This window comes from Vipera ursinii (assembly GCF_947247035.1).
Source record: "Vipera ursinii genome assembly, chromosome: 2".
Lineage (NCBI taxonomy): Eukaryota > Metazoa > Chordata > Lepidosauria > Squamata > Viperidae > Vipera > Vipera ursinii.
In genome coordinates, this window is record NC_139513.1 from 157,371,469 (window position 1) to 157,515,647 (window position 144,179).

The following is a 144,179-nucleotide window of genomic DNA, read 5'->3' on the forward strand; positions in this document are numbered from 1 at the left end:
GGAGGTTTTTAAGAAGAGATTGAATAACCATTTGTCTGACATGGTATAGGGCAGGGGTGTCAAACTCAATTTCATTGAGGGCCGCATCAGCATTGCGGTTGCCCTCAGGGGGATGGATGGGTGTGGCCTGTATGGGCGTGGCCAACTGGGTGGGCGTGGCTAGAGTGCGTATGGCCTACTGGGTGGGCATGGCCAGCTCTACATCGTTCGCCTCAAGGGTGCCTATGGGGGCCTGGGCAGGAGTGGGACAGATCTGAGGGACTCTGGCAGAAGGAGGGTCTCTGGGGCAGGGCCAATGCAGTGGGGGCCATTCCCTCACTGTTTCCAGGATGGCTTCACGGGCCGCATGAAACCACTTCGCGGGCCGGATCCGGCCCCCGGGCCTTGTGTTTGACATGTCTGGTATAGGGTTTTCCTGCCTGAGCAGGGGGTTGAACTAGAAGTTCCTTCCAACTCTGTTATTTTGTTATTATCCCCCTGAAAATGGCTGCTTTTAAAGTCAATAAAAATTAAATTTCACAATGAGCCAGTATCACCATCCCACCAACTCTATTTTCTGTTTACTGTTTAAAGTAAATTCCAAATAAATAAGCTTTTTCAAATTTCCCAAGGAGTTTTTTTTAATGTTAATATATATTCAGATATGTTGCAGTATTGGTATTGTTCCCACTCAGAGGAGATCAGTTTTAACTGGATAAAAAGTGCATTTACTCTGTAACTGGGGTCATAGCTAAACAAATTAGATCTATTCACTGTACAGTCCATGCAGTGGGTTTCCTGCGTGAACAAGACTAGAAGATCGCCAAGGTCCCTTCCAACTCTTGTTATTCTGGTATGATCCTTCGGCAAGCCTAAGTCTTGAATTTTGTGCCATTGATCTTAAAAGTATGTGAATTTGGTTTTAGTTGGGACAATGCATACAAAATCCAAAAAGGCGCAATTTTAAAATGCTGTGTCTTTAGCTAGCATCTTTGGAAATGAATCCAAGTTTTTTTACTTTGATTAAAATTAGGAAGAGCTACCAGGGGCGGGATAATGTTGCTTTTTCTGGGCTGGCTCTAATCTGCAGCCAGCCAGTTTGCCATCCCCATGCTAGGGAAAGCATCTAAGCATGCATAGTAAACAGCTACTATAACATCAGTTGGGGGAACAATTACTTTTGGCAGCTGTTATCTTTCTATACTTTATGAGGAAGTAATGATACCCTGTTGGTAGATAAGATAGTCAAGTACTGTTGAACTATAAACCAGAGGCAGCTGCCTCTATTCTCTCAGGGTGGATAGATTAGAAACAATCGTTTAGGATTTGTTCTCCATGATTTTCTCCTATAATCATCTTTTTTCTTGCTCCATTGTCAGGTGGATAATGGTAGTGCCAAAAGGAAAATTCAGATACTGGAAATCTTTCAAATTTTTCATATTTGAATGGTTTGAACAACTATTTAAAGTTTCCATATGATTCTCAAGAAATACTCCTTTTATTTCCTTGTATTTGTTGGGATAAAGAATGCATACTGTTCAATAATCTTTCATTGCTTTAAGCCTTTCGTATTAACCCACTCACTGTAATAACCAACTCTGAAAAACACTAATGTTATATGTCTTACTATAATATAGTACAGGTAGTCTCGATTTACAACGATTCGTTTAGTGACTGTTTGAAGTTACAACAGCATGGAAAAAGTGACTTATGACCATTTTTCACACTTGTAACTATTGCAGCATCCCTATGGTCATATGATCAAAATTTGGGCCCTCGGCAACTGGCATGTATTTAGAACAGTTGAACTGTCCTGTGATCACCATTTGTAACCTTACCAGCCAGCTTCTGACAAGCAAAGTCAGTGGGGGAAGCCAGGATGCTTAACCGCATGATTCATTTTACAACTGCAGCCATTTGCTTAACAGCTATGGCAAAAAGTCATACAGTGAGATACAACTCACTTCGCAATTGCCTCACTTAACAACAGACATTTTGGGCTCAATTGTGGTTGCAAGTAGAGGACCATCTGTAATTATAAGTACAAATTTCTCTATCATGGATTTGGGGATAATCTGCTTCAACAGAACCATGCTATAAAAACCATGCTGTGGGAGCAAAGCGATGGCAAAGAACATTGTGAAGAAAGCAAGGATACTATATGAGAAATGACTTTGATATACAGTGACTAATGATGACAAGCAGATGAGAAAGTGGGTAATGCGGCCGCGAGAGTTGTCTTGGGAGTTTCCGGGTACTCCCATGTTACACCTTTGCTCCGCGAGCTACATTGGTTACCAGTTGTCTTCCGGGTGAGATTCAAGGTTTTGGTTATGATCTTCAAGTCCTTACATGGCATGGGTCCGGGGTACCTCGAGGACCACCTGCTGCCGGCGTCAACTCCCCTCCGCCCTGTGCGTTCCCACAGAGAGGGCCTCCTCAGGGTGCCTCCGGTCAGGGAATATCGACTGGTGGCCCCCAGGGGGAGGGCCTTCTCTGTGGGCGCTCCGGCACTATGGAACCAACTGCCGGTTGAGCTCCAGATGGCATCGGGCCTTCGCTCCTTCCGGCGCGGTCAGAAGACCCACTTATTTGAACTAGCTGGTCTGGCCTGATGGGGAACGTTAGGGTTTTTAATGGGTCTTTTATTGTTATTGTAATTTTTAATTGGGCACTTGTTTAATTCCTTTTTAATTTTTGTATTGTTATTTATATATGCCCTGTTAACCGCCCTGAGTCCTTCGGGAGAAGGGCGGTATACAAATTTAATAAAAGTAAAGTAAAGTAAAAAGTAATGCTTGGAAGGGACCATGGTATCCTGTGCTGTCCTGTTCTGTGTTATTATTTGTCTAAGGTTGTTTTTATCAGCTATTTGGAAGCTCTAAAATCCAAGCTATAAACCTGAGGTCAAAGAGGCCATCTAAAGAAGACGGAGTCAGGCTATTCTCCAAAGCACCTGAAGGCAGGACAAGAAGCAAAGGATGGAAATTAATCAAAGAGAGAAGCAACCTAGAACTAAAGAGAAATTTCTTGACAGTTATAATCAGGGCTTTTTTTCCCCATAGAATGTTCAGAACGGCATTCTGGCACCTTTTTTTGCACACACACACACACACACACACACACACACACACACAAAGCTGAAGGAAACTGTTCCAGAGAGCCAAATTCTCCTCAGGCAGCCAGGTTGCAGAGCAGCAGAATGCATCACAGTGACAGGCCTTCAGATGGCTCAAATCGAAGGAAATGCGATCCGTACAGGCTAATTTAACAGTGGGAGGGTAAGAAGGGCCGAGTGTGAACAGGTTGCTTAGCAACCTTCTTAAACAGTCTCTGTAACTTTCAGCTCCCAGTGCCTTGCCTTTTTTAAGCTGGGAAGTTGAAAAAGAGGCTAAAAAGAAGGCAATAGAGTACTATCAAGGAAAATATATAGATATAGCCAGCAGACGTTTAGGGAACCTTTATTTTTCATACACTGTTCAAATTTTGTTTTAATGCCATGGTGATACACAATCAAATGTAGTCAGTCTTTTTTTTTAATCCCAAAGCATCTGTTCATTAAATACAGTATAACAAAGTTTTGGATGATGGAATTATTTTTTATCTAAGGATAACTAATGATAACAGCTCTTAAATCTGTTATTTTGTTTTATTTTTGCACAACAAAATTGTATAATTTGCATTTGCATTCATTTACAAATAGAATATGTTGTTAAAATGTATTGGTGTTGAAATAATTAGTGCACACATATACCTAAAACCAGTTTATTGTATTTGGCAATTGTACTAAAAAAATATCTCATTGTCAACCAATCTAATTCATTTAATTTGAAATCAAGTGAAAAATTGCTTTAAATTATTTTATTAAAACAAATTAATGGCAATTCTTTTATAAGAAGTTGCCTCAAACAAAATGAGTTTGACATGCCTGCTCTAGATAGTTGAATGCTCCAAAATAAATTCTAGACCAGGCCTGTACATGCAGCCTACCAAGCACCCTTGGACAGAGCACAGACTTTTTTTAAACAAAAAAGTAATAAAATCACCACCACTGCCCTGAAAGCCATGTTGCTTAGTGCCTCCATGGCTTACCATGACCACGAACTCCAACACTGTAGATGCTCCTCTAGTCACCAAATCATTGATTAGCCCACCAGCATTCCTTTGCAGACCACAAAGATTTTTAATTTATCAGTGTGGGCCTTTCCCTTCTACAAGTTGCACAGACCTCTTCTAGATTTTCCTCTTGCCTTTCCGAGTTAACTCCTTGGTCTGTCATTGAGCAAGAATTGGCTTTGTAGGGAAGCATATTATCATTTGATGTATATTTAACATATGTTCTACCTTTATTTACCGATTATATAATATTTGTATGCAATCCACATGGCGAGGTTTGGGGCAACTTACAATAGGAAAAAATATATTTTTAAAATCATAAGATTAAAACATAAAAGCAGGGCTTTTTGTCTCATAGAACGCTCAGAATGACGTTCCGGCACCTTTTTTTTGCACACACACACAAAAAAAAGCTTTTACACAAGCTATGCTACTCCCTCTATTGGCTTTCGAAAGCCAATAGGAATTACTGCTGAGCGTGCCAAAAGACCTGGCTGGCAAACGTTGCACCGGCAAGTTGTCTGCAGCAAAGGTGAGTTGGCAGGAACTTTGCATCCCTCCCTGCTGCCCAACTACACCGGTCAAGGATTGCAGTTGCAAAACATTAAACATAAAATACCGTATGTGGAAAAAAAGTGGGAAGGGGGATGTAAAAACCTGTAGAAAACAGAAAGCCTTCGGTGGAAAAGAGTATCTCTTATTTCAGCAGAAAGTTTGGAAGGAGTCCTTAGAATGCCGACTGGCGGCCCCCAGGGGGAGAGCCTTCTCTGTGGGTGCCTCGGCTTTGTGGAACCAACTGCCGGTGGAGCTCCGGACGGCATCGGACCTCCGAACTTTCCGTCGTGGTCTGAAGACCCATTTGTTTGAATTGGCCGGTCTGGCCTGATGGGGGAGCTGGGTTTTAAATTGTTATTTTAGATTGCATTATTGTTTTTTAATTGGGCACTGATTTAATCTTTGTTTTAACTTTTGTATAGTATGGTATTTTTATTTATATGCCCTGTGAACCGCCCTGAGTCCCCAGGGAGAAGGGCGGTATATAAATTAAATAAAACATAAACATAAACAAAACAAACTTGCAAAATAGTTTGGGGAATGCTGTATGCTATCTGAAAGCCAGCAGTTCCACATCCTTATACTTGAACATTCATGATAAGGTAAGGGCTCACTCTTTCATGAACATCCTTCTTGGCTACTCTCCCTCTTCTGACAGAGTTCCTATCCTCACACAAAAGCAAGGGAAATGGTTTCAGAGGTTGCTGTTGAGGCGGCAAGGAGCAAGGAACAGGAAGCTTAGATGTGAATCCCTTGTCACCACTTCTCCCTGTGATGACCTTTACCATTATGGTGGTGATTACTGGTAGGGATACCAACCTGGTGGAATATTCCACTGGACCCAAAATAAGAAGGCTTTGGCTGCTGGTCATGGTTCTGTTCTCTCTGGCAGAGAAAGCAGAAATGACAATGAAGTCACAGGACCCTGTCTCTTTTGTCTCTGCCTCAACAAGATTCAAACTAGGTGAGAACAAGGCCCCTATGGTCCTGCCATGGACAAATGGAGCTCCCCAACTCACCAAACTTCCTCACTCTCTTCCTTCATGTCACGTGGTGTATTTATATAGAGGAGGGCTTGCTCTGTTTTAAACTGGAAATTATTATGTTCCTGCTGGATTCTTTGATGTAGCCTCAGCCTGTCTCAGTGGCTGGCTGTCCTCAAGATGGAGGCTCTGATGTGAGGACAGAATTAGGGCAAGAGAGCTGTAGGGATAACTCTGACCATGTCTAATTCAGTTCAACTTGTCTTTTGTTTTATGCAGATGTGGCCTTGAATGAGGAATTAAAAACTCACATCAAATTTTAATTTCACATTCGTTTAATTAAAGTTATATACCTCGCATGTCTGCATTAGAAGTTTCTGAGTCTTTTTCTAGGGCAGGAAAAAAATAATAATCCAAACACATTCCCAAACTGTACAAGCATGGAGTAAGATGTGTTTGTTGAAATAGTGTATCGCAGCATTTCTCATGATAGCAGTAATTATCCATAATGGAAATTCTAACAAATTGCATGGGTCAAATGCATCCAAATAATATACAATCATTTTGATGTCAGTGTCAAAGCCCCTAATCCTGTTATTCCAAAACTTATTCAAATGATAGAGACTCATTAGACTCAGATAAGACCATAAGGAAAATATTGAATCTACAAGATAAAAATAGGGGTGTTTGTCCTTTGGTCAGTTGCAGGCTTCCAGCTTCCACCTGAAAATAAAATACCTCCCTTTATGCTGACCTGCAAGAATTCTCTTGTTAATTATGCCCTTGTCCATTTGCTATGAGCGCTGGTAATTTATCACAAGCTAGAAGATGATTCCCCTCTGCTCTCTCAGCACTATCAGTGTGAACTATTGCCCTACAAATTTAACTCTTCTTCATTTCATTATCCAGCTAATACATGCTTATCTATTAGGAAGGAAAAAGATGGTTTACGTATAGCCATTTCAATCCACCCTGTGGAAAGGGAATATAGTGTTCTAAAACACCTAGAGAATTACCTGAAAGGGGGAAAGTATATGAAAGCTATTATTTAATAGCTTTCTGAAGACCTGAAGACCCATTTATTCGAACAAGCTGGCCTGGCCTGATGGGGGATGTTAGGGTTTTTAATGGGTTTTTATATTGTTATTGTTTTATCTGGGCGATTATTTAATTCTTTTTTAATTTTTGTATTTTCTATTTATATGTGCCCTGTTCACCGCCCTGAGTCCCTCGGGAGAAGGGTGGTATACAAATTTAATTAATAATAATAATAATAATAATAATAATAATAATAATAATAATAATAATAATAATAATAATAATAATTAAAAATCAGATTAGGTTTGGCAGCTATAATAGATGATAGATACTATGTCCCTTTGAAGACTGTTTTTTTTTTGCCTACTTCTGGGTTCCACTGCACTTATTTCTTGGTTCTGTTCAAACTTGTCTTACTGTAGCCTCCAAAGGGAGTGTGTGTGTGTGGGGGGGGGGGAATAGAAAAAACCTTCAAGTGCAGAAAGCCAGGGTTATGATTTCTAATAAAGAGCAATGACTAAATATCTTATTTCTAGTCTCATAAAGAAGTGAGAATTGCTACTTTAAAATAAACTTGTGAGGCAGCAATAAAAAAGATGGACAAATGCTTTTTTTGCAGTTTTTGTTCATGTTTATTTTAAGCCCAGCAGTTTGGTCAGTAATCTTTAATATACATCCCATGTTTTTAGTCCCTCTGATCTCTAATTTATAGATGGGAAATTTAATGAAATATACCATAAGTATAGATTGCAGTCCCACAACATGTGTGGTATTCTGGCTTCTATTTCACAGCTGGAATGAAAAAGATTTATTTTATTTTATTTTATTTTAATTCCATTTATATCCCGCCCTTCTCCGAAAAAGATGCTCTGAATTCAGCACAGACTTTGTATTTCAGTTCAGTTTATAAATCCTGTTTCTAACCCAACATCAGTTGCCTCATAATATTTAAAAACAGCAATAATCCAGCCAAGATTAATAGACAAAAACTCTCATTTTGGGAGAGGCAGTTGGTTGAGTAAAACCCATATGGGCTCCGACTACATCATTTCTATCAGTTAAAAAAATATGAATAGATAGAAACCAACTTTTAACAGCATTTATCAATAGATTTTTTTGCTTTTAAAAAGGAAATAATTGTGCTAAGCAGAAGAAACTGGCAAATTATCTAAAACTGCAATACTTTCATATTATAAATAATCAAAAGGGGGAAAATAATTTAAAACATCTCTTGTTTATACTACAAGAATAATATTGACAAAATGTCTGTGAAAAATAAATGGAAAAGTCAGTTATCAAAGAATTTAATGATCAACATGTCAATGCTGCAAACATTGACATGTTTTTGCACTGACAAAATAAGAGGCAGCCTTTTGCTTTAACTGTTTGGCTTTGAATCACTAAAGTGCGGGAGGAATTAAACCTGGATGTTTTGAGAAGATAAGGGATAGCTGCTTCAGAAGGGAAGTGAAACTTCGTGTGTTAAACTAATTGGTGAATGTGATTCATGATGTGTAATTAAGCGAGGGAATTTCTGTATGATGTGTCAAGGGGAGGAGAATTCAGATTCTGGTATCCATCCATGAGTGCCGATGCTTCGTTCTCATTATTATAGACTTTTTTTAGAATAAACAATCATGCAGTGTTCTTTGATCTGTCTCATTAATCGGAACCATCCTTCCGAGGTAGGTAAAATGAGGACCCAGATTGTTGGGGGCAATTAAGCTGACTTTGTAATAATGCCGCTTGGGGGGTGTATGAAAGCCCTAATAAGCAGGCATATACATAGAATGAAGGCTACTGCTAAGCTTGTAAGCCGCCCTGAGTCTTCGGAGAAGGGCGGGATATAAATGGGATTAAAATAAATAAATAAATAAAAATAAAAATAATGTAAGTATTCTTACTCCCTTTGAATGCCAGATCAGCAAACATGACTGCAAGATTTAATTATTTAGGAGAGAGATGGTTCAACACATATTATCAAAACACACATGAACATGATTATTTTTTCCCTGCACTATTAACTAGAATTCTCTCCAAATGCATGAATAAAGATAAGGAAGGATGATGGAACACTGAAATAGAGTTGCTAATGTGTATTGTACTTCTATCATCCTATTAAGAAATTCTGATTAGCAATCTGCTAGTTTGGGGTGCGAGTAGCTAGCTGGGACAGAATGGGGTTTCTATTGTATAGTATCCATGCTGTTGGCTAAGTGTGGGCTAAGGAAGTAAAAAAAATGGGTTCCATGTTTTAAAAAATATTAATTCTCACTATTACTTGGAAATAACTTTATCCTTTTAATCTATAAAGGTAGTCCTCAATTGAGCCCAGAATTTATGTTGCTAAGTGAGAAATTGTTAAGTGAATTTTGTCCCATCTTACGACTTTTCTGGCCACATTTCGTAAGTGAATCACTGCAGCTGTTATATTAGTAACACGGTTGCTAAGTGAATCTGATCTTCCCACTGATTTTGCTTGTCAGAATGTCACAAAAGATGGTCACGATCATGGGGCACTGCAACCATTCGTAAATATGAACCGGTTGTCAAGCATCCAAATGTAAATCACGTGACCATGGGGATACTGCAATGGTCAAAAGAGTGAAAAATGATCATAAGTTAATTTTTTCAGTGCTGTTGTAACGGTCACTAAACGAACTGTTGTAAGTCGAGGACTACCTTATTTAATTTTTATGGAAACTGCTTTGCTAGGTTTGCTAAAGATTTCTAGATCACTTTTCTTTTTACAAAATGTGACTGTCCTTTGTATATTAGATGGTACCTGGCTCAATAGTACGGTAATAACTGCGAGAGGGAGTCCTAGTGGACAATCACTTCAGGGGTGTCAAACTCAATTTCATTGAGGGCCGCATCAGCATTGCGGTTGCCCTCAGGGGGCTGGGTGGGTGTGGCCAGGGTGGGTGTGGCCTACTGGGTGGGCGTGGCTAAAGTGCGTGTGGCCTACTGGGTGGGCATGGCCAGTTCTACATCGTTCGCATCAAGGGTGCCTATGGGGGCCTGGGCAGGAGTGGGACAGATCTGAGGGTCTCTGGCAGGAGGAGGGTCTCTGGGCCAGGGCCAAGGCAATGGGGGCCGTTCCCTCACTGTTTCCAGGATGGCTTCGCGGGCCACATGAAACCACTTCGCGGGCCAAATCCGGCCCCCGGGCCTTGTGTTTGACATGTCTGACTTAAATAATATGACCCGGTAATGTGCAGCAGCAGCCAAAAAAGCCAATGCAGTCCTAGCTTACATTAACGAGGGGTAGAATCAAGATCATGTGTAGCATTAATACTTTATAATGCCTTAGTAAGACCACACTTGGAATACTGCATCCAGTTTTGGTCACCACAATATAAAAAAGATGTTGAGACCCTAGAAAGAGTACAGAGGAGAGCAACAAAGACGATTAGGGGGACTGGAGGCTAAAACATACGAAGAACAGTTGCAGGAATTGGTATGTCTAGTTTAATGAAAAGAAGGATTAGGAGTGACATGATAGCAGTGTTTCAATATCTCAGGGGCTGCTGCAAAAAAGAGGGAGTCAACCTATTCTCCAAAGCACCTGAAGACTGGACAAGAAGCAATGGATGGAAACTAAACAAGGGAATAAGCAACCTAGAACTAAGGAGAAAGTTTCTGACAAAACAATAAATCAGTGGAACAATTTGCCTGCAGCTCCACACTGGAGGTTTTTAAGAAGACATTGGACAACTGTTTGTCTGAAATGGTGTAGGGTTTCTTCCCTGAGCAGGGGGTTGAACTAGAAGACCTCCAAAGTCCCTTCCAACTCTGTTATGTTGTTATTATCCCCCTGCAAATGGCTGCTTTTAAAGAGTCAATAAAAATAAAATAAGACCTTCACAATGAGCCAGTATCACCCTCCCACCAAGTCTATTTTCTATTTATTATTTAAAGTAAATTCCATACAAATAATAAACTTTTTCAAATTTCCCTGTGAGTTTTTTAAAATGATAATATATATTCAGAGATGTTGCAGTATTGTTATTGTTCCCACGGAGAGGAGATTAGATTTAACTAGATAAAAAGTGTGTTTACTTTGTAATTGGGGTCATATCTAAACATATTAGATCTATTCACTGTACAGTATGTGCAAAGTAAAGTACAGTAAAGTAGATATAATTCCTTCACTCTGCAAAATGAATGATATCATTTACAAAAAATACATGCAATTCCATGGAACATAAACCAATGTTATTAGTTGCTGCTTAAAAATGCTATTAGCTGCTGGAGAGCAGCCCATATTGCCCTATTTTGATCCTTGTGCAGAACACAGTGAGGCCATAGGGCTTTGGCAGTGCTCCCAAATTGCTACCAAGTCCCTATGAGCTCATATCATCATTAAACTGGTTAGCTCAGTTGCTTTACTTGTAGCTCAATTATGTCTCAACACAACTTGATATTGCATCCCTGTGAATTTTCTCCACTGGTAGGAACTCCTGTCGATCTTGGCTTCTCAGCATTTTGCCTTTCTTATTAATTTAATTTAATTTAATTTAATTTAATTTAATTTAATTTAATTTAATTTAATTTAATTTAATTTAATTTAATTTAATTTAATTTAATTTAATTTAATTTTTTCTATAGCAATAGTAATAGCACTTATATACCGCTTCACTCACTTTACAGCAGGCATGTCAAACTGCCGGCCCGTGGGCCAGATGTGTCACGACAAAACTGCACCCACCCCATTGCTGGCAATTGGGAAAACGTTGTGATACATTGTGCGATGTCATGTGATGTTGCGAGTTTGATATGCCTGCTTTACAGCCCTTTCTAAGCGATTTACAGAGTCAGCATAGTGTCCCCAACAATCTGGGTCCTCATTTTACCGACCTTGGAAAGATGGATCGAACTCCTGGCAGTCGACAGAGTTAGCCTGTAATACTACATTCTAACTACTGCACCTCCATAGCTCTTATAGCTGCCTATCTTAGCCAAGTGACTTTTGATGGTGAAATATTCTAAAACAATTAAAAACAGTACAAAATAAATATATACACAAGTTGGGAAATTTATCTTAATAATCGTGCTTAAGAAATTTGAGATCCTAGAACCAGGCACATAGAAAACTTTTTAAAGTCTCCTGAAAGACCAACAAATTCTGATACAAATACAGAACTGATATTCCTTAAATGGGTGTATAACCAAATTTTCCCCTATAGGCATCAATTCTGATTTGGACCAGTTAATAAGAGTATGGCTCAGTGGGTTAGGACGCTGAGCTTGTCGATCAGAAGGTCGGCAGTTTGGCGGGTCGAATCCCGAGTGACGCGTAGCAGAGTGAGCGCCTGTTACTCGTCCCAGCTTCTGCCAACCTAGCAGTTCGAAAGCACATAAAAATGCAAGTAGAAAAATAGGGACCACTGCGGTGGGAAGGTAGCAGCGTTCTGTGTGCCTTTGGCGTCTAGTCATGCCGGCCACATGACCACGGAGACGTCCTCGGACAAGCACTGGCTCTTTGGCTTTGAAACGGAGATGAGCACCGGCCCCTAGAGTCGGAAACGACTAGCATGCATGTGCGGGGGAACCTTTACCTTTTACTTACTATTTTACTAAAGGCACCTGTCTTTTGCATCAACACTGGAGTAGTAGTATGAAGTTTAAACATAAACAAATAATGTCATTTGAAATAAATTTGTGTTCAACTGTACTACTGTAGATCTCCCTATATTGTATAATAACAGAAGCTAAGGATTCTACATAAATTAAAAAGCAACGGTGAAAATGGACATCCTTGTCTAGTTCCTCTAAATGGTGGAAAAGTAGGACAGGATATGCCATTAACTTTTACTTTAAATGTAAGGAACACATATAATACCTTAATCAATGTATGAATTCCAAAGGAAATTCAAATCTATTAAGTACAGCAAACATGTATTGTTTCTGTATTTTATCAAAGACATTTCCAGCATTAAATGATAAAATTACAAACTGATCTATGAGTTCTACAACTAACTTAATCTGCCGTTTGCCTAATTTGTATAAACCCTGCTTGATCATTCTTAATAATAAATGATATCACTTGCTGTACAGGTAGTCCTTGAATTACAATAGTTCATTTAGTGGATATTCAAAGTTAGAATGGCACTGAAAAAAGTGACTTTTGACTGTTTTTCACCACAAACCTTTCCAGCAGCCCCATGATCACGTGTTCAAAATCAGATGCTTGGCAACTGGTTCATATTTATGACCTTTGCTGTGTATCCAAAGGTCAAGCAAAGTCAGTAGGGAAGCCAGATTAATTAACAATCAGGTTACTAACTTAAGAACTGCAGTGATTCACTTAACAACTGAGGAAAGAAAGGTCGCAAAATGGGCCAAAACGCATTTAACAAATATCTCACTTAACAACAGAAATGTTGAGCTCAATTGTGGTTGTAAGTTGAGGACTATATTACTTCTAACACCACTTTCTTGAGCACAGGTTCTCCTCAGGGCTGCATCCTAAGTCCGCTGCTGTTCACCCTGTTGACCCATGACTTGTGCTAGGTTTGGCACCAACTATATTGTGAAGTTTGCAGAAGATACAACAGTAGTGGGCCTTCTTCATTATGACGATCAGGGTGCTTACCGCAAGGAGGTTGAAGGGTTGGTGAACTGGTGTAAATACCAGAAAAACCAAAGAGACCATTGTCGATTTCAAAAAAGGCAGGTACAGCCACACTTCTCTGTGCATCAATGATTCACCTGTGGAAATGGTTACCAGCATCAAATTGCTGTTAACAAGTAGCTAGCTTGGTCGCTCAACAGCAAGACACTGGTGAAGCGGGCACAGCAGTGCATGCATTTTCTGTGTCACATGAGAAAAGCACATCTTCCTTCCCTTATTCTTACCACTTTATACAGGAGGACGATCGAGAGCATCCTGTCATACAGCATCACAGTCTGGTTTGGAAGCATCACTGCTTCAGACAGGAAAGCAATGCAAAGAGTGGTAAGGATGGCTGAAAAGATAATTGGCAGTTCCCTCCCTCCCATCCAGGACATAGCACAGAAGCGTTGCTTGAGCAGAGTCCGTAAATTTGTCTGGGACACTACACATCCTCTTCACAACCTGTTTTCCTTGTTACCTTCTGGGAGGAGACGCCATGGTATCCAAAGCAGAACATCCAGATTCAGCCATAAACCAGTTCACCAACTCTCAAGCTTCCTCCTTCTGTTATATATTCAAGATGGACAGTGTTTAATATTCATAGGTTATGTATATGTAGGGGTGTAGGTCTATACATATGTAGTATATAGTATGTATATATTGTATATAGTATGATTAGGTGTGTGTCATGTATGTGTCCACTTTGAGAGCAGGCAACTAAATTTCATTTTTGATGTGTGTCGTTGTGCCCACAGTAAAAAATGTCAATAAAGGTTATCTTATCTTATCTTGTCTTGCCCTGCCTTATCTTATCTTATTTCCTAAAACTGCTATTGAAATCTTTGTCTCGCCATTAATCAATGAAATAGGATAATAATTAGTACACTGAGTATGATCTTTATTTGTTTTTGGTATAACTATAAGCCTAATTAAATGCAGGTGATAACATCCATTTAAAGACTAGGCATGTGCATATAAGAAAGAACTCAGTTAGTAGCATGTTATAAAATATAGGGAAGTTTTGTCAGATATCGAATGATGGAGATCATCAAACAGCCTTTGAGGAAAAATGAACACTCTAAAAATGAATATTATTACCAGATTAATTTATAAATCCAGTTTATATTTCTGGAAAATATTTTCAAAATATCAACAATTGGTGTTAATTTTCCAATTTGGGAATTTTTGAACAAACATATATAGCACCTTTGATTGGATGGACACTATTAGGATCCAAACATATAGTACTAAAACTCTAATATCTCTGGAAATAGTTATGAGTTAGAAAATTATGGAATTTAGTATCTAATAAAACACTTATTAAGTGAATTACTGCAGTTGTCAAGTTAGCAACACGGTTGTTAAGCAAATCTTGCTTCTCCATTGACTTTGTTTGTTCAAAGGACACAAAAGGTCATCACATGATGCAGGGATACTGCAACCATCATAAATATGAGTCAGTTGCCAAGTGTCTGAATTTTAATCACATGACCCTGGGGATGCTGCAATGGTGGTAAATGTAAAAAATGGTCATAAGCAGTACTTTTTTTGTAAAAGAAAAAGGTGCCGGAACTCACACATGTCATACAACCCGCCTTGCCCTACCCTACAAGGTTCCATCCAAAAAAAGGTGCCAGAACTCCGTTCTGAGAGTTTTATGAGAAAAAAAGCCCTGGTCATAAGTCACATTATTCAGTGCTGTTGCAACTTTGAATGGTCACTAAACAAACTATTGCAAATGGAGGTCTACTTGTATAAAAAATCATGGGGAAAAAGTGATCTTCATCTGCTGTAAAATTAATTGTAACCATTCTACCTTTTAAGAAACATAACAGCTTGGGATAAAAAAGGACACAATACATAATCCTAGTCTAATGAAACACCATTGCATACACCCAAAAACAGCTTCTACCCACTTCTTGGCAACAAACTTGGCAGTTTAAAACATGCACATATGCTGGGAAGACAGAGTTTACATTCTGGCATGTCGTCTATATTCCTGATTTTAAGATAGAAATCGGTGACTACTGCAGATGAACTGTTCTGAGTGTTAAGAAGCCCTCAATATTACAAAATGAAATAAAAGGAGTGATAAAATTATTTTACATAAATAATGTATTCCACCTACCCAAAACTCTGGAAACAAAGTCCTATTTCTGTTGCACCATAAAGGAATGCTTTAATGGTAACTTCCTGACAGTGAGGACAATTAACTAATGGAACAGCTTGCCTCCAGAAATTGTGGGCGCTCCATCACTGGAGTTTTTAAAGAGGCTAGACAGTCACTTGTCTGAGATGGTATTCAGGGGTGTCAAACTCACAATGTCACGTGACATGTTGTGACATATCGTGACTTTTTTCCATTGCCTGCAATGGGGTGGGTGCAGTTTTGCCATGACCCTGGTATAGGTCCTCTTGCTTGAACAGGGTGCTGGACTAGAAGACCTCCAAGGTCTATTCTATTATTCTATTCTATTCTATTCTATTCTATTCTATTCTATTCTATTCTATTCTATTCTATTCTATTCCTCTACTCTACGTCTATTCTATTCTATTCTATTATTCTATTCTATTCTATTCTATTCTATTCTATTCTATTCTATTCTATTCTATTCTATTCTCTATGCTACTCTACTCTACTCTTATTCTATTCTATTCTATTCTATTCTATTCTATTCTATTCTATTCTATTCTATTCTATTCTATTCTATTCTATTCCTCTACTCTACTCTACTCTAATTCTATTCTATTCTATTCTATTCTATTCTATTCTATTCTATTCTATTCTATTCTATTCTATTCTATTCTATTCTATTCTATTCCTCTATGCTACTCTACTCTACTTCTATTCTATTCTATTCTATTCTATTCTATTCTATTCTATTCTATTCTATTCTATTCTATTCTATTTCTCTACACTACTCTACTCTACTCTTCTATTCTATTCTATTCTATTCTATTCTATTCTATTCTATTCTATTCTATTCCTCTATGCTACTCTACTCCTATTCTATTCTATTCTATTCTATTCTATTCTATTCTATTCTATTTCTCTACACTAGTCTACTATTCTATTCTATTCTATTCTATTCTATTCTATTCTATTCTATTCTATTCTATTCTATTCTATTCTATTCCTCTATGCTACTCTACTCTAATTCTATTCTATTCTATTCTATTCTATTCTATTCTATTCTATTCTATTCTATTCTATTCTATTCTATTTCTCTACTCTACTCTACTCTACTCTACTCTACTCTACTCTTCTATTCTATTCTATTCTATTCTATTCTATTCTTTTCTATTCTATTCTATTCTATTCTATTCTATTCTATTCTATTCTATTCTATTCTATTCTATTCTATTCTATTCTATTCTATTATTCTATTCTATTCTACAGTCCCTGACTCATGATCAGATCTGCCTGTGCTGTAGAGCACTTTGGGCAATGATTGCTCTCCAACCATTTTGATCACCTGTACCAGTTTCCATATCTTCCCAGACAATTCTTGTGTTTTGCATTCTATAGTATTTTTTGCTGCTTTTTGGAAGGCCTGCCTCTCTTTCTTTTCCCTCTAGGTGTTACCCAGTACATAGGTGTCTTGGGACAGTAATTTGCCTGGCTAGTGCAGAATGTGGCCATTAAAGTATATCCTGCTGCCTATTAAAATATCCTGTAGCATGATTGTTTTTTTTTGCACAATCTCATTATTAAATTAAAGTAGCCCCAAGGACCTTTCATAAGCAGGGACAGAGGAAAACATTGAATTTTTTTTTGTGCTCTCCATGTTATTAGCTTCCAAATTTCACTGGGGTATATTGGTGTTGTTAGAACAATAGCACTGTAGTTTGATTTTTATTGCCGTCTCAATGAAATTGATGAATTTGGCACATTTATTGGGATTTCTTATTAATAACATATTTTATTAATATTTTTGGATGCTTTTTCAATCCTATAGTTAGGAACTGCTGCATCTCCATCATTAGAAATTATAGGTAGGTTAACTGACAACCATCAATACATTTCCCTGAGCATTTTCAACTTGAATGGTTCAATTTTTCTGGCTACCAGTTTTGGATTAGCAGTCATGTTTTGTAGCTTGCCATAGTAGTTTGTCCACTGCACCCATCAATCACTCAGGTAGATGCAAAACACCTTATTAGGGACAGCTTCAACCAGTGCTATTGCTCTTCTTTGGTAATTGACAATCATTCCTTTTCTCCACTCACTTGAGGTGTGTTGTACTCACCATCATTCATCCATCAGTCGTGTTAGTTATTCCCCTCTTTATTATACTTTGTTGTTTAGCCCTGTTCTTGCACTACACTGTTCTCATCTACCTTTAACAGTTCAACTGAACTCTACTAATATAACTTTATTCCATCAGAATTCTTTTGACAGCCTTATACTCACTTGTTTTTCAGCATGTTATCAAGCTAACTAAATGACTTTAACCAAATGATTGAAAAGGTTTTGTAACCTTAGATTTCACAGAAAATCCACTCCACCTACTTTCATCCCAGTTAATCATTCTCATTCCTAAACCATGTGCCAAAGTCTAATCTAATTCACAGCTGCTTCATAAATATTATTGCTGTTGCTACTACCGTTGATTTAATATAAAGTGATGTACATGCAGAGAGTTGACAGTTCTGTTTAAAAGTGAATTCAACAACTGAACCTGTTTTAAGCCTGAAAGTATAGTTGCTGTTCTCTCCTACCTTCATTTAAATGGTAACAATTCAAAGGCTTTGTTTTTTAAAGATACCCATACATTTTCCATATCTACATCTGGACTTGACAGACCTTGCAGCATATATTTTCCAATGTAATCTGCACCTACTTTAATTAATAATTGATGTTTTAATTTTAATTTATTTTAACAGAACTTTGGTAGCCTATGTGGAAAATTGCAGTTCCTGTTACCTTTTTGAGCTAAAGGTCTGTTAATATTCATTTGTAGAAAATTTCATGGAATCAGCAGAAGTAGTTGCTGAGTGAGTTCCCAGCACACTCCAGGCTTCCCTGCAGAGGATAATGTTTGGTTTCCAGGCAGAGTGCTGTACCTTCCTATTAATATTGGTGCATTTATTGATTGAACTGACTCAAGCTTCAAATCTATAGGGAAAACAATAACCACGAGTAATGTTCTCAATCAATCAAGCCTTCATGTTTATAGCAGTTAGCTTTCTCTGTTCTCACTGTAATAACTGGACCTGAGCTAATGTGAATGAATAGAACTGTGTTTCCTTATAATTCAGAAATATTGTTTATGTTAAAAATATGAATTTAGTGAACCTATGAGAAATATGCAACATTTAATTCTTATATATCTGTGCCAAGCAAATGGAAGTAATAGGTAAAATTTGAGACATAAGAAAAATGTGGATTAAATGAGAGATCTCCTAAATTTGGGGGGAATGTGGAAATGTAAGAAGCATGAGTTCTACCCTGAAATGGCCATTATGAGATTATGATCTGTTATAACATATGTACTGAATATACTGTAAGTGACAAAGGAGCAACGAAAGAGACTAAGCAAGAAAATACATTTTAATGGACTCAGTAAGTACTGGCACTTTCCTGTTAAAGAATGGAGAACACGAAGAAATCATCTTTAACAATGTAATGGTTGTATTTGATAATCTTTGTGAATATCTTACTGCAGATTATTTGAGGATATGGTTTCTACCTTTTTTCTCCAAATATTTTATTGCATGTATATTATAATAGTATATGATAAGGAAATAAAGTAATAAAGCATAATATTAAAATATTAGCATGCTCAAAGCATTATAGTACAAGCAATAAGATTTGTCCTCTATAATGGAATTATACTTTAATGTCATCCTCTTCAATTTTTTATGCTTATTATATGTTGGTAAAATTATGTTTTTATTCTATTTGTAAGACAAACATATTTTCCAGTTTTATCTGAAACTTGCTATCCATTAATGGAAATAAAAGTAGACTGCAAAATATTTTTATCAAGTACCTTAAATTCTACCTCAACATAAAAACATCAGCAGTTTGAAATTTTATTAATGTATGTAACAAATTTCACATTTTCCCAACAGTTTTTTCTGTTGGATTGGATTAATGTTTTCAGTTTTGTCTTGAAATATTACTAAAAATTAAATTATTTTTCTTTTTTGCATTGTAAAGTTTTTAAAAGTCTGGTTGCAATGAGAACCAAGAGAACTTGGAAAGTCACAATTAACATTGTATTTTCACCCTGGGTTTGAGTAGATTTGGACAAATGAACCTGTAGAAGCATTTAGAAAATGTGACATATAATTCAAAAAACAAAATAGGCCAGAAATACATTGTATTTTGTAAAAATAAAGTTTAAAGTAAACAAATTATAATGGGAAAAAGTGAATATTGTACAGAACAGGCAAAATCAGGAAACTTCAGTGAGTCTTTAAAAAGTTTCATTTCTTTATGAATACATATTTATATTTTCATATGTCACATCTGGAAACAGTTGCTACTAGAATGGAACAGAACAGAATAGAATCTGGAAGGGACTTTAGAGGTCTTCTAGTCCAGCCCCCCGCTCAAGCAGGACAACCATACCATTTGAGACAAATGACTGTCTAGCCTCTTCTTAGAAACTTCCCATGATGGAGCGCCCATGTGAGACTGCATAAAACTGTAGAATGGAAGGCTGCCCTTCAGCGGCCCAAACTCATGTCATTTTCTAAAATAACTATTCAATTACCATATTAGGTCTCTTCTTTTAAATTTGTAATCCCTGGGATTACTTCAAGTATGCTGATATCTCTTTCTTGGTCCCCAGGGGCCCTGTATGGTTTACATAGATTTCTTAATACTTTATGAAGTAGTTTATAAAGAAACTGTGTATGCTTTTATTGTCTTCCTTCCAAACTGTTCTGTCGAGCCAGGACATATATTTAGTCTAATAAAATGATATCTTAACAAAGTACAAAGGAAAGTAGAGCAATTCCATGACTTTGCTGAAATATCAGCTATCTTTTACCATCTCTCAACTACTGGCAATAATTCCATTAGATTCTTTGAACTGTTTCTCTCATCTGAATGAGCTATTTGTTAGCAATTTTTGTCTATGTTCATAAGCACATAATAGATTCTTGGTGCTAACCTCATGAGCCATAACAATATCACAATTAACATTAACATAAATCTAATATTAATCTAACAAACTACAATTAAAAGGCATCCACTCCATCATTGTCAAAAAGTTCTAACGAAACACTTTAATCTTAAGACAACTGTTAGTTTACCATCAGAATGTGCCAGCCTGGCTTTGGGACAAGCCTGTTCTATAGGACAGAGGCAATCACTTCACTGGATCAATAGCTTCTCCAATAAAAAACATATCAGGCAGATCAGGTTCACTTGACTTTATAACAGATTAAAACAAGATTTTAACTGCATCCAGAAATTAATTGTGAGTCAGTATAAAGTGCATAGAACAGGTGCTATGTGCTTGTGATAACTTTAATCTGCTACATTTCATACCATCTGAAGTTTCATATGATTTTCAAAGATGACTCACTTACTTGTGATTAATTTATGTAATTTTTTAACATTCTCATACCACACAGAACCATAAACTAGTCACATGGGGTGGATTCATACAATCTGCTAAATATGGTTGACTACGGGTAGTCCTCAACTTACGACTACGAGTCCAAAATTTCAGTTAAGCAAGACAGTTGTTGAATTTTGCCCCATTTTACAACCTGTCTTGCAGCAGTTGTTAAGTGAGTCACTACAGTTTAGTAACACTTTTAAGTGAATCTGGCTTCCCCATTGACTTTGCTTGTCAGAAGATCGCAAAAAGTGATCATATGATCCCATGACACTGCAAGCATCATAAATACATGCCAGTTGCCAAGCATCCAAATTTTGATCACATGACCATGGGGATGCTGCAATGGTTATAAGTGTGAAAAACAGTCATAAGTCACTTTTTTAAATGCTGTTGTAACTTTGACCGGTCACTAAAACAAATGATTGTAAGTTGAAGACTACTTGTAGTATGTAATCTAGTTTGTCATCTGTCTGTAATCTAAAATGGAGTGTCTTGGAATTTTCTCCCCCTCCTGGATCCTTCCTTGTGTGTTATGTGTTTTTTTGTTTGTTAGCCTGACAGTATGCTCATAATGATAATACTATGGTATATAAGTAATTTTGGCAATCTTTTTTACTGAAAAGCTAGGTAAAAGTGCTTTAAGAAAACAACTATGGAACTTAGTATATAATGTATTAATACTCACTATATTAATGGTTTTAAAAGAGGATTTTAGAAATTAAATGAATATCAAAATTAAGTACATAGTTTGATTATTCATGATTTATTGAATAAAACATTTTCCTGGATTTACAGTTTTCCAAGCTATGGACCAGATTTAAGAACTAATAATAGCTGGATAACACACTGAAAAAGAATTGCATAATGATTGCTAACATGAACTCACCCAGCATTTGCTTGATCCGGTGGTTGTTTATTACTTCTAGAACTACAGATGAAAAATTTGAACACTAGTTATTGGTGATAATAATAGTAGTAGTAACCAGCTCTCGCCTTCTTACTTTGCTTGGAGGCTTTAGAAACAAAATGCCTTTTGTTCAGAGTGCAGGACCCTTACCATTTTTTATGTATTCTGAGGCTCAGGCATAAATGCTAGTATGACTAGACAACAATGTAGAAGACGTATTAGCAAGCTGGTCTTAATTCAGTACAAAAAAAGAGGGAAGGATCCCAAAGTGGAATGTTGATTGTTGCAAGAAAAATCTAAAGTTAAATGAAGGAGGATATAATATTTTGACTGGATCACTAAGAAGATATCACATTTTATTTTACTAGTTCCACTTTGTAGGTAAACTATAAAAGAAGTCAAATATTCAAATAAAACAAGAAATATAAACCTGGTAGTTAAAATGAGTACATTGAGTGGTCTTTTCATGCATCAGTTATGAAAAGATCAAGACGCTAAGGGTCATCCATTCCTGTTTGTTTTCTGTATCTAATAAATAACTATTGGAAACCTGGAGATCTTAGCTATAATTGTTAGATTTAGATCATTTTATTTTCAGGAGTTTACTGACATGTATAAGAATTTTTTCCTATGATAAAATAATAATAATAAAAATCTTGTGATATCCTCCAAGTACCCTGTAAGTACACCTATGGCCCCTACTCTCTCCAATTTTCTTGTTCCTTTAAATGTGGTGCTGTCCAGAAGGATTCCTTTTCTTTAGTATGTCCTTCCTATTGTATTGACTACTATACCACATTAATAACTGTTATTAAAGGTAAAGGTAAAGGTTCCCCCGCACATGCGTGCTAAGCCGAAGAGCCAGCGCTTGTCCGAGGATATCTCCGTGGTCATGTGGCTGGCATGACTAGACACCAAAGGCGCACGGAACGCTGTTACCTTCCCACCGTAGTGGTCCCTATTTTTCTACTTGCATTTTTACGTGCTTTCGAACTGCTAGGTTGGCAGAAGCTGGGACGAGTAACAGGCGCTCACTCTGTTACACGGCACTCGGGATTCGACCCGCCAAACTGCCGACCTTCTGATCGACAAGCTCAGCGTCCTAACCCACTGAGCCACCGCGTCCCTTATCTGTCATTAGCGGTAGTATAATATATAATAGTAGTACAATTAGAGAAGGAAGCAGCACAAGGCTGGCCTTAGCTAATCTTGAAAAAGCTAAGCAAAAGTTAGTACTTTGATGAAAGACCAGCAGGAAACCCAAGGATTTGGGCTATACTGAGAAGCTGAACTTCATTCAACTTTAAATAAAAAAGCTAATTAATTTTCTTACAATTTTAATGCTTGAAATATTGATATCCTAAATTGGAAATACTTTTGATAGAAATTTATTTATTTTTTTCTTTTAACAAAAAAAAATCATATTAAAAGAATTTTAAAAATCCTGAAAGAAAATGACAACTCAATTGCATATAGATGTCAAGGAAAAAAACACTACATAGGCTCAAATGAATCTTTTCCACTAGAAACTTAAGATATTACTATATATGCAAATAGCTACTATGGTGATGTGCCAGGTTTATTTTCTTTCTGTACATATGGTTTTTTTTTCTAATATTTGTTTAGGTGTGTAGGATGATAATAGTTAGGAAAGTGATGTCTATAAAAATGTATCTAGTAACAGATTTTTCATGGACACATGGTTATGAACTGGCTAGTAGTACAGTGTATCATTTACATACTGTACTCATAAAAGGTCTGTATTCATAATTACAAGAACATTTAGTTCGAAGCTTAAGCACATTGTTTAGCTTAATTGGCACCATTTATTAACTTGTTCAATGCACCAAAACCTATTTTAGGGTAAAGCTGCTAGTTGGTTATGAACAATAACTCCATATTAAACTTTTAGAAACATTGCTTTCCCTGATGCCACTGTTTTTCAAGCTCGATCTTAATGGTAGCGTAGATTTATATGTTTAAAATACGTCGTTTGGGTGTTTATTTATTTATTTATTTATTTATTTATTTATTGTTTATTTGTTATATTAGCAAAACGCATGATGTCTGGTTTTGGAGTTCGTTCAGTTCTTTTTTGTCCCCCCTTTTTTTTTTTTGCCCTTCACCTCTCTCTCCAGATTTTAGTTACGTTAAGTTCATCCGTCGTTATGAACTGCCCGGGAAAAGCCTCCTTGTTTTCCGATGAAATCGGGTTGGAGGGAAAAGTCGAGTCGGCGGCTTGAGTGGAGTGTTATTAGGAGCAAGCTCCTTCCATTTGCCAAGCCGGAAAGCGACTCTTTCCTTGAGGCTTGAAGCCGTGTAAGTGAAGGGTCATCAGCCCTTGGGGTGTGCGTGTGTGTGTGTGTTTGTGTAACAATGGTGCTGACGCGAGAAACAACGGTTTGAAAAACCGCTTCATTCTCTCATAGGTGCTGAGGCACCAGGCTTTTTTGGTGTCCGGTGAAAGTCGTTAGGCTGGCCCTGGCAGAAGAAACTCTTTTAAGCCAGACGTTGATTTTGAACGCGCTGGGGTGGACGCGCTCAACTTTGGATCCCGGAGGGGGGGGGGGAAGGATTGTGACGGTTGAGGCCGAGAGCGCGACACAACGGCGACTGCTCCCCCCACTTCTCGCTTTCAAAGCGGGACGCAAGCCTAGGAAAGCAGGCAGGCGGGACGGCGGGTGGGCACCCGCGCTGAGGAAAAGGAGGAGGAGGGGGCGGCGGTGGGGGAGGCCGAACTCGGCTCGAGCAGGGAGTTAACCGCTCTTAAGCCCCGCCCCCTCCCCCCCCGGAGGCGGCAATTGTGTCGAAGCCGCCGAGAGACTGGCTTTGTCCCGGAAGGGGGCGGGCAGCTCCAGGAGCTGGGCCGCTGCGCCAGGCGACAGTTGAGAAGGCGGAGCCCCGTCGCGCGGCGGGGGCCGGGGGCGGAGCGGGCGCGAGTGAGGAGCCGTGGGGCCTGTTGTGTGTCAGTCGTGTGCGTTTGTGTGTGTGTGTGTGTATACGTTGAGGGGGCAAAAAAAAAAAAAAGAGAGACGGAGGGGCTCGAGCGGCTCCCGGAATCCCCCTCCCGCCGCGCCCGAGGCGGCTCCCTCCCTTTACTGCCCTTTCCCCCCCCCCGCCCCCGCCGTCGCCGCCGCCGCCTCTGACATGGAAGAGGCATCCCGGCTGCTGGCGGGTCTCCCTCCTCCTCCTCCTCCTCCTCCTCCTCCTGGGGCCGCCGGAGATCCCTCGCCCCACCGACTTCAAGCGCCTCCAGGCCCACCCCAGCCCCAGGCAGCCCCCGGACTTCAGGACACGGGGGACATCTTGCAGCAGATCATGGCCATCACCGATCAGAGCTTGGATGAAGCGCAGGCCAGGTGAGAAATACCTGGAGACGTTCTGGCCGTGGGCGGGGTAGGGCGGGGGAAGAGAGAGATCCTGAAACGAGATTGCCTACGTGTGGGCGAGCGTGTTTTTTCCCCCCGTGCCTTTTAGTTAGTTTGAAGTAACACGCTTTTGGCCTGTTCTCAAAAGCAGGGAATGTTGGATCTTGGAAGATCACGGTTGCTGTGATATTATATATATATATATATATATATATATATATATATATATATATATATATATATATATATATATATATATATATATATATATATATATATATATATATGTATATGTATATATGTATATATGTATATATGTATATATATGTATGTATGTATGTATGTATGTATGTATGTATGTATGTATGTATTAGAATATAGAGATTCGAGGCAGGAGGTTTATTTAGTAGGCCAGGGTGGGAGCAAATAGGAACTGGGCACATCTGAAACTTTAGGTTGGGTGAAAGGTACGGGGGATGTAAAGCAAAGACAAAAGGCTTGAGAAGCATTGGAAATTTTAAACCAAAAGTACCTGGCTCTGAATATAGTCTTCTTCTTGGGATGACACTGGCTAGGTTTTGAGTCCTCACCGAGTCGGTTTTAGGCATCTTTGGACAAGTGGATGGTGTGCAGCAGTTAAAATTGTGTAATGTAAAAAAAGAGGCTCAGAGGGATTCAGTCCTGAGTCTTGGCATATTGCTTAGTCTGATTTGGTGACAGTCTTGATTTGGTGACTTCCTTGGTAAAAAAAGGCTCCTGTAATCTTTAATGGACTTCCATAACGTGAGACTCTTGTTTGTGAAATAAGTCTGCTAAAATCAAACTGCGTTGTGGCTTATTGTGAGAACTCTTTATTACAGTTTTGAACAGGATTTATGGCTTAGCGTCAGAAACCAATCAACTTCAGCCAACTCTGGTCATGCAAATTGTGAATTAGTATGGAGTTTGATCTCCGAACTCAAGAGAAAAAATAATCAGGGATGTATACTCTTTATTTAGAAAGGAATTATGACCAAAATGAAAAGAGTATTTGTCTAATGTGCTTTTATGCAGAAACAATGTTAGGATAATGTGACCTTTGATGGTGAGAGAAAAAACTGAGGGGGGGGGATAACTTTGCTTTCTTGGCAGTATGTGGTCAATAGTGTCGAGGCAGTCACAATTATGCACTAAAACTGCAGTATAATGCATGAAATTCACAGAAACATATAAAATTTGTATCAAAATATGCAACACCAGAGCACTATGCCGCATTTTGCTACACCATATGAAATAATAAGAACTACTAATAAATTAATGTAATAACCAAGAATAGATCTGCAAGAACTAGAGTACTAATGGAAATGCAAGTTAATCTGAAGACTGAGTTGAACATTTGGAGTACAAAAAATAAACAGCTTCTTATAAGATCACTTCTTATAAGGATAGTAAAGATTATTATTACACCTGTTTGCAGATTTGCCTCATTACTTTCTGCTATAGGACACAGCTTGAAGGGGAAATTCAGATTGGTTTTTGATGCCTTCAGGGAAATTGTGAGAGTAGGATGGCTCCACAATTACATATACTGTGACCAAACTGAAGACATGAGGAACATTGGTCAACTTGTTGAATGGTCATTTCTTGAAGAGACTGATTTTTTAGTTAGTGCTATGCATCATTAACAGTACAAAACAATTAAAATAGATTGTTATCTTTTTTATTTAAATATATTTAACTTGGTTTGACCTTAGAAGAATTTACTCCAAATATTATTAGCTGCATCTACTTACTTTGGTAGAATTTATTTCCATGTATAGTGAGTTTAAATTAAATATATGATTTTATTCTTCAGTTAAGGTTACAAACATTTTCAGAGGTGAAAGGAAAGAATGAGCATCTAAGGCTTTTGCTTTGTTTTTTTAAAAATTTAAGTAACTGGCATTCTGCCTGAACTGGCTTGACTGACCCAGAAAAGAGTGGCAGTGTGTTGTGATTAAAAAGCTATGTCATATATCCAAATGGATTCACTAATATTTTGTGGAAGTAAATAGATTATAAAATTACTATCCCCAAATATTTTAATTATCTACATGTGCTAATTTTGGGGTTAAAAGCAAGATATTCTCTATCTGGTTGCTTGGCATTATTCTTAATTGTTATGTATGCAGAATTTCTTTAGTTCACCCTCTAACATCTCCAAACACCTACATAGAATACCCTTGTGCAAATATTGCCTGTGACTATCAATAGTTTTAGGCTAGATAGATTAATGAACTGCTCTGTATTTCAGTGACTGGTAAAGTGGTTGTTTAGGACAGTTAGAAACTCAGCTACAGAGTTGCCTAAAGCACTTTGAATGATAGGATTGTAAATATGAGTTGTTTCAAGATGAGGGAACCATGTAATAAATGATTTAACGTGTGCAGACTTTGGCAGTTTCCTTTAGCTGTGAAAATGGCTCACAGTTACTCAGGCCATCCTGTCATCTGGATTACTGCAATATGTTCTCCATGGGGCTGCCATTGAAAAACATTTGGAAGCTTCAACTGATGCAAAATGCAGCTGCACAGGTAGTACAATAAATGATTTCAGATATTCAACACATGTAACACCATTGCTGCAGGAGCTGCACTGGTTGCCAGTGTGTTTCTGGGTGCAATTCAAGATGCTGGTTGTCACCTTTAAAGCCCTTTATAGCTTGGAGCTGAGGGCACATTATCTACCAGTTGTTTCTATCCACTCAAATTTGTTTGGCAGGTTGAACATGTTATGGGTCTGGTCAGCCAAGGAATATCAGCTGGCAGAGACCAGAAAACATGCATCTTCTGTGGTAGCCTTTGCTGTCTGCAAAATTCTCTCTTCAGAGATTAGGATAACCCTGATCCTATTGGTCTTTCCTAAGCCCTTGAGACCTGGTTATGTGCACCGGCCTGGTGTCTTGAGTATTTGAAGTATTTCGTTTCCTAGCTATGTTGGCATCTAGGATGATAATTTTTCTTGATTGCTATATATATTTATTTTTGTACTATACTATGATTGTTTTTATAATTGTTTATCGCCCACAGTCATTTGTCTGAGATGGACAGCCATACAAATTGAATGAATAAATGAATGAATGAATGAATAAATAAATAAATCATATTGGTGGTTTTTTCCTTCTCCCAAAAAAAACAAGTCAAGAGTCAAGTAATTCTTTTTGCTACATCATATGTCTACTTGCAGTTTGACAGAAGTATCAAGCTCATGCTTATTTCCCACAATAAATGGTGTTACTTGTTGAAAGCTAAAATGAGCATATTGTTAAACCATAGCAATGTTTTTTTATCTTGTAATGGCTCCTTTTAGTGGAATGTTTTCAGTGGACAGTTTTACCTTTTACAGTCCACTGTATAACTGTCTATATCTTGAATCCATCTTGCTGGCTGAGGATTTAATATATATAGTATAGAATGCAGGATCTACTCTGTTTTTGCCACTAAATTTCTGACTGTTGTAGAGTGAAACAATTTAGATTGGATCAGATGTGTGAAATGCTTGCCTAGTAGCTTGCAGTAAACAATATTAATTTTTTAAGATAACTAGGCAGGAGAATTTTTTATAGATAGGAAGAGAGGTGATTATTATTTCTTTGAAACTGTGCACTGCAGTTGACAAATGGCACTTTGAAATCTTAAAGATAGACTAAAGAAGAAAATAGGCTAATGCCAGTCGATGTTTCTTAGGTTTCTATAGAGTCTGCGATTTTTTCTTCTTCGTTGTATCTGCTTCTCCTTAGGGATGGGGGAGTGGTAAATACATAGAGGGTGGATATACAAAGAAAAGTAAAAGACTTGCTTCTCTATCATTCTTGCAGAATTACTTACATTTGTATGTTAAATTGGGAGATCTTTTTTTTAAAAAAAATAATTGGCTACAAATTACCTGTAAATCTGGATCAAATTAGTTAAATTCAGTCCTGCTGAAACCCTCTTTGGAAGCCTGTTCCATGGACCACAGTGGGATATTCTTTTGACTAAAACTACACAAGATAGAGCTTTATGAATGCTTACATTTGCATTAGGTTGAGATGTAAGTAGCACATTGGTTCTAGTATTATGCTAGGGTAATATTACTCTGTTTTCAGTGTGATATATTCTTAGTTCTAGTAAAAAACTGTATACTTCACCCTAAATTAATCAAAATATTGAAAATATTAATAGGGAATGGTAAAAATTGCAGGAATGATCTATGTCAAATCTCTCTAGACATTAGTTTTATCTATGCCTCTCCCTCCCTCTGATATTTGTGGAGATGGATAATAAAAAAGCATGAACTAAATAGAATCTGGTTCTCAATTAAACTATTGTTGAAAACTCTAGGAAGAGTAAGGTGCTTTTTTAAAATTCCAGTTTGAGAAATACATTCTCTTTTAAGGGGACATGGTTATCTGTTTTGTATTTTTCATTTGATTGAAATTATGGGATGTAACTTGCATGATGTGGAAACACCACAGCAATGTGAATTAGCACTCTTTTCTGTTATTTGCCAGTGGTGAAGGATGTGATTTCATTTTTAATAAAGAGTAATATTTTATGAATATTAAACATTTTATTATTTTGTAGAATGGTTGACAATATTCTGAGATTAATGTTCTGAATTGTAGCTTTGATACGGGCGTTATATCGGTACACAGATTGAAAGAATACTCCTGAAGTGTATACTACTAGCCTGTAATGATTATTTTGATAACAAAATTATTTAAAAAAAGGTTTCCATACTATTTCAGTGACTGAATTATCTTAAATTAGGTTTAGATTAAGCAAGGGAACACTAAGTAGATCCAGGTTTAGTTATGATTCTTGGGAATATATATTTCTTATATCAATTTCCAGCTCAAAGGTTTGCTATTTTTGCTGGGGGGAAAAAGCCCTACTAAACTCAGCACAGTGATCTGATAGTATCTATTAGTTGGATGGGATTTTTTCCAGCATTCATATATTTAAAGTCTGTAGAAAGTTCAGGTAACATGGAGTTTGCAGCCCTTTCTACTTGCACAAATTGCTTCTGCTAAAAGGAACTTTTACTTTTTTGCAAGTAATTAAAGATTACTGCTTTTATATAGATGCTTGCAAAAATACTGTTTTTTTTAAAAAAAAATCTGCTTTCCAACTCTGACACATATTCAAGGTAGCTGTTGAAACATCACTGTAGAAGCAAATAACTGACTTGGGTATATATAGTGTGAAACGTGTTATGTGTGAATTCATATAGAAACTAATACTTCTATGGTACATTAAATTATAATATATTTGGTATTAAAATGTGACTGTGGCACCAAAAAGTAAAATAATACTCTGTCCTTTGCTCCACTGCAAATGTGCAAATTACACTTTTAGTATACCTCCAGAAAGCTACCTTTCTTGTTCCTGAATTTAGTGCTTTCCCTTCTTTTCCTCTCTGTTCATTCATATGTCAGTTCCCACATTCCTGTGGTTTGCTGTGTGTGACATAATGCTGAAAGAATTGGCTGAAGGTGCAGCGTGAGTCAGGGTGGTATTTGTGCAGCAGAATATCAAGACATATTCCTTGAGTCCTGGAACTTGAGCTGTTACTTCACTTAGGAGAGAAGGCTCTTGTCCCCAAGAAAATCATCATGGGAATGTCATGAAATCTATTCTTAGTCACGTTAATATTTTCATTTGATTTGTCCAAACATGCTCCTATTCGCCTTGAAATCCGCAGTACTGTATATAACTATATGAAACATCATACACACAATGTATGCAATATGGTCTGGCAACTTGCTACAACTCTCAATATTCTACTTTAGAATCTAGAGCAGTGTAGAATGATTCCGTATTATAATATTTCACAATATCTGTTGCTAATTTCTGAGGACTATTTAGTCCTAAAACCAGAAATCTGCTTGTTACTCTCCTCAATCAGAAATTTGATTTTTAACGCTATCCTGTAATACACACTTGCACAAGGTAGTTGGCAGCCCTGTTCTTCCGTTAATATGGCTGTTTTTGTCTGCTGACAATATGAGCCTTGGTGGATGTGTTGTTTAGCAGCTGCTGTTGTGCAAACTTATTATATTCCTTGTGGAAGTGATTCCATTTTGAAATTGCACTTGGTTGGAATTAAACTTCTGTAGTCATGCCAAAGTTTTGCATCTGACTTTCTTTGAAATTAAGCAGTCACAAACTGCTATCTTCCATATGCATTAGGATGCTATTCTGACGAAGTGGGGCATTAATGTGAGCAGAGGTTTGCACATATTTTGTTGGTTTATTAAATATTTGAATCTAATGTTTTCTTAAAATGTTTCTGGTTAATCTTAAAAAGATAAGCAGCATCAGGCTGGATTAATACTTGAATAGGAGGAGATCATTAGGAAATCTCAGAACTGTAGGCTAGACTGCTGTAATTGAAAAAATATCCTAGAAGGTATGGACAAAACCACTTCTATTTTGTTTCCAAAAACCTTAATGATTGTGTCCATGTACTCCATAGGAAGTGAGCTTGCCTTGAAAAAAAAGCTTAATAAATACATATTTAAAAGCAGCATGTGGGAATGAAATATTACAGACCTGTGTAACCCTTTGGGTGGTTTTCATAAAAATACTGTGTAGAGTCAAGCTATGGTATAATTCCCTTTAAATAGCGAAGGCAAAGAATTTCAGTGAACATTGATTCTGGAAATGGAAGGATTTTGAATATGAAATTTTGTAATAGAGTCAATTGTATATAATGACATGACTCTGTATTTTTGATTATGAGTGTTCTGTCCAGTGAGGTGAGCTATTGAAACAATTAAGAAAAGGGAAAACTTGCAGGCTATGAAAAATCCAAATCTGGGAATGCTTTAATGGTTTATTTTTATCATTGTGAACCAATACTGTACATGTGAAAAATGCACAGATCTTTCTAAAAATTAAACTTCATATTGTATATTTTTGAAAACTTAACTAGTAAGGCTGTGAAGCAGTGTGGATTTAAAGGCAAAAGGGTTCTTCAGAATAACAACCTCATAGATCTTTTGTCAGGATCATTCTGCAGCTCTAAAGGAAGGTCATGTGAACTTAGAAAAAAAAAGAAATGCTTTAAGGCTGTGGTGGCGAACCTATGGCACGCGTGCCACAGGTGGCACGCAGAGCCCTCTCTGTGGGCACACGAGCCATTGTCCCAGTCCTAGCCCTTCAGCTGGGTTTTATAAAACCTTTTTGCTTTAGGCCTCTGCTGCTGTGTGGGGAAAAAAAGGTTAATCAATCAGTCAATTTCAACTTCTCGCTGGGAAAAAAAATCGCGCAAAGTTGGAATTCATTGATTGAACATTTTAGTCCCACTCAGTCTGCCATTACCACCGCAGTCACGCCCACCCAATGGGCCACACCCACCCAATGGGCCACGCCCATCCGGCACCCGACGATACATAAGTGGGTTTTGAGTTGGTCTCTAAAAGGTTCGCCATCACTGCTTTAAGGAATTGCTGCAAACAGGTATTATATGAAAGCTTCTGTGCGCACCAGGACACCTTTTTCCTTTCAGATTCTAAGTATGATTTCCCTTAGCATTCAAGAACAATGGCTTTCTGTTGGACTTTCAGAAAAGAGTTAAAGATGGCTCAATTGAAAGCAGAGGACCAGAATGAAGATCTAACATAGGCATTGGCTTTTGGGGATTCTTCCCTGGATAAGGAGTGGATTTGGACTCACCCACATGTGCTCCAGACAGTTGCTTCTCATGAGACTGCCAGACAGCAGTTTCCAGTGGGTTTAGACCTCAGGGAGACAAGAGATCATCACCATCTTTGCCCAAACAGTGGTCTCTGCCTTTTCAAGTGACTTTGGGTTTGCATATTTCCTTTCTTAATCACTTTTGGAAATTGCTTGTTATCTGTTAACCAGAAGTGCAACTTTTACTAAGGTTTAATCGCAAATTAAGACTGAGTTTCCTTCAATCCGTAGAGAAAATAGGTTTTAAATACAAGCATAAGAAATTAAAATATTTTTTTTTGAATAAACAGCAAAAAGAACATTGATTTTAGGAAGTTACAAGTGGACTAATGGCCCAGATGGGTTAGAAATAAGATTTTGAAACTAATTATAAGAATCCTTCCCATGGGAAAAAATGCTGCTGTTTTGAATACTTGAATATACAATAAAATTGGGGTTTTGAAGATTAGACACTTAAAAGAACCAAAGGAACTAAATGTTATAGTTAAAGGAGAAGAATGCTTAAATTTGTCCTATTAATGTAGAAGAATATTTGATTTGAAAGTGGATTTAAAAATGCTGGGCTATGGGGATGATGTAGAAGGAGATATACAAACGAAACTGTGAATGTCTTAAAAAACCAAAAGAGTTACCTGGATAACTTTCTTATATTGGATTTACAAATGAGATTTATTAAATTGTTGAAGAATTTTGTGAAAAGGGACATAGATAACATGAGAAGAAATCAAATAATCCAGGAGATTATTTGAGGGAATTAAGGATCAAGATTGTTAAAAGTAAAGGGAAGAAATGTAAAAAAGATCAAGATTGTTAAAAGTAAGAGGAAGGAATATAACCTTGGTTTATTTGATAAAGGTTAAAATAAATATGTTGTTAACTCTGGCAATTCTTAATGGACTTTTGCTGACCAGGATTGAATTATGTGGCTTTAAAAATTTGTACAGCTTTAAAAGCTGCAAAGATCAGAGACGAAATATGAGAAGAAGAGATCATTTGTTGTATTTTAAGAGAAGATGATAACTTATTAGCAACAGCACTTAGATTTATATACCGCTTCTCAGTGCTTTACAACCCTCTCTAAGTGGTTTACAGACTATATTGCCCCCAACAATTGGGTCCTCTTTTTACTGACCTCGGAAAGATGGAAGGCAAACTGCTGGAAGTCGGGAGCCAGCATAATTAGCCTGCAGTACTGCATTCTAACCATTATGCCACCACCAATTAAAATTGTTTCTACAGGTTGTTCTTGAAGCACAACCTTTTGTTTAATGCAGGGATGTCAAACTCAGTGTCATTGAGGGCCACATTAGCATTGTGGTGCCCTCACGGGGGCCAGGTGGGTGTGGCCCACTCGTTGGGCATGGTTGCAGTGGTCACAGCTGACTGGGCAGGCGTGGCCAGGGTGGGCATGGCCACACCTCACTGTTGCCCGATCGGGGGATGCGTGTGGGGGCCGGGCAGGGTTGGAGGAGATCCAGGAGGTCTCGGGTGGGGGGGTGGGCAGGAGGCTCGTCCTGCGGGGTGAGGCGAGGCAGGGGGCAGGTGAGGGTACCATTGCCGTGGGGTAAGGCAAGGTGAGGCAGGGGCCGGGGCGGCTGCTGCCTGCCACCATCAGCCCCTGCACAAAGGGGCCAGTGAGTGCATGGGGGCCGATGGTGTCTATCAGCAGCCACAGTCTGCTGGCTCATCGACCAGCACACTGCAAATACTGGGCCAGTCCTCCAGCAGCAGGCGGAATAGGGGAGGTGGGAGGCATGTGATGCAGACCGGCTGTCATGCCTCCATCTGAGCCTGAATCTGAGGAAGAAATGGAGCCGGAACAGGACCCTATTGAGGCCCAGGGAGAGGTGTCTGTGGCTTCAGAGGACGTGGGGAAGAGCAGACTGAGACAGGCCAGGGCCCTTCAGGTCTGGAACAGGGGAGACAGAGTTCAGGTGATGAGCAAGGCCCACCCCCACCTGATCCTAGAGCATGGAGAGTGGAGAGTAGGAGGGAACAACGCAGGCAGGCTCACTTACTCGGGAGGAGAGCGTCCCACTGCACTCCACAAGGCACACCTGGGGATTGAGATTTAAGGAGATGCTGTGGGGTGGGGACTTTGTCGGGAACAAACGTGGAATCTTGGGACAGTTGTGTATTGTTGCTCTTGTCTTTTGTTGGAAAACCTGGACACCTTGATTACCGGACCGACTGACCACGTGGATTTCCTGATTTATGATCTCAGACTGCATTTCAGAGTGTCTCCTTGCAGACTGCTCAGGCAAGCTGAGATTCAAATGGACTCATTAAGTTTTTGTTTTGTTTTGTTTGTTGTATGTCTGGCCTTGAGGACATTCGTATATTTCTCCAGCTGTATTGAAACTGCCTTCAGCCAGATGCAGCTGAAAGGAATGTATATGTGCTTTGGTTGAAGGCTTGCCAGCAAACGTGGGAGCTTTTGGGGGGGAATTTGCAGCTATTAAAGGACTGTTTACATTGCCAGCTGACTGCATTGCCTCTGTGTGGGGCCCTGGGTCATCACACTGCCGGATGCGCCTACTCTGTCCCATATATTTTTGCTTGCGGTTGGAGGGCAGGTCGCTGCTGGTCATCTCGCCCCCCTTGCAGATCTTGCAATTGGCCAGTGCATGTAGCCTGTTCCCCTCACACACCCGATACACCTTGGGCCGGCGCCACCAGTAGCTTGCGCAGGTCCATTAGGCCACCACTGCCTGGAGTGGCAGGCCTGCCCAGCACAAAGGAGGCGAAGCAGCCAGCTAGGAAGCTCAAGTAGAGGTGGTACAGCACACCCACACCCAGCAAGCAAAAGGCCATGCCGAGCAGGGAAAGCCAGATCCCCATCGGTACCATGGCCACCCAGTCCCAGGCAGGATTGTATGCCTCCCCCCACCTGTGCTGGGCGGCCATGGCACAGTGGGGATCCGGCTTTCCCTGCTAGGGGTGGCCTTTTGCCCGCTAGTCCTGGGCGTGTTCTACCACCTCCACTCGGGGCTTCCTAGTCGACCGCTTCTCCTCCTTTGTGCTGGGCGGGCCTGCAGCTCTGGGCAGTGGCCTAATGGACCTGCGCCAGTGGCTGGCAGCTGTGTCTGCGGTGGGTACCAAGATGCTTGAGGGGAGTGCGCTCCACCTGCGGGCCAAGGGCAAGACTCACGAAGGGGCTGAGGAGATGACCAGTGATGACCTGCTCTCCAACCAAAAAGAGATGGGACACAGTAGGTATGCTTGGTCCGCATCAGATGCCCTGACTCCACATGCTGCCAGTGCCACTGCAGCGCTGCTGCTGGAGGGCTGGCCCAGTATTCACAGTGGGCTACACATAGCCTGCTGTCAGACAACGTTGACCCCTTGCGCCCACCGCCTCCTGTGTGCTTGCCTTGGGGGCCGCTGGCCTGGGCGATGCCGGAGCCAGAGCGGCGGAGGGTAGTCCCTCACCGTCTCCGGGACATCTCCAGGGATCAAATATTGGCCAATCACGGGCCGGATGTGGCCCGCGGCCTTGTGTTTGACATGTCTGGTTTAATGATTGTTTAGTTACAATGACAAGAAGTAACTTACAACTGGACCATTGCAGCATATCCACAATCTTCTAATCAAAATTTGGGTACTTGGCAACTGGTATGTATTTATGAGAGTTGCCGCATCCCAGGGTGATGTGATCCTAATTTGTGACCACCTCAGCATCAATGGGGAGAGCAGGATTTGCTTAACAATCACATGATTCACATAAAAACTGCAGTGATTTGCTTAACTATGGCAAAAAAGGTCATAAAATTGGGCACAACTCACTTAACAACTGTCTTGCTTAGGAATGGAAATTCTGGTCCCAATTGTGGTCATAAGTTGAGGACTACCGATCATTATATAAAGTTACTGTATATATTTCTTTTCTTAAAAGTATATTCTTATTTTTTTTCCTTTTTCTATTTTTCTTTAAGCTTTTTCTCTTTTCTGCACTTTCTTTTTTTTATTTTTTAGTTAGTACCGTATATACTTGAGTATAAGCCGACTCGATTATAAGCCGAGACCCCTAATTTTACCCCCAAAAATTGGAAAAAGTTGGTGACTCGAGTATAAGCCGAGGCTGGGAAATGCAGCAGCTCACGGTAAATTTCAAAAATAAAAATACAGGTAGATAACAATAAAATTGCTTTAATTGAGGCATGTGGAAAAGAGGGTCAACAAAAACAATATATTATCAGTATATTCAACAAAAACAATATATTATCAGTATATTCAACAAAAACAATATATTATCAGTATATTCAACAAAAACAATATATAATATTAAAGTATTAACAATAACTTTAAATGTACAAAAACCTTAACTCAATAAGCAACCAAGCTAAAACACAAGCATCAAAATCCTTCAAAACTGGATTCCTCCTCCTCATCTGTATCTGCAAACAGAGCTGCAGCTGTAGCTGGTGTGAGGTTATCATCATATACATTGTCACAGAGTTCGCTGTCATCACTATCACAGTTGTCCTCCTCATGCAAAGCAGTGTCTTCACTGCCATCCATAGCATTACTTATGCCACATTTCCTGAAGGCGTGCTTCACCATGTCCTCTGGAATCTCTTCCCATGCATCACGAACCCACTTTGCTATCAGTTCTATGTCAGGCTTCATCATATTTCCACCTTTTGTTAGTCGGGCTTGACCAGATGACATCCATTCACACCACATCTTTCGCACACGGTCTTTGAAAGGTTTATTTAAACACACATCTAAGGGCTGTAATACAGATGTAAGCCCACCTGGAATAACGGCTAAAGTAACTTGAGAAGACTTTGCCAATGTTTTTATGTCATCAGATGTGTGGGCTCTGAACATATCCCAAACTAGCAATGATGGTTTTTTCTTTAAGGCTGCTCCTGGTCGTCCATTCCAAACTTCTTCCAGCCACTTTTTTGTTCCATCTTCATCCATCCAGCCTTTAACATGTGGGCGCACTGTAATTCGTGGTGGGAATTTGACCTTTTTAGGCAAGGTCTTTCTTTTAAAAATAATGACAGGCCGCAGCTTAGTTCCATTAGCCAAACATGACAGAACAACTGTAAAATGGTTTTTCTCATTACCTGTGGTTCTGAGTAAAACAGTTTTGTCTCCCAAACTTGCCACGGTTCTGTTGCTTGGAAGATCAAAGGTCATAGGTGTTTCATCCATATTCCCAATATCTCCCAGGTCATAGTTATGGATCTTTCTTTGTTTTATGATGAATGAATGGAATGACATCACTTTTTCATCAAGGTCTTTTGGCAACTTCTGTGAAATCTTTGTTCTTTGCCGCAAACATAGGCCATACCTATTCATGAAGCCAGTACACCATCCTGCTGACGCAACAAAATTTTCAATGCCTGGTACTTTTAATTTGTCATCTTTAGCCATTTGAAGGGCACGTAAGCGAATTCCCATGCGTGTTACGCAGTAACCATTTTGACGACACTCCATAACCCATTCATGCAATTCAGTCTCTAGAGCCACATATGGAGTTGTTAAACCACGTCGAGCTTTTTTTGCCTTTGGAATCTTTTCCAACTCAGCTTTCATTTTCCGCCACTCCCTCACTTGTTTTTCATCAACACCAAATTCCCTACTTGCAATACTGTTATTGCTTTTTTCTGCTCTTGACACAACCTTTAGTTTGAAAGCAGCTTCGTATGACCTGCGTCTTTGTTTTGGTGCAGGAGTACTAGAAGTACTGGGCTCCATTGGTGCAGGAGTACTAGAAGTACTGGGTTCCATTTCTAACAGGAATGGGGAGGTCTGCTAGGAAGGTGGCAGTCAAGCGTTGTTTCCCTCCTCGTGGGTGTGTGTGTGTGTGGGGGTGGCAGTCAAGCGTTGTTTCCCTCCTCAGTCAAGCTTGTTTCCCTCCTCGTGCGTGTGTGTATGTGGGGGGAGGGGCTTGTTTCCCTCCTCAGTCAAGCTTGTTTCCCTCCTCCTGCGTGTGTGTGTGGGGGGGGGAGGGGCTTGTTTCCCTCCTCAGTCAAGCTTGTTTCCCTCCTCGTGCGTGTGTGTGTGTAGGGGGGGAGGGGCTTGTTTCCCTCCTCAGTCAAGCTTGTTTCCCTCCATCTCTCTCTGTGTGTGTGTGTGTGTGTGTGTGTGTGTGTGTGTGTGTGGCAGTAAAGCCTTGTTTCCACGTGGGCCCCGGCGACTCCGCTCCCTCCCCTCCCCTCCGGGCCGGGCTTCTCTCCGCCCGTCCGCCCGCTGGCTGGCTGGGCTGCTGCGCCACCGCTGGTCCCGGGCGAGGCAGCGGGCAAGCGAGAGATGGGGGGAGAAGCGCCGGCGGGTGAGTTGGGGGCGGAACGGGCGAGGCAGCGGGCAAGCGAGAGATGGGGGAGAAGCGCCGGCGGGTGAGTTGGGGGCGGAACGGGCGAGGCAGCGGGCAAGCGAGAGATGGGGGGAGAAGCGCCGGCCGGTGAGTTGGGGGCGGAACGGGCGAGGCAGCGGGCAAGCGAGAGATGGGGGGAGAAGCGCCGGCCGGTGAGTTGGGGCGGAACGGGCGAGGCAGCGGGCAAGCGAGAGATGGGGGAGAAGCGCCGGCGGGTGAGTTGGGGGCGGAACGGGCGAGGCAGCGGGCAAGCGAGAGATGGGGGGAGAAGCGCCGGCCGGTGAGTTGGGGGCGGAACGGGCGAGGCAGTGGGCAAGCGAGAGATGGGGGGAGAAGCGCCGGCCGGTGAGTTGGGGGCGGAACGGGCGAGGCAGCGGGCAAGCGAGAGATGGGGGGAGAAGCGCCGGCGGGTGAGTTGGGGGCGGAACGGGCGAGGCAGCGGGCAAGCGAGAGATGGGGGGAGAAGCGCCGGCGGGTGAGTTGGGGGCGGAACGGGCGAGGCAGCGGGCAAGCAAGAGATGGGGGGGGAAGCGCCGGCCGGTGAGTTGGGGGCGGAACGGGCGAGGCAGCGGGCAAGCGAGAGATGGGGGGAGAAGCGCCGGCGGGTGAGTTGGGGGCGGAACGGGCGAGGCAGCGGGCAAGCGAGAGATGGGGGGGAAGCGCCGGCCGGTGAGTTGGGGGCGGAACGGGCGAGGCAGCGGGCAAGCGAGAGATGGGGGGGAAGCGCCGGCGGCGGTGAGTTCGCGCCCTCCCGCCCTGCCTGCCCCCTGGCCGGTGCCTTCGCCCCGCAAGCCCCCCCGACTTGCCCGGAGGAAGCGGCGGCGGCGCGGCGCTGCGGGCCAGGAGGGGGGCGCGGCGGGGGCTGCCCCTCCTGCCGAGGAGCCGAGCCCGGCGGCGTGTGTGTGTGTGTGTGTGAGACCCGCAGGAATGGCTAGTTGCGTTTCTCTGTGTGTCAAGCCCCGTGGGCTCGACACACAGGAAGGGGGGGAATGTCGGAATGCCGCTTCCCTACCAGCCATTCCCGTGGGTCTGACACACACACGCACGCACGAGGGGGAGAAACAACGCTGGACTGCCGCCAGCTCTGCAAGGCTCTGCCGCTCCCTTCTCTCAGCAGCCTGTTCCGAACGAAGGGACAGTTCTTTTTTTTTGTTGACTGGAGTATAAGCCGAAGTGGAGTTTTTCAGCCCAAAAAGTGGGCTGAAAAATTCGGCTTATACTCAAGTATATACGGTATTCTTATCTTGCTAACTATAATGTTCAATAAATTACCATAAAAAAGTTCCAAAGTAGCACAGCCTAAAATATCTGTAGTAAGATTACATCAAACACCATTAATTTAACTCTACTATAAAATGGCAAAAGAAAAGTCTGCACCATAAAACATTACAAAAACCTAAAACATTTGCATGTACACATACAAAACATTTGCATGTATACGTACAAAACCAGTATAAATTGACACTTGAGTTAAAGCTGTTTTAAAAGCATTTGTAATTGTGATCTCATGGTTAAGAAACTCTGTTTATTTTCATATCCCACTGTTCAAATAAGCTTATAGACTAAAAAAAACCCCACACTGTTAGAACTAGCAGGAAGAACTATTCATACCAGAAGCACTTAGGGAAAATGAAAAAGTTCTTTGGCCCATGCTAAATAAAATCAAGGCAGATACAATGCCAATCTCCCTGAAAACCTCTTAAGACTGAGCAGCATTACCAAGGCCGGAAACAAAATCTTGCTATAATGCTGAGGAACTACAGGTAACCCTCGACTTATGAACACAATTGAGCCCAAAATTTCTGCTGCTAAGTGAGATGTTTGTTACCTGTGTTTTGCCGCATTTTCAATCTTTTTTGCTATGGTTGTTAAGTGAATCCCTGCAATTGATCGATTAGTAACTCGGGTTATTAAGTGAGTCTGGCTTCTCCATTGGCTTTGCTGTCTCCAGGACACTGCAACCATCATAAATATGAGTCAGTTGCCAAGCATCTAAATTTTGATCACATGACCGTGGGAACGCCGCAAATGTAAAAAATGTTCATAAGTCACTTTTTTCAGTCACTTCGAATAAAAGTTTGTAAATCGAGGATTATCAGTTTAGGAACTGAAACAATGAGCACTAACGATGGAGAAGAGTGCCACTAACCAATCACAGATGTGTGTCTATTTTGGGGGAGTATAATATAATAAGATATCTTTGGACTCAGGTACAATGGTGGTCTTCAAGGTTACGCATTATATTTTAGGAAAAAATAGACGAGGGTTTATTTATTTATTTATTTATTAATTCGGTTTATATACCGCCCTACTCCCAAAGGACTCAGGGTGGTTTACTAGGCAAAATTTAAAAACAATACAATATAAAATTAAAATTAAAATTAAATTAAGTCTAGCCGCAAAAATTAAAATCACAATTTAAAAACATTAAACCCCTCAGTCCAGACCAGATAGATCAAAGAGCCAGGTTTTTAGGTCCCGGCGAAATGAACGAAGGTCGGAGGCAGTCCGGAGTTCCGTTGGCAATTGATTCCATAGGGCAGGCACGCCCACAGAGAACGCCCTCTCCCTGGGGATCGCTCGTCAGCAATCCTTGACCGGTGGTACCCTGAGGAGGCCCTCCCTGTGGGAGCGCACAGGACGATGGGAAATTGACGCTGGCAGCAGGTGTTCCCTTAGATAACCCGGACCCATGCCATTTAGGGCTTTATAGGTCATCACCAGCACCTTGAATCTCACCCGGAGGGCAACTGGAAGCCAATGCAGTTCGCGGAGAAGAGGTGTTACATGGGAGTATCAGGAGACTCCCATCACAACTCGCGCGGCTGCATTCTGCACCAGCTGAAGTCTCTGAGTGGTTCTCAGGGGCAGCCCCATGTAGAGAGCATTGCAGTAGTCTACCCGGGAGGTCACGAGCACATGGGTGACTGTGCGTAGGGCATCTCGGTCCAGATAGGGTTGCTGTCATATGTTTGCAAGAAAAACAGTCACATTCACATGAAGCTTGACTCCCTGTAGAAAAGGTCTAGTGAGAGGTTGAGCCCAATAGAGGAACATTCTCAGATTCTTTTGAGTTTGTGAATACCTAGAACAGTGGTGGCAAACCTTTTAGAGACCGAGTGCCCAAACTGCAACCCAAAACCCACTTATTTATCGCTGGGTGCCAGGTGGGCATGGCCCACTGGGTGGGTGTGGCTGTGGTGGGTGTGGTCACATCAATGTTGCTCGTGGGGAGGGACACCTGTGGGGGGTGGGCAGGGTTGGGGGTGCTCCAGGAGGTCTCTGGCAGGTGGGGCGGTAGGCAGGAGACTCATCCTGTGGGGTGAGGCGAGGCGAGGCAAGGTGGGGGTGCTATTGCCATGGGGCAAGGCAAGGGCTGGGGCAGCTGCTGCCTGACACCATCGGCCCCCGCACACAGAGGCCAGCGAGCGCATGGGGGCCGACGGTGTCCGTCAGTAGCCCCAGCCTGCCGGCCCCTCGACAGGCGCACTCTGGGGCTCCTCAGCCCATCGCCAGCAGTTGAAAGAAGCAGCCTCCAAGATGGATGGTTGGCCAACAGCTGAGGAGGTGATGCAGTGGGTCGTGCCTGGGAAAAGGAGAGCATGCGAGGCCAGGAGGGACAGGATGGGGGGGGAGGGAAACCAGCCGTGCCAGGATGCATTCAGCCACGTGGGACCTCGGCAAATTAGCAGGCGGCTGGTTGAAGAGGGACAGTTGCCATTTCCGGGGCGTAGTGCGTATGCCCACAGAGAGGGCTCTGAGTGCCGCCTCTGGCACCCGTGCCATAGGTTCGCCACCACTGACCAAGAATTTGAACAAGGGTCTCGTGTTATCTATAAACTTGATCCATGCTAAATGAAGCTTGTTTGTGCAGCTAGGAAAGTTGAACTGTATGTTGCTAGAACTGGGAGTGATTAATGCATCATTGAAAAAGGGAGTAGTACCCAAAAAGTGTAGTATTTGAAGATCCCATCTCAATCCAGCTACTCCAGACATACGATGATCAAATAGTTGTTAGGGAATGTATTGGAGAAAGTAGTGGGGATTCAGCTACAGCAGAGGTGTCAAACTCAATTTCATTGAGGGACGCATCAGCATTGTGGTGTCCTCGGGGGGATGTGGGGGCATGGCCCACTGGGTGGGCATGGCTGTGGTGGTCATGGCTCACTGGGTGGGGGTGGCTGGGGGCATGGCCACCTCGACGTTGCTTGTGGGGGGAATGCCTGTGAGAGCTGGGCATGGTTGGGGGAAATCCAGGGGGTCTCTGGTGGGTGGGGTGGTGGGCAGGAGGCTCATGCTGTGGGGTGAGGCGAGGTGAGGCAGGGAGCAGGGTAGGGGTGCCATTGCCTCAGGACAAGGCAAGGTGAGGCAGGGGCCAGGGCGGCTACTGCCTGACACCATCAGCCCCTGCACACAGAGGCCAGCGAGCGCATGGGGCCCGACGGTGTCCGTCAGCAGCCCCAGCCTACCGGTCCCTCGACTAGCACGTTCTGGGGCTCCACAGTCTGCTGCAAATACCGGGCCAGCCCTTCAACAGCAGGCAGAGTAGGGTAGGGAAGGGGGAGGCATGTGATGCAGACCGCCGGACATGCCTATTCCATCCCATCTGTTTTTGCTTGCAGTTGGAGAGCCGCAGCTGGTCATCTCGGTCCCCTCGCAGATCTTGCCCTTGGTCCGCATGTGAAGCCTGTTCCTTTCATGCACCCGATGCACCTTGGCCTGCCTTGGAGTAATGCTGCCAGCAGCTTGCGCAGGTCCATTAGGCTCCCACCACCACCTGGAGTGGCAGCCCCGCCCAGCACAAAGGAGGCAAAGTGACCAGTTAGGAAGCTCCAGAAGATATGGTAGAGCACGTCCATGCCCAGCAAGCAAAAGGCCACCCCAAGCGGGGAAAGCCAGATCCCCATCTCTCTTGATTTTTTAATGCCACTGAATATTCCTCTGGATTGTCTGCAGGAATTGGGATAGACTCCCTGTTACTCAGAGGTTCTTCTTCTTCCTAAGTGGGTGATTTGAGTTGATGTGTCGGGTGGAAAAGTAGTCAAACCTGTGAATGCTTCACTTGGAATAGTGCCTGTTTTTCATAGTTATATAGCTGCCTATTTCACAATAAAGTGACTCTTGGTGGCTTACAATAAAAACAATCATAAAATCCAAATGCAGTTAACTGCAATTAAAAATATCACCTATAATAATATTATTGATAATGGAGAGAATTGATGTTAAACAATGCGCCATTGCCTTGAGGTCTCCAGGTCTGCTGACACAGCTGTTTTTTAAGGGACCTCTGGCAGGATGTCAAGGAGGGTCAGTCTCATTTTGGAAGTGTGTGTGTGTGGGGTGGATGTTCCACTACAGATGCCATAGCAGAAAAAGCTTAGCTCCCAGTTACCTGCAGGACTATCTATCCCAGGGCTTTTCAACCTTTTCACCCATTGTACCACTTTTAGGATATGGCAACATCCGAGTACCACCAGTCGCCTAGCAAGGTGTCAAAAACTTGGATGACCTCCCCCCAAAAGGAAAAAAGTGATGAAGTACAGGTAGTCCTCGACTTACAACAGTTCACTTAGTGACTGTTCAGAGTTACAATGGCACTGAAAAAAGTTCCCCCCAAGCCACAGCCGAGCAAGACACCTGCCTGCTTGCTTGGTGGCCCTCTTCCTCTTGTCCGAGGTTTTCATTGTGGTGAGCATTTATGTTGAGGATTGGCAGCGGGGGTGGGGTGGGGGGGTGTTTGGTTTTTATTCCCCCCGTCTGCTGGGTGGTTGCAGCAGGTTTTGGTCATTTCACATGACCCTGGGACACTGTGACCATCATAAATATGAATCAGTTGCCAAGCATCTGAATGTAAATCACAAGACCCTGGGGATGCTGCAACATTCCAGCTGATCGGCGCTTCTGGGCTCAGCAGAAGCACCGGGATCAGCGCCGAGCTCCAGCTGGAGCCTGGCGCTGATCCTGGCGCTTCCTCTGAGCCCTGACAGCCCTGCAGCTCCAGCCATCTCTCATTCAGGCTTGTGCGGTGCTGCCACCGGTTCAGCTCGTTCCCCTCCCCCGCTACCACTTTTCTAGGATGGTCGCGTACCACCTGCCAGGTGCCAATGTACCACAGGTGGTACCCGTACCACTGGTTGAAAAGCCCTGATCTATCCTACTCAACTAGGTCTGCTATATGGAATTTTTAAGGAGAACAACGCTCAAGATACTAAACTGCCCTAGCGAATTCGTCTGTCAGTGGTTATAATTCCTGCATTTTTATTGCATGGTACTGTAAACTACATTGAACCCTTTGGGAAATTGTGGGTCATAAATCATTGTTTAAATAAATGAACAAAAACCTTTATAAGTGTTCAGGTGCCCGTGTGTCCATCTCACTGAATAACTGCAATCTCAGCTACCCCGTTGCGGTTGTGCCTTGGGGTGAGGAAGGCCCTGGGAGGCTCTGTGCCTACTGGCATGCAGAAAACTGCCATGGGCCAGGAACCCCACTGGTGCATAGGTCTTCCCCCTGCCCTATCACTTTCCTGGAAGACTTGAGCCTTCTCCTTGCCCCACCACTTTTCCAGAAGGTTTAGGTCTTCCTCCCTCCATATCACCCCCAGAATGCTTTGCCCTTCTCTCCACCCCCTCACTCTTGAAGCTCTGGGAGGCTGCAGAGTACAGGAGGGGAAAAGGCCATAGACTGGGGAGAGACGAGGAGGTGGGAGTAAGTGAAGCGCCACTGTGGTCGTAAATGCAAGCGGGCTGCCAAGAACCTGAATTTTGATGTGACTTCAGGAGCCCTGCAGTGGCTATAACTTCAAAAATTGGTCATAGGTTCCTGTGTTCAGCACCTCCGTGACCTTCATAGTCACTCAACGAATGATTTTTAAGTCGAGGACTTCCTGCAATCTGTTTGATTATGTGTAAGTAGAGTCTCAGTTCACGTGGGAGGTTGCTGTTCTGGGAAGATGCCCCTTCATACAAAGCTGAGAATTCTACCCTGGAGATAGAAATTTATAAAACCAGAAGCCTAGCTGCAGTTATGACAAAAAGCTTTGACTTCTTTGTTTAGGAAAGATTAAAAAAATGTAAACAAACTGGTTACTTTAGAACAGGGGTCTTCAAACTTGGCCCTTTTATGACTTGTGGACTTCAACTCCCAGAATTCCTCAGCCAGCGTATGCTGGCTGAGGAATTCTGGGAGTTGAAGTCCACAAGTCATAAAAGGGCCAAGTTTGAAGACCCCTGCTTTAGAACAAAACCTCCTTGATTCGGCCAGAAATGTGTAAGAGAAAAATTGTCTGTTGTACAAGTGATTTATCAATTCTGATTTGGAGTCTGTCCGTGTAATTATATAAGTTTTAACTTTTTGTGGTGTTTAGTTAATATATATATTACGGGCCTTGAATGAACTAGTAGTGAATATGGTTTTGAATGAAATGCATTGCCTCTTCTTTGTTTTCATTTTTTATTCTTTTTGTCATTCATTCTGTTTTTCCTTTCTCTCTTTCTTTAGGAAACATGCCTTGAATTGCCACCGAATGAAACCTGCTCTTTTCAGTGTGCTATGTGATATTAAAGAAAAAACAGGTTTGTTGGCATTTCCATTTTTTTTATCTGAAAACTAACAGTACCAGCTAATAAAATGGATGTACAACAATATCCTAGTTCTTAAACTGACTGCTGATATTTGAACCAATAATTAATTAGAAATTATTTAGGACTTTGGCGACCTAAAACTTTTAATAGGACTCTGTTCCTAAATTATTTGTAAACTGATTATTTTCAGGTTACAAAGTATTTTGTTCTGAACAAAATACTAACAGTTCAGAAGAGGTTTTTTGTTTCTCTTGCCTTTTTAAATAAAACAGGTACCAAGTATATTTTCATCATTCAAGAAATCAAACTGATATCAACCTGCATTTACTGGCCCTCTCTCCATACTTATTGTGTTAATGACATTTATTTAATATCACCCACTGCTATCAGCTGTGCATTGACAAGTGATGTTCAATCACTTTTCTCAATGTTTTATTCTGCTATGTTAAATGTTTTGTGTTTTTTCTTTTGATTGAATTTGAATTCAGTATGATGATTATCATCTGTAAAATTAACCTTTTTACAGACAAACTTAATTTTATGGCGTAAACAACTTGTTGAACACCAAAGGCCACAATGGAAATGTCTTGCTCTAGAGAGCTGTATAACTAATTTGTATAATTTAATTTCTGTATAATGAATATAATTTGCATATCATTCATATTAACACAGTCACCATGATAATAGCAGGTGATGCCTTTTATGCTGTGTCTGGCATAAAATCATTTAGCAGTCTCAGGTGACACGACATAAAGATCTGCAAATAGCAGATAATGTTGGCTGTCATTTGGACTGAAGGGCTTCTAAAATTCGTATGAATGGCATATCTCACATGCTGCTTTTTCCCTTTTTAGTGAATAATTCATGTGCGCTTGCAAGTTACGTGAAGGGGTTTAGCCTGTCCTTCATACCAGAGAATGTTTTAAGTAAGGAAGAGCTGCTTACCTGGAATGAATGCTTAGTTCACTGGAAGTTATTGCGGGTGGTTGGATTGTCTTCTGGCCATTTGAGATTAACATATGAATTTCTGATATTTGTGGACCAAATGTACAAGAGAACAGAGCTCCTCTATGTCTAATAATTACTCCGAAGAAGGAAAATTATCATGCAGAAATGAAAAAAAGTTGTCTGTTCTTCAGGCCCCTTCTGAACAGTTGCTCATATAAATCTTCTCTTCCTTTGTTTATTCTAGAATTAGCACTTGGGCATCTCTGCCATTTCTGAATCAATCCCATACCTTTATGATCTCACTGTCTCACTTTGACATCCGAACGAATTTATTTCTGGCTAAGTGGTAGTTCCACAGGAAACTATAGTTAAATCCAAATTTCCAATAGATGTTCAAGATCTCATTGGAACTTGAAAGTAGGCCATTCTCCCATGAGTTGAAACGCTTGCCTAATTCTGTTTTCTGGATTTTGCTCCTTTCTCACAGAAATTAAGTTGCAGTAATTAGGAAGTTGTAGTGCCTTGTTTTGTAGGTCCCACTCCCAGTTTTGAATACAGATGTTTTGAATGTTAAACTGAAAACACCAGAAATAGAGTGAGGGCTTTGATTAAATGCCTTTTGTTTCCACCTGTTAATGGATGGAATTATTGGAAGGGCATTGATTGCTTTATGTACCATTCTCTGTTTCAGAATTACCACAGTTAATTTAAACCATTTCTAAGGGTTTGGTGAGCAAAAATAGTGTGAGGAGGATATTACTGTTAACAATAGATGAGCAAGAGTATTATTCCCTTTTCAGTAGAATTTGCACAGAACATTTTTTTGTGATGGATTGTAACTTTTACACCACATTCATTTATCTCTCTAATGGTACTGCTCAGAATAAGTGGTCTGTAATTAATTGCCTTTTTGTCTTACATCCATAAACATTTCTTTTCATTATATTATTCTAAGCATCTTCTTAAAATGTCTTCTGTTACATTCCACATAAAATGCATATGACCTTTAATTATTCAAGGTGATACGGAAATTGCAGTAATCCTAATACTGAGTGTGTAAAATAATTACTGTTATATAAACTCTTGCCTGATAGCTGAGATAAGATTTTACATCAGTCTTCTTCTTCTTCTTCTTCTTCTTCTTCTTCTTCTTCTTCTTCTTCTTCTTCTTCTTCTTCTTCTTCTTCTTCTTCTTCTTCTTCTTCTGTTTTATTGGTTTTTATAAGGGTGGGAAGGAAAAAGGGGGTGGGGTGGGGATTGGGGTTAGAATACAGGGAAGGTTGGGATAGGGATTGGGGTTTCCCCCCGATAACATTCAATATTTGACAAACAGCATATTGTCTGGGTACATATATATAAATGAGAATATTAGATGCTTGATAACAATAATAAATATAGTAAATTATAATAAAAATATTAAGTTTTCAATCCATAATATTTTTCTTACTAAAATACATTCAAAAATACATATCACCTTCCTTTCTCTCTAATTCAGTTATCTAGTCATTGATAAAATTTAGTCCAAGTTCTATAGCAAACTGAATCCTCTTTCTCATTAATCTCTAGAGTTAATCTATCCATTTCTGCACAATCTATTATTTTCTTTATTAATACTTATTCAGTTGGTAAATTTTCATTTTTTCAGTATTGGGCATAGATAATTCTCGCTGCTGTTAATACATGTAACTTATTCTTCTAAAGGAGAGAGAAAAGAACCAGGAACTGAGGGGTGATACAACAGTGTCTTTCTTTTGTGAGATAAATTTACTAGTCGTCTTTCAATCTGCTATTTCCTTTTTCAGATATTTAAAAAAAGATTTGCAAAACTTGGTAAACCAGAGATTGCCAGATTATCCTGCTGGACCATGTGCAACGCTATCAAAACTTGCTCTGGGTTTTGCTCCTTATTTAGTCTGGGCTAAATTGCAATAGGCAGTTGTAGTGTTATTCATATAAAGAGAATTACACAAATTGTTATATCTTTGTAGGGAGTTCATATATTTTAAAGTTTCAGAACCCTGTTATTTTACCACTAAAATAAAGAAGAAACAAGAAATGGAGGAATGCATAATGAAAAATAGCATGCCTCTTCCATTCTCTTCCATTTTGTCAATATTTATATCTAGTCTTAGATTTGTCATTTTAAATTTGTCTATTCATTCAGATCAGGTACATTTTTACTGATTTCCCGAGACCAGAGTTCATGTAAGATGTTAGTTGCCAAATTTCAAAGAATTTGCAAATTCTAATTTTGTGATAATATATTTTATAAATTATATATAATAATATATATTATGCATTATTATGTATACGTATCACTATTATGCATTGATATGTAGTACAGGCAGGTAGCTTTGCTTTTTCCAGATAACTTAGGTGAATACTAAGATGGGCCAGTGAAAGACAATTTTCTTGGTGGCATTTCCCTTCTGAAATGTCATGTGTTCCTTAGAAGAAAAGAGTCAGCATTGGCTATATTGATTTTCCTGAGTCTTTTTTAGACCATAGAAACACTGAACAAAAAGGAACCAGCATGTTGGTATTAAATGAGAACTTTACCAATAGCTTTCTTATAAAAGCAATTGCCTTTTATGGCAGGATAGCTCTGCAAAATTAGATATGTACATGTTTAAATTTCTCTCTTTTTCCACAGCTGAAAAGGCACCGATTTAAAACTTCTACTTTAACGAAATCTGTTTCCTGCTAGAACTTAAACTCTCCGGTTGGGCAATTTGTATTTTTTTAAAACCCTCAAGTTGCAATTCATTTTAATGTGAGCATATTTGGACTAAAGGATTGCAGCCCCATAGTTACAGAGGATTTGTTTAGGTCTCATAGGTTTTTGAATGTCTGATGGCCTGTCTGTTCCTTATTTAAATTATGGAGAGCAGATGTTATGGCTTTGAGCAAACAAAGGCCTGATCATACTGTAGTAATAGGGCTGATGCTCAGTTTTAACTATTTAGGTGCCCATGCTTGCTTTTAACTCGGAATCAATGTTAAGTATGTGGCTTTTTGTTTGTGTTCTTTTTGTCTTTCCCTTTGCTATCTCCTAGCTTCTGCATTCTTACCATTGACATGGTAAGAACAAAACAATGTGGTGGTTCTGTCAGAAAATACATTCTGTTATTTCTATTTATATATTCTGATTGTTTCTTTGCGTTTTGGCTTTGATGTTTAAATGTGTGAATTAATACAAGGTTGTTATATTAATTTTAATAATACATGTCCCTATTGTATTTTGGGGTGGGATGTCATCAGAATGCACTGTTCCCTGATTATCCGAGTCTACAGTATTCTCTATTTTCTTTCTTTAGTGAAGAAATAAAGCAAGTGAAATGTGTTAAAACAATTGCAGAAGGTTTTGCTAAGAAAAAAAAAGCTACTTCTTTGGCCTAGATATGTCTATGAAGCAATTCCATGTGGACTGCTGTAACCATATCACAGTTTCAGCAAGCATGGTAAAATGTTGTGGCTATGTTTATTTTAAGAAGAATAGAAAAGTAAGAAAGAATTAATTTACATTTTAATGCTTGAGTAAGCTGCCTGAGGGTAAGAGAAAATAACTATTCAACAAAATATAATTTTTGGCTGCAACATGTCTAAAAAACAGAATCTCTGGAAATACAGATGTTATTTCTTTCTTTTTAATAAGCACTAATATAAATTAATACAGTATACGTGCTAGAGGAAGGGGTTCGAAATAAGGTAGTCTAGTGTGGAATTATCCTCCCTTTTAGCTAGATTTTCAGATTTTGGCCAGGTAAATACAGTATTGAAATCTTATCTGATCCAACTGTAGGTACAACTAATAGTTTAGATTTTGTCAGAATTATCTGGGTCTGAAGTAATTTTAGCTATCTTTAATAAAGTTGGATGAAGAAAATTACTTGAAATTAAAAATCTTATTTCATTATTTGTTGAAACGGGATATAAAGAATTTTTTAAAATAAAATGATCCTTGACAGAAATCAGGGCACAGCAATAGAAGCATCTTTACCAGTACCATTGAAAGGTGTGAATAGTTATAGGAATATGATAAAAAGAGTATATGTTAAAATCGTTTTGGGATCTCTTCACAGTTGTCTCTTCACAGTTGTCACCATAATACATTAATTTAGAGTTGCTTATGGCCAATTAAATTATCTATTTTAATCACATAAAGAGATGCTGTGTTTTGGGGTGAGCTAGACATCTTTGAAGGAGTAGAGATTGCATTGTGGTGAGATCAGTTACTGCAGGGGTGTCAAACTGCCGGCCTGTGGGCCGGACGCATCACGACAAAACCGTGCCCACCCCATTGCCGGCAATGGGGAAAAAGCTCCGATATGTTGCGGGTTGTCGCGAGTTTGACACCCCTGAGTTACTGGATGGGGTTTTTCTGGCCAGCCAACTCTCTCCAGATAAAGGGAACATCCTGAGATTGCCCATGTGCACTCTGGACAGCTAAAATTGCAGGAACTGGTCCTTATTTCGTTATCATAATTTCAGTTTGCTTACTTGCTTTTCATCTGTTAAGAATCTTGCAATCCACAAGTCTTACAACACACCAGGTGAGTTTGTTTTAATCCTTAGCAAAATAATTTTTAAAGATTTGTTTTAAGGACAGCCCCCCCCCTTTTAATAAATAGCAAAAAGATGATTAGAATGTTGATTTTCAAAGTTATGAGTGGAATAAAGGTCTAGATAGATTTGACATAAAAATTTAAAATTAATCTTGGGAGTCCTTCGGTGGAAGAATGCTATTGTTTTGAATTCCTAAGATGGAAATTCGATCACTAAATCCTAGAAGAAATCAGAGAGGACGTTTTCTTTTTTGTAGTTTATTTATTTGCATAATTGTAATTTTAATAAAAATTATAAAAGGATGCTTTGGACAGCATTAATGGAAGGTGGATACTGAATCCTTCCCTTTATTTTACCATCTGTAAGTTTATTGTTCCAACCACTTTGGGTCTTATTCAAGTAGTGAATAATTAAGAAAAGTGACTAGAATAATAGGCTTGGGGATAATGAACTGATGGAAACTAGAAAGGCTCTTTGCTTTTTACCAGGCTTCAGTTTACTGTCAAAAGAAGATGAACTGTGTTTTATAATTTGCAGGTAAATAGGATAGAAATATGAAAATATTTATCTGTCACCTTTATCTCAGCATTTATCCCATTTATTGTTGTAACCTGTTCACTAGACTTGAGGAAAACTGCTTGATATGTATGAACTGAACCAATGGTAGTTTTGGTAATAAAACTCTTCCCCACGTTTTGTGATTGCCATTTAGATGCCTTTGTTTTCAATAGTTGGGGAAAAAAGCCCAGTTATAAAAGTCAAAGATGTAACTGTTTATATTCAATTGGATGCTAAAATTATCTTCCATCTTTATGAATGTATACCCCATTCATTTTGATAGTGGTAATACCATCTTAGGTATTAGGCTGATAGAATTTTGTCAAGAGAATACGATGGTCATAGCAAACACTCTTTTCCAACAACCCAAGAGACGGCTCTACACATGGACATCACCAGACGGTCAACACAGAAATCAGATTGACTATATGCTCTGCAGCCAAAGATGGAGAAGCTCTATACAGTCAGTAAAAACAAGACCAGGAGCTGACTGTGGCTCAGACCATGAGCTTCTCATTGCAATGTTTAGGCTTAAACTGAAGAAAGTAGGGAAAAGCACTAGGCCACTCAGGTATGAATTAAATCATATCCCTGTTGAATATACAGTAGAGGTGACAAATAGATTTAAGGAATTAGATCTGATAGACAGAGTGCCTGAAGAACTATGGACAGAGGTTTGCAACATTGTACAAGAGGTAGCAACCAAAACCATCCCAAAGAAAAAGAAATGCAAGAAAGCAAAATGGCTGTCTGAGGAAGTTTTGCAAATAGCTGAGGAAAGGAGGGAAGCGAAAGGCAAGGGAGAAAAAGAAAGATACGGCCAATTGAATGCAGAATTCCAGAGAATAGCTAGAAGAGATAAGAATGCCTTCTTAAATGAACAGTGCAAAGAAATAGAAGAAAACAATAGAATTGGGAGGACCAGAGATCTTTTCAAGAAAATTGGAGAGATGAAGGGAACGTTTCATGCAAAAATGGGCATGATAAAGGATCAAAATGGCAGGGACCTAACAGAGGCTGAAGAGATTAAGAAGAGGTGGTAAAATTACACAGAAGAACTGTACAAGAATGAGCTTAACGTCCCTGATAACCACGATGAGGTGGTCACTGACCTCGAGCCAGTCATCTTAGAATGTGAAATGAAGTGGGCATTAGAAAAGCTGAGCAACAACAAAGCTAGTGGAGGTGACAGTATTCCAGCTGAGCTATTCAAAATCTTAAAAGACGATGTAGTAAAAGTGCTACACTCAATTTGCCAGCAAATTTGGAAACCTCAACAGTGGCCACAGGATTGGAAAAGATCAGTTTACATTCCAATTCCAAAGAAAGGCAATGCCAAAGAATGTTCAAACTATTGCACCATTGCACTCATTTCACATGCTAGAGGAGATCAACCCTGACTGCTCTTTAGAAGGCCAGATCCTGAAGCTAAAACTCAAATACTTTGGCCACCTCCAATGATAAGGAAGGACTCACTGGAGAAGAGCCTAATGCCGGGAAAGATTGAGGGCAATAGAAGAAAGGGACGACAAAGAATGAGGTGGCTGGATGGAGTCACTGAAGCAGTAGGCGTGAGCTTAAATGGACTCCAGAAGATGGTAGAGGACAGGAAGGCCTGGAGGAACATTGTCCATGGGGTCGCGATGGGTCAGACACGACTTCGCAGCTAACAACAACAACAACAACAACACCATCTTAACATTAAATATGTAATGTATCTTGATCTTGTGTGCATTCACTCAGAAAGAAACAATTTTGCATCTCTTATTTTAACCTTTGAAACACAAATTAGAAATATTTATAAAATAAATAGGCTCCACTGAATCTTAAAGTGACATCCTCCAAAGTAAGAGTAACGTAAGACTTCATATTAGCTGTATGAAATTAGAACGTTCAGTGTTTTAGAAGGCAGCCCATTTTAACTGCAACTAAATATAATAATAATAATAATAATAATAATAATAATAATAATAATAATAATAATAATAATAATAATAATAATAATAATAATAATTTGGAAGGGACTTTGGACGTCATCTAGTACAACCCCCTGCTTGGGCAGGAAAACCCTATATCATTTCAAACATGGTTGTCCAATCTCTTCCAGTGTTGGAGCATTCACAGCTTCTGGGGGCAGGTTGTTCCACTGGTTAATTTTTCTAACTGTCAGGAAGTTTCTCCTTAGTTCTAGGTTGCTTCTCTCCTTGATTAGTTTTCATCCGTTGCTTCTTTTGTCCTGCCTTCGGGCGCTTTGGAGAATAGTTTGACTCCCTCTTCTTTGTGGCAACCCCTGAGATATTGGAACACTGCTATCATGTCACCCCTAGTCCTTCTCTTTATTAAACTAGATATATCCAATTCCAGCAACCGTTCCTTACATGTTTTAGCCTCCAGTCCCCTAATCATCTTTCTTGCTCTTCTCTGTACTCTTTTTGAACTGAGCAAGGACAACATGCTCAGTGGCTAAGTCAGGTCATTCTACACAAGGATTTATAGTATGGGTCATCCAGCCATTGTTTGTGCCAAAATAAGGAGTAATGCAGATTATTTGAACAACGGCTGATAATGATATGAAGATGCTGTACTTGAGGTTCACATGTTTATAGAATGTACAAGTTGCTGAAATCTAAAACTTTACGTGTATAGTAATAGCTGAGACATTACATTAATGGGAGACTCCAATCCACACCTCTCTTGCTGTTCACAGAAGAGAAGGTGCTGGAGAGATTCTTCCTTCTTCCTTTTCATGGAAATACAGCTGAGGGTAGATAATAACAGTGAAGGCTCTTGGGGGAAGGGTTAAGATGAGAGGATCTTCAAGGCACCAAGTGGAAAGTTCTCCATTTCTTATACCTCTTCTTCTACACTAAGATTTATAAAACATATTTTAGGCAGGTTTTGTAGTATGATAATTCTTTATATACCCCTCAAACCTAAGCTAAAACCTTACCAATTCTTTGAATGACGTGTCCTTCATAGAACTTTATAATTTACCAGTACTTGGTTGAAGTGCAAACTACTACAGTATATCAGTTTTATTGGCATGAACATCCTGTATTTGCTGCTCGCATATTTCAGTTAATATATTTTTTTCTCTCTGTGAACAAAAAATGTTCTGTCATAAGCCAGGAATATGAGCCCTGCTGCTTTTATTGCCGTATGGAAGAGAAAAATCTGGATTGGAAAATGAGCCTCAACAAATTGCATATCATTCTTGTTTTGGCACCAGTGCTCTCATACAGTTCATTACAGCACTGCAGCATGTTAATTAATGATATGTAAATATATTGCAATGATTGCATTTGCATATTGATTGAGGTCTCAGTACCTTAGGTTGTGATGTGTTTTAATTAAGAGCTAATTAGAAATGATGGGAATTTCACTTGGCTCAGCCTAATTATTTTCCATTTTAATGAATATGTAGAGAGTGTTATGATTAGGAATCAGAACAATCCATGGCATATTAGTATATACGACTGCACAGGTTCTTAGGGTTTTATGGTGTTCACAATCGTCCATTAAAAACATCCATAAAAATTAAGGCTGCCAACCAATGGAAAGATTTCTTGAACTATTACTAATTTAATGGATTAATTAGATGATTGGGATAAATATTAAAGTAATTGGTTCAAGTAATATTTTGAGGTTATTTAATGAAGATAGCCGTTTCTCTCCACTAATTAACAGAGACAAATCTACTCTTTTGTTTGGAAAAAATATTATCTAGTTCACTTACTAACTTGAGTTAACATGCAATAAAAAACCCACATTGTTGGCTGTAATGAACAATTTAATTTAATGCTTTAGGCCTTAATAAAAATAATTCATGAATTAGATGCTGTGGCTTTTTTTTTAAAGGCTGACTAGAAGTTTGATGATCTGAATAGTCATAGGAACCCAAGTACAGATTCTCTCAATGCTCTGTCTGATATAAGTGATGGTGTTGCAATGATGAATATAGCAGAAAACTCCAGTGGTGTTGCTATACTGGTAAGAGTATTTAGAACAGAACAGAACAGAACAGAACAGAACAGAATAGATGGAAGGGACCTTGGAGGTCTTCTAGTCCAGGGCTTTTAAACCTTTTCACCCATTGTACCACTTTTAGGATATGGCAACATCTGAGCACCACCAGCTGAATAGCAAGGTGTCAAAAACTTGATGACAAAAAAGAGGGAAAAGTACAGGTAGTCCTCGACTTACAACAGTTCGCTTAGTGACTATTCAAAGTTACCATGGCACTGAAAAAAGTGCTCCCCAAGCCACAGCCGAGCAAGACACCTGCCTGCCTGCCCGGCGGCGCTCTTCTTCCTGTCCGAGGTTTTCATTGTTGTGAGCATTTCTGTTGAGGATTGGAAGCGAGGGTGGGGTGGGTGTTTGGTTTTTATTTCCCCCGTCTGCTGGGTGGTTGCAGCAGGTTTTGATCACTTCACATGACCCTGGGACACTGTGACCGTCATAAATATGAATCAGTTGCCAAGCATCTGAATGTAAATCACAAGACCCTGGAAATGCTGCAACATTCCAGCTGATCGGCACTTCTTCTGGGCTCAGCCTGGTGCTGATCCTGGTGCTTCCTCTGAGCCCTGACAGCCCCAAAGAAGCGCTGATCCTGGCGCTTCCACTGATCCTGGCAGCCCTGCAGCTCCATCCATCTCTCGCTCAGGCTTGTGCGGTGCTGCCACCGGTTCAGCTCATTCCCCTCCCCCGTTACCACTTTTCCAGGATGGTCGTGTACCACCTGCCAGGTGCCAATGTACCACAGGTGGTACCCGTACCACTGGTTGAAAAGCCCTGTTCTAGTCCAACCCACTGCTTAGGCAGGAAACCCTATACCATTTCAGACAAATGATTGTCCAATCTCTTCTTAAAATTTATGTATTGGAGCATTTAAAGCTTCTGGAGGCAAGTTGTTCCACTGATTAATTGTTCTAACTGTCAAGAAATTTCTTCTTAGTTTATTGGAAACAGTATCTTTAGCCTGGAAGTGCTTCTTCCAAACATGTAATTGGATTCTTTCTTTTAATATTAAATTTGTAAACCTGAAAAAGGGCCAGATTATGTTTAATAAATTCACCAAAGAAATGGTTTTTTTAATATCTGGAGAAAAAGTAGCCATAGTAGACCACCACATATACCTTGGCCAACGGATCTCAATGGAAGGTGATAAAAAAAATTGAACAGCGTGTTATATGTGATTGGCAGGCATTCGGCAAGCTAAGCATAATTTTCAAGAACAACCTCCCTTTGTGCCTGAAGAGAAAAGATTTTGATCAGTGTGTGTGCTAACTGCTCTAACATATTCTGGTGAAACTTGGACACTAACCTCACAATGGATACAAAGAGCCACGGAAAGAAACATGCTCGGCATTACAAGACAAGATAGAAAGACTTGCACATGGATTAGAAAAGAAAAGTATATCACCAAGAGAGTAAAAGAATCAAAATGGAAACGGGCTGGTCACCTAGCAAGAAGAACTGATGGCAGATGGACCAAGGCATCATAGAATGGATCCCACTTGATAAAAAGCATCCACAAGAGACCTAAAACAAGATGGATCGACAACATCAGCAAGTATTGCGGGCCCAATTGGCAAAAGAAAACTCAGGACCATATTGGTTGGAAACGTGCAGAAGAGGCATTCATCCTGCAGTGGATAGACAATGGCTAAAACGATGGTGAATATTAATTTGGTACTTTCAAGTCGCTTTTGACTCTTAGCAAATGGCTGTATAGATCCCTGAATTTTTTGGAAGTGATTTGCCATTCCCTCCTTCTTTGGGGGACGAGGGAGTGACTGACCCAAAGCCATCCAAGTAGGTGTGAGAAAAGCATGCTTTTATACTATTAGTGCTGCTATGTATGTTCCATGTTCAGAGCTATCATTGACCAGTCTATTGGTCTTCAGCTACCCCATTTCTGAATCTCAGTTGGATATTGTCATTGCACAGCTGTTTCTATTTCTTGAACCCAGTTGGCTGGGAAAGAATAAACAGGAGGTTGAGAGCCTGATCAGTCTTGCTAGCCTACTTTATAATCCACATGCTAATCGGTTATGGAAAGTCTGCACTTTGCTTGCTTTTGCAAAGTCATTAATATCATACAGATCCAACAGGCTTATGGCATGGATGATGGACCTGAATTGCTTTTGTACTGTGTATATGTTCTATGTGGTTTTTTTTTCTTTCTTTGTAAAATGTTTTGAGCTGCTTAAAGTAGGGTGGTATTGAAATGTCTGTATAAACAAATTATGCTTGTTCAATTGGTGTTTTTTGAGCGTGGTTTTCTTCTTGCAGATGTTTGATTCCAGGTTAAGTAACATCCATCAATGCTCAACTTTACGTGCCATTTTGAACTTCTTTGAAAATAATAGATAAGCAATACTTGCAATGGATATCCATTTGAACAATGACAGATGGGTATTTCTAAGTTTATATTGCAAGGGGAAGAAACCAAGAATTAGATATAAACTTTTGCAAGATGCTAAGGAAAGAGGAGGTTTGGATTTACCAGATTTAAAATTGTATTTCGATGCTTGCTGTTTGGTCTAGCTCAGGGGTCGGCAACGTTAAACATTCAAAGAGCCACTTGGACCCGTTCCCCAGAAGAAAAAAAACACTGGGAGCCGCAAAACTCGCACATGAGGCAGGGAGCTTGATTGAAGAGTTTAATTAAAAAGAAATAGAGGTTGCTGTGCATGAGTTCTCTCTCTCTCCCTCTCTCTCCCTCCCTCCCTCCGATCTTCTGTTCACCTGGCAAACTGTCTTCATGCTGTTCTCGGACAAGCTGACGCATTCTTTTTAGGCTGGCTCTCCTGCCCTTGAGAGCTGCTGCTTTCTGCTGCTTCCTGTGGAGACGCAGCAAAGGCAGGAGCCCTGCCCAATAAGCTTGTCAGCTTCTCTCTTTTTTACACACACACACACACACAGAGAGAGAGAGAGAGAGAGAGAGAGAGAGAGGTGTGTGCAAGTGCCTTTCTCTGTCTCTGCAAATGGCGGAGGATGGGAGCCGCAGAAGACTGAAAGAGCCGCATGCGGCTCCAGAGCCATGGTTTGCCGACCCGTGGTCTAGCTAAAAGAGTGGATGAAGCTCCAAAATAAGAGGCTATTTGATTTAGAGGGTCATCATGAATTAAGATTTGGTTAATTATAGTATGACAAGGTCAAAGTAAATGATGACTTTAATAACTATTTTGTTAGAATTGTCATCCTAAGAGTTTGGAATAAATATAAAGATGCCTCTCTGGGTGTTGCCCCAGGAAGCTTGGTGGTGAAGCCAGACTGGTGGACCTATGGTCAAATAATATCTTAATTTTGGTGATCCTATCCTTAAGTCTAAGGAGGAGTTAGAATCAGAAGGATGTGTCTGCCATTGGCTTACATATTTACAATTGAAAGAAAGATTTAAATCACACAAAAAGAGTTATGGATTTGATTTTGTGAAAAATGAATTGGAAATCCTACTGTGGTAATATTGAACATATTATTAAGGTCTACAAATTGTTATCGAATTTCAGTTTGGAAAATGAATATGTAAAGCACTGCATGATTAAGTGGGCAAGGAACTTTGCATATAATATAATGCTTGGAACAGTGAGAATATGTAGACAAAAGGTTTAAAATTTATACTAAATTGTAATTTAAAAGAAAACTTCTACAAGACGATGTATCATTGGTATTTAACATCAGAGAAGTTGTCAAGAATGTATAAAATATTTCAAAAAAATGTTTGAAATGCAAAGAAATGTAAAGAAGGGACCTTTTTCACTTACGGTGGACATGTGATAAAGCAAAGATATATTAGAATAGGATTCACATCCTAATACAGAAGATTCTCAGAGTGAACATAACTTCTTTTGGGTTTAATGGAAAAAACGTGGGGGAAAAATTTGAAACTTTGATGCCATATATTTTGACAACAGCAAGTCTTTATGCACAAAAATGGAAGGACACTGATTCCCACAGTCGATGAATGGCTGTAGAAGTTGATGGAATTAACAGAGATGGTTAAATTGACTGTTTAATTAAAGAAAAACAAAACAAAATTACTTTTGTTTCTACTTGGAAAATGCTTTTGCACTTTGTGTTTGAGATACAAAAAAATGAAACTGATTTTGGGTTTTACTGATTAGATAGATTTGTTGTTATAGAAACAGTTTATACTATTATGTAAAAGTAAAAATCTGAGGTATAATGTTAATTCTACTGCACCAAAGGGAGTTGGAAGTCAAGAACTTTTCTTTCTTTCTCCCCCTTTTCCTACACTTTCCCCTTTCCTTTTCCCTCCCCTATCTTTACTATTATTTTCTTTTGCATTTTGTTTTTATATTATAAATTAAGAAAATTGATATGAAAGAGAGATTTAGGAAAAAAATGGTTTGCCAAGCCCATTTATTTAGGTGTTTTTGCTTTTTTGGTACTATTTGTATTACATAAATAATTCGTTTTGGATATCATACCTATAAAAAAATTCAGGTACCCAGTATATAGTTGGCAACAGAATACAGTATTAACTTTCACAGGAGTTAGTTTTCTGTTGACCCAACAGCTGGAAGTATCTAGATAGTCTTGGCTAATCATCTATTCTGTTCCATTCCGTTCCATTCCAATTCTAATTCTAATCCATTCCATTGCATTCTATTCTTTTCTCTTCTGGGCCTTTCCAGGTTCTATTCCATTCCAATATTCTGTTCAATTTCAATATTCTATTTTTATCCGTTTCCCATTCCATTCCATTCCATTCCATTCCATTCCAATATTCTATTCCTATTCTTATTCTGTTCTATTCTATTCCATTCCATTCCAATCATACATTCAAAACTTCCATTCCATTCCTATTCTACTTGCATCCTATTTCTCTTCTGTTCTGTTGCGTTCCATTCAATTTCATTCCATTTCATTCCTTCTGTCCCGTCCTGTCTCACCCACTCCACCCAACTCCACTCCAATGTTCCAGTCCAGTCCAATATTCAATACCATTCCAATATTCTATTTTTATCCTTTTCACATTTGATTCTGTTCCCTTCCATGCTATTCCAATATTCTATTCCATTCCAATATTCTATTCTTATCATATTCCCATTCTATTCTATTCTATTCCATTCCATTTCACTACACTATACTCTATTCCATTCCAGTGTTCTATTCCATTCCAGTGTTCTATTCTTATATTCCCATTCTATTCCATTCCATTTCACTACACTACACTCTATTCCCTTCCAGTGTTCTATTCCATTCCAATATTCTATTCCTATTCTTATTCTATTCTATTCCATTCCATTCTATTCATACATTTGAATCTTCCATTCCATTCCAATAATCTATTTGTATCCTATTTCTCTTCTGTTGTGTTCCATTCAATTTGATTCCATTCCTTCTGTCCTGTCCAATCCCACCCACCCCACTCCACTCCAGTGTTCCATTCCAATGTTCCATTCCAATATTCTATACCATTCCAATATTCTATTCTTATCCTTTTCCCATTATCCTTATCCTATTCCATTTCATTCCATTATGCCATTTTGATCCGTTCCAATATTCTATTCTTATTCTATTCACGTTCCATTCCATTCCATTCCAATCCAATCCAATATAATATTCTACTCCTATTCTTATTCTATTCCATTTCTATTCCATTCCATTCCAATATTCTATTCTTATCATATAAACTATCCCATTCCAATCTGATCCATTCCATTCCAATCCAATCCGATATTCTACTATTCTTATTCCATTCCATTCCAATATTCCATTCTATTATTCCATTCCATTCCAATATTCCATCCCAGTCCAAAATATTCTATTCCAGTATTCTATTCTGTTTCATTCCATTTCGTTCCATTCCATTTTTCTGTCCCACCCCACTCTGCTCCACTACAGTACAGTCCAGTGTTTCATTCCAATGTTCCATTCCAATATCTGTTCTATTCCATTCCATTCCTTTCCTTTCCAGTATTTTATTCTTATATTAAAGTTCAATTCCATTCCAATCTGATCCATTCCAATCCAATCTTCTACTCCTATTCTTATTCCATTCTTTTCCTTTCTATTCCATTCCATATTCCATTCCATTCCAGTTTTCTATTCTTATTCTATTCCTTTCCTTTCCATTCCATTACAATTCCTTTCCAATATTGCATTCCATTCCAATATTCTACTCCTTTTCTATTTCTGTTTCTACTCTACTCCACTCCTTTCCATCCCAATATTCTGTTCCATTCCATTCCATTCCATTCCATTCCATTCCATTCCATTCCATTCCATTCCATTCCATTCTATTCTATTCTATTCTATTCTATTCTATTCTATTCTATTCTATTCTATTCTATTCTATTCTATTCTATTCTATTCTATTCTATTCTATTCTATTCTATTCTATTCCATTCCATTCCATTCCATCCCATCCCATCCCATCCCATCCCATCCCATCCCATTATTCTATTCCATTCCAATGCATTCCATCCCCTTAGATTCTGTTCCATTCTATCCCATCCCAGTATTCTATTCTGTTCCACTCAGTTCCGTTCCATTCCATTCCATTATTACATTCCATTCCACTTGGTCCCGTTCCCTTCCATCCCATCCCAATATTCTATTTATTCCAATGCATTCCATTTCATTCTATTCCATTCCATTCCACTCCGTTCCATTCTATTCCATTCCAATATTCCATTCCATTCCATTCCAGTATTCCATTCCTATTCTTATTCTATTCCTTTCCATTCCATTACAATATTCCATTCCAATATTGCATTCCATTCCAATATTCTATTCTATTTCTATTTTACTCTACTCTACTCCACTCCATATTCTATTCCATTTTGTTCCATTCTGTTCCATCCCCAATATTCTATTCCATTCCATTCCAATGCATTTCATTTCATTTGACTCCATTCCATTCCATTCCAATATCCCATCTCAATATTCCATTCCATTCCATTCCAATATTCCATTCCATTATTCCAGTCCATTCCAATATTCTATTCTTTTCTATTCTATTCAATTCCGTTCCATTGTGTTCCATTCCAAATTCTATTCTTATCCTGTTTTACTTCTGTTCTGTTGTGTTCCATTCCATTCCCTTCCATTCCTTCTGTCCCACCCCACTCCAGTGTTCCATTCCAATGTTCTGTTCTGTTCCAGTCCAGTCCATTATTCCAGTCCATTATTCCAGTCCATTCCACTATTCTGTTCTATTCTATTCTATTCTATTCTATTCTATTCTATTCTATTCTATTCTATTCTATTCTATTCTATTCTATTCTATTCTATTCTATTCTATTCTATTCTATTCTATTCTATTCTGTTCTATTCTGTTCTATTCTGTTCTCTATTCTATTAATTCACTCCAATATTTCATCCCATCCCACTGGGTTCCATTCCCTTCCATCCCATCCCAATATTCTATCTAGTGCGATGCATTCCATTTTCATTCTATTCCATTCCGTTCCATTCCATTCCAATATTCCATTCCATTCCATTCGGTTCTGTTCGCTTCATCCCATACCAATATTCCATTCCATTCCATTCCTTTTGACTCAGTTTTGTTCCATTCCATCCCATACCAATATTCTATTCCATTCCAATGCATTTCATTTTTTTCCATTCCAATATTCCATCCCAATGTTCTATTCCACTCCAATGCATTCCATTCCATTCCATTCCATTATTCCAGTCCATTACAATATTGTATTCTTTTCTGTTCAATTCCATTCCAAATTCTATTCTTATCCTGTTTTCCTTCTGTTCTGTTGTGTTCCATTCCCTTCACTTCCCTTCCATTTCTTCTGTCCCACCCCACTCCAGTGTTCCATTCCAGTGTTCTGTTCCATAGTCTAGTCTAGTCCAGTCCAGTCCGGTCCAGTCCATTATTTCAGTCCATTCCAATATTCTATTCTATTCTGTTCTGTTCTGTTCCATTCCGTTCTATTATTCTATTCCACTCCATTCTATTATTCCACTCCGTTCCGTTCCCTTCCATTCCATCATATCCCAATATTTTATTCCATTCCAATGTATTCCATTCCATTCAATTTCTTTCCATTCCATTCCAGTATTCCATTCCATTCCATTATTCTCTTCTCTTCCATTCCATTCCATTGTGTACCATTCCAAATTCTATTCTTATCCTGTTTTCCTTCTGTTCTGTTCCATTCCCTTCCATTCCTTCTGTCCCACCCACTCCAGTGTTCCATTCCAGTGTTCTGTTCTGTTCTGTTCCAGTCCATTCCATTATTCCAGTCCATTCCAATATTCTATTCTGTTCTGTTCCATTCCATTCTATTCCATAGTGTTCCATTTCAAATTCTATTCTTATCCTGTTTCCCTTGTTCTGTTGTGTTCCATTCCCTTCCCTTCCATTCCTTCTGTCTCACCCACTCCAGTCCACTCCAGTGTTCCATCGCAATGTTCCATTCCAATATCTATTCCATTCTATTCCATCCCATCCCATCATTCTATTCCATTCCATTCCATTTCATTCTATTCTATTCCGTTCCGTTCCATCCCGTCCCATTCCAATATTCTTATCCTATTCACATTCCATTCCATTCCATTATTTTATCTATTCTATTTTATCTAGTCTATTCCATTACAATATTCCATTCCAAGAATGCATTCCAATATTCTATTCCTATTCTTCCATTCCATTCCATTAATCCATTTGAAATTGCCATTCCAAATTCTATTCTTATCCTGCTTCTCTTGTTATTTTCTGTTCTGTTCCGTTCAATTCCATTCCATTGTAATATTCAGTTCCATTCCAGTATTCTATTCTTATTCTTTTCCCATTCTATTCCATTCAATTTTCTATTCTTGTCCTATTCCCATTCCATTTCATTCTAATATTCTATTCTATTCTATTCTATTCTATTCTATTCTATTCTATTCTATTCTATTCTATTCTATTCTATTCTATTCTATTCTATTCTATTCTATTCTATTCTATTCTATTCTATTCTATTCTATTCTATTCTATTCTTAATTTCCATTCCATTCCAATATTCTCCTCTCCTCTCCAATCTTCTATTCTTATCCCATCCTCATCCCCATCCCCATCCCCATCTTCTCTTCTCTTCTCTTCTCTTCTCTTCTCTTCTCTTCTCTTCTCTTCTCTTCTCTTCTCTTCTCTTCCCCTCCCCTCCCCTCCCCTCCCCTCCCCTCCCCTCTACTAGATTTGTTTTTTGCTAGATATGTTTGTAATGTATATCGCTGCATGAAAAATGGTATGACTTTAAAATACTCTGAAGAGGTTTTTGGTTATTATATGTAATTTTTCCAAGATGGCATTTACTGTAATTTTTCTAATGCTACTTTGTAGCTTCAACTTTTCATTTGGTTCTAAATTCTAGTTATGTATGCAACAAAATTAAAATTTCAATCTTTGGTCTTCTCTTCATGTGCTATGCGTCTGCCTCTGAAATCATGTTTTCTAATTTCTATGGAAAGAGAAAATGACGGAAATAATGCATGATTAATTAATTGTCTGCTCCTTATTTATATTTATCCAGTGTTAAGTATACGTGGTATTCAGGAAGAAGATCCCCCTGATGCTCAGCTAATGAGACTAGATAACATGTTGCTGGCTGAGGGTGTCTCCGGGCCTGAGAAGCGGGGAAGAGGAGGACCAGCGGCAATAGCAGCAACATCAGGTGGCTGTCCAAATGACAATAGCATTGAACACTCTGACTACAGGGCCAAGCTGTCACAGATCCGACAGATATACCACTCTGAGCTAGAGAAATATGAACAGGTGATCTTTCTGCATGGAAGAGTTATCCTCTCTGTTTTATCCTCTCAGTCTAAAACAATTAATTGCTTTTCCTTTGTGATCACAGATCAGGGAGTATTCAGTTTTATGAAAATTATAATAACCCAACTATTGTGTGAAATAAACATAAGTTGTATAATTTAGGATTGTCTTTTTTTTAAAAAAAAAAAATCCAAGACAGTGACCTTTGTTGCTTCTCAGTTACATTAAATGCACCTGCATCGATAGTTTTATGACTTTTTCGCTTCAGAAGTGCTCCAGTTTACCAGATTTTGCATGAATAGTAGCTTTTCTTATCCAGGAGCTCTGTGTTTCATAGGGAGATTTTATTTAAGTTGACTGTTAATATTTTCCCTTTCATTATATTGTACTACTACTACTATCACTACTGTTATACAGGCATTGTTTCATTACCATATATAGTATCTTGTTATAAATAAAAAAATATAGAAGTAAATATGTTTGACAACTTGAAAGTGGTGGGATATATGTGTGTTATTAAAAAAAAGTAATCCTAGGCAATTTTTTTTAGTGAGACCTGTCTAATACACTCTGCAGCATATTATACAGTAATTATTAAAGTATCAAACTCAAAATCATAATATCAAATCCATGTTTACTGTTGAATCTTTAGTCTAGTTTTAAAAATTCTGGTTTAAATGGTACAGGTAGTCCTCTACTTACAACCCTTCTTTTAGTGGCCCTTTGAAGTTAAAATGGCTCTGAAAAAAAGTGACATAACCAGTTTCCACATTTATGACGTTGCACCATCCCGATGGTCACGTGATCAAAATTTGGACACTTGGCAACTGGCATGCATTTATGACAGTTACACTCTCAGATCGTGCGATCACCGTTTGCAACTTTCCCACCCAGCTCCCAACATCCAAAGTCAGTGGGGGAAGTGATACTCGCTTAACAACTGTGACAAAAAAAGGTTGTAAAATGGGCAAAACTCACTGAACAACTGTCTTGCTTAGCAACAGAAATTTGGGGATCAATTGTGGTCAGTGACAGAGGACTACCTATAGTCATGCAGTCAGATCTGACTCAAGGGACCTTTTGCTTCAGTTAAATGTGCTTATTTTATACTTGTTTTCAGGCCTGCAGTGAGTTCACCACTCATGTTATGAACCTCCTTCGGGAACAGAGTAGAACAAGGCCAATCTCGCCCAAAGAAATAGAGCGTATGGTGAATATAATTCATGGAAAATTCAGCACCATACAGATGCAGCTGAAACAAAGTACGTGCGAGGCAGTGATGATTTTGCGTTCAAGATTTCTTGATGCAAGGTAATACATGATCAAGATTATTTCCTGTGCCCAAGATACTGATAATATAAAACATTATAAGTGTTTTTACAGTAGGCACATAAGGTGAGTTAACACCAGGCCATATTGGTAATACAGAAAATAAACTATGTTCCTAATCATTGTTTAAGCTTATTTATGCTCTAAATTTCAGGTTCAACAGTAATGATACTCAAAGCTTGGAGGTGTGTGCAATTAACAGATTTCATGATTAAGCATACTGGTGAATACCTGAGATTATATGAACATGGGCAGTTGAATTATATTTGCCATGTTTGCACATAGCATTGAGTTAGAACAATGCTGTCAACTTTGAACTTTTCATAGTTTTCATAAGGTTTTTGAGAATCCTTTTTATCAGTTGCTACCAGTTGCTAATTACATGAGCACATTTATTTATTTATTTATTTAATTAATTAATTAATTTTAATTCCATTTATATCCCGCCCTTCTCCGAAGACTCAGGGCGGCTTACAAGCTTAGCAGTAGCCTTCATTCAACAACAACAACAACAATAATAATAGTGTTGGAAGGGACCTTGAAGGTCTTCTAGTCCAACCCCCTGCTCAGGCAGGAAACCATATACCATTTCAGACAAATGGTTGTCCAGTCTCTTCTTAAAAGCTTCCAATGTTGGAGCATTCACAAGTTCTGGAGGCAGGTTGTTCCACTGGTTAATTGTTCTAACTGTCAGGAAGTTTCTCCTTAGTTCTAGGTTGCTTCTTTCCTTGACTAGTTCCATCCGTTGCTTCTTGTCCTGCCTTCAGGTGTTTTGGAGAATAGCTTGATTCCCTCTTCATTGTGGCAACGCCTGAGATATTGGAACACTGCTATCATGTCACCCCTTGTCCTTCTCTTCATTAAACTAGACAAACCCAATTCCAGCAATCGTTCTTTATGTTTTAGCTTCCAGTCCCCTAACCATCTTTGTTGCTCTTCTCTGTACTCTTTCTAGAGTCTCAACATCTTTTTTACATCATGGTGATCAAAACTGGATGCAGTTTCCAACTGTGGACTTACCAAGGCGTTATAAAGTGGTATTGACATTTCACGTGATTTTGAATCTATCCTTGGTTAATGCAGCCCAGCACTGTGTTGGCTTTTTTGGCAGCTGCAGCACACTGCTGGCTCATATTTAAATGATTGTCCACTGGGACTCTGATACCACCTATATTGTACCTGTGCATTTGATTTTTCTTGCTTAAATGTAGAACCTTACTTTTTTCACCATTGAATTTCATTTTGTTAGATAGTGTCCATTGTTCAAGTCTGTCAAGATCCTTCGGTATCTTAAACCTATCTTCTGGATGTTGGCTATTCCTGCCAGCTTGGTGTTGTCTGCAAATTTAATGAGTTCCCCATCTATCTCCTCATCCAAATCATTGACAAAGATATTGAAGAGCACTGGGCCCAGAACTGAGCCCCTGGGGCACTCCACTACACACTTCCCTCCATGTAGATGCGGTTCCATTGAGGACCACACGCTGAGTATGGCCGGTCAGCCAGCTACAAATCCATCTGGTGGTGATGCTGTCTAACCCACATTCTTCTATCTTATGCCTTACTAAGGTCCAAGTAAATTATATCCACAGCATTCTTCTGGTGCACTAATTTTGTCACCTGGTCAAAGAATGCAAAAATGCAAATGGTGTGATCTGTTTTTGACAAACCCATGTTGGCTTTTGGTACTGACTTTGTATGCCTCTAGGTGTTCATTGATTCGTTGCTTGATTATCTTTTCCAGAATCTTCTCAGGTATTGAGGTCAGGCTGATAGGTCTGTAGTTTCCTGGATCCATTGTTTTTCCTTTTTTAAAGAAGTTTCCCTAGTACTTCAGGATAGTTCAGTGGTTCTGAGATCACATCTGCCAGTTCTTTCAGAACCTTGGGATGTAATCCATCTGGTCCTGTTGATTTGAACTTGTCTAGGGTGGACAGGTGCTCACCAGTTTCTAATCTGTTTTTTATGGTACTATTTTGATAGGTTAGAGTCAGACTGTTTTTTCCCTTTGTGTAAAGACGGATGCAAAAAACAAGTTAAATAGTTCTGCTTTCTCCCTGTTGCTTGTCACCTTCTTGCCACTTTCTTCCACTAATGGACCAGTCATTTCCTTGACTTTTTTCTTGTTTTTTACATGTTGAAAGAAGCTTTTTTGTTGTTATTTTTTACTTTCGTTGCAAGCCTTAGTTCATTTTGAGCCTTTGCTTTCCTTATTTCATCTTTGCAGGCTCGGGCTATTTGCTCATATTCTGCCTTAGTTATGTGCCCCTCTTTCCATTTTTTTATACTTAAACTTTTTGTCTTTCAATTGATCAGAGAGTTCTTTATGCAACAATATTGCATGATCACTCCCCCCACAAGGTTCCTGTAGCTTCAACACTTTCTATCATTTCAACTCTGGTAGTGAGAATTAAGTCCAATATGGCTGATCTCCTAGTTCCCTTCTCTACTTTTTGGGAGACAAAGTTGTCTGCTAGGTTTGTCAGGAGTCTGATCTTCCACTTGGTGCAGAGTTTGTCTCCCAGTTGATGTCAGGATAATTAAAGGTAAAGGTAAAGGTTCCCCCGCACAATGTGTGCTAGTCGTTTCTGACTCTAGGGGCCGGTGCTCATCTCTTGTTTCAAAGCTGAAGAGCCAGGGCTTGTCCGAGGACGTCTCCGTGGTCATGTGGCTGGCATGACTAGACGCCAAAGGCGCACGGAACGCTGTTACCTTCCCACCGTAGTGGTCCCTATTTTTTTACTTGCATTTTTACATGCTTTCAAACTGCTAGGTTGGCAGAAGCTGGGACGAGTAACAGGCACTTAACTCTGTTACGCAGCACTCGGGATTCGACCCGCCAAACTTGCCGACCTTCTGACCGACAAGCTCAGCGTCCTAACCCACTGAGCCACCACGTCCCTTAATTAAAGTCCCCCATTACTATTGTGATGTGCTTCCTACATACCTTAGTTAACTAGCAAAAAGTTCATCTATATCATCTGTTTGCTTGGGTTGCTTATAGTATACACCTATGGCAATGTCATTTTCCCCCTTTTATATTGACCCAAATGCATTCAAGACAGTTTTCATCATTGTTGTGCTCTATTTCTGTAGAGATGTAGTTATTTCTTACCTAGAGAGCAACTCTACCTCCTCTGTTATTTGCTCTGTTTCTTTTAAATAATTTAAATTCCTCTAGCTGTGTGTTCCATTTGTGGGTTTCATCTCACCAGGCAGGCAACAATATCACATCTGCCCTCATTTACCTGAATTTCTAATTCACCCTATTTATTGCTCATACTCTTTGTGTTGGTGTATAGACATTTGAGTCCTTTATGACCGGCCCTGTGTTTACTTTGTACATAACCCATCTTATAATCAACTATGGGCATCTCCCAGGCAAGTTAACTAAATTTAACAAAGGTAAAATAACATAAAAATCTTAAAAGATAACTGTAAACACATTAAAAACAACAAAAACCTAGTGCTAATCATATAGTCTCTTGTTCCAGGGCTTGGTCGAAAAGGCAGGTCTTCAAAGTTTTATGGAAGGTTAGAAGGGTGAAAGCTGCTGAACCTCAGGGGTAGAGTGTTCCGTATAGCAGAGGTATGCTTCTTAGCTCCCATCAGATGGCAGTATTTAGGATCAAGGAGCGTGCACACCCTATCTGACCTGGTATGATGGGAAGATGCCCTTAGGACACGGCAGTCCCACATGTAACCTGGCCCCGTGCCATATAGGGCTTTGAAGGTGATGACTAGCACCTTGAATTGCACATGGAAAGGTACTGGACACCTTTCACATGTTCCACATTGCATATGCAATGCCTCATGCAACAGAGGCATTATATATGCAAACTTAGGGGCATCCATTACCATGTGTGCTGCTGCATTCTGGACCAGTTGGAAGTTCCAGGTGATTGTTAGTGTAGAATGTATTGCAATAATCCAAATGGGAGATGATCAAGGTATGGATGAGCCCTCTTGGTCCAGGAAAAGGTGCAATAGGCGAATCTGTGCAAAGCCTCCCCCCCCCAAAAGCCATGGCTGCAACTTGCTGCCAATTTGTTCTTTAGGATCCTGTTAAGGGTAGAACAGAGTTATGATGGATGGGATGGGAACTAAAGATATGAAACTCATGAACACTAGGTAGTCTGTGTGGCAGTTGTGGTATGAATCTTATTAATGTTTTTAATCTTGAATTATATATCTTAAAATTTGGAGAATTCTTAGGATTTAGTGATACTGTGTTTATACTCATAGATCATTTTGGGAGTACTGTTTAATGTGTGTATAATAGTAATTTTGACTGTACTTTTACTTTCAGCTTTTAATTATAGCATGCTCCTTTTTTATATTTCTATTCAGCTAAAGCCATGAAAGTTATATTGCTTATATTTTTGCATTTATATTTTAATTTTTGCTATAGTATAAATGATATTTTGGAAAGCTTAAGCAAGAGCAGTTACCCCGTGGTTTGATCAGGATGCTCAAGTTTTTCATAATTCTCCTATAATCTTGACTGACATTTCCTCCAGCTCTTGGGATAGCTTATATTTTATTTTAATTATAAGCCTCCTATCCTTCCACAAGAGCTTAAAGATCCGGCTGTGCCGAGTGTTTTCGGCTCCAAATGAGGGAGTTCCATGCTGGAGATGGCTGCTGGATTGACGGCAGATTCCATCTCCCACCCCCCACCTCCCATTCTCTGCTCTCTACTTGTTCATCTTTCTTTTTTTGGTAATCATATAGTTGTATTTCTTGTATTATTTTTCATTGTTTATTTTATTTCTCTCTTCTGTTCACACTCTTTTCACTTCTTCCTTTTTATCATTGTAAGCTGTGTAGAGTAGCCCATGGCAAGTTAACTAAATTTAACAAACAAATAAATAAATATTTAGCTTAACAACCATTAATAGGCTGACAGTAGCCCACTAGGCTTTATGAATAATTCCAATGTATTCTCAGGCGAAAGCGACGTAACTTCAGCAAGCAGGCAACAGAAGTATTGAATGAATATTTTTATTCTCATCTGAGTAATCCTTACCCCAGTGAAGAAGCCAAAGAAGAACTAGCAAAGAAAGGAGGCATTACGGTCTCACAGGTAGGCTGTGTAGATGAAAACAGATGGATTTCTGATTTCCAAAAATGAGGGGCCAATAAGGTTTCCTCATCCCAGCAACCTTGGGGAAGCCCTGATACAATCTGATACCGTCTCTTCACCTGATAGTATCTAATTGGCATGTCATATTTTCATGCTACTCGCACATTTCTTTATAAGATATATATGACTGACAGTTCCTGAAAACTCACATATTTTTTGTAATTTTGAATCAAACTAATAAAGGTCCTTTTTAATAGGGAGTTTCAAATTCCTTTTTTTTTTCTTGGCCAGCATGGCTACTTCTACTTTTGTTGAACTGTATATTAATGGGTAGACTATTAGTATGGCTTTTGTTTGAATTTAAAAAACTATCTAAATTCCCTACTTGGATCTTTAATTCAGTATTTTTCTTGGTCATGATTTTATAACTTAATAATTTTAAATCAAATTTCACAGAATTAGAATTATGACGACAAAGGCAATAGAATTCTGTCCTAGATATTGTTATATTATTGCCAGACACAGGTCTCTGTTCGGTTCCTTCTTTTTAATCGTTCTACCTTGCCACATGATTGTGCATTCAGAATGGCTCTGTATGCCTTTTGAGCTCAATTCCAAAGGAAATTCATCTAGTTCCCTTGTTAATAACCTGAATGCATATGAAGTCATTTCTACTTAATCAAATATTTTAATGTACTTGAGATATCAGAGTATATTAATCAGATGTATTTTCTGTGTTTTTTATCAGCTTTTTATATCCAGCTGGGTTTTTTTAAATTGTCATTTAATAAGTTTTCAATTGCTCTTACCTAATTGGATACCATTTTATTGTGTTACTTTTTTATATCATGGGAGATAATATATTTCTCATATGGATTTTATTGGTATACAGCACAGGCATTTTTTCCGAGCAGGTGGTATATAGCACAATAACAAAAATAAAAATTAAGCTCAAGATTTGTCATAGGAGTTTTTAATATCTTGTTTTAGAAAGATTTTATAAAACACAAATTCATGTTTCTGCTGAAGGATTTCTGATCCTTTAAATAAATGTGGAGGGGGGGTATTTATTTTTATCCTCTTTGTGTGTGTGTGTGTGTGTGTGTGTGTGTGTGTGTGAGAGAGAGAGAGAGAGAGAGAGAGAGAGAGAGAGAGATACATATACACACACATACACAACTCAAAGCGGCCTCCCTACCAAATACTCCTTCCTCCTGTTTTTCTCATAACAATAATTTTGTGAGATGAATTGACTGAGAGTGACTGGCCCAAACCCACCAAACTAGTTTTTCCTGCCTAAGGTGGGACTATAATTCAGTTTTCCAGTTTGTAGGGCAGCACTTTAACCACTAAACCAAACTTCACCTGGCTTGATGCCGTAGAAATTTAAGGATTACTGTATTTTGTTCACCTTCATAGTAGCCTTGCTTGTTCTTCCTACCCTTTAAAGATAACACTAGCTGATGAGATAGGGTGATTTGTTTACATTCTAATAGAGTTACTATTGTATTACAGGTCTCCAACTGGTTTGGTAACAAGAGAATCCGCTATAAGAAAAATATGGGAAAATTCCAGGAAGAGGCCAATATTTATGCAGCCAAAACAGCAGTGGATGCTACCAATGTGGTGGCTCAAGGGAACCAAACAAGCTCTCCCCCAACCCCAAATTCTGGTGAGTATAGAAAGGCTGCAGTTAAAGAAGGACCTCTGCTGGGGAAACCAGCAATAAAAAACTTAACACTACTTCAGACACTGAAAACAAATGAGTGAATCAACCTGGTGTTTTTGCAAGTGGCTTAGAAACACACTATATGGTTACGTTCTTTTGTTGTTGTTTTCAGCCTTTCTAGTTGCTTTACGTTAGGATATAATAATGGGAAAAAAATCAAGATCTCGAGTATAAGCACTCTTCTGAGTGAATTAAAATTGATTGAAGCAATTTCAGCTCCTAATATCTTTGAGTCAGTTGGTATTCAAGGTAAACACTAATAACAAGAACTAAACAAACAACTAATTTAAAACTATATTAACTATATACCATTTCAGGCAAGTGACTGTCTAGTCTCTTCTTAAAAACCTCCAGTGATGGAGCGCCCACGATTTCTGAAGGTAAACTGTTCCACTGGTTAATTGTCCTCACTCTTAGGAAGTTTCTCCTTAATTCCAGGTTGCTTCTCTCTTTGGTCAGTTTCCAACCATTGTTTCTTGTCCTGCACTCTGGTTTTTTGGAGAATAGTTTGACGCCCTCTTCTTTGTGGGAGCCCCTCAAATACTGGAATACTGCTATCATGTCTCCCCTATTTCTTCTTTAGACTACCCAAACCCAAGTCCCGCAGCCGTTCTTCATATGTTTTAGTCTCCAGGCCTCTGGTCATTTTAGTTGTTCTTCTCTGAACTTTTCCCAAAGTTTCAACATGTTTTTTGTAGTATGGTGACCAAAATTGGTTGCAGTATTCCAGGTGTGGTCTTACTAGGGTTTTATAAAGCAGTACTAATACTTCACATGAACTTGATTCTATGCCTCTGTTTATACAACCCAGGATTGTATTAGCTTTTTTGGCTGCTGCAGCACACTGCTGGCCCATAGTCAAGTGATCGTCCACTAGGACTCCAAGGTCCCTCTCACAGTTACTGTTTTTGAGCCAGGTCTCGCCCAATTTGTACTTGTACCTTTGATTTTTCCTGCCTAAATGTCAAACTTTGCTTTTCTCCACATAAAAAATCATTTTGTTGGATCAGGGACCATGATTCAAGTTTGTCAAGATGTTTTTGATCCTGAGCTTGTCTTCTGGGGTGTTGGCTGTTCCTGCCAGTTGAACCAGTTGAAGCTTCTGTATAGGCTTCAAGAGCAGCCACATGTAGAGCACATCTCAGTAATCCATATGAGAGGTGACTAAAGCATAGTGACCGTGAGCAGGGCCTCCCTGTGCCAGGCAGAGCAACTGAAAGCTCCCTCAAAACTAGATCACACTGCCATTGCTCTTAACAGAAAAACCAGATTGGGCATGTGACTAATGTCATGTGTCAGGCCCTGGATTACCTGGTCCAAGCCCATTCCTGTCATAACGGTCATGAACTCCCAAGCCATATCAGAGCCCAACTTGAAGGCAGTTGGAAGGCTCAGGACCCTAAGTCTAGGAAACTCCACTGCCAATGGTTATACGGTCAAGGAGCTCAGGTAGGGAGGTTGCCATGTTCAGGGAGGCTGGTATGAAAGCAACAATTCCAGCTGATCCATAGAGACCAATTTAATAAACAGATCTCATATCCAGTAATCAGTGGGGCAGCACCCATTAAAAACTTTGAGGGGGCGGTATGCTTAACTGAAGATGGTTCTGTAAAAGCAGAGCCAACAGAGGTGGCAAAGGCTAAGGAACCAGCAAGGAGACTGGTTCCTTTCAATTTTCTGTCTAAGGAGAGGATGGGAGATCACCTATATGTACTCCTATGGCTTCACCCTGCAAGGAGACTGCAGGATAGGGGTTTTCCCTTATCAGGAGATGATGGGATTAACCACCTTGCTTGCAACTGTGGCACAGACTTTTAAAGGATACTAAATTCTCAAACCTCAGTTTCTAATTATTTAGGACAACGGTTCCCAACCTTTTCTATACCCCATACCCCTGGAACACTTCTGATATATTCTCACACCCCTTACAAATATTCAAAATAACGGCAACGAATTATGCATATACACTATAATTTTGAAAACCCAAGTTTTCACATGCCCTGAAATATCGTCTCGCACCCCCCAAGGGGTACGAGAACCCCTGGTTGGGAACCCCTGATTTAGGATATTTCTCATTTACTACTTTTAAGGTTTTTTTTTAATCCCATTTATATCCCGCCCTTCTCCAAAGACTCAGGGCGGCTTACAATCTAAAGCACAAATCAATGTGCTTAGCAATAGCCTTCATTCTATGTATATGCCTGCCTATTAGGGCTTTCGCGCCCCCCCCCCCCCAGTGGCATTATTACAAAGTCAGCTTATTGCCTCCAACAATCTGGGTCATTATTAGAGACCTTCAGAAAAACAAGTTTTAAAACATATGTGAGTTTGACTTCAATCTTGAATGAAAAACATTTATTCATAGCCTTAAGAATTTAAAGATTCTGAAATAAACAGCAAATAAGATTTTGTTCTTAGCAAGTTACGCATGTACTAAGGATCCAGATAGAATTGGAATACTTAAACTTTTATAATAAGATTTTGGAATTAAATGTAAAATACAGCTTCTTTGGAAAATAGATGCTGTTTTGGTTTTTACAGATTAACAAACAATTTCATGATTTCAAAAACCAACCCTAGAGCAGTGGTCCCAACCCCCAATCCATGGACCAGTTCTGGGCCACAACATGCCAGCCACCAGTCCGCACAAGCAAACAAAGCCCCATCTGTGGGATACAGGCAGCACACAAAACCATGCACACTTGGTCTGTGAAAAAACCTTTCTCTACAGAACTGGTCCCTGGTGCCCCAGAGGTTGAGGACCTCTGCCTTAGAGGGGATTAAATATTTTAAGTAGAGGAAAGATATGCAGGCTGTAAGATAATGCAAGTTGTTATGGCAATATAAATAATAATAGAGAATTTTGAAGAATGGAATCAGAAAATAGTACTGACAATATAAACAATGTCAGTAATGATTGATGTCTAGCTCTGTGGATAAATGATGTCCAAAAGATGTTATTGAAGAAGTGACATATAGAACAAATTTTATTTGACAAGATAGAAGTGCTGTCGAAAGTAGATTTTACAACTGACGGGCAAAGAGAATGATTTAGAAAAGGATGTTTTACTGGATCTACAATAGAAACTGGCTAAGGATTTAAATTTTAAGAGGGAAATACAAATAAACAATTGAATAATGTAGATAATTTTTTCTTATTGGATTTACAAAAGAAGATTAAAGCCTTTAAGAACTGTTAATGTGATGGGACACAGACAAAATGAAGAGAAACCAAATCCTACGACAATATTTGAATGAACTATATGTTAAAATTGTTAGAAATAAAAGGAAGGAATACAAAGTTAGCTTATTTGATCAAGGTTAAAGAAGCCAGATATTTTGTTACTTTTGGCTGCCGTTTATGGACTTTCTGCTGGACTGAAAGGATGTTACACGGATTTGTTTATAGATAGATGGAATATACAATAAAGGGACAAATGTTTGTACCTTTAGAGAGGGTAAAAAGTTACTAAATTTGTATAGTTATAATGAAAGTTGGAAACCATTTCTGTATATCTTTCCTCTTTATTCTTAATTTTTCCTCTCTATTTACTCCTATTTGCTTTTTGTTATTTATTTATATTAGATTTTACTATTATAGAAATTAACATAACAAGCATGGATGACAATTGGCACAGCCCTCTTCCTACTCTGAGAAGTCACCTGATGCCACACCTGAAACCTGGCTGGGCAAAGTTCTGAAACACTCTCCCTCCCTCGAGCCCAATCAGGCCTTAGGAATGTGCACCAGTCCTTGCATCGATTATACATATTATGCATTATTAGTAATATCTTATTATCAGTAGTAATATGTTATTACTTGGGTATCTGCTATTGCATAATATAGATCACTGATTTTTATGCTTTGAGAAAACTCCTCAGACTTGTATGCTGTAGTATTTTTTTTTTAAAGTGCATATTTTAAACTGGGTAGATTTATGTGTGAGTTTATTGACTCTCATAAGTCTTCCTAAAAGCCTCTCCTAAAAAATCACATCCCTCTCATCTAAAGCTACGGATTGCAGTGGTTTATCTGAGGTAATAATTTAATGTCATCATTTCTGAGTGAGATGGCACATCAAACTCACAAGGGCGCCATGGAATATTTTATTTTATTACTACCTAGATCATTTCTACCTAGTTATTGGATGGCAACTCGGTTGGTAAATGAGAAGGTATATTGGTGGATCAAAAAGTGAGAAGAACTTGAATTGGATTCATAAAATAACCTGAACTGTATTTGGTCGAGATCTGTTCACTAATCCCTAGAATTTGAGTACTCTGCATGATAGAAAGTGATAGATTGTGGAATCAGATTTCAAGCACAACAGCTGCATGGGCTATCATTTATGACAGAGTGCATGAAAATGAATAGTGGCACATATAACTTTAGGTAACTTATTTTTTGCTCTACAGGATCCTCTGGGTCATTTAAAATGACAAATTCTGGAGATTCCTTTATAAACCTGCAGTCACTCAGTTCTTACCAGAATTCACCAGTGGGAGCCAATGTGCAGTCTCAGGTAGGTGGAACTATGTCAGGTTAACAATCCTCTGCAGCCATAAATATTTTAATCCCCATAAATACTTGAATTCAGGTGCCCATTGTAAGATAAACATATTTTAAGATTTCCTGAAGACATTACAGTAAAATATCTAAAGATAGTCCTTGAATTATTACCAGTCATTTCATGACTATTCCCATTTATAACAGCCACAGAATAACTGCCTGTAGAGCACGCCTGGCCACTGTAAATGGTCCCCTTCTCCTGGTCATATAATGGCATGTAGGGCACTTGGCAACCAGTCACAGGTTTACAATTGGTTGTGGCATTTCGGAATCATGCAACTGCCATTTGTGAAATTTTTGCCAGTTTCTGGCAACAAAAAGCCTTTGAATGAATGAATTTGCTTAATATCCACTGCATTTGCTTAATGACAATAGTGAGAAATTTCAGAAAAGCACTTCTAGTCATATAGGAGCCTCGACTTATAGGAGCCTCGATTATAATGACTTACGACTGGATTTCTGGTCCCAATTGTGGCTGTAAGTTAAGGACTACCTGAATGTACAGCTACTAGAAGATAGGTTATCCCATAATTCAATGCTTCCTATGTCTCTGACCTGATCTAAATCTTCAAATGCTTCTTTGGACAAGGAAGGACTTGATTTTTTTCTGTACTGGGCTACAAACTGGCCTGCCATTTGCATTTTGGGCTAAATCAGTTTCTGCCTGATCTGAACTTTTATAAGGACTAGTATATAGATCAGGGATGTCAAACTGCCGCCCCGCGGGCCGGATGCATCACGCGGAAGCTGCGCCCACCCCATTGCCGGCAACGGCAAGAGTCCCGATATGTTGCACGATGTCACGTGACGTCACAAGTTTGATATGTCTGATATAGATGGTCTTTGATCTATGATCGCAATTGGAACCAGAACTTCCAGCACCCAAATTCTGATTGTGTGACTGCAGGGATGCTGTGAAGGGCCTAAAGGCAAGAACCAATCATAAGTTACTTTTTTCAGTGACGGTGTAACTTCAGTTCTTAGAAAAACGGTCATGAATGGTCATAAGTCAAGGACTACCTGAACGTGGCCTAAATGTCCATTACTGTAATGTTAATATTCTCTCCTGGATTTCAGAGGGAAAGGTAATACTCATGTATAGTCATGCAGAATAAATGTTGCTATACACTCCAGGGGATCTTGGTGGGTAATTTTTCTTTTTTAAAATTTCTTTTCCCAAAATCTGTGGGCCCAGAGAAAAACAAACAAACACAACCTTATCGTGCTAATAGCAATCTCCTTTTGGTAACATGCAGAAAAGCAACATAAGTAGTTATAAATTGAGAATAAATGTGCAGCCCAGCTGGGCACCAAAACACTAAAACATCACAGAAAGGAAGTTAATGGGGTTTGGGGCAGTAAATATAGCATTTACATAACTCTTTTGGCACTTTTTTTGTTTGCTTGACAAATTGGTCATACTGTTACAGATGGATTCCTTACACCATGTCATACACCAGGCAGGAAGATATGACAGCATTGTGGGAAACCCCCTATATTCGACACAGCGCATTGATGTAAGGAGCTTCTGATTTTGAAACTGAATGTCTTGAGCTGCGGAAGTCTGACATGGCAGTGTTGGTTAATGTGACCACATCTGCAGATGCAATTATAATAGAACTCTACTGCGGCATTAACTGTGGTGTTGCTAGCACCTTGCCATAAGACTGCTGCTTCAAAGAGTGGGGGAAATAGGCATCCTTGTTGCCAGTTTTTATTATTCAGGGGATTTTTAAAAATCCCTCATGTTTAAACTGTAAGAAAATCTGTCTCTGTATCATTCACGGTACTGCGAAGAACCATGAATGGTTAGGGATGATCAGAAAGAGAAGCTGGCTCACCTACTCATCCATTTTGGCCCAGTGAATTAGAAGGAAGCATCTTTCTATCCCCTCCCACTGGAGGAGAGTGCTCCCAAGTTGAAAGAAGAGACTGCAGGAGAGAGTGAAAGAGAGACAGCAAAAGCAGGCACAGCAACTAGCCTCCAGTGAAATCCACACACTGGCCTTGGATTGGTTCCTGTCCCCAAGTCTGCATTTGGGAACAGACAAGTATGTGGGAGTGTATTCTTTCATCCTGCACCCTGAATTCTTTGAATTGTCTTGAGAATCAACAGGGAGCAAAGCTTGTAACTACTTTAGACAAATTAGCTGGAGAAATTGGGCAAGAGGAAAGGAGTCCCGTTTGGGAGAAAGAGAAGCCATGAAACAAAGGCAGCAGAAGCAGCATTCGCTCAATATTTTACCTTCTGTGCCCCAGAAAGTGAATTCCGTGCGAAGATGTTTGCTATGAGGCTAATCATAATGGAACAAAGTCTGTGTCTTGCACATGGCATAATGGCTCTCCTATTGTGATTTGGGAAATCGTAATCAGAGTGATTTAAGAGGCAAGTAGTAGCATCTTGTGGACTTAACAACAAAATGCCTTTATTCCCTCTTCAGGCTAATGGCAGCTGGCAGGACGCTACTACCCCTTCATCAATCACTTCACCTACTGGAGATCCAGGAAGCATTAATTCAGATGCATCTAATTAAATGTTTTAGGACCTGTTGAGGAGAGGAAAGAGGTCATTAGTGTATCTTGTCAATGTTGCTCTTTTTTTGCCAATACTTTTGATTCTACAACTTGACACACACACAGCTAATTACCTCAGACAAAATAAAAATAAAAAAGAAAACCAATGGAAGATTGTGATTATATATGGACACCTCTCTACCTCTCGGCATGATGTGCTTGAGTTCTTCTTACTTCTGCCCTTTGGGTTCTAAAGGAACTGGCTTCATTTACCAAAACAAATTGTTTTTTTTAAAAATGAATTACCACTTTTATGCTTAAGAAGTGACTCCATTTTTCCAGTTTTAAAAAATGCAACTGATTTTAATTTCTATGTGTTTTTACTATAAAAATTCTGTTTTAGATGCTAGTTACTAACAAATAGCCCCTCTTGTATTGTAATTGTATGCGTTATCTGTATTGTAATTTTCTAGAGGAAGACTCTTATCTTTGAACTCATTAACCAGAACAGGCTATTGCTTTACCAAAATGATTATTGGACTTTGCTCTTTGAATAGAAACTTCATCTTCTATGTCACTCACATGTAGCTCTAATTTAATGTCTTAGAGTATACACAGACTTGTCTGTGAATAGATTTTTGTACATCTAGGAAAATGTTAGTAGCAAAGTCATCACTTTCAGTTTAAATTTATCAAAGAATAAACTTCCAAAGTCTTTTTTTCCTTTCTGCCTTTTTCCAAGTTTTCCTTCATATTTGACAGATGGTATTTACCAGTAGATTGGGGTAAAAATAAGAGATTGGTTCACATTGCAGTCTTTCGTATGCCTAATCAAAGATATCCCATCTTTGTAATTGGGAACCCTTTGATCCTCCACCTCTTTGTAATAGGTAACTACTGTCTTCCCATAGCCATGTTAGCTGAGGCTCTTGAGAATTAATGTAACTTAAGTTGATGAAATTTCTTGCCATAGTTACTACTTCTATACATGAATGCATACTGTTCATCTGTTAAAGATCTGATTCAAATGTACTTGTTGCTTGGTTTCCAACCATATATTTTGCTTTTTGGAGTTAAGCACTATGGGAAAGCTCTATCAGTGCCAATCAATAGATGGGCCAGAACCTAAAATGTATCTAAGAGTTTCCTCCTGCAATTGCATATCAATATGTTGCGCTTAAAACAATTTTGAGGAGTGTACTTATTAACATGATCCATTGCTAAACATCACTAAAAGGAAATAGACTGGTCTTCCTCAATCAGGTATTCAGAATGTTGGGAACCACATAATCTGAACCTTCTGGAGGCTGCTTACAGTTGTGTTTGAAGTAGAAGGGGGGCATTGACAATCATACCAGTGACTGGTTTGTTGACAGCTATTGACATTTGAAAGTTGAGAGCAGATGAAACACTTGTGAGTTTTCTTTTATATAATTTTTGGATTTCTTTTGATGTAAACAAACATTTATTTCAACTAAGAAACAGATGGTCATTTTAAAAATTTGAAACTGTGTATCAACTGCTGCAGAAAAGTCTGGGAGTGCAGTGTCCAAGCTAAACATTTTATTTCAGTGATGGTCCCTGGATTTGGCTTGTGTACTCATTTAGACTTCATCACTTCCTTGACTTCAAAGGTATTGTGGCAGTTGGTAATACCAGCATACTTATTGTGTTCAACTTCTTTGCTTACAAATGATGTGCAGCGGAATCACTTCTGTTTTGGTTATGCTCTTAACTATGGATATTCATTATTAGCATGTTCTCAGAAGAGTTGGGGAGGGGCTATTTTTGTTTGATAAAGTGGATAAACTACAGAGCTTTCCTGGTCCTCAGGTGATGGTTGACCATCAAAAACAATTTCTAATTTCTCTGGCACGAGAGCTTTAAAACAGGCATTTGCACTTCGCTACAAAGCTGTTCCTGAATTAAAAAAAACAACAGAGAAAAATCTTTGTATTAATTTCCCATAGTCATCTCAATTTCTTTTTTCATATTCTGGCTATTCTGACATTTGCCAAACGAATGGAGGACATTTGCATACTAAGTAGGAGTTCAGGGAGACTACTTTATAAAGCACTATTAAAGCATCCTTTTTTAAATAAGTCATAAAAAAGATGAAACATTTTATTTTAACAATGTGAAATGAATTTAAAGTTCCTTTCCTGTCTAGCCCTGCTTTTAAGGATTGTCTGCCATTGCAGATTCCATTTTTCCAGTGATACTGTTTTACCATGTAGTTTAGAGATCGTTGATAACCGGAATAACAGGCAAGTTTGGCCTAAAATGAAGCAGGGCACAGGCTGTTTATATTCAATTGGATGCTAAAATTATCTTCCATCTTTATGAATGTATACCCCATTCATTTTGATAGTGGTAATACCATCTTAGGTATTAGGCTGATAGAATTTTGTCAAGAGAATACGATGGTGATAGCAAACACTCTTTTCCAACAATCCAAGAGATGGCTCTACACCTGGACATCAGACAGTCAACACAGAAATCAGATTGACTGTGCTCTGCAACCAAAGATGGAGAAGCTCTATACAGTCGGTAAAAACAAGACCAGGAGCTGACTGTGGCTCAGACCATGAGCTTCTCATTGCAAAGTTTAGGCTTAAACTGAAGAAAGTAGGGAAAAGCACTAGGCCACTCAGGTATGAATTAAACCATATCCCTGTTGAATATACAGTAGAAGTGACAAATAGATTTAAGGAATTAGATCTGATAGAGTGTGCCTGAAGAATTATGGACAGATTCACAACATTGTACAAGAGGTAGCAACCAAAACCATCCCAAAGAAAAAGAAATGCAAGAAAGCAAAATGGCTGTCTGAGGAGCTTTGCAAATAGCTGAGGAAAGGAGGGAAGCGAAAGGCAAGGGAGAAAAAGAAAGATACGCCCAATTGAATGCAGAATTCCAGAGAATAGCTAGAAGAGATAAGAATGCCTTCTTAAATGAACAATGCAAAGAAATAGAAGAAAACAATAGAATAGGGAGGACCAGAGATCTCTTCAAGAAAATTGGAGAGATGAAGGGAACGTTTCATGCAAAAATGGGCATGATAAAGGATCAAAATGGCAGGGACCTAACAGAGGCTGAAGAGATTAAGAAGAGGTGGTAAAATTACACAGAACTGTACAAGAATGAGCTTAATGTCCCTGATAACCACGATGAGGTAGTCACTGACCTCGAGCCAGACATCCTAGAATGTGAAGTGAGGTGGGCCTTAGAAAAACTGAACGACAACAAAGCTAGTGGAAGTGACAGTATTCCAACTGAGCTATTCAAAATCTTAAAAGACGATGCAGTAAAAGTGCTACACTCAATCTGCCAGCAGATTTGCAAAGAAAGGCAGTGCCAAAGAATGTTCAAACTATCGCACCATTGCACTCATTTCACATGCTAGTAAAGTTATGCTTAAAATCCTACAAGCTAGACTTCAGCAGTATGTGGATCGAGAATACCAGAGGTACAGGCAGGATTTCGAAGAGGCAGAGGAACTAGTGACAGATTTTATTTTCCTGGGCTCCAAGATCACTGCAGATGGGGACTGTAGCCAAGAAATTAAAAGACGCCTGCTCCTCGGGAAGAAAGCCATGGCAAATCTAGACAGCACACTAAAAAGCAGAGACATCACCCTGCCAACAAAAGTGTGCATAGTCAAGGCTATGGTCTTCCCAGTTGCAATGTATGGCAGTGAAAGTTGGACCATAAGAAAGGCTGAGCGCCAAAGAATTGAGGCCTTTGAACTAAGGTGCTGGAGAAGACTCCTGTGAGTCCCTTGGACTGCAAGGCGATCAAACCGGTCAGTCCTAGAGGAGATCAACCCTGATTGCTCTTTAGAAGGCCAGATCCTGAAACTAAACTCAAATACTTTGGCCACCTAATGAGAAGGAAGGACTCACTGGAGAAGAGCCTAATGCTGGGAAAGATTGAGGGCGATAGAAGAAGGGGACGACAGAGAATGAGGTGGCTGGATGGAGTCACTGAAGCAGTAGGCGTGAGCTTAAATGGACTCCAGAAGATGGTAGAGGACAGGAAGGCCTGGAGGAACATTGTCCATGGGGTCGCGATGGGTCAGACATGACTTCGCAGCTAAGAACAACATTAGAGATGTCAGTTCCGCCCCCTCTCCAGCAGCTTTAATAATCAAGTGTTGGATGTTGACATTATATTTCCTGGATCTTTTAAGGTACTTATGATAAGGAAGACCCAACAAATTAAATGCAAATTTTAGAAATCCACAGTTGACATAAGTTATAGCTTAACAGTTTTTTCATTTTAAAATGAAAACGTGATATAACTGTAATACAGGTTAATACAATAAGTTTCAGAGATAATGTATGACAGTCCACTTTTGGGTTATCTGTATAAAAACATACAAAGGAACAGATTTCCCGATTTGCTGGAATGATTATGAGTGTTGCTCAGAGAAACCAATAGAGGAAAAATGGAACTTGGCATCGGGCCAGCAGTGGGAATATTTTCTGTGCGCAATGTCGAAAAATGGTTTCTACACAACTAAGTAACAGGTTTAGGCAGAGGCGGGGCGGGGCAGGTAATTAAAGCGGACCTATGCTGCCAACTTTCAGCCTTTCCGATGTGTGTATACGAGAAAAACAATCCATCTTGTAACAGCAACCGAGAATGAGTTGCTTTTGCACCACAATGTTTCACATGACAAAAAAATATAACTTTTTCATATAAAATAAAACCTGGTTTTTTAAAAAAAAAACCAAAACCCAGCTGCTCCATTGTTCCAGGCGGAGAGACAGAACTTACGCTATCCAACTGCAGAGATCCTGGATTTCTTCCGTTTTTCCTGTGCCAGTTTATCTCTTCTCGGGGGTGGCGTGGGAAGAGACAAGAGAGAAAGTTATTTTTCTAATTCGAATTGTACGATTTCCAAATAAAAGCAATTTTTCTTCTCTCGTTCTGCAAACCCTGCAAAATAAAACGATGGGATGAAAGAAGCAGAGATGTCGAGAGGTGAGTTGTCCAAGCGGAGTTCTCCAACGCTTTGGATTATTTGGGCCATGGATAATGGGAAGTGTGTTGAGATGTCCCCAAAGTTGTCTTTAGTGTTTCCTCTCTTTTACACTCTGCTCCTGCGCGTGATACAAATGCGCCCAACAAACTAATTAGAAGAAGCTAGTAAATTAAATTAAATTACATCCTCTCTTTCCAGGCAGTTCTGGCTCTACGGTCCATCAGCGAGCCGGTGAGAAAAAATACGCATGCGCCCAAGCAGTCTTGGTAGAGCAAAACCCCGCCTGTCCTAGAAACTATCGACGGAAGGACGGCCAAGTTGTAAGTGCGCATGCGCCTTGGCGGGCTCGTTTGATTTCCCTTGTCTTACTTAGGGCGAAGGTGATAGGAGTCGCGGAGATGAAGAAAGGGGAGCTCCGTTCGGGCTGGTGAGTTGGGAGATGTCGTCCTGCTTTCCGCGTTTCATTTCCATGTCTTTTTCTTCGGGCTCTCCTTAGGCGCTTTGAAATCCTGGGGAAAAGCGGTTGCTTCTTAACGGTTCGACTGCTTTCGAATGTCGGATTGTGTTGTCAGGCGGTGATGTCATGGCGTCTCCAAGACGTGGAGAAGTAAAGCTAAGGTTATCTAAACCGCGCGAAGCTAATTCAGGGGTCTTCAAACTCGGCCCTTTTATGATTCGTGGACTCCAACTCCCAGAATTCCTCAGCCAGGCACACTGGCTGAGGAATTCTGGGAGTTGAAGTCCACAAGTCATAAAAGGGCTGAGTTTGAAGACCCCTGAGCTAATTGGACGCTAGAGCATTCGGGGGCGGGGCTTGCAAATCTAAGGTGGTCATTCGGCAGGCTCACTGCCACATCGCTTTACAGGTAGTCCTCGACCTACAACATGAGTTACGGCAGGACTGCAAAAAGTGATTTATGGCCGTTTTTCACACTTAGGATTGTTGTGGCACACGCATGATTCCGTGACCGAAATTCAGATGCTTGGCAACTGGTTCACATTTATGACCTTTGCTGTGTCCCTGGAGTCAGAAGATCTGACCTGGAAAGTTAACACAACCCAGGTGGCCAGAAAGGCCCAACAGAGGCTTCACTTTCTCAGGGTCTTGCGGAAGAACAGGGTAGAACAATGGCTAATGGCCCTCTTTTACCGGTCTACTATAGAGAGCGTCCTCTCGTATGGTATTGTGGTTTGGTATGCTGGTCTGACAGCCGCGGACAGGAAAGCATTACAGAGGGTGGTGAGCACAGCACAAGACATTGTGGGCTGTTCCCTGACACCACTGGATGACATCGCCAGGGCTCGCTGCCTTGGAAGAGTGAGGAAAATTCTCAGGGATGACTCACACCCTGGACGGTATCTCTTTACTCTCCTACCATCGGGTAGGAGATATAGGAGTATAGCCAGCCGCACCAACAGGCTGAAAAACAGCTTTTATCCGTGGGCTGTTAGGCTTTTGAGCGGGAAATAATTTTATAAACTTTATGCATGATTGACTTGCGAGGCCAGTGCGTTGTGCAATTAGCTCACATGGTGTAATAAGATGGAGGGTTTGTGTCACTGTGAGTTGGGGGTGGGGGCACGAAGGGAGGCTCAGCCAATCTCAATGTATACATGATTGTACTTTAACAATAAAGGTTCATTTATTCAAAGTGATCTCCTTTTGTGACCTTCTGACAAAGTCAATGGGGAAGCCAGATTCAACTTAACCATGTTGTTAACAACTATAGCAGGGGAGTCAAACTGCCGGCCTGTGGGCAGGACACACCATGATGAAACCGCGCCCACCCTATTGCTGGCAATGGGGAAAAAGCTCCAATACGTCACATGATGTCATGTGACGTGAGTTTGACATGTCTGAACTACAGTGATTTGCTTAACTTTTAAAAGAAAGGGTATAAATGGAGCAAAATTCATTTATGGTAACAAATGTCTAGCAGAAATGTTGGGCTCAATTGTGGTCGTAAGTTGAGGACTACCTGTATTTATATTTTTGGTACTGAAAGTGGAGGGTGGCAAAGAATGAAAAGGTATGCAAAAGTAGGCTGCGTTTAACTGCAATACTCATGGAGATACTTTGACTGAAGCGGGTTTTTGATGTTGCTGCATGGCGGGACTGTTCATGGCTTTAATATAAGGCTAATGTATCTATATTGTAATTATCCTCGCAAGCAGTACATGTCTAGCAGTCCTCTAGATATTTGCAGCCCAGATGTGGTAGCCCTTTTGACCTCCTTATAGTCAGATATTCAATGGATCAAAGGTTCTTGGCCATTCCTACCTTGTATTTATTTAATGTTTGGTGGTTGTTTAAGGCCCAGTGGTAAATACAAAAAAACCTTTCTTTAGCTTGAACAGGATGTACTTGCTGACATTTTCTTTCTATGCAAATCAATAGCTTTGAATTTGGGTTATCTGAGTTTAGTTCCATATGCTGCATTGCAGTTGCTGGAGAAAATGATAACTGGACACACAATGACTGCAGAGTGAACCAACATCTGTAAAATTCCTAAAAGCAATGTTTGACTGTAGTTATTTAATTTTTTTTTAAAGGACAGGAAACTTGGCTCAATGATAATTTTTTGTTGTTAACCTTTTCAGCACAGAAGGTATTCTTCCAAAGGCGTTAGCTCAACAGGTAAATGAAACTACCTAAAAGCTTTAAAATGTGGCATGTTTAATGCTCTGGTTGATTCTTAGTATTCAGATTAATCCATACATTTTCCTGCAATTCTGTAGTACCGGTAGTAGTCAATAATTCAACATGTAGTGGAAGGCCAAAATGTGTCAGTCATCTAAAAAACAGAACAGATTCTACATATTTAACAAAGGCAATTCCTTGTTCTTTATAGTGCAGGAGTTGAAATGCAAAAATTAGGCCGATAGGTCCTGATAGGATCTGATAGGTCCAACTATGCATTTAATTTATTTATGTGAGGTTGGTTATTACCTAAGGGGAAAAAGAAATATCAGGTTAAGTTACAGAGCTCTTTAAACAGCTCTGGATGTAATATGTTATGCATTTCTTATTAAGCATAGAAATTTTTGCTTATTTTTATATTCGTTTCCCATTTGTATGTCTTTAATCAATCCAAAGCAGTAAATCATGTGAAAAATTTACTATACATTGTAGATCTTTTCCATATAAATATTTTATGGAATCAGACTAATTTGGGAAGCAATTATATTGTGTAAAGTTGAGCACAAAACCATGAATCTTCAAGGATGCCGAATCCTTTGAATAAGGAGAATGTTCTTGGAGAAATAAAATAATTGTGCTTTTCTATCACAGCAGAAACACCAAGATAATAATTATTTTCTAATGTAATGCTTGTGGGGAAAAAAGAATCTAATGTCATCTATAATGTTTTGTGACAAATACACATTTTTTTTGTTTCAGACCAGTTCTGAAGACATGCAGTCTGCTTCTGTGTGTGGAAAAAAGGCTGAGATGTTGGGTAAAAGAATTAACACAAATATTTTTTGTTTGGTCTTCCATTACTGCTTCGTCAAACTATGTGTCACTGTAAACTACAGCTTGCTGCAATGTGTGAACCCACCACAACAAGTCATATACAGCAGGGGTCTCCAACTTTGACAACTTTAAGATTTGTGAACTTCCAATTCCCAGAATTCCTCAGCCAGCACAAGCCTTAAAGTTGTCAAGGGTGGAGACCCCTGATATAAAGTAAACCACAGCTTAACAGAATGTGTGGCCCATTCGTAATTTTGACTGACTTCTCTTAGTACTGTATTATTTTGTGAAAGTTGCCGTGGTGGCCTGTATTGAAATTCAGTGCAGAAGTACATAGGTACTCCTCTACTTGTGACAATTGAGACCAGAGTCTCTGTTAACAAGGTGGTTAAGTGAGTCATGCCCAGTTTTATGACCTTTTACCCATGGTTGTTAAGCAAATCAGTGCAGTTGTTAAATGAATCGTGCAGTCATTAAACATATCTGGCTTTCCTCATTGACTTTGCTTGTCAGAAGCCGGCTGGGGAGGTTGCAAATGGCAATCGCGTGACCCTGGCACACTGTAACTGCAATACATGCCAGATACCAAGCTCTTGAATTTTGATCTTGTGACCGTGGGGATGCTGCATCAGTTGTAAGTATGAGGACTGTTTATAAGCCACTTTCTTCAGTGCCACTGTAACTTTGGTCAGTAAATGAATGGTTGTAAGTCGAGTACTACCTGTATCTCTATTACTATACAGAAAAGAAATGTAGAGGAAAACCATAAATTGGTTTGTGGATTAATTAGTCTTATCATTTCTAACCAATATTTAGAATTTGCGTAAAATGCTAATAGTAACTGCTGGGCTGGTTGAGATGGGCTGGTTTAGAAACTAATCTATGAATTGGCCATCTCTGGATATTCTGGGTAGGTTCTCATAATTCTTAGTTAGCATGAGTAGGCCTTAGTAGGCCTTCTAAATCACCAGGCTAAGGAGCCTATATAGCTTTTCCTACCCCTTTGTTCTTTTGTTTTGTAGCTTATATATTTCTTATTTCTGTTATACATTGCTTTAAATAATCCTTAGGTGAAAAGGGGATCCAAAATATTCTAATGTAAAATAAATTGTACTGGCAGAGCATTCCTGTGTCAGATTCTTCTCCCCTCTGCTTATAACCTGTTTGCATGCATTTTAAATTTTTATAGTTCAAAAATTCAGATATGTACTGAATTTCTTTCCATTTTGCTTTGAAATATTTTTTGGTTTTGACATGAAGTATGTTTTTGTGGGAAGTCAGCCCTCCAGAGAAGGAAATATTAAAAAGGCAGAAAAATATATTTCCTAAAAGGATCTTAAAGAGGCAGAAAAGCATGCCCAGTTTTCTTAATAGCCCCAAGTCTCCCTCCCCCAAGCAAAAACCAGCTCTATAGAAACGCAGGTGTAAACCATCAGGAAGGTTGAAGCTAGAAGATTAAGAAGACAAAGACACCTAAAATCTACATACCCCACCCAAACTCTAAGACAGGACACAATAGGATTAACCCGCAGATGCCAGACTCAGGTCAGAATACATGACGCAGGAAATACAAAGCCTCAAACAGGAACAGGAAACAACTCCAAACAAATGCCCCAGAGGGTATAAAAACCCACTCCCTACATGTGCTCACACTCTTTTTTCCAGAGCCATCCTTCTGTCTGGCTCTCCTCTTCAATAAACTGCAACCTTCTTTCTAAAGCAGTCGCCATGTTGTTTATCCCTGGCTTGGACTGAACCATGATGAAGACTTCTTTCAACATTTTGTCTACTTTCCTTCTTTGTAGAAAATGCGTACAACCAAGAGACATTGACTGCTGAATGCTTTATCAAACCAGATAATATTGCTAGTTATAGCAATGCGATCCCAGTTGAAACGACAGCCAGCCATTCAGCGGTGTTGGCCAAGACTAGCAAACAAAAATGCCATCCAGTATATAGTCTGAAGAATGAGTATTCTGAGGGCCTTGAAAAAGTATCCTCACAGGCCATTGATCCTGAAACACAACGTGCTTCAACTTCATGTAATGTATCCTTTGGACATCTACCTAGCCCAAAAGTTGCACGTCGCTCCATGAATCGCTACAGTCTGAAACTAGGTGTTAATCGCCGGAAGTCACTGCCACCTCTTCATGTGGATATTTTGGGTATGTTTCCTTGACGCAAACAATGATTAAGGATGAACTTGGTAGGAGGAAGACAACATGAGTTGAGTTCTGGAAGAAATGTGAACAGATGGCACCCTAAAATTTGCTTCCAGCTGAACTATCCAACTAGTTGCTGTATAATATTGGGTTTAGTATTTTTTTAAATGGACTTTCTGCCTCCCCCAGGGCAACAACCCTCAATATTAGATTGGAAGAACTGAAAGATTTAGTCCGCTAATTTTGTGTATTGAACGTTTGGGCTTTTTTTAGCAGAATGGATGTCTTAGTCTAAGGACTATGCACCAAGACACTAAAAACATTTTCAAAAATCTTAGTATTGCCCATTTTGAGTGGTTCTAGGGTACTGCAGAGAAGATATTCTGGTGCTATATTATAGGCCACTGATTGTCTGTTTCTGGTCTAAAACAATGTTCACCTGCCCCTAAATGATTGCACTATGATTTTCAGAAAAATGCTCTTTATAAACTCCAAGTAAATGAAGTCATAATGAAGTTATTACTAACAAAGTTGTGAAAAAATTTGGGGCATAAAGTGCTCTAGTTTCATTTATCTATTTAATTTATTATTTTCCAACCTGGTCTTTTCTATAGATGGTGAACATCAAACTCATCCAGCACCAAGTTAGAGGAAGGCTCTGTTCTTGTAATAATGCTTATCTGTTCAGAAAATAAGTACCACTGTGTTTAGTAAGGCTTGCTTCAAGGTTTGCTTATATGGTTGTGAAAATGTAATTGTCTAAAAATATTAGGCATTAATGTACAGTCACTAAAATATTTATAATAATATAGTTTGAAAAACATGTTATTTCCCAAACTGAAATAATACCCCCAAATGGCAGTTATTAAAGCACAACAATCCCAATTAACATACCACCCAATTCTGGAAAAAAAATGTAGAATAAAATTGTCTGGGCTAATTCACTGTACTTTAAATGACATTTTGCTGAACTTTCAGGATTGTGTAAGGCAATCAGCCTGGATTTGCCAGAGGCTGAGAGAATGGCAGCACTCCTTCTTTCTAGTTTCCAGGTAAAGTTCAAGTTAAAACTTAATGGGGTTGCCACTGTGGAAAAGTGGTGGCTACACAGGGTTTTTCTTTGTTGAGTGTGGATACAATAGTGATGGTAGCATGCTCAATGCACCAAGGGGAAGACTTTCAGGCTACCTTTTGTAAGAATGCACAAGCCATTATCTAAACCAGGGGTCTTCAAACTCGGCCCTTTTATGACTCATGGACTTCAACTCCCAGAATTCTTCAGCCAGCATGCCTAGCTGAGGAATTCTGGGAGTTGAAGTCCATGAGTCATAAAAGGGCCGAGTTTGAAGACCCCTGATCTAAACTAATGGCTCTTATCAGAATCAGTCCTGATCAGCAATGAAGCTGTTATTGTAGAAAGTGCTAATTTTATTGATCTGGTTAGTTGAGAACTAGTTGATTTATACCAGGGGTCTTCAACTTTGGCCCTTTTATGACTTGTGGACTTCACCTCCCAGAATTCCTCAACCAGGCACGTTGGCTGAGAAATTCTGGGAGTTGAAGTCCACAAGTCATAAAAGGGCCGGGTTTGAAAACCCCTGATTTATACAATAAGTGCAATAACTTCTGGTTACTGGAGCCATAATGGGGTTTTGATTACAGTATATGGTTAAAAAAAATCTCTTATTTCTAATCGCACTGGTGAAAAATTAAATTTTAGCATGAATTCTGTGAACATTTAAAGATTAAATAACATTCAAATTTAAATCTTTTCTTTCCTGTTAGTACTCTGCTCAAAAGCTTGAGCAGTCTTTAGGGCACATGGAAGGCTTTAATATTGAAACCTTTCAGCAGAATGGTAAGTTTTACTTTTGATTTACTTCAAGAGAGTAAGGGCTGTGTCTCATCTGAAGAACACCTGGGAATCAATTTGGTCAAGTGTGTTTGAGCTTAAAATAAGTATTCTGTCAAGCTAGATCTTAGCAATGTAAAAACAGGTCAGAATTATTTCAGATAATTTTGAAGGAAATGTGACATACGTATTTCATTCTTAAATGTGCTGTGATGAGTCAAAAGAGGAATCCATCTAGAGCAGGGGTAGGCAACCTTGGCTCTTTTATGACTCGTGGACTTCAACTCCCAGATTCTGGGAGTTGAAGTCCACGAGTCATAAAAGAGCCATGGTTGCCTACCCCTGGTCTAGAGTCTCTACATGGCTACAAATGGACTAAGTCCAACCTCTCTTGAATTCTGTTGATCCTTATCTAACACCGTGTTAATGCTGACAATTAGATGAGTAGATTCCTGTACATAGACATGATTAACAATAAATCAATTTAATTGGAACTTCATATGTCGTCCTGATCTTTCACGCCTGACATGTACTTGCTAAACACTGATTCTTATATGTTATAACACTACCTTTAGTATCCCATTACGTAGATTGAAATTTTATTTAAGAATACAGCCAATGTTTCCTTCTCTGTATGTATTACAAGGGAAAATCAATGGTGGTAGACAAATAGAAATTCAGAAAAACTTATCCTTCAACCTTAGTGGAAAACAGAAAGTTCATTTTTTCTCACGATGATTTCTCATACTGCATTTCATCCTATTCACTCTGGTTTTTCATTATCTTTTCTAGTGAGCTCGCTTTCAGAAGAGCTGAGGCTCCACACAAAGAAACTGATGCTAGATGGAACTCTGCAGAAATGCTTTGATGACCCCAAATTGTAAAATGACTAGGTTTTTTTTTATTTGTTACAACTAAAACATGTTCTTATAGTCAGGTGTAGATGTAGATCAGGGGTGTCAAACTCAATTTCATTGAGGGCCGCATCAGCATTGCGGTTGCCTTTAGGGGGCCGGGTGGGTATGGCCTGGGTGGGCGTGGCTAGAGTGCGTATGGCCTACTGGGTGGGCATGGCCAGCTCTACATCGTTCGCATCAAGGGTGCCTATGGGGGCCTGGGCAGGAGTGGGACAGATCTGAGGGTCTCTGGCAGAAGGAGGGTCTCTGGGCCAGGGCCAAGGCAGTGGGGGCCGTTCCCTCACTGTTTCCAGGATGGCTTCGCAGGCCACATGAAACCACTTCATGGGCCCGATCTGGCCCCCGGGCCTTGTGTTTGACATGTCTGATGTAGATGTACCTGAAACGTGCAGATGTACCTGATGCATAGTTATTAAGAGTCAGCAGTAAATTGTGCCATATTTCTTGAATTCTTGGGTGATCTCTGAGCTTGGATAGTTTCCTGCAGAAGTTTAATGACTATATAACACCAGTGCAAGGGAGACTGGAGTTTGCTGATTGTATCTAACAATTTGCCCTATCAGTCTTGGTTGGGATGTGGCTTCCTCCTTGATGGTTTCTTGACTGGGTTATTGTTTCTTCCCTGATTGTTCATGTGGTGATATTTCCTGCTTATCTGGGAGTTAATTGTGGGAGTGGGTGTATTCTAGGCTATTTGTTTCCTTCCTAGGCTTTCGACTATATTGTAAATGGTATGTACACTGGGCGTTTATTTAATTTACATATTACCCATCTCATTATCTAAAGCAACTCTTCAAAGCGGTACTGCTGCCTCAGGAAACAAAATCACTATTCTCTCAGGTGACAAAGCCAAACCACTGTTAATGAATAGAACATAATATGTACGGAAAGCCAAAGAACTACTGAGGTAAAAGAATCCTACAATCCCATAAATAACAACTCAATATGGAACCTGGACAACCAAATCAAGAAAATCCTCAACTTTCTAAGCAAGAAAGAACAAATCATGAAATAAGAGTTGCAGATGAAAAGTGGTGGACCTGCCCTCCTATGGGCATCTCAAAATACAAGCTCCACATACCACCTCTATCGCTATCAGAGACCTCAACCTACAATGCATCCAAAGAGCTCACCAGAAACCTTTTTGGAGATGGGAGGAAATGCTCTTATTAATTCACCACGACAGAGCTTCCAGAATATCAAGGACCTGAAAACGGAAGAGGATAGAACTATGACTTCACTTGATGTCATAGGACTCTTCATGTCCATAGATCCAGAAGTACCCGAAAAATCATTGCAGCATCACTACATAAACACGTATGCAACATAACAGAATATACTATTAACCCAGAATCATGACATTCATCATCCTTTGCCTTTCAGTTCAATGGACAAATATACTAAGAAATCATAGGAAGACCCATGAATTCAGTACTCCGGATTCTTAGCTAAGATTGTGATGTATGTCTAGAAACAGGAGCATTCTCACACAAACACTGAGCCTTTAAATCTGCTTTCTAGATGACGAGTTATAATAACCCAATAGTTCACCCTCAAGCTACAGATATTCTCTTTGTTGTATGCTGATTGCATAAGAATTGCATATGAACATTATAGAAATAACAGCAGAATAAATTAGAAACCAATCTTTGGTTTCCTATAACTTAATAGTGTCTTAACTCTCTGCATCTTCTATCTATTTTAGTGGTTTGTCAGATCCTGTATTCAATGAAGTGGTGACTACCTTAAAGGACACCATTGCGAGGTAAGATAAACTCAAAACCCAAATGCACTGTAATATGGGCGCTACAGGGATCAAATCAGCTTGGTGATTTCCATTGGAGAATAAATTTGATGGAAGTATCGAGGGAAGGGTTTTTCTTTTTTAGTGTAGTAATATTTTACGACAGAAAGTTTGGCCATAAAAAGGAGCTTCTGTGTCCTCCAATTACGGTATATCTCTGCTTCACCATACTTTTGTAACCTTTGGAGGTCAAAGAACAAATTATTACTCCTAGCTAGGAAAAGATTGCCTTTGCCTGGACAGTAAAGTGGTAAAGTTTTGATTTATCTTCAATCTAAAATGAAAGCGTTTTCCATTTGTCATTAAGTACTGCTTAGTTTGTTCTAAAGGGAAGCCCTCTGATTGTAGGCTAAAACATTCTTTCCCATCTGATTCAAATTCTTCCTTCTCTGTCATGGTTAAACATAATTCAGGATTATATCTGAACTAATCACCATGCAAATGAGAATGAACCTTAAGCATTATTTGTTCTCATTAGCATAACATGTTGATTAAAGGCTGTAAGTGAAGTGGCAGTGTAACAGTTTGCTCCAGGAATTAGTGCAAACAACCGTGGCCTCTTCCTCTTCTAACATATCAGTAATATTCTGTCCAGATAAGAAAGAATAAAAATGTGTATTTATGTAAAACATTTGTAAGCTGCTTCCCATGAAAAGGAACCCCCAATTTACAGTTAAAGATTCTATTATCAGTTAAAACCGTAGGTTGAAGCAATTAATAGAAACAAATACGTTTTACAAAAATACAATGCAAAACAAAATCTGCAAAATAAGCATTAAAATATTAATGTGGAATACAAGCAGTAATAAAAGAATTAAAAATCACAGTAGGATTAAAACATAACTTCTGGGAGAATAACAGTATTTACCTTGTGCCAAAAGAGATGATAAAGATGCCTCTGGGTTGAAGGATGTCCTGAACAGGCCTTCCAAATATGGCATTATGAGTAGGATATAATGGGAAGAGATGGGTTTTCCCCCCGAGATTTTAAACCGTAAATAGTTTTGTAATAAAAGCAACCTTCTTGAATTGAGATTTGAAGTAAACTGGAATCCAGTGAAGACCATGAAGAACTTTCTATTGCCTCATTGCAGTCACACCTCTGCCACAGTAGGCTGAAGTAACTAAGGTTTCTGAGTTGTATCCAAGGGCTGTCCAGATTATAATACACTCCAGTAATCTAGTGGAAATAGAGTATTCTAACTCCAGCAGAAAAGAGAAAGTCCTCTACATATCTATAGAAAACAGATGACTAAGAGGATGTTAGGTTTTGGATCCAGTGAATCATGAAAGCTATTCAGGTTATTCAGGCTTTTAATGAACAAAATGTACTTGAGTAATTGGAACCAAAATTTCACAGCAATTTCCTTGCTGTGCCTTTTTCTCTGGAATCTCATTGTTTATTAGCTCTTCTTTTTTCTTTTTTGTGAAGTGTCAAGTGATATTAGCCCATTGTTTTCTGTAATTTTCTCCCCCTTAAATCTGATATGATATGCTTTATAATGTAATTGCAATACTTGTCTCGTATGGACTAATAAAAGCTTTTAAGGATCTTTGTGCTTTATAAGCATTCTCTATTTAAAAATTTAGCCTATTCAATCATTCCTTGAGTCTTTTAATGCCTTGATGTCATTTTCGGTTCCTGCAAGGGAAAGAAGCTTTCAAGAATACTTTCCTGTTAGTATTTATTTATTAATTTACTAACATTTTACTTTAAAAAATCCCCATTGGTTAAAATCTGTTGTCTCTCTATTAAAACAGAATGACACGGGAAGCAAGAAGAGCTTATTCAGTTTATAAGCTATTTATCATGCATCCCTGAACCGTGTTCATTAAGAAACTATAAAACTGACTGAACTTTTAAAGATGGAAGAAAATTCCATTTTGATTATTATAACCCCTCCAGTATCTCAGAGTAGTTATGTGTTATATGCAAGATTGTTATAAGATCTTTAGATACGTTTTCTGTATTAGAGTAGGCAATAATTCTCCAAACCTCATGAGCATTGCATAATGTGTCACCCAAGTACTTGCATAAATCTGACTCCCAAACTTGTTTAAAACTATGGATTACCTCTATCTGTTTCCCTCACATGAAAATTAAGTTAATTTTAATAGCTTTAGCTGAATGGAGGTGATTTATGAACATCCCATGAGAATATGGAAGACAAAGAGTGTAGAGTATTGATGGACCACGTAGTGCCATATACAATTCTCAAGTGGCCTTTCTTTTAAGGCTACTTCAAGTTAATGACAGCAAGTGGCAGCACTAATACCTCTGTTGTTGAAGCTAATTATAATCTGTATTTTTAACAGGTTTTCAGCAGAGAATCAAGCTTGGGATGAGCTACTTCAGTCCTACCAGGAAAAACTGAAAGAAATATCCAGGTTAGAATATTGTCTATTTTTCTTTTATCTTTAGGTTATTCTGAAAGCAGGGTTACAAAACCAAAGGCTATAAAATTTATATAATGAAATGTAATGGACAAGAACAGAAAAAAGTGAGTATGGATAGAGCCCGCACATTTTAATTGCCATTACTAGGTAAGCTCAAATACTGAAACTGGTGTTTTTTAATATTTCCATGTATTTAATTATCTTTTAATTTTTGTAAATCTCTATGTTTATTCTTGCCCTGTACACCGCCCTGAGTCCTTCGGGAGAAGGGCGGTATAGAAATATTAATAAATTAAATTAAATTAAATTTCCAAATAATCTAGATTTAGCAACATGAGTGAGGGAGCAGTAAAATGAACTGACCAAATTTGTTGATACTACTGAATTTTTCAGAGTGGTTGAGCTGAAATGGGAAGCAATATTGATATTGCCCTTACTGATTAAGAAATAGTTAACTTTCATCTCGCCAGGAAAGGGAAGCTGGAAACTTCTAGAAGGGGAAGACAGGAGGTTGGGGGCTATTAAAAATAAGGACGGCAGATCCAATTTTGAGGGTCGGGAAAGAGTTTTAACTAAGGGGTTTAGACAGATATATAATCCAGTTAATGCTTGCTCAGAATTTTTCCCTATTTTATTAATCCTATTATAACTGTTCATTGAGGACTGATGTTTCTAAGAGCTACATCAGGTTTGCTAACATAGAACAAATATGATAATAATAGGTAAAGGTAAAGGTTCCCCCGCACATGCGTGCTAGTCGTTTCCAACTCTAGGGGCCGGTGCTCATCTCCGTTTCAAAGCCGAAGAGCCAGCGCTTGTCCTTGGACGTCTCCGTGGTCATGTGGCCAGCATGACTAGACACCAAAGGCGCACGGAACGCTGTTGCCTTCCCACCGTAGTGGTCCCTATTTTTCTACTTGCATTTTTACATGCGTTCGAACTGCTAGGTTGGCAGAAGCTGGGACGAGTAACAGGCGCTCACTCTGTTACGCGGCACTCGGGATTCGACCCGCCAAACTGCCGACCTTCTGATCGACAAGCTCAGTGTCCTAACCCACTGAGCCACCGCGTCCCTTCCATGATAATACTGTACCAATAAAAAAGATTTGGTTTTTTTGTCCTGTAGAGAAGGATTCCCCTTCTCATCCCCCAAAAGGTGAAAGATTGCCCAGTATTTTTGGGAACTGATGGTTGGCATCTAGCTGAGAAAAAAGGGGGAAGAATGGAAACCCAAAAGAATGAATTGAGGGTTGGGCTAGAACAGGGGTGTCAAACTCAATTTCATTGAGGGCCGCATCAGCATTGCGGTTGCCCTCAAGGGGCCGGGTGGGTGTGGCCAAGGTAGATATGGCCTACTGGGTGGGCGTGGCTAGAGTGCGTATGGCCTACTGGGTGGGCGCGGCCAGCTCTACATCGTTCGCATCAAGGGTGCCTATGGGGGCCTGGGCAGGAGTGGGACAGATCTGAGGGTCTCTGGCAGAAGGAGGGTCTCTGGGCCAGGGCCAAGGCAGTGTGGGCCGTTCCCTCACTGTTTCCAGGGGGGCTTCGTGGGCCGCATGAAACCACTTCGCGGGCCTGATCCGGCCCCCGGGCCTTGTGTTTGACATGTCTGGGCTAGAATCAACCACATACCCTGTAATAGTGAATTTATTGGCCATTAAGTACTTATTATGGTGATCTGCTTTTTTTTAATCTTTTAAGGCAGCTAGAGTCACGCAAGCTGAAACGAGCACCAGAGGAACCTTGCAGCTACCTTGGGACATCCCAAGCCCATGTACTTCAAGCCAAGCCAGACTATCAGAAAATATTGGATTGCCAAGCAGAAGTCTTTTATTGCCTAGAGGGAGTGGTGAGTGATGACATTAATTATTGTACCATTGTTTTGACATTCCTTACTGCCTTTTTTAAATGAATGCTATTTGCTAGCATTCATTTAAAAAAAGGCAGTAAAGAATGTTAAAACCAAAGAAACTGATGGATCAAATTATGCCCAGATAGTATCCATGTGGATAACTGGGCATTCTACATGCTTCTGAAAAACTTAGAAACTGAAAATGTTATATACAGAGGTAAAATGATAATCAAACATGGGTTATTGAGGCAAAAAGGCAGTTGAACAGTACACTTGCCAGGGAAGGAGGCAATATTTTTTCTGAGCAGGAGGAACAGAGTGAGGATGTAGGTAAAGCCATGTAAGTAATCGCATGGCTCGAAGATTTATATAACGATTAGGAATTTCTCAATGTGCAAGAATCACAAAACAAATAATGTACGAGAATTAGAAATTATGTCAGGATTGACCAGGACAGGCATGGCAGGGCCAAATAATAAACTTGGGAAGCTCCAATTATAAGGTAAATCCAACATCATCTTTCTAAGGAATAAAAATCCCAAAGCAAGTAAATAGATGTGCAAGAATAGTTAATTATATTTGCTTATTATATGACCTTTCAGTGTTGGCTACATAAAACTGAGAATAAGTCCTATTTCATATTTTATATTTCCATTGATTGAATCTGGAATGCTGATTGATACATCTCAGTAATATTTAGTTTAGAATAAGAGAGAGAATTGGTCATTTAAAGTAGGGGTCCCCAACCCCCGATCCGTGGGCCGGTAACCGGGCTGCAGAATGCCAGCCACCGGTCCACACAAACAAGGAAAGCCCCATCCATGGGATGTAGGCAGTACACAAAACCATGTACTTTCCGGTCCACGGAAAAACCTCTCTCCACGGAACCATTCCCTGGTGCCCAAAAGGTTGGGGACCTCTGATTTAAAGGGTCAGAATAGATTATCTCTACTGGATTGTCACCTTTTAAATGATGCTTCTTTTCAGTTTGATGAAATCAGTCAGATGGTGAAATTTTGTCAGACCTATGTGGAAGATACTACATTATATCTCCAGAAGCTATCAGCACAACTTGGTAAGTCATGGAGTGGCTACTATTTTTGTATAACTGAAACAAATTCCTAGTGTTCTTTTTTCTTCATATCAAATGTTTATTTTGCATTAAGTACTGTATATTTATTAAATTTCTACACCGCATGATTCCCAGTGACTCTGCCTAGTACTACCCAATGCACAAAACAAAAAGTAATAGTTCATGCATATAAAAGTTATAAAAGGGGTTAATTTGTTGTATGCATGTAGTATACACATTTTGTCTACCTGAAGTCTTAATTTCAGGTACTCCAAACGTTGAAAGTGAGTTTCTGTTCTCCCACTCTACTAATTTATTTCAATCTGATTTTCAGGGCTATTGTTTAAAGGTTTTAGATTTTTAAATGTTACACAACTCCACATCACCAAGCATTGGAAGTTAAATTCTATTTTTTATTGTAAATATTAAACTCATAGGATGTAATTGTATTAACTTTATTAATATTGGGGTTTTTGTCATGATTTATAGGATACTCATTTCCCAGAAATTGCCAGAACAGAAACTGGCAACACATAAACACTTACTGTTTTACCCTGAAAAATTGTTCTGGGCAATTGGGGAACTTTACAGAGTAGTACTGTATAAGGCAGAGGTGTCAAACTGGTGGCCTGTGGACCAGATGCGTCACACGCAGGCCACGCCCACCCCAGGTCCGCAAAAGCAAAAAACATTGCAATACATCACGATACATCATGTGACGCGATCGAGGTTGACACCCATGGTATATGGCATTGTCACAGTGGTTTGGGCATTAGGAAAAATCTCCTTTTCCTACATTTTATTTCTGTTTTCTGTAAACAGAATTAGCTTTTTTGGTTTGTGGCAAGATTACTCTGGATCCAACCTGTAAATATCAGTATTGCTGACATTAATGCAATTCAGAAGTCATTGATTTTACTCTCCATTAAGAGAAACTGCTGCATTGCACATTGCAAAGATATGTTACATTAACAGATTTGGATTATAAAAATATAATCTTGGAAAGGTATGTTAACATTAACAGATTTAGTTATAAAATGCAGCCTCAGGAATAGAAAACAAATTGTATGAGAAAGGTTAGTATACTTCGGGCTGATTTTATATCAGATATATCATGAGTTTTGTTGGGAAGATATGTGTCTCGATTTATAGAGATTGTTTAGCAATTCATGCAACACCAACACAATGTGTTGCTTACTTTTTTGCCTAAATACATCTCAGAAAACAAAATCACAATATGAAACTTGCTTGTAGTTTTTTAATATAGTATATTATGTCTGAATTCATATTTAACAGGCTACAAAAATGGCATTTATCTTTCTATAAGTGTGAAGGCTTTACTAAATATTTTTATTATTTAACATTCTTAATAATTAAAACAATCTTTAAACTTAAAAAAAGAAACCAAAATAAAAAATAATGTCTAAAAAGAATATCTACGTTATAGAAATGTTGCTTTCTCCAAAACAAATAGGTCATATTTCCAACAACCATTCTTAACATCTGCAAAGACAGCACCCTTCTCATTTCTTGATTACATGACCATAAAACTTAGCAGATCTATTTTAAGACTTTTAGTGTCCTATTAGGTTTCCACACGATGATTTTGCTATTCTCCATCATTCATTAATATCTGGCATTAATACAATATTCTTTTTATTTCAGCATCAAGAACTTTCCTGGGATTAGAGAAATCACCAGCCCGGAAGCTTCTCAAACTTATCCAGAAAAAATCATCTGTACTGCCACCTCCATAGGATTAAAGTTTCAGTTTCATTTTGCTAACAGACATTTCTTCAAGACTGTCTCATTCTTCATCTGACTTTCTAAAATTGACTTTGCAAATATCTAGGTAGGCCCATAGCTTGTTAGCAACTTAAATACTGGCTTGGGCATTGTCACTGAAAAGAGCAAGAAGCTGATCTCTCCACCAGTGTATGTTAGTGGGGAAAAAAAGTCAAGAGAACAAAAGACTGATCTAGCAACTTTTCTTTCTATGTCTGAGTGTATTTTTCTCCATGCTATGACGAATATTTGGTGAATAGTAGACAAGTGTGTAATGCTTACAGTATTTTTAGCTGCTTTTGTCTTGTGCACCATCTTCAATATTCTGATGCTACTCAAAATAAATTTTATTCTCTTTTAAGATGTGAAAAATCAATTTCCATATAGATGGCAAATATTGGTAAAAGAAAGTTTTGATTTCCAAGTAGAATGATGTAAGTTTTCTGGAATCCCATGCTATGGTATATTCTCTGTCAACCCAGGAACAGGAATTTCCTGGGGGGTGGGGTGGGGGTGGAGCAGAGTTTCAAGAGAGTAAGTACTTATCTATCAATGTTTTGCACATTTAATAAGCAATAAACACTAGCGAAGGGTGCTGCATTACCATGGTTTACGATCAGTGCTTTTTTTTTTGTAAAAGAAAAAGGTGCCGGAACTCACACATGTCATACAACCCACCTTGCCTACTCTACAAGGTTCCATCCAAAAAAGATGCCGGAACTCCGTTCTGAGCATTCTATGAGAAAAAAAAGCCCTGTTTACGATACTCTTGTTTTAAAGCTCCCCCAATTCCTGTGGATTTTCTGTGTGGATATGATATCCTTCATTCGGACTGAGCATAATCTTCATGGGGCTTTTCTCCTTTTTTAGTCACCATAACCTTGGGGAGCACCTGCGGCCGGCGTCAACTTCCCTCCGCCCAGTACGCTCCCACAGAGGGCCTCCTCAGGGTGCCACCGGTCAAAGAATGTCGACTGGTGGCCCCCAGGGGGAGGGCGTTCTCTGTGGGCGCGCCGGATTTATGGAACCATCTTCCGATCGAGCTGCGGATGGCGCCTGACCTCCGCTCCTTCCGGCGCGATCTCAAAACCTACCTTTTCGAACAAGTATTGGCCTGGCCTGATGGGATGGGGTTGGGTTTTACTAATCTGTTTTAACCTACTTTTTAATGTGTTTTAACTTATTTGTGGGCATTTTGTTTAATCGTTTTTATTTATTTTATTTTATTACATTTATATACCGCCCTTTCCCGAAGGACTCAGGGCGGTTTACAGGGTGATTAAAAAACCAAGATACAAAAGTTTAAAACAAATTTTAAAAAAATTATATTGTCCCTGCATAAATAAAACCCCAGTTAAAATTAAGATTAATTTTTGTATCTTTTTTTTTAAATATGTATTGCCCTGTTCACCGCCCTGAGTCCTTCGGGAGAAGGGCGGTATACAAATAAAATTAATAATAATAATCATCATCATCATCTAGGACAGGGGTAGGCAACCTCGGCTCTTTTATGACTCGTGGACTTCAACTCCCAGAATTCCTGAGCCAGCCAAGCTGGCTCAGGAATTCTGGGAGTTGAAGTCCACGAGTCATAAAAGAGCCGAGGTTGCCTACCCCTGATCTAGGATTTGCCTGTAAAACCTGAAGTGGAAATCAAACGTCTAAACTTCACAGGGTCCCCTTGAACACGCTGGTGCTCTAGCATGCGATAGCTCAGTAACGTTACGGATCTCAGCTCCCGAATTTCTGCTTTAACGAGCCCTTCCTAGATCCAAAGGGTAAAAGTGGGAGGGCGGGGGAGGGGGGAGGGGAAAGGCAAGGCACCAAGATCGCCCAAGGCGCGTGCGCGCCACGTTACCGCGGTTTTCGTGACGAAGAGAAACCAAACAAGCGCAAATTTTTTAATTGGAGGGTACCTTGCAGAAACGGCCAGCCAATCAAGAGCAGGCTCCGTTCTTAAACGCGTCCGTTCTAAGAGGCGGGTCGAAGAAACTCCCGAGGGCTTTCGTTCTCTTCGCTTCCCGTAACCTTGGACGTTTCTGTCGGCGGACGGTTTTGGGGTGTTTTTTGTTTTTTTCCGTTCTTTTTCTTCGTATTTTAACGGCTTCCTGTGTTCGAAAACGGTTGAACCGCCCCTAGAGCTGGCATGAACGCTCCGCTTACCGGGCTGGGCTGGACTTCGTCCAATGTGCCGGTTGCTGGCTGGATTCCGGTGAGAAAAGCAGTCTCGTCTCCTCCCCGTCTCTGAGGGAAAGAAACCTCCCGGCGGGAGCTGGAGGGTGAAGCTCGCGGTCTTTCTTTCCTGTCAAGAGAGGCTAGGACAGGGGTAGGCAACCTCGGTTCTTTTAATGACTCGTGGACTTCAACTCCCAGAATTCCTGAGTCAGCTACGCTGACTCAGGAATTCTGGGAGTTGAAGTCCACGAGTCAATAAAAGAGCCGAGGTTGCCTACCCCTGGGCTAGGAAGAGAGGAAAAGCTTTATCCCAGGGGTCTTCAAACTTGGCCCCTTTATGACTTGTGGACTTCAACTCCCAGAATTCCTCAGCCAGGCACGCTGGCTGAAGAATTCTGGGAGTTGAAATCCACAAGTCATAAAAGGGCCAAGTTTGAAGACCCCTGTTCTAGGCCATGGGTGGGGAACCTTGGTGGTTTTATGACTTGTGGACTTCAACTCCCAGAATTCCCAGCTGGGCATGCTGGCTCAGGAATTCTGGGAGTTGAAGTCCACAAGTCATAAAAGGGCCAAGTTTGAAGACCTCTGCTTTATCCTTACTGACTAACTTACCTTGCTGGCCCTTCCCACCGCTCCGGCTTCCCGTTTTCCTCGTCCTGCCTGCCTCTCTTTAAAAATAGATTGCCGGGGCGGGAAGACGGAAGAGCTAATTTAAGAAGTCGGAAGCTTGAGTGGAGATTTCCCTACATCCCGGAAACGCGGTTTTTGTTACTGCTGGCTTCAGTACAGGTAGTACTCGACTTACAGCAGCTCGTTTAGTGACCATTCGAAGTTACAACGGGACTGAAACCTGTGACTGATGACCGTTTTTCCACAGTGGTGATCTTGATAGCGTTCCCCGTCATCATGTGACGACGAGACGGAAAAATGTGACTGATGACCGTTTTTCCACAGTTGTTGATCTGGGTAGCGTTCCCCGTGACCGTGTGATCAAAATTCAGATGCCTGGCAACTGACTCATACTTCTGACCATTGCTGGGTCCCAAAGTCATGGGATCACCTTTTGCAACCTTCTGATGAGCAAAGTCAATAGGGAAGCCAGATTCGCTTAACAACCAGGTTACTAACTTATTAACTGCAGTGGTTCGCTTAAATATCTGTGGCAAGAAGGGTTGTGAAATGGGGCAAGTCTCACTTAACAAATGTCTCACTTAACAACAGAAATTTTGTGCTCAATTGTGGACATAAGTCATTGGCCCCTGAGCCAGTGCTGGCTGCCCGCCTGCCTGTTTTTTAAACCAATAACATTTGTTATATGTTGAACATTAGTTTTACAGCAGGGCCTCTCAAATTCTGCGATACGGTGACCCCCTGAAACGATAGATTTGTTTGCATGGACCCTCTTCCCGATCAATGAAGCAAATTTGTAAACCAGCTACCTGTGATTGGTAATAGCTGTATTCCTATTAGTCAAGATTCAGACCAGTTTCTGGGACAGAAATAGCCTTGGATACTTTAGTCAGTTATCTTTGCCCATTTTTACGTACCCCCTTGGTTTTTGATAACATTCTGGACCATCCACAAGACCTGGGTATTATCTGAGGATTGCTTCAGTCCTCATAGAGAATGCAGCCCTTGGATCCTTCAGGATGGGGTGTCATGGTTAGTGCTCGCCCCAAAATTATATAGATCACTGGGCAAAATCTTTTAACAGGAATGAAACGTCAGTACACCAACAACATTCAGCTGTATGCCATGTCACAAGGCTGAGCCAAGGATGCTATACAAACCCTTAATCATGCATGGAAGCTGCTAGGATTTGAATGCGACATGTCAGACTAATCTTGCAGAGAATGAGTTGCTATACTCTAATAACTGTCTGATAATATTGGATTTAGTAGTTAGATTCAATTATGTCTGCTGTAATGCTCTCTATATGAGGCAATTTATGGAGGCATTCTGGAAGCTGCAACTGGTCTAGAATGTGATGACAGTATTGTGGATGGATTAATCCAGTCATTGCAGGAGAATTCTTTTGAAGTCATTGCACTACCTACTAGTATGCTTTAAGTCTCAAAATACTGTTAATCATGTACAAATTCTTGTATAGTGTGGCTTTGGGATACATTAGGTATCTCTTATTAAAGTTTAATTTGCCCATCCAATAGTATCATTTCATAATGATGACTACTGATGGGAGTCACTGTCCCAGCTCTTTTGTATACCGGTGGTTGTTCAAGCATACAGTTAATAGTCATACTATATAATCATCTGACAGGTCCCACTGTACCACAGGATCACTAAGCTCATTAAACAAAACCATGTTTGGAGGGCCTTTTGGAAGAGTTGGGGCCAACCTCCCCTCAGAGAAAGAGTTGGGGCCAACCTCCCCTCAGAGAAAGGATGTTCCACAGGGTGGGGGCCATGGCAAAAAAGGCTTTCCTCATAAGTCCTGTCAGATTTTATTTTATTTATTTGTTAAATTTATTTGCTGCCTATCTCGCCATGGGGTTGGAATTCCCTAGCTGACAAGACCCGCAACATGCCTCTCAAACCAAACTCAGTGGGACAGATAGATGTCAGTAGGGAGAGGCGGTCCTTCAAATAAGTTCGGGAGTTGGGGTAAGTTGGGAAGTGGCAGTGAGAAGAAACTGGGCAAAAATGGTGGTAAAAACAAAATCAAGGGTTTGGAAAATTAAGGACTAATTTTAGAAAAAAAAATGAACGGGGGATAATGAAGAGGTTAAGATCTTCACCAAAGAGGTCTGAATAATAAGCAAATTAAGGAGGAAAATTAAAGTCTCATTGCAGGTTTTAAAACATTTTCAAAAACCGTATGCTTTTAGGCATTAGAATATTGTTTTGAGTGGGATAAATCAGTGTTATCCCAAATAATTGTTGTCTCTGTTCAGTAAAAGCCATTTAAGAGCCTTGGTGGAGCAGTGGTCTAATGCCTCCTTAAGTAACACCAGCTGCCTGCAATTAGTGCAGGTTCGCGTCCCACCAGGCTCAAGGTTGACTCAGCCTTCCATCCTTCCGAGGTAGGTAAAATGAGGACCCAGATTGTTGGGGGCAATAAGCTGACTTTGTAATAATGCCGCTTGGGGTGTGTGTGAAAGCCCTAATAAGCAGGCATACACATAGAATGAAGGCTATTGCTAAGCTTGTAAGCTGGAGAAGGGTGGGATATAAATGGAATTAAAATAAAAAAATAAAAAATTGCTGGAAATGTATCTGTTGGAGTTTTAGTTAAGTCTACTTCTGAGCATCCTGTTATTAGAAAAGGAAACCTTGTAAATGGGAAAAAAATTGCTACTGAACGGGCTTAGCTGTGACAGATAAGGTAGCTAGATAGGTAGGACTTTGCAATGTCGCTGAAAGCGGCAGTGAGGAACCGATTCTAGAAGAAGGAGAGATCTGATCTCAGAGGGTGATTACTTGATAGCATTGGTGATGATAAATTGGTGAGGAGTCATATCTGTTGTTTTTATTAGTTATCAGTCTCCATAGGAATGAGAACACACTACCCCTATAAGCTCCAAACTGGTTTGGTTGTATTTAATCCTGACTAAGTCCTTGGGTTCTTCTCTACTTCACTGCCTAATGTCCTCCGTTTGTTCCACATTTTTTATTAGCTACCTGCCCGACCCTGTTTTCTCTTTTCATATTTTGCATCCACTTGCGATCTGATCTGATCAGTGGGTGAATTTCTGGATATTTCTTTAAGCAATGAATGACACAGATCCTAATATTTAATTGCAGAATTTGTTTCATCTCTTCATATGCGCACATACTTTTTATCAAGCAAACCAAGCCTTTCCAATGTCAACCAACATTAAAAATATTTTCAGAGGAAATCTGTATGAGATTAATCTTTTCTGATAAACCTAAACTGTAACACCTGTTGCTGTATTCTGAACATCAGAAGAGAATTGTTTGTTCAGAATGCTTCCATATGTGAAGTTGGGGACCTGTCAACATTAGACAAATCACCAGTAAATGTCATACTTTGTGTGCATGAAGATTCAGGTTTAGTTTTATGAATCTCCAGGAAATATTGGGAGAATTCTGGCTCGTGCTTTTTTGCCTTGTTTGATAAAAATCTCTCTTCCCCCTCCACCTCATTTTTCTTAGATCACAACAACTGTGGAAGGAGCACCTGCTAACTTTGGGAAAGGATTTGCACAAAAATATGGATATTACCTCTGTTTTACTGTATCTGTAGACGCTTTGGTAAGAAGGATGCTTCGGTAAGAAGGTTGAAATTGAAGCTAGGTGCAGATAGTGTGGCTGGTGACTTATTTTGGAATCTGCTTCTTTCCAGAATCCAACTGGAGATGTATTATATGATGTTGTGATCCTGAGTGAGAAATCGCCATTACCTTCTGGATATACATATGCTAAAGAATTTCTGGATTTAAGTGAGTCTCCCTGGCTATTTGGCTCATTTTATTCTGGTTTGTTTTAAAGCTGCTATAGCAGTCTAATATGTCCTCTTAAACATTGGCACGTAGTTTAGGGAAAAGCTATGTGCAAACGTAACAGCTAACCTGTAGCACTAACTACTGAATATTGCAAGTTATAATTATTATAAACATGGAAAATCATGATTGAAGTCTCCAAAAAATAAAATGAATATGACATAGAATAGAATTTCTAATAGGATTTATTTCCATTTTCTAATGAAAGATGCTGTAATGACTGTGACTGTTACAATGCTTCTGTTCCCTAAAGTGAGAGGTGCCCATCTGTTTGTACATATTTGTGTTTCATTCCATTACAGGTAGTCCTTGATTTACTACCGGTCATTTTATGAGTGTTAAAAGTTATAGCAGCCACCGAATGAGTGCTTTATGGCTCAAAATGCACTCCCAGAAGGTACTTTACAGCCCATAAAGCACTCCCAGGAGTTGAAAATGGTTGTGCTGTCCCCAGCAGTCATTTGATTGCATTTTGGACAGGTCAGCTTTATGATCGGTTGTGGCACTCTGCAGTCATATGACCATGATTTACAATATTTTTTGCCAGTTTCTGGCAAAAAACACCCATTCAAATGAATGAGTTCACTTAATGACAGTCCTAAAAGAGGCCACAAAATTACTTCGTCATGTGGATGCCTTGATTTACGACTGCAGCAGCTTACAACCAGATTTCCAGTCTCAATTACCATCGTAAGTTGAGAACTACCTATATGAGTGGTCATGAATTCAATTTTCTTTTTCTACCATTCCCAGTTGCTGTGATAAAGCAACATTTGTGATGCATTTGGATTTTTTCTTCTTCTTACAGAGGTGAATTGTGCAAATGAACATAATGTCCAAATCTATTTCCAACGTAACTTTGATTGGGACAAACTATCAGGTGTTATTGTTGTGGCAAACGTTCATTAATCTTATCTATTCTTTTTTTAGGAGTTAGATTTTGTATGCAAAAAGAGAAAAAAATACAAAACCTTATATTTTATATGCTAATTGAATATTTATTAACACACATAGATATGTGTATTGTTTTAATTTAAATTTATAGGAAAAAATAGGAAATTATATATACTTAATTAAATATACAAGCTTACCATGTGCTTATTATATAGTTGAAATTTCTCCATAGGGACTCCTAGCAAAAATTCTTATCCAGAAAATCAAAATATAATTGATGGAGAACTATTATTACAGGACTATTATTTTATAATGCACGTGTTAAATTCTATAGTATTTGAAAGTCTAGTTTGCTAGTCCATATCTAGATACATTTTGTTCTGTTCCTGAATCATTTCCATAAAGTCAGTTAAAAGAGCCCTTGAATCTTCAAAGATAGGGTGTGCGTGCATGCTGGCATGTATGCATGTGTGCATCTTCCATATGTGCAGCATTTTAAAATAGGTTTGGCTGGTCTTTGTCATTAAAGAAACTTACGTGCATCATGTGAAAACAATTTGTGGTTTAAGCATTCTGCGTTGGCACTTTGCATTAGTACATTTTCAAATTGTTTGCTATTTTTATTAAGAGTAGGCTTGCAGGCCCTTCTTAGGTGGCCATTAGTACACCACAAACATACTTTTGACAAAAAAGACCATATGCACACATTCAGCTACAAAAGACCAGTATCTGATAGAATGATTTTTCAAGTTTCTCTTTATAAGCACTCCTCAATTTACGACCCCATCTGAGACTGGAAGATCTGTTGTTAGTGTTAGTGAGGCATCAGGTGTCCGCACCCAATTTTATAATTGTTTTCATAGTCATTAAGCAAATCATCATGGTCATTAAGCAAACTATCACATGACCATTATTTTTGACCTTCCCTGCCAGCTTCCTCCCCATTAACCTTACTCGTCAGAAGCTGACTGGGAAGGTTGCAAAAGGTGATCACATGAACTCTGGATTGTTGCAACTGTTATAAATGCGAGCCAGTTGCCAAGCGCCCATATTGTGACCACAGGGCGCTGCAACGATCATGTGAGGAGCACTCATAAGGAGCACCATAAGGTAGCTAAACAAATTATTGTTAAGTCAAGGACTATCCCTAAGTAAGAAACATCTAGATTGAAGGCATTTATTTTACTGAATCCATCAGAAAATAAGCCAGAATATCTTCCCACTATGCTGCTATGACCATTGCAGAATATTATTAATTTTTAAAATGCATTCCTCCAGTGCAAAAAGTTTTTCCCCCCAACTTAATTTAGAGAATGTTATGTATTTATATATACATTTGGAAATAACATAGAAGTGGACTTAAAACTAGCCTTCATAGAATAACGTACAGATTTTCTGCAATAAATGGAGTTATGTTCAGGTATTATCAATCAAAAGATGACATTTTGCTTGTACCTGGGCCTTTCTTGGATGCATACAGTAATTTTCCTGCTTCTGAAGGCAGAATGCCTGTTGTTCCAATGTCCTTTGATTGTAGCCTTATTTTTCTGTCTCTTATTATAGAAACCTCTGTCTCTAAGAAGAAGAGGCTATGCGTCAAGCTGATTCCAATGGGTGTGGCAGAAACAGCTGTGTGTGCCATCACGCTAAGCAGCAAGAGCAAAGTGATCCCCAATTACATACGCGTTGGGTGAGGTGCCGCTATCCATGTCCTCTGCCGTCACACATTGTCTCAGTTTTAAAAGACTTACAGATTTTATTTATCTTCCTCTCACCTAGGGAAATAAGTGGTTTTGCCCTTTGGTGTAAAAAAGAATACATAAACAAACCTAAACCCCTTCCCAAACCAAGGAGTATCAGTCTAGAAATGAACCAGCTGTCATTAGAAACATCAAAGTAAGTTTTGATCATTTTTTCATTATATAATAGAACCCGTACATGCGAAAACATATCATGTAACAGTATTGTTGGCTGCTTCCATTAGTTTATCCATCTCTCGGACTACATATGAACCAAGATAACTGTCATCAGGCAAAAAGCAGCTTGAGTGGGTTTGTAGGACTAAAGAAAAAGGCCTATAAAAAGATTGATGATAGCAGAACCAGAAAGGTGGGGTCTTAAGCAATGTTGGAAGAGATTTCTTAACATTAAGACTCCTCTGAGGATGGTTACAATTGCGCCTCAGAATGCTAGATGAAATAAATAAGCAGTATTTAATTGTCTACTTCTGGAAGCATCCAAGTTAGATTTTTTTTTTAGATAAAATAAGGATAATGGAGAACAATACAGAGAAATTAGATATTCTTGCTTGCCTTCAGAAATCGTGGGTGCTCCATCACTGGAGGTTTTTAAGAAAAGACTAGACGATCACTTGTCTGAGATGGTATAGGTTCTCCTGTTTGAGCAGGGGGCTGGACTAGAAGACCTCCAAGGTCCCTTCCAGCTCCTATTTTATTCCTATTTCTATTCTATTCTATTTACAGAAGTGAGGATAATTTTAGGTTAAAAGTTAGTGAAGCTTTCATTCATGAGGTAAATTAATTAAAACCTCATGCATACCTCTGATGAAGACAAGGACAAGCTCAGATATACTGGTTGTGTGAAAGTGGTAGCAGTTAATTGAGCTATAAAAATACTGCTCAATGATGGCAATCTAAGGACTCTTGGTCGTTAAAGCATTCTCATGGGTTGTTATGCAAACTTAATCCTAGGCAAGGATTGCAGGGGGCCTCAGGACAATGGGGAGACACTTACATGTGGCCTGCACTGGGCCTCCATTACTTTCTTGAGGCATCCTGTGCTCCTTACCTTACTCTGCTGCTTCTCCACTCGGGCTGAAAATCCTGCTTGGATTTCAGCTTCCCTTTGTCTAGGAGCTGGCTGAAAGAGCTCCCTGCCAAACCATTTCAGCTTCGTACAAGCAGGCATGAAGGATTTTACTGTAGCTCCAGGGAAGCAGGCCCAAAGGATTTCAGTTCCATGCAAGCATGCCTGGAGCCAAAATCCTTTGGCAGTGCCCATAGGAGTGCCTATGATTGCGGGGACTTGGTAGTCAGTTGGTAGTCAGTTATACGTGCAAGCAGGTTGCCAAACACCTGGCTTGCAATCACATGACTGGAGTGTGTGTGTGTGTGTGTGTGTGTGTGTGTACGCGCGCACACGCATATGACGTTTCTAATTGTTGGAACTGCTTTACAAACTGTAAAGCACTCTTTCTGAGGCCCTTTGTTAATTCACACTGTTGCTAAGCAAAATCCCATTGTGTTCAGTGTCTCTTACTGCCAATATGATTAGGTCTTGTTTCTGTTGAGTCATTATCTTAGTTTCACCATATACTCATCGGCCCCGCATGGAATAAGCAAGTTTCTCCAGTAAACTTGCTCATGTACTGTTTTAACAATGATTTTTACAACCCTAACTCACACGAATAACCTACATGGCAGAAGAGTCTATCTGTTGCAAAGAGCAACTTGCACCTGAAGAGCGACAAAAGAAGGGGAAGGTTTGCAAGTAGTTCTGATTTAAGGTTGTTAATTTAACAATGGTCTGGAATTATGGCCTTCAAAAAGCGCTTTATTGTCTGTAAAGCCCTTCTGGCCATTACTAAATGTTGCACCACCACTCCTATGGTCACATGATTGCAATCCGGCTGCTTATGACAGGTTGCCAAGTGCTCCACAATCACGTGATCACCATTTAGCAACTTCTCTGCCGGCTTCCCAGAAAATTGGTGGGGAAGCTGGCAGGGAATGTTGTAAGCTGCTGCCACTTGCTGAAAGGACTCACTCTTGCTTCTGGGAGATAAATGGTTCTAATTGTGATTGTAATTGAAGACTATCTGTAATATACTTACAATATTTTAGATCCTCTACATAAGAAAGTTTCTCCACTTTTAATACTTTCACATTCTCGGTGCTTGCAAGGTCATCTCCAGTATCAAAGAGAGCACTTTGTGGACAAAACAGATCTTCTTTCTGATGAATACAGGGATCAGTAATTTTTCTGGCTCTGCCATGATTGTCCAAGTATCAACAAGTGCATTATTCTGTTGATATATATGTTGTTTTTCTATGATACGTTTCACTCAATTTATTAAGTTTTTAATTTTTTAAATTAATTTTTGTACTGTGCAATTCTTCCCTTCCTCAGGAAGAAGAATTAAACATGTACAATTATTGCTAGGGCAAAGATTTGTTTTTGAGGTGCTGCAAGCACCTATGAAAGCTAATAGATTCTGGGAAATGATTGAAACAATACAGTTCATAACCTACTAACAGACCGCATGTGTTTCTTCGTTTTAATCCTTTCAGTGTAGACCCTCTTTCTGTTGGTTCCAAAAGACAAACTACCATTAAGAAAAATGAATCTATATATGATACATCAAATGCCTGTGGTATTTCAGGTAAGTACCTTCTATTCAAGGAGGTAAAGCATATTTTGCTTCTATGGAAGAAAGAAGCATAGAACTAAACTTCCAAGAAATGTTCCAGTAGGTATATTTGTTCTTTCTTGAAATTTGGCATGATTCGTCCCGTAGGTCTTTTTTATAACTAAGGTGGAATGTGAACTTTTGTTATATATAGCCTAGTAATATGACGACTACTTTGTTTACATTTGTTATGATAGAACTGATGCCATGGTTAAAGATTAATATCTCTCCATAGGAAGATGTTGTTTTTTGCTTAAAGGAGGAAAGAAGTTCTGAAATTGGGAGTCCTTTTAACTTTAGATTTATCTGGATTATACCATGTTTAAGACACACCCAGAAAATAAACCATAGCCTGGGTTTTTTGGCATGTGCCTAATACAAGCCCTACCTCCCAAAATAAGCCCTAGTTAAGCGCCTGCCCACACCGTCCCATTGCTCGCTGCCGCAATGGGGCAGAAGAGCACACATCGCACCAGTGCCACTGTCATGAGGTGAGGCGGCTGGTGGTGGTGGGTGGAGCTGCCCTTATGCCCCACACCTAATCGCTCCGTTTCCAAGCGCCCCATAGGCATCCAAACACTTCACACAGAGGGTGTTCTGTACCAGCCTGCTACCGGCCCTGCAGAAAAGGCAGGGACAACCCCTTTTACAAGAAGGCAAGAGGCTGGAATTACGCCTGCCAAATTTATAGCTACAAAAACAAGACACGAACCAAGAAACAGGAGCTTTAAGAAACAGGAACTATCCAAGCGGTTGCCTTCAGCAAACCAGCCCTCCCACACATTCCCCTTATATAGAGTTCAGGGCGTGGCTTCTCTCTGCCTCCTTCCAAGGAGCCCCATTGCCTTCCTCTGTTTACTCCTACTTGACTGCCTCCTGCATCGGGCGTCCTTGAACAGGGCCAGCTGTGGGTCATCTTCATCCACGCTGTCAGGCTCACACAGCTGGGTCTCCATGGTGACCAAGTGGGAGGGGCCTGGCTGAGGGCTCTCATCAGCAAGATCTTCAACCCCCTCAGCAAGCTCTTCAATACCCCCCCTCCTCCTCTGAGTCGTCCGACCCAACTGCCGAACCCACAGGCTGACCCTGAATCACAACAGAGGGAGACTGGAAGCTTTGTCTGCTTGTAAATGGGGCGCAAATAGGAAACTGAGTGGTGTCTTTAGTCATATTACATTATTTGTTCCTATTTAATACGGTACTAGATTAAAGTGAACAAGGTAAAATTAAATCCAGATCAGAATGATCATTGACGTGGGATCTGGGATGTAATGTGTTCTGGAAGGAATTGCATCCTTTGAAAGATCAAGTTTGAAACTTTACAGAGCTTTTTAATTTTGCATTAATCCTGATTTTTCTCAGAGCAATTCTGATACCAGCCTCAGCCCTTCTTGAGGCAGTCTAGCTTATCATAGAAGAGGTCAGTTTTAAGGGTGACAGCTTGATTAGTGGAACATGATATAGTAACTGAACACTGAACAAACCTACGCTAATTTGTCAGTTGTTTTCTTGACATACAGTCCTTGACTTATGATCAAAATTTCTGTTGCTAAGTGAGAAAGTTCTTAAGTATTAAGAATTTTGCCCCATTTTACCTTTCTTGCCACAGTTGTTAAGTGAATCACCGCAGTTGTTAAATTAGTAACACGGTTGTTAAGTGAATCTGGTTTTCCCATTCACTTCACTTGTTAGAAGGTCACAAAAGGGGATCATATGACCGCAGGATATGGCAACCGCCATAAATGTGAGTTAGTTGCCAAGCATCCAGATTTTGATCAACTGACCATGGGGATGCCGTAATGGTCATAAATGTGAAAAACAGTCATAAGTCACTTTTTTCAGTGCCATTGTAACATTGGCTGTAATATGAGGGTTACCTGTATTCCTGAAGCTGCCTGTTTTGCAACTTTCTGGAATTCTGTTGAAATGAGGCTGTAGTGATGCAGCTTCCTACATTTTGTGCATCAAAATGTGAATTATGTTACATTTTCCTGTGAATTATGTTACATTTTCTAAGTATTGATGGAGTGGCCTCTTGAAAACATTACTTTTGCAGTGATTTCTTGTACAGCACAGAGAAAGAGCCTTCTGTGTTGCTTTTTCTTGGGTTTAGAAAATCTATGAGGGTATTTCTGTAAACTCGAATCGTTAACCTTTTATTATTGTAACAAGTTTTGAACCTTTCACTACAGTATTATGATTTGTTGTGTGCCACCTCGCTGATCTGTAAATAATCACTCATTTTAAAATCTGGTTACTTTTCTGGCAATCTGAACCTATTTTTTTCCTTCTTAGCCATAGATGGGGTCCCCTTTACTTTGCATCCTAAGTTTGAGAACAGTGTCACTCATGGTACCACTGTAAGTATTTTCGGTTGGAGTCAGTAACAGTGTAAAGAAAAAAATAGATGAAAACCATAGTTTTTCTAGGAACAAATATCCCTTCCTTATGCAAATATCCCTTCCTTATTCTGGAAATGAAACTTTGCAAAAATATTGCTGCCGTGCCCCCCCCTTCCCCCCCCCCGGGCCATGTCATTCCAGAAGGGTCAGCTTCTAGAAATGGATCTCTAAACTGGAAGTAGCTTGAAGATGTTCCAGATATGTATGGAAATAACTCCTCATCCCAATGGTATAGACTGAGTTCCATTCCCAGAGTGATAAATGTCTGGCTTTCTCCAACTGACTTGAAACAATGTTCCCAGCCAACATGGTAGGAGTGGTCTTCGCACAGATGATATATGAAAAAATCCAATAAATATAATTTAAAAGAATTGAGGGAATGCAGATAATATAATGGGGAAAATGCAGTGTAACCTATGTCAGGTGGAGTGGCGGAGTGCCGACAGCTGTCACAGTTACTTTTAAAAAGCTTACTAGAGCTTTCGCTCACCTAATTCAATTAAATTGAATGTTGCTAATGAGAAAGCATGTTTTCCTGTAGCTGTTTTGGAGTAAGTAATGATTGTAAGAATAGAAGAACCATGGAATCTACTTACTGCAGGAATTAGTTTAAATTCTAGCAATATTGATAGGAATAATTTCCGTAAATTGCAATGTAGATTAATTGGCAAATGACTGAATTTGTTTTTATTTTCTAGGCTCTTTCTATATTTAAAAACTTTCACATCAAGTCTCTTGCTGACATTGAGAAAGAGGTGAGCAAAAATTAAGATTAATTCAGACCTGGATCCCTGTTCCATTCAGATCTGGGCTACACAATTTTGTTTAGCAAAGTCAAGTGTGTCATTCCCTTACACACGTACATATTATTAGATGAGCTGCAGGTCCTTCTGGTTTTGAATATGGGGGATCGTGCTTTTTTGTAATCCTATTTTTTGTTTTGCTTTTCTATAGTATGACTACAGTTTTGTAATTGAAAGAACTGCAGCTGCGAGACTCCCACCCACCATTTCATAGCATCAATCATTTCCTCGAGAGTTCTTGCCACTAGGGGCTTATGGGTGGTCAAGCAGACTCAACTAAGCTGATGGAATACCTGCCTCAAAGGGATTGTGCTGTTGGGGGCACTGCTTTACTAGCTGAAACTAGTATAATTGTAATCCTGCTGATATTATATTTTGCTACAGGTACGAGTTGAACTACTTTTGTATATACTTTTTCCAAGCATATCTATTTTCTTTGCAAAGAAAAATGTATTAAAAGTAAGAGGCTTATTCTACCAGCAAAGTTATCTCTGTACTTATTTCTGGCTATTTCAAACATTCTGAAATGTGTATTACTGCCAATAATGACGTTTATGAAAAATGAAAGATATTGCTCCATTCTTTAGACAGACCTCACATCAAGATTTGATATGGGGAGGGGGGAACTAAGGATATATTAACTCAAAGAAAAAAAATCCCCCCTGTACCAAAATGCACTGATTGCCATTTTATTATCAAATCTCATGACCAACCTTTCTAGGAGTGGTGAAGAGGCAGTACAAAGGTTAACAACTGCTGCTCTGTTTGGCAGACTTGTGAAGATTAATGTAGGCCCTTGCACAACTTTTGTTGTGCTTTCCAGACTTAACACAATAAAAATTGGCTTGCCAGTCCCAAACTGGAATAAAACAGCTATCAAAGAATAAATATTCCTTTCGCAGTGCTGTATTTCGGTGGTATCTTTTTCTGGCTGTCCTTCACTTCACTTCTGAGAAGGGAGAAGAATGAGTCTCAAGAAGGCACTTTGAGCTTTGTGCCGCCTAGTAGGAACTGCAGGATCCTGTCTATGAGCAGAGCAATGAAGAAGTTGGCCACCAGTACTTTAGTGATCACTAGTTTAAACTGAAATAGAAAAAAACAACAAGAAGATGTACCAAGTCCCAGAAAGAACATTTTCCGTATTGCATTCAAATCTAGTAAGTATCAAGCCTGGAATGAAAATTGTTCTATAGCAGGGGTGTCAAACTCACAACATGACGTGACGTGTCATGACGTATCGCGACTATTTTGCCATTGCCGGCAATGGGGTGGGCACGGTTTCGCCATGATGCATCTGGCCTGCGGGCCGGCAGTTTGACACCCCTGTTCTATAGTCTTGAAATAAAGATGGGAGTTGATCTTGTAAATCAGTAAGCAAGGAAGTTATTATTAAAAGTTGGTCATCTGTCCCATTCATATTTTTAGTAGGCAGAAATCTATTATTGGTAACTATAAGCAGCATATAGCTACAACATTCTTTTGGTTATATTTTTAATTCATTATTAGTTATAGGGAAAATTAAGTCTCTGAAGAAGTTTTAGAAACCTACTGTCGCCCCATTGCTAGGCCTGCCAACTCCTATTCCAAAACACCTGGAGTACACAAGACTGCCTCCACTTAGTCTTACTATATGTGTCTGAGTAATCTTCAATTCTTCCTCCAAACACACTATAAAGGTAAAGGTTCCCCCACACATGCGTGCTAGTCGCTTCCGACTCTAGGGGCCGGTGCTCATCTCCGTTTTAAAGCCGAAGAGCCAGCGCTTGTCCGAGGACGTCTTCCGTGGTCATGTGGCCGGCATGACTAGACGCCAAAGGCACACGGAACGCTGTTACCTTCCCACCGGAGTGGTCCCTATTTTTCTACTTGCATTTTTACGTGCTTTCGAACTGCTAGGTTGGCAGAAGCTGGGACGAGTAACAGGAGCTCACTCTGTTATGCGGCACTCGGGATTTGACCTGCCAAACTGCCAACCATCTGATCGACAGGCTCAGTGTCCTAACCCTCTGAGCCACCGCGTCCCTTAAAAACACACTATACCTTGCCTCAATTATCATTTGTCCTGAACAAAAACAAACCTGTTTTGTTTTTTGTTCTCTAAGTCCCTGCATTAAGTATACATTTTTCTAAGATCAATATAACCAATCAACAGGTGCAGGAGTTTACTGAGTGGACCTCCTAGTCTTCAGACTACTGTGCTTTTGCCGGAAGTAAAGTACTCCTCAAAACACCTCCAATTCAAAAAAGAGGTTTGAACTACTGAAACCCAGAACATTTTTATCTTAACAATATTGCAGTTTTTCCCCCCTCTTTAATTTCTACAGCTAGTTGGAAAAGGGATATCAGAGGATAGGCCTAGCAAAGGTCTTCCTTACTCACCTCTGTTGGGATTTCCACAAGTCCAAATTGCTCATTAAACTCTGGGGAGGAGCCAGTCAAAAGGGCGACAATTGCTAATCCTGAAATAATGATGCTCCATAGCAGAGGTTTGTTTTCCCTTAGACTTTCCATGAATGGGTGGCCCTAGATAAATAAAACCAAGGTGTGGAAAGATGGCCAAACTATATCAGTAATTTAGGAGTAGAACTGAAACCTAAACTGCAGATGTCATACAACATACTAATAAAAGGTTGTCAAGGTATAATTTGTTTGGCAAGACCTTTCTTACAAAACTGAAAGAGTATTTTCATGTCAATGCTGTGGCTACACGTGACAACAGCCTCACCTTCCCTGGGAGGCTTTATTATGACAGCACATTTTTCACTTATAGGTGAAAGTGCAAGTTTGTATCCAACCTATCTTAGTCAAATAGGACTGAAGAATTGTTAAAAGGGCCTGGCACCTTTGATCTTCTTTCATGTTTAACTGGAGTTCTGTCAAAGATTCTCGGAAATTCATTATGTATGCAACTGCCATCAGGATTAATCTCCTTGTAATGAATTCTTTATTCTAGAATCATTCCCCTTGAGATAGGACAATACACCTCAAAATTCTGAAATCTGGGACTGATCCCAGTTTCCATAAATACATATTTAATTTATCTTGTAGACATGACTTTGGATGGCTAACAATTAAAATGCCCTAAAAACAACAAAAAGCACCCCAATTAAAAGCAGCATCCAAAACCATTTATAACACTCAAACTACAAAATGGGCTCCATCCATATGATCTATACTCTGCCATGCAGAACAAGGAGAAATAAGACAATAATTTGAAGTTTTCCTGTTTAAATTTGGTTTCATCATGACACCTACTGCTTTGCATATTGCTTGCAATGCAAGGTCCTAGCACTATATGAAACAGGAGATAAAAGTATTGGCTATCACAAAATTATAAAAAAATAAGCAAATGTTACCTTATAGTTAATGGCAAATGTAGCCATCTGCATGGCCATGGACATGATGTAAACAGTGCTATTCACAAGACTGGGTTCAAACTCCTTATAGAGATCAACAAAGTCTTCTTTCCTTAAAGAAACAGAAAGATCCTTAAAAATTTTTCTCAGCCCTTCCAGGCTTGAGTATCCTCCAGATGACCTGACTTCCCACTCACACTTCTAGAAGCGTGGACATCGCTGAAAATTCTGGGATCTGAAGGCCACCCATCTGCAGAACACCTGTATTTCCTTACAACTCAGGCATTTTTACTTCCGATTCTGTACCCTCATATTTAAATCCAAGCAGCACTCACTTGGTCTCACTGCGGGCTTGTGCACCTCGATACAGATACACCAGACTGACAAAATGGACCATAAATTGTAGCAGCACTGTAAGAACTGTGTACAGATTGAAGATATTAGGGAGCGGACGCTCTTGGGAGAGGGTTTTCAGAGGCTGGAAATGAGAAGAAATAGGTCAGGGTTAGAATTCTATAGGAAGTTTGGAGCCTGACTCTTATTCACTTGGGAAGCAGCCTGCAGGATGGTTACTTTGAAAATGACCCCCTAGAAGAAAAGGCCTGTCAACCTGTTGGAAGAATTTAAGACACAGAAATCAAAAGAAAGCCTATCTTTACCGGTTCAAATCCATTTTGAAAATTGCTTCGCGTGCACACAAGTGCTGTAAGCTAAGTAGTTCTCATCAGTTTTCAAAGACACTTTTGACTCCTGGCGACAGGCTAGACAAGTCCACGTAGTTTTCTTGGTAAGGTTTTTGCAAGATTTTGGTTTGCCCTTGCCTTCCTAGAGCTGAGAGAGGGAGACTGGCCCAAGGTTCCTTCGTTGCGTGGAAAATGTGTGACCTTGAAACAGTCACCCTTGGATTACATGTCTCGGGTGCTCTCAGCATGAAGCAAAAGATGTGTTTTGAAAGGTTTCAAGATCAGAGCAAAACTTGCAGTTTTGTTGAGTGTGAAACAAATTGTGTAAGTTTTAAATATGGTGTACTGAACAGAGGTGCTTTATCCTCCACCTTTATACAACTAAGTCACTGCAGTAGCCAGAATCAGTGGTGAAGTTTATATCTTCTGCTTACAGTTGCAAGAAAAAGTATGTGAACCCTTTGGGATTATGTGGTTTTTTGCATGAATTGGCCATAAAATGCGCTCTAAACGTCACGTAAGTCACAACAATAGAAAAACACAGTCTGCTTAAAATAATACTACACAAACATTAGCTGTTGTCATGTTTTAATTGAAGATAAGATGGAAACATTCACAGTGCAGGGTGGAAAAAGTATGTGAACCTTTGGACTTAATAACTGGTTGACCCTCCTTTGGCAGCAATAACCTCAACCAAATGTTTCCTGTAGTTGCAGATCAGACCTGCACAACGATCTGGAGTAATTTTGGACCACTCTTCTGCACAAAACTATTTCAGTGTAGCAATATTCTTGGGATGTCTGGTGTGAATCGCTCTCTTAAGGTCATGCCACAGCATTTCAATCGGGTTGAGGTCAGGACTCTGACTGGGCCACTCCAGAAGGCGTATTCTGTTCTGTTGAAGCCACTGTTTTGTTGAATTACCGTATATACTTGAGTATAAGCCGAATTTTTCAGCCCACTTTTTGGGCTGAAAAAATCCACTTCGGCTTATACTCCAGTGAACAAAAAAAAAAGAACTTACCGAGGACTTGCGCGCGGCCGAGCTACTTTGCCTGACGCTGCTGGGGTCGCCCGGGCGCCTCTGCTCGCCCTCAGCAGCACCTGGCCCGGAATCACATGCGAAACAAGCCCGGCAGAGGAGCCGGAGCGGTCCAGATCCTGCAAGGCCCGGCCGAGACGCGCCCCCAGCAGCGGAGCTGCTCCGGCTCCTCTGCCGGGCTTGTTTTGCATGTGAGCTACTTTGCCTGACGCTGAGAAGACCCGCTTGGGCACTCGGGTTGGTGTCAGTCTCCGCAGGCCCTTCTCGTTTCCAGGAACGTCAAGCGCGCTTGGCTCCCCACCCCCACGGCAAGGCAGGGCAGGGCAGAGACTTGCTCGCCCTTCTGACGGCCCTGAAGAGAAACGAAGGGCTTGCAAACTCCCCGCGAGAAGCTGGGCGAAGCGCGCGGCTGGGCGAGTGTGTGCCTGCGCGCGTATTTACGAAAGAAACGCTCCGAGAGTTCTTCTTTCTCCGCCCCCTTGGGGGGAACTCTAGCGACTGCTGTAGCCGCGCTTCTCTTCTCGGCTCTGAAAATAGGGATTTCTACTCTCTCTCTCTCTCTCTCTCTCTCCCCTCCCCACCCCGCATTCTCCTGCCTCTTCGATTGCGACAATAAAAGGGCGAAGGGTGCGCTGGTTTCTTCCTCCTTCCTCCCCCCCTCCCCTCCCCGATTGTCAGGTGTGGCTTCGACTTTAGTTTTTGCCTACGGTGCTAGGGAGTTGCCAGTGGTGGGATCGTTTTCGGAGTTGCGTGCTTGGCCCAGAGGTGCAAACAAAATGTTTGGAAAAGGGGGTGAGGTGGGGTGGGGTGGAGGAAGCAGTTTGCAAAGCAGCCGAAATGGGGGTATATAGAGGATGGGAGGTTCCCACCGAGAGAGCCAGCAGAGTTGTTGTCGAAACGCGTCACACGCCTTTCCAACCACCAGAGAAGGGAGGAATAAGAAAGAAACACACACACACACACACACACACACACATACCAGGAAATCGAGGAAGCTTGCGTAAGATCTGAAGGAGACACAATCGTGGGATAGGCACCGAGCGTGCCGTGGAAAAAAAAGAAAGGGTGGACTTGGGCTCGGCTGGTTTCGCAACGGGAAATGGGAAATCCCCGCAAAAGATGCCGGGGTCGACAGCGTTTTTTCTACCCGGAACAAGCAAACGCTGCCCCAAAACTGGGGCGTTTCAAGCCATGGCTCCTCCGGCAACAGTCGCTTAAGCTGCAGTTCATCCGGTTCCCCCAGCCTTTCCAAATATTCCAGGCTGGAGCATTCACTCCCTCCGCAGTTCCTCCAGCCATTACGAGCCGTTTCTGGTTAAGTTCAAACAAATACAAGCAGATTCAAGCCGTGGCTCTTTCCGCCCCGAAAATCAGCTGATCGGGCGTTTCAAGCCGCAACTTGCTTTGTAATGGCTGGAGGAACTGCAGAGGAGGTCTTGCCGGGAGATTGTGGCCGTTTTGAAACGCCGCGGCTTGAAACGCCCGATCATAAATACGTGTAAATACGCGCGCAGGCACACACTCGCCCAGCCGCGCGCTTCGCCCAGCTTCTCGCGGGGAGTTTGCAAGCCCTTTGTTTCTCTTCAGGGCCGTCAGAAGGGCGAGCAAGTCTCTGCCCTGCCCTGCCCTGCCCTGCCGTGGGGGTGGGGAGCCAAGCGCGCGTCAGCAGCGTCAGGCAAAGTAGCTCACATGCAAAACAAGCCCGGCAGAGGAGCCGGAGCAGCTCCGCTGCTGGGGGCGCGTCTCGGCCGGGCCTTGCAGGATCTGGGCCGGGCTCCTCTGCTCGCCGCTCCGGCTCCTCTGCCAGGCTTGTTTCGCGTGCGAGCTACTTTGCCGGCCGCTGCTGAGGGAAGATCTCTGGAGAGGAGCATAAGGTGAGCTGCTGCATTTCCCAGCCTCGGCTTATACTCGAGTCACTAACTTTTTCCATTTTGGGGGGTAAAATTAGGGGTCTCGGCTTATATTCGAGTCGGCTTATACTCAAGTATATACGGTGCTTTGGGTCATTGTCCTGTTGCATCACCCATCCTCTGCGGAGCTTCAGTTGGCGGACAGATGGTCGTACATTTTCCTGCAAAATGTCCTGATAAACTCGAATTCATTTTCCCATCAATGACAACAATCCGTCCAGGCCCTGAGGCAGCAAAGCAGCCCCAAACCATGATGCTCCCTGCGCCATGTTTTACAGTGGGGATGAGGTTTTGATGTTGGTGTGCTGTGCCTTTTTTTCTCCACACAGTGTTGTGTGTTTTTCCCAAACAACTCAATTTTGGTTTCAACTGTCCACAGTATATTTTGCCAGTAGTGCTGTGGAACATCCAGGTGCTCTTTTGCAAACTTCAAACGTGGACAGATAAAACCAAAATTGAGTTATTTGGGAAAAACACACAACACTATGTGTGGAGAAAAAAAGGCACAGCACACCAACATCAAAACCTCATCCCCACTGTAAAACATGGCGGAGGGAGCATCATGGTTTGGGGCTGCTTTGCTGCCTCAGGGCTTGGACGGATTGTTGTCATTGATGGGAAAATGAATTCCAGAGTTTATCAGGACATTTTGCAGGAAAATGTACGACCATCTGTCCGCCAACTGAAGCTCCGCAGAGGATGGGTGATGCAACAGGACAATGACCCAAGGCATACAAGTAATTCAACAAAACAGTGGCTTCAACAGAACAGAATACGCCTTCTGGAGTGGCCCAGTCAGAGTCCTGACCTCAACCCGATTGAAATGCTGTGGCATGACCTTAAGAGAGCGATTCACACCAGACATCCCAAGAATATTGCTACACTGAAATAGTTTTGTGCAGAAGAGTGGTCCAAAATTACTCCAGATCGTTGTGCAGGTCTGATCTGCAACTACAGGAAATGTTTGGTTGAGGTTATTGCTGCCAAAGAAGGGTCAACCAGTTATTAAGTCCAAAGGTTCACATACTTTTTCCACCCTGCACTGTGAATGTTTCCATCTTATCTTCAATTAAAACATGACAACAGCTAATGTTTGTGTAGTATTATTTTAAGCAGACTGTGTTTTTCTATTGTTGTGACTTACGTGACGTTTAGAGCGCATTTTATGGCCAATTCATGCAAAAAACCACATAATCCCAAAGGGTTCACATACTTTTTCTTGCAACTGTACTTTTGCAACTCTATTAGTGCCAGCAGTCTCTTGTTTTAGAGCAATGTGCAAGCAAAAATATAAGCAATGAACAACACTTAATTTTGATGAGGGTATGCCAGAGACAGACAACACCCCACACAAAAAACAAAGAAAAATATTACATTTATTCCCTGATCTAGAGGGTTCAAGTGCCCATAAAAATCAGATGAAACTCTTTTTTAAAAAAATCAAAACATTAAAAAATCTAAGAGAAAATGTTCTATTTCTCTGTTGAGAAGGGCAGCAGGCATTTTTTATACCGAATTCTAATCCAAACATTTTTCAGTGGATGAGATATGTGTCTACAATGTTTCCTATTGGGGAGCTAGTTTAATATTTTCAAAATACTTTAAAAGAATTTCCTTGACCAAATTTTCTGTAATTTGGTTCGGCATAGGTGCTTACCCAATTTTACCCCAGGGTAAAAATATTGTTCCACTGAAACTAAACTTCAGTCATTAAAATATGGTTTGGGGTTATTGATTCTTAGCTGGAAAAACAAAATCTAAGTAGTTCTCACTTATCAACCACAAAGGGAACTGGCAACTCTGTCTCTAAGCAGCACAGTATTAAATGTGGTATCACTTGACCAGGACAACGTATTGTCATTTTCGGGTGCAGTCCTTAAACATGACATTACATGACTGCAATTTCCTGCTGACTTTCCCATTGACTTTTCTTGGCAGAAGCCAGCTATTAAGGTTGCAAATGGCAACCATGTGACCATGGGGAGGGGCCTTCAACCATTGTAATTATGCACTGGTTGCCAAACACCCAAATTGCAATCGCATGACCATGGGGACTCTGCGATGGCCGCAACTTCAATGACTGATCACTGAATGAGTGATTGGTATAAGTGAGAACAATTCCTTGCATTTTCTTTTGGTTTTGTGCACATCCTTACATGCCACAGAACCAAACTTTATGGCCAGCTTACTGCCTTTCGAAGGTTCTAGTCCCGTGGTGGCAAACCTATGGCACGTGTGCCACAGGTGGCACGCAAAGCCCTCTCTATGGGTACCGCACGCCGTCGCCCCAGTCCTAGGCCTTCAGCTGGGTTTAATAAAACCTTTTCGCTTTAGGCCTCCACCGCCATGTGCAAAAAAAAAAAAAAAGGTTCAATCAATCAATTTCAACCTCGCAAAAAAAAGATCTCACAAAGTTGGAATTGATTGATTGAACTTTTTAGTCCCACCCAGTCTGCTGTTACCACCGCAGCTACGCCCACCCAATGGGCCATGCCCACCCAATTGGCCACACCCACCCAATTGGCCACGCCCACCCAGCAGCTGACAATACATAAGTGGGTTTTGGGTTACAGTTTGGACACTCGGTCTCTAAAAGGTTCGCCATCGAAGTCTAATGCAGAGGTCCCCAACCTTTTTGGCGCCAGGAACCGGTTTCATGGAAGACAATTTTTCCATGAACCGGGGGGGGGGGGGGAGGTTTCAGGATGATTCATTATATTTATTCTAAATTTTCTAAATAAACAAATAATGCACTTTATTTCTATTATTATTACATTGTATTAGATAAGGCCAGTGACTTTCTGCTTTCAAGAGAGTGGGAAGGAAAAGAGACAATCCTAAACTCAGCCTTCCAGCAAAACAAATCAAAGATCCAGCACGTTGAGGAAGTGCTGAGAAAATCATTCAAAGACGGCCGGGGGGGGGCACTGTGCAAGCCCAGCAGCCTTGGAAAAGGTGCAGATGAGAGAGGGATTCCCTTGGAGACACAGTGCTTAAGGGGAAAAATGTAGCTTTTCCCTCCCCCCTCCCCAGCCGTGTAGGACCGCGCTTGGCTTGCAAACTTGAGAGCTGCAGGAAGAAAGGGGCATGAAAACACACACACACACACACACACACACACACACACACACACACACCAAATTAAACCACAAAAAGCAGGCAGGAAATTGCCAAAACATGAGGCATCTGGAGCACCATCAAAACAAGCAAAAAAACTCAGTGATCTTAGAAAAGATGCAAACGAGAAATTCCCTCGCAGTGTTCAAAGTGAAAGCTAGCGTCTCCTTGCCCCTTTTTGCACCCTGAGAAAGCACCCTCACAAACACATACCTTGGGGGGGGGAAACTCCCCCTCCCCATTGCAAGCTTGTGCTTGCCTTGCAAACTTGGGAGACTTGCACGAAGGGAACATGAGCCCAGCTGGGAGGGGGAGAGGAGGAAAGTGAGAAAGAAGAGGAGGAAGAAAAAGTAGCAGGAGGGAGAGGAAGCAGGAGGAGGAGGAGGAGGCAGAAGAAGAGAGAGCACAAGGAGGAGGAGGAAGGATGCTGAGCTGAGATGTTGCAAGCCAGCGTAGCTGCCGGAGAACCTTTGCACTGAGCATGCTGGCTTCTGTCCTGCCACTCTCCCGCCCCTGCAGACTCGGCGCATGCCCCCAGCTGTTCTTAACTGGCCACGGACTGGTACCGGTCCACGGAACGGGGGGGTTGGGGACCCCTGGTCTAATGAACTCAACGGAATGTGGACTCTTCTTATCCACTGACCGCATTTCCTATCTTCCCCTCCGCCTCCAATAAGGCATCTTTCTTCCGTCGTCATACCTTGGATCGGGAGATGAAAAGAAAGCAACCAGCCAGGAGCAAGCCTTGCAGTGTAGCCTGGAAATCACTGAATTTCACACCTTCCAAATAAAGGACGCTCTGGCTGTAGGCCAAGATGAGGGCATTCAGGGCCAAGATCTTGAACATCTGGAGGGTGGTGACCAGTGTACAACGGCCCTGCTTGATCACATGGCAGACTGCAGAAAAGGAGAGAAGATTTCTGCTTAAGATTTTTTTTTCCCATTTCCTTTCAGCCTAGAAAGGCCTCTGGAATTCCAGAGAAGGTTGTGGGAACAGCCAGTTTTTGGCCTCCCAACCTTCAGCTTTCCCAAACGTTTCTTATCGGCCTCTACGTGAATTACAGTGATGAGCACACTCTCCTGGTTCGCACAGGATGGCATGTGGGAGGTTTGGGAAACGCTATGATAGAGCTTTCACATATATCTTTTAGTATCTTGTTTTTGTAATGATCTCATAGGCACCTGAGGAGTTCTCACTACGTATCCAATTATCACTATGTATCCTTTTTTTTTTAGATTGATGGGGTTTATGTAATGTTGTATTTGGTATTCAGAAAAAGGAGGTGAATAAAAGTTCAGGGGGCAGTTGCTCAGGGTTTTGTGTTTTTTAGAGAGACGGGGCTGCCTGGCTGGTTCAGAGCATCTCTATCGACCCGGGTCTGAATTCTTTTCCCTACAAAGGTGACAACACTTTTTCTCCAGCTCTGCTCTATTCCCTTATTCACCGAACTTTCTCTAAGGGGCTCCAGTCTAGATTTTCTAAGTTCTGATACACAAATTAGATTTAAGAGATATACGTCCCTTTCAACATACAGGATTCTACTGATTATGGCATGAAAATAAAAATCACACTGATTACTATCTACACTCGCTGAGAAACTTCCAGATGGATATATGTCACTGCTGTAGAAGGGCAGGGTGGGCCTTAAGTGCAAAACATTCCTCCCTAAGCAGAGACTTCCTTCCTCCCATACTTACTGCACTGTATAGAGGAAAGCTTAGAAGTGAATGGAGCTGCAATACTGGCATCACCCAACTTCACAATGGGTACTTGATCCTCCTCCAAATCTTTTAGCACCTGGCTGATCCTCTCCTGCTAGAAACAAGGGGAGGGAAAAACATCCTTGTTCAATGTACAGCAAGCTCCCAATCAAGCTATCCACACCAAAAGGAGTAGTCCTCAACTTACAACCGTAATTTGGATCGGAATCTTAATGGAGTGAAACATTAAGCGAGGCGCTCAGATGCCTGCTTTACTCAATGACTGCAATCCCGGCACTCCCAGTTGTGGTGGTGAAGCTATCTTACTTCATTAAGCCAAGTCCCAAGAAAGGAGTGTGGGGTGCCTCAGGAGGCTCTGTTTGGGAGCTGAAATTTGCCCCCTGCCAAAATCCAAGCAGGGTTTTCAATCCCTGAGCAGAGAGACACTCACACATGGCCTGTGCCGGGCCTCCCGGTCCCCAAGGCATCCCAGGCACCTTACCCTACTGCCCTGCCTTTATATTCTCTGCTTGGATTTTGACTTCCTCTCGTCTCTGGCAGCTGGCTGAAAAAGCTCCCCTCTGTGTGCAGAAAGAACTTCTCCAGCAGGGTGCAAGACCTTCAGCATTTGAGTTCTGTTTCTCCACCCCAAGACAGGAATTCAGCTCCCCTAGGCAGACAGCTCTTTCAGCTAGCCCTCAGAGACGTGGGGGGAGTCCTCTCAGCAAGGGGCAGCAGTTTGCAAACTTCCCCGCTGGCTTCCCCATTAATTTTCTGGGAAGCCGACAGAGAGCGCATATGGCAATCACACAATCGCGGGGCGCCTAGCAGTCGGTCATAAAGGCAAAAGCCCAGACTGCGACCGTGTGACTGTGGCACTGGTGGTCCAATGTTCTGCGATGGCCAAAAGCAACCCTTTCTGAGGCTGTTTTAATTCCAGACCATCATTAAACCAACAGCCGTACGTCGAGGACATATCTGTCTCTAAAATAAACCCCCATACAGAAAAGCTGCGGTTCTCTAGGAACGGGAAAGACAAGAGGACCACCCCCGTTCAATCCAAAGTGTCGGGAATTTAAGAAATTCCAGGTGTGCTGAGCTGGAATTCCTACAATCCCCATTCATTTGAGCGTTGTTTCTACGTGCTCCGAGTTAAGGATTTGTAGACGGGAGTTCTGCCTTTCCCTTCACTCTCCTCCACCCCGGTTCAGAAAGGAAAAGAAACTCCAGAAGCATAACTGAGGCAAGAGAAGCAGAACAGATCTGACAACCTACTCGTTGTACGGCAAGCTGCTCCTCCCTGAGAGACATGAGCCTGTGTTTGGCAGCTCGGGAGGTGGGCCTCAGGTTGCTCCCAACAAGAGAAGAGGAGGCAGCAGGTCTCCCGTCAGCTACTGCATCGCGAGGCTTTTTTCTGCGCTCGGGGATTCGCTCCGGGGCATTGGCTAGTAGAGCCACACCTGCAAGAGTGAACCACATCCCTGATGACACAAGCAAGCTGTTTTCAGGGCAGGTGAAAACAGGGCTAATGAGTCAAAAAAACGACGATCATGAAACATGGATATTAATAATGCTTGACACGCTCCATCTGCTATCGTTTACAGAATGTGGGATTAAAAAAGCCACACAAAAGGCAGAAACATGGAAGCCGACCTTTTTAGCGGAGGTTTTGAAGCGTAAATGCAACTTTGATTTGGTCGTGTAGATCAGCGTTTCCCAACCTTAGGAACTTGAAGATGCGTGGACTTCAACGCTATGCTGGCTGGGGAATTCTGGGAGTTGAAGTCCACGCATCTTCAAGTTCCTAAGGTTGGGAAACGCTGGTGTAGATACAATGTAAATATATACATATAATACAAATATATAAATTCATTAGACAAATAAATGATTTAAATAAAACAGGATGGCCTGTTTGACTTTGCACTGATAGGGCTTTTAATCAAACCAATTGATCCCCCTTGCAGAAATATCGATATAATTAGTTGTGAAGAAAGATTAAGTGTTTAATCAAGTAATCCAATCAGTCAAAAGACAGTAACAGTTAAATAGTTTAGAGTCTAATTGGTCAGCAGATACCTACAATTTACAGTAACACAGTTTGTAACAAGGCATCTCCTCCTGGGTGAGGATAGAATGCTTCTCAGATGCTTGTTCCAACGAGTGCATGAATCACTTCAAAATAAAGTATCCCCCCTTTTTTTTAGAATCACAATTCATGGAAAGTTAATTAAAAAAAACAATTAAAACGCACAATAAACAGGCCCGGTTTCCATCCAAATGACAATCTTTAAATGAATTACCACTCACCCACATCAGCATGCTTCAAAGCCCCCACGTCATTAGTGCCATCCCCACACATCAGAGTCACATAGCCAAGTCCTTTCAATGTTGTGATCACAAATTCCTATAATGGGAAAATAAAGAATCAACAAAGAAAATTTGCATAAAATTGCCCAGGGCACAGGTTCTCGACATTTGCAATTCTGTACAGGAAGTCCTCAACTTACGACTGTAATTAAGTCCAGAATTATGGTCACAAGAAATTACTGTTGTAAGTCAATGTATCATGTCGCTACATCTGAGTTTTTGATATTTTTTTGTAGCAGTCATTAAGCAAGGCCATCCCCTCCCCCAAAGGACTTTTTGTTTTTGGCTGGAAACCTATAAATTATGGAAGAGAGGTTTCTATTCTCAGGTAAGATTTAGCGAAAGAAGAAAGAAAGAAAGAAAGAAAGAAAGAAAGAAAGAAAGAAAGAAAGAAAGAAAGAAAGAAAGAAAGGAAGGAAGGAAGGAAGGAAGGAAGGAAGGAAGGAAGGAAGGAAGGAAGGAAGGAAGGAAGGAAGGAAGGAAGGAAGGAAGGAAGGAAGGAAGGAAGGAAGGAAGGAAGAAAAAGAAAGAAAGAAAGAAAGAAAGAAAGAAGAAAGAAAGAAAGAAAGAAAGAAAGGAAAGAAAGAAAGAAAGAAAGAAAGAAAGAAAGAAAGAAAGAAAGAAAGAAAGAAAGAAAGAAAGAAAGAAAGAGCCTCACAATCTGTTAATCAGCCAAGGGGGCAGTAAGGGCTGGGTATTAAAAGATAACAGGCTACCTGCCTTCTGCTTGGGTGCAACACGTGCAAAGACCTGGATGTGTGGAATGAGTTTCAGCAGCAGCCGGGAGTCTGTAGCCTGCAGGTGAGCAAGACCCTCCCCTGTGATGCACAGGTTGTGGTCGCTGGTCAGTTCCTGCAGTGAGTCTGGGACAACTGGGAGGACAGTAGCGCCGCTGATGGATTGCCACCTCCAATCGGAGCCTAGAGCAGAGAAGGGAATTAAGCACAGGGAGGTAGGTGGCTGTCTGTCTGGTAGCACTCATCCAGGAAAAGTACTCATGGAGAACAGGGGAATAATTCTCCTCGACACCACAGACTGAAAACCAATCACCCAGTGGAAAGCCATTGTAAACAACAAGCAGCAGCAACGACCAAAACAGCACCGGGTGATTTTACTGGCTCCCAGGAAAAAATGGGCTAGGCGGTGACTTACATGTCCTAAAGAGCAAATGCTGCAAAAAGTGACAACATGCTCTGTGCAAAGTTGCAGCACCATCTGTCTTCTCTCCCTCCCTCCTCTCAGACGGTTGTTGTTGTTGTTGTTGTTGTTTTTACCTTTACCTTTACTAGCAGATGGCTGCAAAATGAGAGTCTGCTCCTTTTGGGTGAAGTGCAGCTCCTGGGCCACGTGGCAAGCAGTCAGTGGGCTGTCACCTGTTATCATCACTACCTGTAGAATGGGGGGGGGGTAAAGGGCAGGTTTGTGCCACATGACTATATGCAACATGCAGTGAAGCCGCTCTGCGGAAATGGCCCATCTGCTCCAGAACTACTGCTTGAAAAAAGCATTCTGGAAAACGTGCGTACAAAAGCAGCATACTGGCCTGTGGTAATTTTTTTTTAAAAAATACAGCCTTGCTGAAGGGTGCGTTTCCTCTCCCCCTCCCCAAGCAATTTTGGAAACGCAGCTTTGATCCTTTTGTCTCTCAAATAAGAACATCCCATCTTGTGTAATGGGGTAAAGAGGGAATACCCATGCTGCAAAGAGGAAACGTTGTGCTTGCCTATGTCCTCCACTCCAAACAAGAGAAATATATCCCATCCAAAAGAAGAACTGTTCAACTCCCATAGCAATATGCCTACAGATGCTGAGAACAGAACAGCATGGCAGGGCTGCTTGCAAGCAAGCCTGGGAGCTCTCCAAGGCTTTATCAGCTCCTGAGGAAAAATTGGATGCCTGACTGGGTGGTGTTTTTTTCGTCTGCTCCTGCAGGATTTCTTCTGTTTGCTTAGCTGTTCTTCAAAGACTTATTCTGCTGCCCTAGCCGATTTAATCTAAGAACGCGTAGACAAAAAGATACCGTAATAAATTTCATCCCTTTGGATTGGAGGAGGTGACAAAAGAGCAGTGCAGATCCCGACAAACAGGAAGAGGGGATGAAGAATTAGGAGGGCTGGTGAAATTATGGAAACTGGCTCAAACATTTGCCTAGGCCCCTCTTCTTGGTTCCTTCCACAGTTTCTCAGCCACAACTCACACGGTGGGAAGCGTTCAGGATCTCCCGGATAACTGGCTTCGAGTCGACTTTAAGAGGGCAGGAAACTACAATGAAGCCTGTGAACCTCAGGTCACATTCCAGGGCCTCCCGCTTTATTTCTCGTGCCTTTGAATAGGAAATACATAAAATGATTATAGCAAAGACTTTTTTACATTAATGTAACATCCCTCACCTCCCCCCCCCCACCAATGAATGATAACTTGGAAATCATTGCGTGCCCTTCTAAAAGTCACATAATTAAGTATATTTAAGATGTGGATCCAGATTACATTTAAATATTTTTTTTTCCTCCCTACTCCAACATCTTTATGACTTCCATGTTTTATGATTCTACTTTCATTCCATGTTGGTCCCGAGTTAGATAATATGCTTCTTAAGTGGGATTTGATTTCAAATTGATTATTGATTTGGGCCTATTGTTGTTGTTAGCTGTGAAGTCGTGTCCGACCCATCGCGACCCTATGGACAACGTTCCTCCAGGCCTTCCTGTCCTCTACCATCTTCTGGAGTCCATTTAAGCTCACGCCTACTGCTTCAGTGACTCCATCCAGCCACCTCATTCTCTGTCGTCCCCTTCTTCTCTTGCCCTCAATCTTTCCCAGCATTAGGCTCTTCTCCAGTGAGTCCTTCCTTCTCATTAGGTGGCCAAAGTATTTGAGTTTTAGCTTCAGGATCTGGCCTTCTAAAGAGCAGTCAGGGTTGATCTCCTCTAAGACTGACCGGTTTGATCGCCTTGCAGTCCAAGGGACTCGCAGGAGTCTTCTCCAGCACCATAGTTCAAAGGCCTCAATTCTTTGGCGCTCAGCCTTTCTTACGGTCCAACTTTCACAGCCATACATTGCAACTGGGAAGACCATAGCCTTGACTATACGCACTTTTGTTGACAGGGTGATGTCTCTGCTTTTTAGTGTGCTGTCTAGATTTGCCCTGGCTTTCCTCCCCAGGAGCAAGCGTCTTTTAATTTCTTGTTGGGCCTATTACGTTCCATCAAATAACCAGTGTGCTTTTTTTTATTCAACAAAGCAAACCATGCCACAGCACAAGGCATGAATCCAACCGCTGCCAGTAGGTTCCCTTCCTGGAACAACCCATTCTTACACATCTCGCCACCCAGCTTTTCTCCAGTCTGTCGTCTTCTCTTTAAATTCACTGGAAACTGTTTGTCTTCAAGTTCATTCTCAGTTGCAGCATATTGCAATTCAGGAGGTTTTATGTCGCAAAACACCGACCTCTTCTTATCATACCCAGGAAACTCATTCACACCAGTTGCTCCGTTCACGCTTTCGCTTTGGTTGGTTCTCTCCCTATTGCTTGCTTGCTGCCTGCTGCAGCGACAGCAGACCATACCCCTGCTCTGTACAGTTCTTCACTACTGCAATTGCTCAAGTCTTTGCTATGCAAGGCCACGCTGCCTGCACTTCTACGGCTTATTATTTTGCCCTCTTCGTCTCTTTCTAACTCCTTCACCCCATCCATTGCCTTGGGCGTCTCTTACAGAGCAGCTTTCCAAGCAGCAACTGTGCCGTTTGCGTTTCAAGTACAGCATCGCTATACTGCCTAAGCTACAACAAACACACACACACACACACACATACCCCACAAAAAGCAGGCTTCATTGTAAATTTGCTACATGAGAAGCAGCCTTCCTTCTGCTTATTTAGAATTCGGTGGTTCCTTTCCCCGGCAGGAGGAGAGAGGGCTTCACATTAAGAAAGGAGGCATTAAGAGGCTTTAGTCTTCTGCAAGTCTTCAATGAGACCTTCAGAATATACAGAGGATGGTTTGCTACCAAGAAGAAACTGGAATAATTCAATTAAGATGGTTGCTGCCATTGCTTTCTCTCCCACTCACCCCTGCAAGTGTGAAGTAAACATGGAATACCCTGTTTTAAAAGGGAGCACGTAAGCCACTGCCTATAAATCTAACGGGATTACTGAGTTATCATAGACGGATTGCATCTCCCAGAGCACCAAAATAGCTTACGGCACATATGAGCTTGCATAGCTATGGGGGAAGATGATTTGAAACTTACTTGCTGATGAGTGAGGTGCCCCAATTCTTTGTAGCCAAGGGCCAAAACTCTGGCTCCCTCACGTGATATCTCTGTGTGAATAGCATCATAGGTACTTGGGCACTGAGAGAACTGCACAAAAAGACAGCAACCGTTACAAGAAATACTGCTAAAAGAAAAATCTCTAACCCAACCGACAGTTACGTTCAGATAAAAAAGGGTGTCAAGACAGGAAGGACACACACGTCACCGTGAGATACCGAAGAGACTTCCAGCATAGGCAGAGAAGTTCAGGATCCTTCAGCCAATGTTATGTTGCTCCAAACGGGCATCCTTCCAGGTATATTGGCATTATGGCTGCCAAATTTGCAGCCAATGATTATGGTTGAGGATACTGGAGCAATAGCCCTAATATACAGTGTTTCTCTGAAAATAAGATCGGGTCTTACTTTATTTTTTTTAACCTCCGAAAGAGGCACCAGGTCTTATTTTGGGGGAATGTCTTACTCACCTTCGGCAATGACAGCTCTGCCCAGCAGGTCCACTTCGTCTGGGGCCAAAGGAGCACCTTCATTCTGCAGCTGCATTCCGGCCTGCATTTCACAGTCAGGCCTTTCCAGAAGGCCTCTGCAGCCAAGGACCGAGCTATGGATTCAATCCATAGCTTGGTCCTCAGCTGCAGAGGTCTTGCAGAACCGAGCTATGAATTGAATCCATAGCTCGGTTCTTTGCTGCAGTGGCCTTCCAGAAAGGCCTCTGACTGAGAAATGCAGGCCTGGCTGCAGAAGACACCACAGAAGAAGTGGGCTAGCGAGGAGAGGCCTGGCTGCAAGGTGAGTGGGTGTGTGGCATGTGGGGCAGCTCCACACTGCCACCCCCACCCTAGCTTGATTTTTAAGCATGTGCCTCGCCCCCAAACTAGGGCTTATATTGGTGGTAGGCCTTATATTAGGCCCACCCCCCAAAAAAAATCATGCTAGGGCTTATTTTGGGGGTAGGCCTTACTTCAGGGAAACAGGGTAGCTGGAGGGCAGCAGGAGTGTTGGAGGTATCTGCTCTTTGTTCTTCTCTGCTTTACCATACAAAAATAGAAGTTAAGTGATCAAATGGAGAATTACAGATAGTACTGTACTCGACTTACAATCACAGTTGGGACCAGACTTTATGCAATTGAGTTGCACCTAATTTTACAACTTTTTTGCCATGGTTGTTAAGTGAATCACTGCAGCTGTTAAGCAAATCTGGCTTCCCTCATTGACTTTGCTTGTCGGAAGCTGACTGGGAAGATCGCAAGTAGTGATCACATGATCCCGGGACACTGCAACCATCATAAATCTTTGCTGGTTGACAAGGGCCGGAATTTTGATCATATGACCATGGGGATGCTGTGAGGGTTGTAAACGGAAATATATAAATCGAGGACTATCTGTATCAGCCTGTGGACCATAGGAGCGTTCAGTGGAATGCCAATCTACATATAGCTAACCCAGAAAAGCAAGTCTTGTGACAAACGGATCACCATTTATCCACTATTCTTCCGTTCTGAAAAAAAATCTGTTCCTAAAGAGCAACTACACATTTTAATAAATATTACAGAATACAACATTATCATTATGTCTTCTTTTTTTTAAAAAAAGCACACTTGCAACAGATACCAGTTTAGTTGGTTTTATGAAAAGGCTGGACAACTTTATGAAGGAGTAGTCTCTCAGTAGCCAAGGAAGTTTTATCTAACTCAGGTAGAAAGGGAGAGTATAAAGCAGATGAATAAATCAAGTTAAGAGTCGGCATGGCAGATCAGACACTGGACTAACCAGTAACAGAACACCACCTCCATCTTAATTCTCCTTTCCAGGATATTGCACAGCTGATCACGGAGTGCAACTCTCACTTACTTGCATCACATTCCAATCCAAACAGCCAAGACTGTTCTCAATCTGTTCCAGCTTCATATTACACCATAGTATTGTGAAAATTATTTTCCAAGACTTGGAAAAGCATTCTTACAACTAAACTGATGATAATTCATATGGAAATATGGGTGTAGGTGAAAAGTATACCCTATGATTTTCTGTAATAATTACACAGATTTCTCCACTTAATTACAACGGTACAGTTGGGAGTTCTCTTCCCAACCCTATCTGCTTTGACCAACTAAAATAAAATCAGCGATTAGGCACATGCAATAAATGCAAGCTTCTTTGTGCAGCTAACCAAAAGCCATTAAGAATCTCCCATGCCAAAGCAACTTAGATTTGCATACATTCAAGGCATCAATCTCATGGGAGTGTAATTAATTAATCCCATTAATTGTTCCGCTAGTTAACAATCAACCAGCGGAACAGCTTGCCTTCAGTAATTGTGGATGCTTCATCACTGGAGGTTTTTAAGAAGAGATTGGACAGCTACTTATCTGAAATGGTATAGGGTCTCCTGCTTGTGCAGGGGGTTGGAGAAGACCTCCAAAGTCCTGCCCTGTCCGATCCGATTCTCAACTTGAAAAAATGTTTATTAAACAAATGTATATACTGCTTCATGTAAAATATTTTGAAATCCCTTACAATCACATTAAAAAACAGTAACACGTGCACACGGGGAAGGAATTTGCAGACAACAGCTCACCATTTTATGCAGCATCTCCGGGGCCCCTTTCACAGTTGCAATGTAACACAGATCAGTGGAACCGACTTTCTCATAGGAAGCCAAGACCGACATTCTTTTCAGGGCACTGGCAAAATGAAAGCGCTGGTGAATTTTCAGTCCCTGAGTTTTAATACTTCGGGGGAAAACTTTCTCATCTGGAAACAAAGAGATCGGGAAATCCTGAAAGGGTTCAACATTGCAAGCGGTAATCTTCCCTTTGGATTGGGGGGGGGGGTTTGGAGACCAAAAAAAAAAAGCCCTTGTTTGTACCATTTAGCCAAAATGGCAGGAGCACACCTTCTCCCCTTCTTCAACCATGGGACCTACCACGTAATCCCTTTACAAGAGCAGAGGCACTTCCAGAGACTGGAAGTCCCAGTGTACTGCAAAAAGTCTCCAGAATCAGAGTGGTAGGAATTCAGGCAGCGATCCATAGAATATTTGCAGTTCAGTGCAGTGGTTAAGGCATCAGTTTAGAAACCACAAGACCATGAGTTCTAGTCCTGCCTTGGGCACTAAGCCAGCTGAGTAACTTTAAGCTAGTCACACTCTCTCAGCCCTAGGAAGGGAATAAGGGCAAACCAATCCCGAAAAACATTGCTAAAATTGGTCCAGGGAGTCACTAGGATTCAAAAACTGATTTAAAGGCACAAAACCGAAACAATAGGTAAATGTAGAGGCATTTAGGGACACACACATGGCAAAAGGGCATGATCAGCAGGAAATAGTAGGTTTTGCTAGAGTGATATTGCTAACTCCATTATAATAGAGAAAGGTATGAAGCTGGTGATTTGAATACTCCCTAAGGTGAATTGGTTGTGAAAGAGACAATTTTTGCAATGTACACACTAATATTGGGAAACCATATAGTTCCACGTGTTGGTTCACTTACATTGCAAAAAAAGGTTTTTAAAAAAGGAAAGAGACAGAGAAAAGGGTGGGTTTTTTGGGCTTGGTATTGTTCATCAAACCGATAACAAATTGTGAAATGTGTCTAAATCTACTAGGATCAGAATTCCACATCTGATTTGGTTCTCAGCAATAATATATTCTCGGGGAAAGGATCTTGTGACATAAAAGTTAAGGAGGAGATGCTTTAAATATTTTTCTTCGTTAAAACTTGTAAAGGAAAACTAGGAAATATATAATGTTGAGCTCAAAGAGCTATTACAATAACAGATCTTTGAACAGGCAAAGTGAAAACTGATATTCTCAATATATCAGTTGTACTTATGTGGGAATCTCTTAAATCTCGAAAAGTTGCTATTGCTTTTAACATGACCCATCAATACACCATTTGGATAGCAACCGTTGCTCCTGCTTGTTTTTCTTGCCAGGTAAAGCTCACAGAGGATGACTCAACAGGACATTATTCAAAGGAAGAGTTTAAGGTCCACTTACTCTGAGTTTCCCAGTTACCATGGCCACCGAGTTTACAAACTATAACTCTGGGGAGATAACGTAGGATTGAAACCAACAAATTCCAACAACAAAAATGAAGATAACCCTTTAAAGAAAAAAGTTATTCTGTGTGTTTAAGACATGTTCTCTGTACATGGCCCAAATAAAGTCTGCTATGATAGAACAGATATGGGCATTTGCTTTCTTAGTTCCTTGCAACTCAGAAAATCTTCTGCACGTGTCTGTAGAACGCCTGCGATCTTATAAAAAAGACAGAGGACAGGAAAAGCTGCTTTAGGGCTCAGGAGCTCATCCAGCCTACCTTTTGTCAGAGTCCATTCCACAGCAGTAAGCATGGCTTTCTCCAGTGGGTCACCCACCAGTGTCCCATCATCCAGCTGCATCAAGGAATGACATGTGGCAATGACCCGATGAGTCTCAACTGGAATGTCTGACACGGGGGTCACTTCTTTCCCCTCTCTACAATAAGATCAAAAGGCCATGCTCACACAATTGGCTCCCAACTTAACAAAACTAATTCCTCTTATGATCAGGAAACTCAAGACAAGGAAACTCTGGGTAAGTCAAGGGACCCCAAACAATTCTAAACAACTCTGCTTCCCTCAGCTTCAGGATTTACCTAAGTCCAGCCACACCTCTCACCACAAGGTTGTCACTGGTGAGTGTGCCAGTTTTATCAAAGCAGCAAATCTGGACCTTGCCCGCAAAGGGGATGCGGAATGGCTCTGTGCAGTAAACATCTGCAAGAGGCAAGAGACAAAAGACATATATGGGTGAACATGCAGTAATGAAAGCGTTTTTTTCTTTACTTCTTTTTATAAATACCCTCTATCCACTCCCTTCGCTCACACTGTATTTACTCATTTAAAGATATCTCCATCCTCTATATCTCAAATCCCAGAGATAATAAAACAATTTAAGCAGGAACAGGCCAAGAACATCTGTCAAGTATCTTTATGGTGATCCTATCCAACTTCAGCGTTGAAAGTTTGTTAATCCTTTGGAAGTATCCAAAATCCTAGAATTTGCAACCTGCAATGTGATCCGAGTTTCATTTAAGGCTTGACAGGATTTTCACTTAAACAAATTACAAGACAATATAATGTGCCATTTCTTTTTACTGAAGGTACTGAGCCAATATCGTATTTGTTGACAAACCTGAAACTTTTAGGTAACGCCCCATTTAGCAACTTTTCAGCCAATCTTTTCCTCTATATTTTGATCAATCTTGCATATTAACCTATCACCATTGTGGCCCATTCCTCTTTACAAAACTATTTCAGCTCAGATCACACTATATCTTTGCAGTTGGGTTAAGGCAAAGCCTTTTATTATATTACTTCTTTTCCAGCCTTTTTGTTGTAAATGTATCAGTAGGTTATGCTGCATAACCCACATTCATCAGCTGACGCACAGAAATTTGGTCATTCTCTTGTAGAATTTGCTAATGAATTTTGCTGGAGTGCAATTTTTCATTTTCTTCAAGCGTAACAGTTCTCAGTAATGCCAAAAAGCTCAACTTTCAACTCATCTGTCCAGACGTTTGACAAACATGACAGTAATGGAAAGGTGCTTCAAGGGCAGCAGGAATTTCCTCCCTTATGTCCCTGCATTTTTGTTCAGAGTTTTCCTTATGGTGGATTCCTGAATACTGGCATCGGCAATTCAAAACTGGTCTGATATTTTGAGATTCTTTGTGACTCTCAGAGAAGTTTGTCTGCCTCCTGGGATGATTTTTATTGGCTGATTACTCTTTGAAAAAGTAATAGTGGCTTGGCATAATCTCCCCCCCATCCCAAATAATTGCATTAAAAGTTTAAATAAAACAGTAAAAAATAATAGAAATAAGATGGAGAAAATAGCAAGAAAAATATATGAAAAGAACCCAATGCAAAGAAAATGACTCCTCACCCTCTTTGTGACAAGAATAAACAATTCCCTAATTGTTTTACCTCCTCTTAGCTACCAAATATAAAATGCTTAATCCCATAACCCATCTCTTAAGAATAGGCAAATCACATAAGTAATTGTCTTCAGTCCACTTAACACTAATTAGCATATATAAAACTCAACAGTCCACATTTCACCTCTTAACTGTAACAAAATCCCATTTAAAAGTCATGAAATGTTCCCAACATTTGGATATAAACAAAATAAAAAAACCCAAGATTAATGAAACAAAAAGGGGACCATTTCCTCTTTATAAAAAAATCAAGTGCAATACACAATATTCTACATAATGTCTTATCTTCAAATGCAGATCCCATATCACCCTATAGGCATATCCACATTTTACAAGTATAAAATAATCCCACTATTCTAGCAGAGAGAAAGAGAAAAAAACACCTAAAGTTAAACATAGCAAAAAGAAACAATATCTCCTTCTTTAAAAATAAATTCTAAACT

At 40.4% G+C, this 144,179-nt stretch overlaps 4 protein-coding genes across 8 annotated transcripts in view; 3 read left to right on the forward strand and 1 right to left on the reverse strand.

The window, feature by feature from the left end:
• The first annotated feature begins 24,758 nt into the window (after positions 1-24,758).
• Positions 24,759-83,110, forward strand: PBX4 (PBX homeobox 4). Of its 4 annotated transcripts, XM_083353994.1 has the most exons (9): positions 24,789-25,139; positions 46,681-46,754; positions 66,344-66,585; positions 67,706-67,896; positions 72,865-73,000; positions 74,516-74,672; positions 79,146-79,252; positions 80,730-80,816; positions 81,741-83,108. In XM_083353994.1, the coding sequence occupies exons 1-9, from the start codon at positions 24,928-24,930 to the stop codon at positions 81,831-81,833; spliced, it is 1,299 nt and encodes a 432-aa protein (XP_083210120.1). In that variant the 5' UTR covers positions 24,789-24,927; the 3' UTR covers positions 81,834-83,108. The 4 variants fall into 4 exon arrangements, with proteins under 4 accessions (XP_083210121.1, XP_083210122.1, XP_083210123.1 ...); XM_083353995.1 differs by lacking the exon at positions 80,730-80,816 and having other exon boundaries at positions 24,759-25,139; positions 81,741-83,110; XM_083353996.1 differs by lacking the exons at positions 79,146-79,252; positions 80,730-80,816; positions 81,741-83,108 and adding an exon at positions 78,316-79,131 and having other exon boundaries at positions 24,759-25,139.
• A 4,001-nt stretch (positions 83,111-87,111) lies between these two features.
• On the forward strand, positions 87,112-104,480 carry DSN1 (DSN1 component of MIS12 kinetochore complex). Its single transcript, XM_083353998.1, has 12 exons — positions 87,112-87,230; positions 89,405-89,441; positions 90,204-90,261; positions 92,084-92,443; positions 93,419-93,492; positions 94,226-94,298; positions 95,085-95,172; positions 96,915-96,974; positions 99,330-99,401; positions 101,112-101,259; positions 102,250-102,337; positions 104,000-104,480. The coding sequence occupies exons 1-12, from the start codon at positions 87,202-87,204 to the stop codon at positions 104,089-104,091; spliced, it is 1,179 nt and encodes a 392-aa protein (XP_083210124.1). The 5' UTR covers positions 87,112-87,201; the 3' UTR covers positions 104,092-104,480.
• A 1,584-nt stretch (positions 104,481-106,064) lies between these two features.
• MVB12A (multivesicular body subunit 12A) lies at positions 106,065-119,779 on the forward strand. The gene is made up of 9 exons (XM_083354003.1): positions 106,065-106,331; positions 110,429-110,527; positions 110,619-110,715; positions 113,233-113,359; positions 113,449-113,565; positions 115,980-116,071; positions 118,394-118,458; positions 119,199-119,255; positions 119,455-119,779. Exons 1-9 carry the CDS (start codon positions 106,266-106,268, stop codon positions 119,515-119,517), a joined length of 783 nt encoding a protein of 260 aa, XP_083210129.1. The 5' UTR covers positions 106,065-106,265; the 3' UTR covers positions 119,518-119,779.
• A 225-nt stretch (positions 119,780-120,004) lies between these two features.
• Positions 120,005-144,179, reverse strand: part of ATP13A1 (ATPase 13A1) — a 39,819-nt gene continuing 15,644 nt past the window's right edge. The window contains exons 12-26 of one of the 2 annotated variants that reach the window (XM_083353987.1): positions 142,393-142,513; positions 142,075-142,232; positions 140,331-140,506; positions 137,730-137,840; positions 135,677-135,802; positions 134,760-134,868; positions 134,200-134,399; positions 133,420-133,516; positions 132,388-132,572; positions 131,110-131,227; positions 130,112-130,308; positions 122,995-123,137; positions 122,660-122,771; positions 121,683-121,826; positions 120,005-120,386 (exon numbers count right to left, since the gene is read on the reverse strand). In XM_083353987.1, coding sequence (XP_083210113.1) covers positions 120,276-120,386; positions 121,683-121,826; positions 122,660-122,771; positions 122,995-123,137; positions 130,112-130,308; positions 131,110-131,227; positions 132,388-132,572; positions 133,420-133,516; positions 134,200-134,399; positions 134,760-134,868; positions 135,677-135,802; positions 137,730-137,840; positions 140,331-140,506; positions 142,075-142,232; positions 142,393-142,513 — 2,108 coding nt within the window. In that variant the 3' untranslated portion in view covers positions 120,005-120,275. The remainder of the gene's footprint in view (positions 120,387-121,682; positions 121,827-122,659; positions 122,772-122,994; positions 123,138-130,111; positions 130,309-131,109; positions 131,228-132,387; positions 132,573-133,419; positions 133,517-134,199; positions 134,400-134,759; positions 134,869-135,676; positions 135,803-137,729; positions 137,841-140,330; positions 140,507-142,074; positions 142,233-142,392; positions 142,514-144,179) is intronic. The other variant, XM_083353988.1, reaches the window with a different exon arrangement.

What these genes read in the sequence shown, in the direction of transcription:
- DSN1 (XM_083353998.1), top strand. Translation starts at nt 87,202, where the DNA reads ATGAAGAAAGGGGAGCTCCGTTCGGGCTG. An exon ending in TCCTTCTTTCTAGTTTCCAG is followed by an intron (nt 93,493 to 94,225) that starts GTAAAGTTCAAG and finishes CTTTCCTGTTAG; the next exon opens with TACTCTGCTCAAAAGCTTGA. An exon ending in TTTATTGCCTAGAGGGAGTG is followed by an intron (nt 101,260 to 102,249) that starts GTGAGTGATGAC and finishes GCTTCTTTTCAG; the next exon opens with TTTGATGAAATCAGTCAGAT.
- MVB12A (XM_083354003.1), top strand. Translation starts at nt 106,266, where the DNA reads ATGAACGCTCCGCTTACCGGGCTGGGCTGGACTTCGTCCAATGTGCCG. An exon ending in AAATGCCTGTGGTATTTCAG is followed by an intron (nt 116,072 to 118,393) that starts GTAAGTACCTTC and finishes TTTCCTTCTTAG; the next exon opens with CCATAGATGGGGTCCCCTTT. An exon ending in GTGTCACTCATGGTACCACT is followed by an intron (nt 118,459 to 119,198) that starts GTAAGTATTTTC and finishes TTTATTTTCTAG; the next exon opens with GCTCTTTCTATATTTAAAAA.
- PBX4 (XM_083353994.1), top strand. Translation starts at nt 24,928, where the DNA reads ATGGAAGAGGCATCCCGGCTGCTGGCGGGTCTCCCTCCTCCTCCTCCT. An exon ending in AGCTAGAGAAATATGAACAG is followed by an intron (nt 66,586 to 67,705) that starts GTGATCTTTCTG and finishes ACTTGTTTTCAG; the next exon opens with GCCTGCAGTGAGTTCACCAC. An exon ending in ATTCGACACAGCGCATTGAT is followed by an intron (nt 80,817 to 81,740) that starts GTAAGGAGCTTC and finishes TTCCCTCTTCAG; the next exon opens with GCTAATGGCAGCTGGCAGGA.